This window comes from Poecilia mexicana, unplaced genomic scaffold (genome assembly GCF_051168715.1).
Source record: "Poecilia mexicana isolate PSO_F unplaced genomic scaffold, ASM5116871v1 scaffold_7, whole genome shotgun sequence".
Classification (NCBI taxonomy): domain Eukaryota; kingdom Metazoa; phylum Chordata; class Actinopteri; order Cyprinodontiformes; family Poeciliidae; genus Poecilia; species Poecilia mexicana.
Genome location: NW_028263376.1, coordinates 21,385,578 through 21,529,373, shown reverse-complemented (window position 1 = coordinate 21,529,373; position 143,796 = coordinate 21,385,578). Strand labels below are relative to the sequence as shown.

The following is a 143,796-nucleotide window of genomic DNA, read 5'->3' as shown; positions in this document are numbered from 1 at the left end:
ATATGATGGTCAGTTTTTTGTGTTTCAATCTACGAAAAGTGAGATACCAAACCCTAATGGTTACAACTTCGGTGGAATGAAATGGGGAGAGGGGGTAATGAACCTTTTCATCTCACCTCCTTGTAAGTGCCCTTGAGCCCGAGATACATGTAGACCATGTATCCTGGTATGAGAACCATGGAGGACAGAGCCATGAGCCATCCCACTCCCTGACCCCAGCCTGGGAACACATAGTCTCCCATCGTGAGGGGAACCATTTGTACGGCGCTGAACAAGAACACTCCCTGTGGGAGACAAGAGACGCTTTATGCATCCTGACACCTCTGACTACAGGCAGCGCTGCCTCAGCCTGGAATGGCTGCAGGCAGGTAATATTGACTTTATTTATTGTTTCATCTTTCATGTCGTGACTTTAGATGTACTATCCTATTAGCTCAAAATACTCACAGCGACAATGAGAGGGGTGAACACGACCCAGCACAATTTCCACCATATACAGGGTTTGTAGCCAATCATCTCCTCGATGTTTTCGTAAAACTTGTTCACACCTGCCGGACAAATGAACGCATGACCAAAATATTCACATCTGACTGGTTTCTATCTTCCTAGAGCCGTCATGCATGATGATGAGGCATGACACATGAGTGCTCGCGACCTTGCGGCTGAGCAGACTCTGAAGCAGGTAAAACACGACAACGCACTCGCACTTGACCAGATTTCGTTTTTTCAGGAGTCATTTTTGTGGTTATATTGAAATGAAAGAGAATAGAAAACACACCATAACACCAAGATATGGAGATGCACTCAAAGAAGACCAAGAACAGCAGACACATCCCACTGGCGGAGTAGTAGTCGAACAGTTTGAACACATAGATTCCACCCTGGTTACAAATAACAACAACAACAACAAAAAAGAAATATTAGAAAAGGCAAAACACAGAAAAAGGCTCATTGATACAGAACTGCCCTGCTGTACCTGTGTGATGTTTGAAAGTCCAATCACATAGGACACGAGGCAGACAACGGCGATGAAGATCTCTCGTCTGCCTCGAAGAGCTCTGGGGAACTCGTCCACCAGGGCGGTAATGAAGCCTTCGACGGTGCAGAACTGAAGGACACAATCACAGGAACGGCTTGAAACATCTGCCTGAATATGTGTACTGCTCGCACCTGGTTGCTTTCAGATTCTTTCTCTGTTGTTTTGGAAATATTTGGGATCAGTGCATGTTTTGGTAATTTCTCACTTCTCATCAAAATCCAGTCATGAAAAACAAAAGTGAGCGGAAAAAATGCTGAATATTAGATTCAGATTCGTGTCATTTTTGGTATGATCAACAAGTTGGCATAGAATGGTGATTTGTTTTTAATTGTTTAATTTTATGTTTCAAATAAAAACAAAAATTCTGGCAAAAAAAAAAAAAAGAAAAAAATGGTCATTTTTTTCATATAACTAGACAGTCGCAGAATTCTGCTGCCATCCTGGTCTCTTACTGTAGGAGGCGCTATTACTTCTGTCCACCTCAGAGATGTTTACAAATACAAATGAACAAGAGCATGAAAAATAATCATAGAGCCAATAGAAAAATTTAAAAGTACAGATGAGTATGCGTATTTTACACAGACTTCTGCTGTATTTTATATTGCATGTCGAGAAACACCATATGTAATCTGTGATGTCACAGGGTGAAGCATAAACCCAGCTAATGAAGCTTGGAGTATAAGGTGTGGACGGTATCTTATTTTTCTTTGCCTGATATTATGTTTTCTAAATTAAAAAATGAAAATCAAACCTAATCAAAACAAATTTCAACATAATCATTACAGTCTTAAAAAAATGTTTTGAACAATTTGTATTTTTAAATGAAAACATAATCCATTTGTTGTTTGTTTTTCACATTTTTTTTCATCATGTCAAATATTTTACATGCTCAACATGACATTAATGTAGCTGATTTTAACACAGACATGAATACAAAGAATCCATTATCTCCACATCGAAAAATGCTAATTTTTATACATTTCGACACCGTCCACACCCCGGTTTCACATCATTGCCCATATTTCACTGGGCTGAGTTTTTCCTGAAATCAGGCACACAGCGCAATGACAAATGTTTTTAATCATTATTATTTTTATCCTCATTCAACCTCATTAATATTTAGGATAATTAATTTATTTTTATGTCCTTTTATGTTTTGTGGTGAAATCTGTGGAGATCAGAAGAAATGGCACACAACGCAGTCAGACTTCGCAGGATCAGGTTCTTGTCAAGGAAACGGGAACAGATCATTTTTTCCTTTCTCCTTCCTAGTGTTTTTTATCTTAAACATGAAGTGAATCAAGGCAGAAGTATTATTTTCAATTTAATATTTGTAAATTTATAAAAAAAATAATGGGCATGTTTTTTTTTATTTTACTGCTCGTTTGTGATGAGAACATCTGATTACACAAATAGGAAGGAACCAAAATATGAGGGGAAATTTTTTTTCGTAATTTCTGTGTTTTGCATTGAATCTTGTTTGGTCACGGCCATTTGGAGCCATATTAAAATCACACACGCATAGTAAAGAAACAGTGAAGCCTGCAATGCAAATGGAGGTGATAAGGTTGAATTATTTTTTATTTTTTTTGACAACTAATGTCAAAGCTCAGCTACAGCTATCTGTGAGGAGCAAATTGCATGCTTATCATGCAGAGAGCAGAGGTGAGCTGCATGATATGTAACTGCTTTTAAAAATTTAGGTCAGCCCATGAGCAGATCATCACCAAGCCCCTTACCTGACTGTCTATCCCCAGCATGAGCAGCATGGAGAAGAACAAAATGGCCCACAGAGGTGATACGGGCAACTGGGTTACAGCCTCTGGATATGCAAGGAAAGCTAAGCCAGGACCTGGATAGTAAATAGGAAGCATTATTGTAAAATGTATCACTCTTGAAGCTGCCAAAACAGCATGCTAATGTTATGATTATTGGGGATAGCAGAGAGTAACAGTGACTGAAGCCACTGCCATGTGCAGTTACCTGAGGCTGCCACGTCCGCAATGTCTTTCTTAGTCACATGCGCCATGAAGCCAACAATGGAAAAGATTACGAAGCCAGCAAACATGCTGGTGCATGAGTTGATGCAACACACAATGACAGAGTCTCTGGGGAGAGGAAATAATATATATACATATATATTAAAAAAAGAAATAAAAAATGGGGATGTTGTGAAAGGTTTAAATTGACTTTTTCTCTGCATCCTATTATAACCCTTCTAAAAAATAAAAATGCATAAAAAAAGAGTGCAGGTAAACCAGAAAGAAGAGCTGTGGGAGTGCTTTTACTGCAAGATTTAACGTGAAAGTGTAAAACCTTGTGGATGAAATACACATATTCTGTTTGAATGAAATGAAAAATTACCTTATATTGAATAAAAAGCGACAAACAAGCTAATTTGAATGGAACTATTTTACGTAACTGATTATGCGACCCAGAATGAGGGGCTGTTAGAGAAAACACTCAGGCATCACGGTGATAGTTTTTGTTTTTACAGAACAGAACAAAAAGAAAGAGCCTTGACCTCAGACTGATACTCTATTCATGCCAAACAGCCACAATAGTCAGACTTTTTTTTTTAAAGTCTTTTAAAGCATCCTTGAATGGGGGTGAATTTTATACACCTTCCTGCAATATCTGTTTTCAATATCAGCAGCTTTCTCCCTGGTGATGTTATAAATCAAATGTAGTTCATGAATCATCAGCAGCACTTACCTGTAAACATTGTTATTGAACGTGTTGTAGCTACCTAGAGCTATAAGCGACCCCAGCCCCAGTCCATAGGAAAAAAAGATCTGCGTAGCTGCATCCAGCCATACCTGACAGAGGAGCAGAAGAGTTTAGCTGCGTGAGGCCGGGCTCTGCTCACTCGAGCATGCGGCACGTAGGAACAAATCCCATAATGACATCCCGTTACCTCAGATTCTTTCAGCTTTTCAAAGTCAGGGGTGATATAGAACAAGATTCCGTCTCTGGCTCCAGGTAGGGTCACCCCACGTATGAAGAGAATAAACAGCATGAAGTAGGGATACGTAGCCGAGAAGTAAACAACCTGGAAGATGTGAGGGGGTGATCAGTGGAAATCCACGAAAATGTTCAAGCTGCAACATATGTTTTCATGAGAGTCGTGAAGGCAACAACAACAAACTCACATAGTCAATCTTCAGCCACATTTCTGAGATATTCAGGAAGCAATTTATTTGATTGGAGGGAGTGGGTGGGGGGGGGGTCTGGCTGTGACCAAAACAAATTTTTTTTTGGCATGGTCACGTGATGAACTTGACTTTTAAAATATGGCGTCACACGGGGGAGAAACTGCTCCGAGCGAGAAAGGGGGATAAATCCAGATCGAGGGGGTATGGCTGATTGTTGCTCCTCCTATCAGGAATCCACACTCGGAACGGAAAACATGTCAGGAGAATTGGAATTAGAGGAGCCAACCAAGAGGCCGGAAGAACGGCATTAGGGGAGCGTGAGTTTTATTTTTAAGGTCTCTTATTTAAAAAATCAATTCCAGAGCATGCAGAATGCAATCTGAAAGATTGATGAGCAGGTATTAGACTGTTTAATATTGCATGGGAGCCGCATGTTCTTATTAGAAACCAGCATAAATAGGTATTGGAAAGCACACACACAAAAAAACAAAAAAAACAAAAAACATTTACCTTCCCTGTCCAGCTAACCCCTTTCCAAATACAGAAGTACACAAGGACCCAGGCGATGGCCAGTGTTACTGCCAATGGCACTCGGAGTTGGCCTGGTTTTTCCAAGCCATCAGTCATTTGATGCACATTGCGCCTGTAAGTAGAGGGAAACAGCGACGATACCATTATATGCACAGGGCAGCAAACAAGCAGCAGAGGAGGCCATCTTTTGATATCGCTGAGGGAGGCATGCAGAAACAAAACACAAAAAATCAATATCTTACTCCCAGAACTCAACCACAGCACTGGTGAGATTGGTGGTATCTGGAATGGAGTAGTTTGTGTAACACTTTTCTGTGTTCCATATATTGTGACATGAGCTCCATGGAAGATCCTGGAAAATGTAAAAAAAATAAATAAATAATAATAATACAATTTGCTCCCCAATTTTGACCAGTTTTGAGATTTTCCTACACACTGTTTTTCTAAATAATACTTACAGTGGTAAATGAGTTGTACAGGTAGTAAATGGCCCAAGCAATGATTACAATGTAGTAGATGTTAAGCCAGAAGGAGAGGACAGCTGCAGCAAGGCCCACACCTGACGTTCAAAAAATGATTTAGATGTGTTTTGAAAATAATTTCAAAAGGATTGCATTTGCATTTTGAATTTATTTTTATTGTACCTTTAAACATAGGAGCCAGTTTCCACACACCAAGCCCTCCAATTGAGGTGTACTGACCAAGAGAGCATTCCAGTAGGAACAAAGGGACCCCAGCAAATATAAGAGTCAGAAAATATGGGATCAAGAAGGCTCCTGGATGGACAGAAGTGCATCAGGTTAAGGAACTGACAATGCAAAGCTGCACAAATCAGGTGAAATATATTAAATTAGCTTCAATTCAATTTATTTATGCATCACAAATTCACTACAAATGCCATCATATTCAGAAGTATTTAATCAAATCTGCCCAATCATGTAGAGAGACTCAGATTTATACATTAAAATGCATACTAGTTATAATTCAATGCAGCCAAATTCAGTTTATAATGGTCATCACTGGGTTACACACATAGGCAATGCTTTTTTTTGTTCTGGAGTCGATAAATTATAAGCTCCATCATGTGCATCGTTGATCTGAATGGCTCACTCAGTGTGTGCATACATGAACAGTGAAAGAAGTATTTACCTCCGCCGTTTTTCCCGCAGAGATAGGGAAATCTCCACACGTTCCCCAGTCCAATTGCATAACCCACACAAGACAGGAGGAAATCAAATTTTCCTCCCCATGTTTCTCTGTCGGGGACGTCTTTCTGCTTCTTGTCGGTCTTCACGTCCAGGGACTTGGGCTTGTCGTTGTTGGCGGCCACCTCGTTCAGTTCTGTGACCTGTCCATCCGCTTTAGTGCCGTTCGTCGCCATGTCTCTGGATTTGGCAAAGGTCCTGGCAGTCGGACGGGAGGCTTCAGCACCGGTCCACGTAGACAGCAGCTTCGCGGTTTTTTTTTACCCCCCGCCCCCCCACTCTTTTGTTCTACAACTAAACCTTCGGACCAAATGTCTGGAGATGGAGCCTGTGCGAACACGACTGGTCAGTCGTTGTCAACCTAAGATCGTGGATAGAGTGATTGGTTGTTTGAGGGTGCAGGAAAAACGGTTACCTGTTTCAACAAAGATGGACACAGAATGTACCACACTCATTTCCTCTGAATCAACAGCAGCAGTTTAAACAAATCATTTACTTTTCAACTCCAAAGACGCATTTTAAAGTGCAGACTGATTCATTCTCTGATATTTTGGCACCAGAACATTTTTTTTTCATTCATGTCAAATCATTGATGGCAGAGGCATGCTGCCTTGCCTCCATACAAATCAGCTTGCACAGAATTTAACAGCCAAACAAACAAAGCAACAGACATGGTTGTCTAAACAAATTCCGAATTTAAATGTGCCAAACTAAGGAGAAGTGCAAAGTGTTCCAAAACACGCAGGACGCATCGTAGCAATGTAGTGTCCAGCCTATGAAAATTAAACTCAACGAGCTCCACCAATTAACACCTACAGATTCTCTTGTCAGTTATTTTTGTGGATAGCTGAAAGTAAGCGTGGACAGATGGACGTCTCTAACACGCTGGAAAACAAAACGCACCGTGGAGACGAAAAAAAAAAAAGGGATGTCCAAATGCGTAAAAGCTTTACGCATCAGGCTGCACACATTCTGCCATGTTAATTGGGAACTCTGCGCACCAGAATGCGACTCTTTGCATCTGCAAACACCAAGCAGACAGAAATCAGCTCCGCATGTTCGACTGTTGATTTGAGATAAGTGTGCAAATATTTACTTGATCCCCCCCTTCAGCAGCAGAGCAGCAGCCTCAGTCTCAATCCAGTCAATCCGACTGCTGTCGGAGGGGACAAATAGCCGAGCCGCGTATTAACCGGTTCCCACAGATATAGACAGCAAATATTTAACACAACATTTTTTTTTATTTTTTTTTACTCACAGTGAATCTGGGATCCGCACCGCCGAGCCTCCGCTGACTGCCACAAATCTCCAAACGAGGGATCCGAAGATTCCTCCCGCGGGTCAAGTTGTAAACTCCCGGTGTGTCTTGAAACATAAATAGATTTTACTTCCATTAAAAGACATTAAAGGGTACCATGCGGCGTTCGTGGGGTCCAAGCGGGAGCTGTCCAGCGGGGAGCAGTGCTGAAGACCAGAAGGATGAAGAAGGAGGAGGAGGAGGAGAAGAAGACAGAAAGAGAGAGGAGGAGGTTGAATTAACACGGGCAGCAGCCGCTTCGCCTTGTGCGACTGTCTAACATCAACAACCAGAGACTCAACTCCCATCTACACAGCCTCAATGTCATCTCAAAGTCGCCCCCCTCTCCGCCCCCCTTACCTCCCCTCCTCATCCTCAGTCTCATCTATAGGCTGAGCCGAGATCACATTATTTTGGTTTCACTCCGTTCAAGTTTGGATTATTTTCTTTTCTTTTTCTATTTTTTTTGGAAGTACATTTTCCAAAAACGCTGGAAAGTTTTAAGAATGTTACCAAATATTAAAATGAAACATTTTTATATTTATGTATTTATTTATTTATTTATTGTGTGCATTGACACCAAGCAGTTCGAAATGTGAGCCTCCCCCCCCCCTGAATCCTCCTCTCATCCTCTTCCTCCCCCCACATGGCCGAGGTGCAAAATGGCAACATATGAGGGGTAAATATAACGCAGCCCCGTCGTGTCCAAACGCGTAGTGCATTTTGGAGGCTGAGGCCAGTCGGCGGCTGTCTGGCAATTCTTGGCAAATTGAGATAAAGGGAGCCCGTCAATAAAAGAAAGGGAGGGAACAGTGACTGGCTGTCTAACTCAGCCTGTAAACCCGACGCCTTCACGAGTGCTGGGATGATATGAGTAGGATAAACTGGAAGAGCATAAACTCTGGCAATTATTTTTTTTAAAAGTAAAGAAAATGCAAAAGATGGAAACAGCGCCGAGAGGAATGCGCCGAATTTTCTCCTTTTCCTGCTTTTTAAATTTTGCTTGTCGTAAAAAAAAAAAAAAATAAAATATGGAAAGTAGAAGAAGACAAGACAGAAAACAAGAGGATCTAACTCTCTGGTAAGTGATTTGCTTAATAAGCGAGTCAACTTGTTTGATTTTCTTGCAACTTTTTTTTCCTCTTTTTTTTTGTTACTTGAAGCTTTTGCAATTTGCCTCCACGCTCTTACTTTGTGTCCCACATGAAGCACGTGTTCTCGCAGAAATACACCTTTTTAAGAGTTGTGTAGGAGGCGGCGCGGCGCACACTGCGATGTAAACTGCTGGAAATGCGCTCTGGCACAGAGAGACATCGGGAGCGTTTACAAGTGCGGTGTGAACGCTCCTCTCCTATCGTGGGGCTGAGAGGGCACCAGATGGTAAACCAATGAGGGGTGAACTAACCCACTAAATGTTGCCACATGAAATGCAGCATTTAAAATCCCATCTGGTTTCCTGTCCCTGCGGACATGAAAGTGTGAAACATGACACATATTTATACACCTGCTGATGGAGCACGCAGGCGTGTCCAATGGGGCTGGTGACATGCACACCCGGCCAGCTGACCCCTGAACCCCGGAGCTTTTTGATTTATCTCGCTGCACTTTTCCACCGGCGGACCCTCAGTCTTTTTTTTTTCATTTCAGCAGGAAGCCTTCATGTGGCTCCTTGTGACTGCCGTATGTGCTCCATTAGGCTGGAATTACTTGTCCTCTCTTTTTAATGGCTTTCAGTGTGCCGCTTAGACTGAACCGCTAGTTCCCCATTTTACAGGCCCAGTGGCTGTAAAATCTGTGTAAGGATGACGAGAAGAATTTGTAAAAGGGTGAAACTGTTTCCGTCTGGTAATTTGTCTTATGTTTTTTGTACAAGACATAAACACATACCTTAAAATAATATTTAGAAAAAGGCCAAAGTTGTTGAAAAACGAATATTTTTCGTGATTTTGCGGGAGAACATTAACAGCATCACGTACCTCGCTGAAGCTGTGAACAAGTTCAAAGCACGGTTAGGTTATGAATTATTTCTCCAGGCTTTGGAGATGATCTGATGAAGCCAAGATTCTCCTTCCATCATCCAAAGAGGACAAGAGAATGACAAAGGTTGAAATGGCTGCCAAGACAAACAAGAAGAGCATAAGTCAAAGAAGTAGCCAAGATGCCGAAGATAACCCTCGGGGAGAAGCAGAGATCCACAACCCAGGTGAAAGAATCTTTCACTCCATAAGTTTGGTCTTTTTAAAAGAGTGACCAAAAAGTAATGAAGAAAGAAAGAAAATATTGTTGAATGAAAACCCCAAGAAGTCCCAGAAAGAAAATCGTCAATGTGTGGGAGAAGATGCTCGGAGGTCAAGCAAAATGCTTGGAGGACAAACACTACAAACCTCCTGAACATAACATCCCCATAGTGGAACACGGTGACGGCAGCAGCATGATGTGAGGACACATTTTGCCAGCAGGCACAGGGGAAGCGGTCAGAGCCAATGGAAATATGGATGGAGCTGAATATGGACGATCCTGGAATAAAACCTGTTGGCGGCTGTGGCTGGAGTTCATCTACCAGCAGGAAAACAGCCGTAAACATACAACCAGAGCCGCAATTCAGGGCTTTAGGCCGCAGCATGCTTATGTGTTAGAATAACTTAAAGTTCAGGTCTAAATGCAATTGTGAACCTGTGGTGAGCCCTGAAGATTGATGTTAGCATATGCTATCTATCCAATTTGATTAGATGCTATGCAAAGAGACATGCAGCTTTAGTTGCTGAAAAGGAGCGTCTACAAAGTATCGATGAAAGGGGCTGAATGCAAATGCATGCAACTCACTCAGCTTTCATTTGTGGGAACAAAAAAATCACAGAAACCCTTTGATGATTTACCTTTGCAAAGCCATGTAGCCTAAAGAAAAACAGGAAATGCAAGAAAGAAAACAACGTGACATTTTAAAGTGTCACAAACACTGTTGCTACAAATTTCTGGTTCTACCTCCACTGATGCCGACAAAATCTAAACACAGCCTTGCTTTAAATCGATAGCTTTGTCTGCCCATCTGTCTCCCTTTAACTCTCAGAGCATTTCTCACTTGTCAAATGCATCTTCGTGGAGTCATATTTTCCAGCGCCATTCTGCAATTTCAGTCCCCAAAATGAACTAATTAGCATGATGATTAGTCATTAGTATGTTAATCATAAGCAATTCACATATTTTATTCATGTTGTCACCCCGTTGTTTTTCCTCCTTCTACTGGATTTGTGTACACATCCTGCTTCATTTCCTCACCGCGAACCCTCGTGTTATTGTGATGACCGATGGAATTTGGGGTTTTAAGTAAAAACCTTATTTGCATTAGAAGATAATACGGACGATGTAAAAAAAAACCCCCCCCAAAAAACAAGAAATAAAATACTTATCACTCATTTTTGTTGACATGAGTTCTTCCTTCTCATAATGAGAGCGGTAAGAGAAGATTGCAGATTCCTGCAAAGAAGTATTCGCAACTCCTTTGTAGGAAGATTTTTGGAAAGAAAACAGAAAAATGTCATCAATCTAATCCTAAATCAGCAAACAGATAGCAACAACAACAAAAAACCTTAGCTCTGACAAGGAGTCTGCCTTATGAATATGAAATGTAAACATGTCTTGTGAATTGATCCCACTCAGAACTATACAGTCAGAAACATTTTTCTGTTGCTGGCATGTGTTTATTTTCTCTCTGATTGCTGACATACGTTCTTCTTTGGTTGTTAACACCTCTCTGGCTGATGATGGAGAGACTGGCATATTTCCATCCATCCATTATCTGTTCACCCTTGTCCCTTAGTGGAGTTGGGAGGGTTGCTGGTGCCTATCTCCAGCTAACGTTCTGGGCGAGAACTGGCATATTTTCACTTGGGAAATAAAGAGTAACCAGATAAAGGCTTACTCGGTTTTTCTCTGTGGAGTCTAAATATAATTTAGTCGTTGCACACAGGGATGGTTGATGAAATTTACCTCACACCTTCACACGATGAGAGTTTTAGAGGTATACCGCCTGAATACGCCGACTTACATCGCAAATCTCCACACTGTGATGTCAACTTTTGAGACAAAAAAACAGTGCAAGGTAAAGATGCTTTTTGTTTGTCTGCTTTTCGTCTGTGTAAGGTTTTGTTTGTCGTGACCTAAATTTCTGTGAAGAAAGTGCATCAGCAACTCTGTCTCGCCTTTTTCCTTCCCTACATCTCCCTTTCTCTCTCTCTCTCCCTCTCTGTTCTCTTTCTATTCCTCCGGCTCGCTTTCGCTCTGTCCCAAACACGCTCGATTTACAAGCAAGCTAAAGAAGCTGAGAGGACATTTCTCGCTGATAACAATCAGCTTCAGCCAGATTAGTCACGTAGAGGTATTGTTGGATGTGAGACTCAGAGAGCTCGCTGGCTGCAGATATTTCAGGAATACCAAGTGGAGCGTCCTCCAAATTTGGGGAGTCTTCCACTTCTCTTCCTTCTTACCTTTGTCAAGGGGATTAATTATGCAAAGAAGTTAAATCCCGCATCTTTAAAACACCATTTTCCCTCTTTTAGGAATTTGTATGTGGCACTTACCGCTAAGTCAAGTCAAAGGTTTTTTTTTTTTTTTCAACAAATCCAGTGAAATTGAGCAGCATCTGAATGTATCTGCATCAGCCTGTCGGTGCGCACTGATCAGCAGAGAGGTACTCTGTCTGTTGGCAGCTCTGTGTGACAGTCAGCACACGGTGTGGATTTTGTAAACATATGACCTCCATGATAACCGGTATGGGGGCTCTAAATCATTTCAAATTTTTGTACATGTGTTGCTAGGCAACAGTGTAATGTTCTCACTCACCCCTCATCATACCCCCCCCCCACCACCACCTCTTACCCCTTACATGGCTTTCTGCTGGTATTGCTGAGCTTCTCCTGCCAAAAATCATCAATTAACTTTGACAAAAGTCCATTAGTGATAAACATTAGGCGTCTGAGGGTCAAAAAGCAATTATATGGCTACACAGAAATAAAGGAAAGTGGAAAATGCAAAATGCATTTTAAAGTTCTAAAGGATAATTTTAAACAAATCATTCCAGAACCACATGTTTTGTCCTGCTCCGGTAGTAACAGCTTAAATGCTGCTACATGCAAAAATATTGCAGCCGCCATACGGCAATGTGTGGATGCTTTACTGTTGTTAACAAGCTAGTTTATAAAAAATAAAAATCTTTAAATGATTAAACAGTTTGGTACAATGCCAAGCACCTGGAAAGTACATACACAATTGAAACCAATTTGGAAAAAATAAAAAGATCCTTTCCTGCCGTCTGACGATAAATTGTATAAAACATTCCCTGTTTCTTTAAAAGCAAACATCTTGTGACGACGCCTGCTGAATTTGGTAAAAGCTGCAAGCCAGAAAACATCATTCATGCGTTTAGAGCGTGGGGGTGGGCCAGCAGTATCATCACGTGTGTTGTTGCTGGAGCGACAGGTGTGCTCCACAAAACTGATGGTATCATGAAAAAAATGAGAATTATATGAAAATATTTGATATCTTCTGAAGACATCAACCATAAAATTATAGAAGGGGCACAAATTGTATTGCAAATAAATAATACCTTCAAGAAATAATAACTTTGCACAGCCAAATAGGTGGGAGTTTTGTGCCATCTTCTTATACACAAAACTGCTTTTTTTGACACTTAGAGAAGCTTTAACCCCACCCCTGACAAAATTAGAAAAATTCCCACAAAGTGGGCGGAGCCACGAGTCACTAAGGGGCCTGACCAAGTGTGAGGAAGAGGAGAGCTGGTCAGGGCTAGAGAAGAACTGCTGCTTACTTATCAGTTTTGTTGTTGTATTTAGAGTCTTTCCAGACACCTATAGTGACTTTTTATCAACAAGTGACAAATCTAGCAACTTTCTTTAGTGTTGTACTTTGTGACAACGCTTTGCAGCACCCCTGCAACAATGTGTCCTGAGTAAGTAGCCTAAGCTGCGGTGAGATCACTTCCCGCTTTCCAAACCGTCCTGCGGTACGCCGTCACCAATAGTCAGAGCCTTTTAGCACATTTTATTTATGATTATTTATGACTGCAAATACATCATAAATTTGCAAAGCTGAGTAGTTCCATCAATCAGTACTCGCTGCCCTGGCCGTCTCTGTTTTCGTGTTCTTGGGTAAGACCCACCTTGCCTGCTGGTGGTCAGAGGCCCCGGTGGTGGCGGTGCATGGCACCTTCTGTCAGACTGCCTCAGGGCAGCTGTGGCTGCAGTCCTGTAGCTTGCCTCCATGAGCATGTGTGTGAATGACTGGATGTTGTGCGAAGTGCTTTGGAATCCTCCAGACTAGATAAAGTGCTGTGCAAGCACAGACCATTTATATCCACAAGATTACTTCCACTCAAATTAAAGATAAACTTCTCAATATGGATGAATGTGCATTAAACATTCATCCATATGTCCATACCTGACTGTCCTTACAAGGTTACAATGAGGCTGATGCCTGTCTCCAAGTGCAGTTAACGGTTCTTTAAAAAAAATAAGAAAATAATGGTTCTACACAAACATCCCTATTTTCCAGGATGTTTCTAAACTATGTTGTTGTAGAAAAATTGAACCAATTTTTTTAGATGACTAATTTTCACCTCAATTAGTTGTGTTGTTATTTTCTTTTGCTGCTCTCTCTTTTGATCCCAAAGCTGCTTATTTCCTCCCACTGTTCTTGTCCATTTAAGTCTCATTAAATTGTTTGAAATTACAGAATTAAGGGATGATTTGATGACAAATAAATACAAAATGCACCTCGGTTATCAATTGTGTAGAAACTTGTTCACTTTTATTATGTTAATAAGATGTTACTGGGAAAAAAAACAAAACAAAACAAAAAACTACACAGCATTTTAGGCCATTATGGGTAATAGGTAGCCTAAATAACGATTCCTAAAAACATTTCTAAACTCGCATGTGAATGCAAATACAAATACACAATGTAAAAAAGGTTAAAGTATGTATTGCTACAGGGAAACAAAAAGGTTCATATTATATTATTGAATATGTATATTTCATTGTCTTCTGTAAACTCGTTTGCAATAACAGCTTTATTTTGGCATGTGGTCCAAAGTGAAAGAGATCGCAGTTTCTGTGTGTGAAACGTGTCTGTGTCAGGGAAAAGTGTGTGGAGCCAGAAGTAGCTAAAGGTCCGTCATCATGCATATCCAAACAGAAAGGAGCTGTGACACTGAACTCTTTAAATGGAGGCTTTGACAGCAGTCTGCAATCCTTTCTCAGCACACTGCCTCTGCTAATCTGCTCTATTCAACCACATCACTATGGAAACTGACTGGATATCTCACCCTGGCTGCCTAACCGGTGCCATGCAGCCATGTCCACAACTGACATGGAGGTTGTTCAGCAAAATTGCTGCCTGATCATTGTTCTACCACAGTAGCCATGCTGTGACATTATTGTCTGCTTCTCTGACACATGATTATTTATTTATTTTTTTTATCTAAAAAATTGCCCTGTTGAAGACAGCAAATGTAAGCTCAAAGGCTTGCAAGAGTAATCCCTTCAGTGTTAACTTGGCTATAAGATGGATAGTTTTGGGTGGTTGAGGAATTTTTTATTTTTATTTTTTTATTCCTCGTGCCTGCTACCTTTTTCCATTACTGCGCTTTGCCTCTGGCAAAATTGCAGGCGAATATTTGTCATGGTTTTAAAGGGTTTATCAACTTCAAAGCTGAGGGAGCTGGTTGTCCAGCCCATCAGTGAGACCACACAATCCTTCCAGCTCTCGCAAAGAATGGGGTAGCATGTGGACAAAATTTTCCTGCCAAGCTCTCAATTCAAAGCTTTTACATAAAGCTGGGAGAGTCACATTTGCATTTGCCATTGACGTCAGATTTAATCCAACCCGAACCACTTCTCCGGGCCCTTCAACATCGGAGAGAAGAGCTTTGGTAATTGTTAATTACGGCAAAAAGATGGTTGTAATCACTTGCTCCATCAGGCTGATCAGCACTAAGACCGGGCGCTGAGGAACGAGCAGAAAAGCAAATCCCACAGGTAAATATAATTCAAAAGAGCCGCTAAGAGGGTTGTGCAGCGCACATCTCAAAGTGCTGTCTACCCTAAAGTATTCACCCAACTGTGGCATTTATGACAGACATGATGCACTTCTTTAAATTGCAATATGAAATTGAATGTATTATCACCGATAAAAAGTGTAAATATAAACTCAAGAAAGCATTCAGAAGGCCTTTTATTGCTGTGATCTACTATATGTACTAGTTTGAGGATCTGGAAATACGTTGCTAGTTTTCAACTAAAGCTGCACAAAAACAATGAAACAAAGTGAAGTTGTGGAATAGCTCTAATAAATCATGTTCAACTGCTTTATTGCTGAAAGGTCCTATAGAAATAAACTTAACTTGTCATGAAATTGTTGCATATATTATCTAGATTATTAACAAATTCATCCAAATTATATAATACATTTTTCTTATGTTTACTGTGTCTGCTCCACCTGAGCAGCGTATCCTCTACATTGATTGTGCACCTCGTAGTTGCTTCTCTGATAATGCTTTAATAAAGTTGTGAAGCCTGTTGCAAAAAAAAAACAAACAAACATTATTTTTCCTCCACCTTATGAGGAAAAATAATTATTAGAAAGGCTGCTCAGCCATGACTACAAAGCTGATCTTACTTAGGAATGTTTCTGTTTTACTTCAAAAGGATGCTAATTAGTTTCATGTCAGCAGCAGGGAATCACTCATGTTTAATCCCTTGTACAGAAAAAGCTGTTTGTCCGAGTGAGGATTTAGGCGACGGCACTATGTAATTCCCACCGGATTCTCCAGGAGTCTCAGAAACTATGAATGAAATTGGAAATGATCACTGAGCACACAGAGAACCCCGACAAAGGAAAGAATCGCTAAGCTAATTCAAACTAATGAATGACTGTGCATGTAAAATTTCTTGACCACCTTTAATTATTAAAACATTTCAGTTGTTAGCAGGATTTCTAATAACACTCGAGATCCTGAATATCTTCACAGAGCCGATGACGAATGAAGTGATGTTCATCAGCTGTCAAACACTGCAGTGCAAAACTGCCACGGCTAAAAACTGTCTTCTTATTATTTTCATTCGTGTATCGAGTCCCACTGCTCCCAGAGAAAGATGTCAAATGAGCTGTGCTTATGTAAAACTTGTGTGTTAAGAATTAGTATAATGTGAAAACCATGGAAACCAGCAGCCTTGTACCTCAAACGACATGGTTACCTGGGTGATGAATGTTGCGCCAGGTGCCGCAAGAAGAAAGATGCGCTTCTGTGAAAGTTAGAAATTTACTCACTGAGACCAGAGGAAAGCTCAAGTGTGACAGTACATAAAAAAAAAGAAATCCCAACCTAAATTATTTCCATATTTTTCATACCTATCATTTTCTAGCTTATACACGTGTTTTCTGATTTTTAATAAAAACAAGTGCAGCATCGAGCTAAACTAGTGCAGAGCTAAGAATAATTCAAACACTGCAATGATTTCACTGCAGACTTAAAGGTCCAACATTTGAAAAAGAAAAATTTGTAGGTCTTTGTGCCTCCTATGTTGAGTAAAATTGTCAATTTGTTCAACAAAAAGTAAGAATTTATGTGCATCTCATTACACTAATTAGCAGATTACTTGCTAATTATTATTTTAGATTATTTAAGACCAGACTTTGACTAAATCTCTGCAAAGTATTATTTTTCTCTTTTTTTTTAATGCCATTTTTAGTAAAGTCAAGTACCTATGTTACCTTCCGTTGTTATGAAAAGGCTGTATCAAAAACAACTTAATAAATTTGACTTTGCCCTGCGACAGACTGGCGACCTGTCCAGGGTCTCGCCTGAAACGTGAGAGCCGGGGAATGACATTATGACTTTAGATGGTCTTTCATTGACATTTTGCAGAAATTTCCCCATTGTACATTTGGATGACCCATGCATACCCAAAAACTCTAACTATACTGCTAAAGTTTTAGGGTATTGCTTCTTCCCTCCTGATATCTGTTTCGATAGCCTGTCACAGCAAATCACCTACAAAACACATGTTGGCTTAGGCTTTTGGGCTTTCAGACTTTCCCTTTTTCTCTCCAAAACGTTTGGGAGGCTGTTTTAAACTTGGAAACTTCAAAAGTGGGGGGTTTTGTCACTGAGAGCATTTGAAACCTTTGACATTGCTTATTTGTCTTTCTTTAGAAGTACTGACCTCTACCTCTCTCAGTGGTCTTTCATCCCTTGTCAGCACAGGACACGTTTTACTGCGCCAGCTTCAGCCAGCACCTTTTCGATGTATTTTGCTTTTGTTGACACTCACGTGTATTTCGTACTAAAAATGGCCATCTCTAGGACAGAGAACAGTGGATATACACAATTGTTATACACAATTATACACAGTTGTTGGAACAGATGCCACCTATGGGCATCTGAAATGGCACCCAGTGATGAACCAACGATACGCCGCTCTCTTTGTCATGCATCGGCAGATTCCTTGTGATTTTCCAATGATGTCACAGAAGGAAACGTCGGGCGTTTGAGGAGTTACCTCGAAATATTTCCACAGGTGAGCCTGCATTTCGCTCAGAAGTTGTGGATTAACTAGAAGCTTACAAACCTTGGCATAATCAATGTTAGTGCATGTGAAACCTCTGACTTTGAAGAAAATAATCAAAAGATTTTTTTTATACACAGAAAAAAAAATGTGTGATCCTTCTCCGTTTCGCCACTTCAAAGGCGACCTCAAGTGTTCGAGATGCTGAAGAAATGTGTCAACCACATGAACCTGACATTGTCAAGAGCCTTCAGTGTCTCAGAGTGAATCTTGTAAAGCTCTTGGTGCAGGGTGACATTGTCTTCCACGCATTGCTTTAAAAATGTGATTGATTGATCCTTTATATTAGTGTTGGTTCATTTCTTTTTGTTTGTTTGGTTGTTTTATTTACTTAGAATAGTGATGCATTTTGCTAACTCTTTGATTCATTTTGACTTTTTAAAACCTCTTGCTAAATCTTGCATGGATGGAAATGCACTGCAAAAGAAGCAACAATCCAGAATGTCGTTTTGAAATTCCTTCTTCCAGGGTGCAACTTGTGAATCCATATATGATTTTAACCTTTTGCACCCAGTCAGGGTAAAAACGACATGGGTCACGACTTGCCAACTGAGAGATGATGAAGACGTGCTAACGCGCTGCCTTCAGCGTCAGACATGACATGCATGAGGAAGAACCCAGAGGTTGTGATTCACACCTTTTAGTCTGTCTGCCTGTGTGTGATGTGGTGTGTAAACATCAAGGTCTTTTCGGTGAGCTCGTGCTGTGTTAAACACTTTCTGTTTGGCTTTATAGAAATGTAAATAATTGGCGTAAGTGGAGTTTTGCTGCACGTCAAATGTATTTATCTGCTCCAACGGGACAAACACACAAGTCACTTAATTTAGTTGTTAACGACGGCATCACGAAACATTGACCTTTCGTTCCAGCCTGGAGGCCGCAAAATGAGTCACGTGACAGCCTAGATATTTACAGTGCTTCTCATCACCAGCCTTGTCAAATCACAGCACACTTCACTGCTGCCTACGAGGCCCAAGGCTGGACTTCAGCTATGCAAGCTGATGCATAGGTGGACTTTTTTTTTCATCCTTTAGCTCATGCGCTCCGCAAGCTTGTGTAACACAGACGTCGCGAGGGTATTCTGGGACATTAATGCACATTAGCATGCATTTATGTAAGGTTGCGTGAGTATGTTTGCACAAGAAACGGCAGAGCGAATCATAAAGGAACACCGTATGCAGGACCGATGCATTTCAGGCTGATTAGTCTTGTGGAGGAGCTTCTGGAGAGAATCCAGGACAATTTCTTAAGTTGTAGAACAAATAAATCTGTAAAGAGAGCTAGCCCGAGCTTCTCTGCATAAATTGGAGGGCTTGATTTTCTGTATCTTTTTGAAATTGAAGACTTTGCAACAAAATTTAAAATATCATGGGCTACAATAGGTATGAACATATTTGCGAATCTATTTTTTTTAGGATGCACTGTTTTTCTGTCTAAAAGATAAATACAGTTTTCGCTAATTTATCTTAAACATTGAATGTATATTTGATCTCCCTAAGGATGGGTTTAATTTCTTTCTTTCCTGTCTTCCTGTCTTCCAGTTGCTACTTTCCTCAGAAATGTAGGTGTCAAACTAAAAGTGGAGCAGTAACTGCTTGGAATGAAGATGATTTTGACCTTCTTTCCCATCCAACTCGCTCTCGGTAGAGCCAATTGTTAGATTAAATAATTCTGAAGCTGCACCACTGTTCATTTCACTTGGGAATATCTGAGACATTGTCCGACACCCCAAGGGCTGTCGGATTACTTTGCAGAGAGCAGCTATTCAAGGGGAAGAGGTGAAGGCAGCTACTGCGACAAGTACAAAATGTCTGCATGCTGCAAGCCACTACAGAAAGACTTTATATTTAGTACTTATGCATAAGCGTGAACAAATATGTGGGTTCTGACATATTAAATACTCTACATCTGTTGTTTCCATTTCTGTTATTCAGCCTCACCTAACAGAGGTGTAATGATGATATATGACATTCAATTAATAAGATTAAAAAAAATGCAGAGAACCAGTTTGAAAGGGTTTGAAAAACTGGTGCAGGGGTGAAGCGTGTGAGAACTCATCAGTCCTCGACTTTACACAGTGTGGATCATGAGCCGATCCAAGATTTTCATGGTATGAAAACTTTGAGCAAAAATATTAGTTTGTCCTTATAACAATATTTTGAGAGAACTAAAAAAATTCTTAACATCATCTTATTTCTTTTTATTTCAAACAAAAAAGTAACAATTGTCCCATCTGCTGCTAGAAAACTTCATTTCAGAAAGTTATAGCGTGTAACATAGACTTAAGCAAAATATAAAATATAAAATAAAAACCCACTAAGCTTGTTGTTTTCAAGAGCTTATTACACAGAGCATTATACTGTTTTGTCTAGCTTGTTAATTAGTAGAGCTTTGTGCTATAGGCTAGATATCCTGCTGGCTGTGAAATAAGCAGCTAATGGACTTATTAAACAGTGAAATTATTTCCACACCATGACTGTACTTTTTTATCTGAAAATATTTCCAAACAGTCAATTTTTTCTATCATGTAAGCAAAAGGAAAGTTAAACAACGTTCTTTCAGCCAATCAGCACAACTTCTCCTTCTGTTTGCTGGTGGGCCTGGTAGAAAATCTACCAAAGACAATCCAAGTGAGCGGGAGAAAGCCCAAACTGTGCATCAGGCAAGATTTTTTTTTCCCCAGTGGAATTGCGGAGGAAAGTAATGGTCAGCCTGGTGTTGTAGAGGCTGATGGTTAATTTTTGCATACTTTATAGACACTGAACTTAACATGCTTAGAATTTTAAAGAGGCGTTATAATTTGTTGACTCTGCTGTTGAGTTTTCTTCTCATCTTTCTAAGAGAAGCATGGAGTAGATCTTACCACCCTCTGCCAACCGACATATTATAATATTACAGGACATTTTTTGTGGTTTAAAAACTTTTTAGAACTTGGCATACCTGAATAATATTAACTGACTCAGGAAGTCATTGGGTTGCTTGGATCCTGCTGACATAAATAGTTCTGACGTCATGTTGACAGCAGATATTGGTTCATGAGCTGTACACTCTCTAGATAATTTATTAATACAATTTAACCTAAATATAACTTAATACAACAGTACAGTTTCAAGTTATTATGTAATGCGTACTAGTTTTTATTGTTTTACTGATTCAGACAAAGACGATGCCGGTAAAGCATTGACGATACTGTAACATCTAAATATGTGGAGACGTTTATGACCACTTGAATATGTCGCTTTTCCCTGTTTATGCATAGTTAAGCAAACAGGAGAACCTAACGTAGTTGCAGACTTAGAAAAAGATCAAGTGTTTTTCAGTATCGCATCAGAAACTACAACAATTTCTTTCAGCATTTTGCCATCTTTAACCTGTGATTAATCTTAAAGGCACACCTTGACAGCTCTATTAGCCGCCACGTGGCAGAAAAACAATTTCTCTGTAGCTCGGAGGGAACCTCGGCTGCCATAAATCTGAGAAGAAATCTTTGCCGGGCCTCTCATACACGATTTCAGAGGTTGGGAGGGGTAAGGCAGGGAGAGACGGGGAGGGTGGTAGGTCACTTGGTGGTCCAGTGGACTGGAAAATGTTGCAGGCCTCTGGCTGGAAGTTAGTGCATAGCTATGTACGCTGGAGCTAATGTGGCCACTGGCTCATTGGAGCTCTGATTTAAGGAACGCTGTGTAACACGGCCAAATGCCCCAGTGAAAACGAGTGTCAAAGACAAACCACTGAGGCCAGTGAAGCAAAGTGAAGAAATCGCTCCCCCTTGTCTCTAACGGCAAATCCATAAATTTGGGTTAGGCAGTGAAAAAAAATAAATAAATAAAATAAAACACAGATTTTTTTAAATAAATATAGCAAAGAAACCAACAGGAGAGGTGGTCTGTGAAAAGAAGACTGTGTCATTCAGTCGCACACAGGGCGCTCTCAGCCTGCTACAACAGGAGCTGCTGACAGGTTGGTCATCAATGAAAGGAGGCGGAGAAAGAGGAGAACGGAACAAGAGAGGGGAAAGAAGGGAAAGGAGAAGAGAGAAAGAAAGGGAAGCTGACAGGTTCACCCCACCTCCCCCCAGGCGCCCCCACCATCCACAGCAATCAAGGAGGTGAGGACGCAGAGGCGAGGAGAGGAGAGGAGCTTCAAGCTCAGCTGCATGTCAACCCAATCATTACATCACATGACCATTTAAATTGGCATGATGGGTGCTGTGCAGTGGAGTAGATCTTCACAATGTAGCCCTGCTGATTAGGAACTGTCAGCATGAGATGGCATGGCTCACGCAGGTTGACATGTTTCACACTTGAAATCTGTAGTTTTGGTACGTAAAACGGTTTTAGACGATGGTAGAAATCTCTCTAGCCTCTGGATGACCAACGCTACTGAAACTTCCAAACATGTCACCCAAAAAAAAAACAAACAAAAAAAATCCACTAGAAACAAATAGCAGACAGGAACAACACCAGATAAGCTATATGTGATAGTTGTCCAGGTTTGTTTGAATTACACCCCACGCGCATGCTTCGCAGCGCGGACGTACGCAAAAAGGAGGCGAAGAATGGAGAATAATATAGTCACTCTGAGGACAAAATGTGGTGGCAGCGAAGCAGGGAGGGCGATGGAGGGGGATATAGCCCCGTTCATCTCCTCTCATTTTCTGCCCGCTACTACCCGGCAGAGTTTCTATGGCAACCCCTCAAAAAGCGGTGTGCGGTGAATTGTGGATTTGAGATGCGCCGTCTGATTGCGCTGTGTGGAGGAGATGGCTGGCTCTTTCGTCAGCCTTTCCCCGTGTAAGAGGAAATTGGTGAAGGGCTCCAATGAAACAGCACTCCATATGCTTTCTTTGATCTGCGTGCCAGTCTTCGGGCTCGACGTCATGTGTGTGTGTGCGTGTGTGTGTGTTGGGGTGCATACAATGTGCAGAGCGGGCTCACCAACGCTTTACATTAGGAATCCGGTGCCCGCCTCCCCTCCTCACCAAGAGAAGCCGCTTGTCACTCTTGGCACCCACCAGACATCTCCAAAAAAAAAAAAAAAAAAAAAAAAGAATGAATTTGTCTGGCGGACCGTGTGGACTCATCAGCATGCTTTGACTTTCAGCTGATTGATTCGAAGCCACTGATGACGATTCACTTCTCTGAATTCAAACAGCAGCGTGCAGCGCAGTGCAGTGTGTCCTGAGTGTGAAATCATGACAAATGGCACAAATAGTTTCAGATCCCCGCAAGCTCTCCCCTCCCCTCCGCTCACCACCTCACTGCTTTTCTCTTCTTTTTTTTTTTTTTTTTCTTTCCCATGCAGGCAGGAACTTGTGCCCGTGACTGACACGCACTGATGCGGGGGTCTTTGTCACAAGACCTGCTCCTTTCTGTGCACGAGTAGGACATGTATGTTGTTCAGTGGGAGCTCCATCTCTCTTCTTCTGAGTGGCTGTATGATGCTTGTAAGCTGTGCCAGTCCCCATTAGCATCCCATTATAAACCAGCATGATCACTCGTCACTTAAAATGCCTGCCACAGCATGCTCTGTGTGTGTGTGTGCGTGTGTGTGTGTCTGTGAAAGCTTTTTTTTTTTCTTTTAAAGCACGTGCGTGAACGTGAAAAAGAATCACAGTCAAGTGATTGAGATGGCCTTGTTTCAGAAGGGGTTCAGAAAAAAAAAAAAGAAAGGGGTAGCATAGCCTTGCAGTGGATGCAATTTCATTTAAATGTCTCTGCAAGTGTTTGGTTTGTTTGACCCAGATTTCTCACCTACCCCGCAATTGATAAATTGGATATCCGGAGGCAGCCTTGTGCAATTCAATGTAGTTTCTATGTAGCGAGCAGCGCCCTCTGCTGAGTTATACCCGTGTTGCACATGATTTGTTTTTCAAATCTACAGCGCTTTACAGCCATGTGAAAAATTTAACAGCCTGTTTTCCTAACATATGGGGACATATGGGTTCTAATGATTCATTTTAAAAACTGAGAAAATTTCAAGTAAAAATAATCAAGCAAGTAAGACTAAAAAAAAAATAAAAATACAACTTTCTGGTGAGGAATAAATTAGGAACACTCCCACATTTAGTTCCATGAATGTAAAATAGCTAAAATCACATCAAGAACACAAGATTATAACAGGAGGTCTTTAAAGGAGGTTTGTCTTTTTGAACCTGAGACATTTAGTTGATGTTATAGCTGTCTGGAAGAAAATCTCAAATTAGAAGCACGGAGGGGAAAATCTCATGGCTTGGGAATGCCTTATCTATCTAAACAGCTCTACATCACTTTCCCCATGGATTGTGCCATCTGTTGAAGGGTGCTTGCTGAACACGTGAGATCATCTGTCAAAATGAAAAAAGCTATTGCACTCTGTAGTGAGAAATCAGACAAAAAGGCCTTCAACAGTGCTTTGCGCATGCAGCCTTGATCTCAATATGTCGCAGCGGTAAAACTTGATTCGAAAGTGTTTACCAATAGATCTTCCTGCTTTGTTTATTTTACCATGAGATTGTAGGTTCTTTGAAGGCCAGTATTGGTACCATTATTTCGGTGCGACTCCACAGAGCTCTGCTCGTCTCCTGTCACGGTCCGAAAACCTCTGCATGCACCCACAGTCAAATTCTTTCGAACTCACTCAGGTCTGGAGGAATGTTGAGTGTCTCTAGCCCTTCTCCCTGGAGATTAGAGCTCCCCATGCATGGCCTCTCTCCTCTCCTCAAACTCATTCCATAGTGTGCCCCCTAAGAGCTGCTGCATTTTTATCTGAGCCCGGTGATTGTGACAGATTGGGCCAATGATGCACGCACACACACACACATCAGTACACATTTGTGTACACACATGTTCAAGGCTCTATCAGAGGGGAGGTTGCTTTGCCTAGGGAGGGACAGACAGTGCCAGGCTTGGGGTATAAAACCCTCCCAGGATGAAACCAGAGTCCTCCCCTAAGCTGGACTCTTTCTCAGTCCTTTGTGCTAGGACACTGTCAGGACCGGCAGCAGACGAGCCGCCAGCATGAATGACATCTACAAAGCAGCGGTATGTTCTCTCACTCAGCTCATATGCTTTACGCTGTGTGTACAGTCAGCTCCTTCTGATGAGGCACTTTGCTGGATAGTCCCCAAAACTCAGTGAGAGCTAATCTGGGAGGAGAAGGATTTTGTTTGCACATCACCACTCTTACCATTGATTTGTAGAGAGAATTTGGTGTATTCTGTTGAAGGCTTGGAGAGTTTTGTGATTGTTTAATTAGCTGGGAAGAGTCCCATATCTTTTTGACTAACTGCTGGTATTTGAGTCCTGCCAGTGTCTGTTCAGTGTGTCCCTTCCATCACCAGCTGGTATCAAACATGTCGGTGGATCTTTGACCATATTAGAAGAGGTGGGAGCGGACATGTCCCCGGTCATCACTCTGCTGCTTCATTCTTGACTTCAAATGGACCAGTCCTGCCTCCCAGGGCTAATTTTGGCAAGTTGCTCAAACGATTCTGCTCCTGTAGTGCTCTGGTCCCATGGAGGGCCTTCAGGTTTAGATAAACTCCTCCTCCACTGGATTCCAGCATTATCTGTGATCCTGAAAGCTGTGCTGTTGTGTGTCCCCCGTCTGCCCACGTCCTGCTGGACAGTGGACCCGGTCGTCCTGTTCCCTCACATCCCAGCTGAGCAGGACATCTAAGACAGGAAAGGCTCCCAAGAATGTACATAACATGTTTGTTTGGATACATCGTTTCATATATCATCACTTGAGGGACTGTGTTTGTTTACAAGAGAGCAACTGAATGTATGGCTGTTTAATTTACTGCAGACGACAGATGATAACTCTTATGTAAGCAGCTGTCTCCCTCTTTCGCTGTAGCTTTTGCAGGATTACTGCCCCATTGTTATGGGTGGTAGCCAGTGCTATGCTAATTTAACGCACTCTGTGTCGGGTTCCTTTATCTGTGGTTCCCGATCATGCTGTCTATTTTTAGCTCCCCATCATTGTGGGTGCCACACATGAAACATACAGTATGTATTTTAATTGCAGACGCATCAATGAAAAATTTTCCAGCGTATTTCCAATCTAAAGTTTTTGACTGGACGGAAGATCAAACTTTTAGTTTAGCATTGATCAGAGCTGATTGGACGTGTAATCATTCAATCGCCATCTTATTTCTTGGCACATCATTGGTTTAGCCGGTGGCGGTTAAGTCACAGGAATACCACTTCTGACTGAAAAATAATCAGAACAAACATGAGTAAAATAAAGTGACATTTGTTAAAGATTTCAGGTCCAGATACCAGAAGTAAAAACGTTCACAGTGAAATTAAATTAATATGAGACAGTGCAGAAAGGGGAAGACCTGCACAGATTTTATTCAGGTTGTGTAAACGGTTCATTCTTTTAATCGTTTCATCTTTTACAGGTTGAACAGCTGACAGATGAACAGAAAAATGGTGCGTAATTTTTATTTTAAATTTTATGAATTTTATGGGAACATTTTCACATCATGTTCCTGCTTGTTAAAGAAAAGCACAGTGAGATGGATAGTTAGATGTATCTGATGCAACCAAATATATCTTTTAAATCTTTTTTCCCCTTTACTGTTGGGGTGTTGCAGAGTTCAAGGCCGCCTTCGACATCTTTGTGCAAGACGCAGAGGATGGCTGCATCAGCACCAAGGAGCTGGGGAAGGTCATGAGGATGCTCGGTCAGAACCCCACGCCAGAGGAGCTGCAGGAGATGATAGACGAGGTGGATGAAGATGGTAAATCGAAACAGGAAACTGAATGGTTGACCTCTTCTTGCCCATAGTTCAGCGACCTGGTCTGTCTTGTTGTGCAAACGGAGCATCAGCCAGACCCTCAATGCTTAATGTCAAATGAAAGTCAGCGGTCGTAAAGACATCAGGATGTGTCAGACTGGATTAAAGGGGAAATGTGTATCAAATGATGCACAAGTCGTCTTGAATTTTCCATGTGATGTGATGATCAAAGACAGAAAATAACGTTTTGGATTTACCTCAGAAAGGTTTAACATGTGATGTACATTTTTGGCATGCTCTCAGATAAAGAATAAGAATGACATTTAAATGTCGCAACAGTTTCTGCTCGTCATTGTGAACTACAGTTATCTTCTTGTGTCAGAAATATGAATAATTGCAAATAAAAAAAGGGTTGCATATTAAGTAATTTGTGCATTGTTTAAATTATCTGAAATTCCTCTCTGAGAAGGTGAAATGTGTGTGTGTTTGTGCAGGGAGCGGCACAGTGGACTTTGATGAGTTCCTGGTCATGATGGTGAGATGCATGAAGGACGACAGCAAAGGGAAGACAGAAGAAGAGCTCGCCGAGCTCTTCAGGATGTTTGACAAGTATGTTTTTATTCTTAAACCCTACTACTATCAATGAAATATGAATCCCGAAAAAGCAGCTAGCTCATCTTTGGGTTAACTGACAAACAGACGAGTCAAATTATATTTTACAAGTGGATGCTTTCATCTCAGAACCACCGCAGCCCAGTTATTAAATTGCACTTTAGTGTGGTTCCAGCAAAGTATGCTCCCCATGTGCAAATTATGAGCTCTGACAAAATGCCAAGAAGCTCTGCAGAGAACTGCATGTAGTTCGTTCCTTAATCGCTTTTGACAGTTCTGAGTATTCCTAACACCCCCTAGCATGTATGCCAGACACCTCGTCTCAGCATCAAAGAACAAATTCCCCATTCCTTACTCCCGTCATGGTTTCGCGGAAATTTGTAAAGCCCAAGATATGAATTTTCACATGACTTTCCCCTAATGCCGCCCTTGAAGCTCTGTGTGAAATTTATGAGAGCACAACACAAATTGCACTGCTTTGACTGCGCAGAAATGCAGACGGTTACATCGACCTGGATGAGCTGAAAATGATGCTGGAGTCCACAGGAGAAGCGATCACTGAGGATGATATTGAAGAGCTGATGAAAGACGGGGACAAGAACAACGATGGCAAAATTGACTATGATGGTAAGAGGGTTTGAGTTCCTGAGAACAAAGAAGCGTAACAACTGGAAAGCCTCTAAAGGTTTCCAAAAGTCTTTGTCTTGACAGCAATAATGTGTCCTGTGATTGTCTCGTGTTGTGTTTGGTTCAGATCCTGCTTAGCAGACCGGTTCTACGTTGTGTTAATTGGCAATTATACATCTAAATGAGCAAAGACCATATGTGGAGTTTCTCAAGGCTTCATTTTCAGGCCGCATTAGTTCAACATTACATGGTCTCTTTAGCTTTAATTATGGAGAACTAGAAGATCTCCTGCAATATCTATCCCTCCTGGAGATGTACCATTTTATATCTCTATGTCATCTCTTGGTTATTGGAGTGAACTAGTCAGAATTTTCTTTAACTTCATGCAAAACATATTCAGAATATATGGTTAGAGAATTTCTTCACTGCCCTTGAACTATCTTGTTTATGGACATTGATTTATAAAATATCTTTCCTTGATTTGCTGTTTCATACCAGTTTGGCAGAAGTTAAGTGGCTTTCTGAACATGGCTTTCTTATTTTACAGAATTCTTGGAGTTCATGAAAGGAGTGGAGTAACCCTGAACTGGAGAGGATAAAAGTTATTTTGAGTGTCACTGTGACTCCACAGTCATCTGTGGAAAACTGGATTTGGCTGCAGTTGATGGAAAACAACGGGTCAGCATTGCAAACACTGTATCTGATTTTTCTCTTTTTTTTTGTCTTTTGTATTTTCTACCATATCTTCCATGGTTGAAGACACAATTTTTGACTTTCAGTACATTGAATCTGTGTCAACGTGTCTAGATCACTTAAAATGTTTGCTGAGACCAAATATTATTTCCCCTACAGCTGATTTATGTTGGGTTTTTGTATTATGCTTCCAGGTAAACATAATTTTTCAAAGGCTGCAGTCCAGTTCCTAATAAGATGCTGAAGATGTAAATAAACGCAAAATAAACTCGTGTTGGAATAAATCATTTTATCCAGGAAATGCGCCGGATCCAGTGAGTGTGCATGTCATGATGTACATTTTCTCTGTGTCTAAAGTCCCATCAGGATATTTCATTCTGTCCAGGTGTTTCAGGTTTGACTGTTGCACTTGTAAGGTGCACTCATGTAATAAACAAAATCTGATCAACAATAAGACTCCTCTGTCAGTGCAGTGATTTTGCCTGCTATGACATTTCTCATTTCTTATCACTGGCATTAAACTTTTTTTTTTCCTAGAAATTAATTTCCTTCTGCTTCCTTTTGATCCATCTGTGTAATTTCTACTCGGTATTGGATCTTGTCTTTGAGCATGTGAAATATTCTCATGGTTGTATCCAGTTACACAGCCTGTTGACACAGGAGCTATTTATGTCTAATCATGTTAGTGCCCATGTCAGAGGATCAGCGCCACCAGTTGACAGTCAGATTCCTTTGTCCTTAAAAAGAAATCTGTTGACTACAGAGAGATAACAAGGCTGCTATTAGCACAGCTTTAAGTTTGGCAGAAATGTTAGCACTTCTAAAGTATCTGAACAGTCAGAACAAAGTGACGAATCTCAATGTCTGCAAGACTTTTACTTGTTTCGGAAAAAAATCTACATATTTTTCTAGGTTTTTCTTAAGTGGCACACTTGGGGGTGTTTGCAAAATCCTTTTTAGTGAAAAACTAAAACATCCTTGTAACATACTGATAACTGTGTTGTGTAAGCCATCAATCTGACTCACTCTTTATACAAAATCAGGAACCCAGCCATGCAGTTATAATAACGTCCACTTGATGTCAGCAGGACAACATAGACCCATGTTTTTTTTTTTTTGTTTTGTTTTTTTTTGCTTGTATTCCAGTAAGCCTAGGAAAACAGATTGCTTTGCACAATTACACTTCTCCAAATATAAATAAATGAATAACACCAAACTGATTTAACACAAGAATAATTCCAGTTGGCTTGAAAATGAAACTATCAACCCATCTATTACAAGAGGCACAAGTGATGTCCAGTGCAATAAACAGCTGGAGAAAAATAAAAGCATTTGAACATTATAATATTTTTATTAAGAAATTCTTATTCAGAATCATTTAACAATTCCAAATGACTTGACTTCATTTTATTTTGTTGGACTTATCTTTTTATTTTTATTTTTTTCTCTATTGTAAAAAAGCACCTTCTTGAGGATTTTTGTATAAACTGTGTGTGAGCAGCTGGCGTCAGTGGCCTGACTGATGACAACATCCGAAAGATCCTCCTATCTCTCTTTTTGTTTTCCTGCTTCCCTGAAGGTGTTGGTTTGGTGGCTTCAGGGGATCAGAAAACATAAACCTGCACTGAACTACAATCCCACTGATTTTTTTTCTTATACACTGTGACTCATTTACATTGCTCTCAGTAATGCATGAAAAGCCTTTTTTTTCTTTTTACTAAACCAAATAGTAAGATAAGGCACAAAATGTCCTATGAGGAAGCTGATGTGCTCGATATCGTCACTCAGATTGAACCACCCTGCTGGCTGAGTTCATTATAGGCTCTGCAGACAGGAACAGGATGAGCCACGCACTCAGCACCATCAATGAGAGGCTGGGCAGCGGCAGAGTAGAGTGTGAATGAATTCGGGGTGTGGTGCACTATAGCTGCAAGTTGGGTGGAGAAGTGAACCGGTTACGTAAGACCCACTTGGTGACTCATGCCTGCTGTTAATAACACACTGCAGATATGAGGCACCTCTGAAATTGTAGCACTTGCCCTAAAAGAAAGAGGACGTGCACGACGCAGGCTGCAGTAAGCCACCAGCATTATATAACCTCATTCAGCTTAATTCTGCTAAATGGCATAATCCATTGACAGGGAGTGAGTCAAGCAGAGGTATAACTTTTTATAGTAAGAGTAAGATTGCTGAACCGGTTTTCATAAATGATTTATTCAAACCACTGGATCCAGTAAAAGTGTGTTACTAAGCCATGCCAGGAGCAGGGTGTTTCACAACCTTTTTCCCCACCCGATTCCTTATGATTTATTGATGTGTAAAATCCCCGGAAGAGGGAGGAATACCCCCCACATGACACTGAATTTAGAAGGCGCCTACTACTTTCAGACGCCCACACATGCAGATCTCTCAGCCGAAGGTGGTAGACACTTTGGTTTAGAGGATTCCTGTTTATTTCTACATAACATCAGTCAGCCTTGGACCTGGTAAAAAAAAAAAAAAAAAAAAGAAAAAGAAGAAAAAGTCTCTTCTTTCTCAGCCTTCCACATGGAGTTAAATACAACAAATAGGCTCCAAAATTTCCTGTTTGATTTTTCTTTGAAGTCTATTTATGGAGATTTTGTTTTTCTTATGTAGTTAACAGTGACAGAAAAGTGTTGTTCGGACTACGTCTAAGATATTCAGTTTGTAATACATTTGAAACATTGTCTTATTTTCATAAACATGTTTTCAAAGACAGTAGAATATTGACAGATTTTTTTTTTTTTTTCACCGAGGCAGACGCGTTTACAAGGATACGACTCATTACTTCCTTGTATGGCATCATAGGAAAATAAAAAACAAAAAGTACATTTAAAAAAATCAAATTGATAATCCTCGGTTACAATAACCAGATTCTTAAAGATGCCACATCTATCCGTTCAAACCGTGCACGCATAAACCGCCGTGATGTGGCGATTCAAGAAGAACACGGACTCTGTTTTCTGAAGACGAATGTGCCAGAACGAAAGCAAAAGGCCTCGCAAAGATGGCGCCCGAAGCTGGAAAGAGAACTTCATTATCCGCAATGAAGCAAGTCCTGATTGGTTACTCTAAATTCCCCTCAGGGATGAATGTGCGTGCACGGTTGTTTGTCCTATCTCTGTGTTGCCTCGTAATAAACTGCTGATCTTTTCATGATGTACCCTGGCCTGCCTCTTGCCCAAAAACTAATGGAGACAAAAGGATAGAAGACATAAGGTCACTCGCCTTGCTCTGTACCCAGCTCTGCATTGTGACTGTTGTCACTTGACGATAAGAGCAGAAAAGCTGTCTCTAAGCAAAAGTGGCTTAAAATTTGAACCAGTTCCACCAGTTCTGTAGAAAGGAATGAGTCATAATTCCACTAAACAGAATAAATTTTGGTCAGACAGTGAGTAACAAAAAGTTAGGTCTTCTTATGTAATTTACGTAAATGTGTGGTTTGAACCCTAATTATGTATTCTTGGATGGTTGTCTGCTTAAGTAGAACCAAATGTAGGTTGTTTTTCTTGCCATAAATACACAATGAGGAAGTGGAACACTTCTGACTGAGAAAGAGTGGAAGCACTGCGGATCAAGCTGGAACAGACAGAATATTGTATCATGACGCTCCATCCCACTTCTGGTGCTGAAAACACTGAAGTACTGTCTCTGGACTGCCCCGCCATAATGGCCCATAGAGAAGTAAGACCACAATACACAGAAATCCCAAATTCCACTGAAAGCTATTCATTGATTCCCATGAATAACAGTAATTGTTTTCTTTTAATGCAGCTCCAGAGGGTTTATCTATTTTTACCAGCATTTAAAGGGAAACTTGAAGTTGTGCATACGAAATGATAGAGGAAGAACACGCTGCAATGTGAAAAGTGAAAATACTGACCTTTTAAGACTGAGCAAATGTTTAAACTTTTTTTGGAACAGTAACTAAAACCTCGTCTTTCTGTACCTTGAACTTGAAGAACCATCGACGGAGTTTGAAACGTTATTCCAAGAAGTGTTGCTGTATATCACTGTAATAAATTACCATATTAATGCCACAATTTCCTTCTTACTCATTTAGGTCTAAGACAATCAACACACATCTGCTTTACTAAAATGGTATGTTTTCTTGTCCTTCCTATTTTGAAGAATGTGTCTGTGTGTAAAAAACACCCAGTTATTTTTATTGTTTTGTTTTTTTTTGTTTGCAAGCCTTCATTTTTCTTCATGTGGCAGATAATAAAATATTTATTTATTTGAAGTCTTTTTTACAACTTTGCCAGAGATATACAGATATATAAAAGAGCTAAATGTTGATGTTTAACAGAGTGTCTGTTTCTCGTGGCCTAAAATGATTCCACCAGAGATCAAAACAATTGAAGGCAGAAAAAAAAAATAAAAATAAAAATAAAAAAAACTCCAATCCCTACTGAACCAATACTTAATACATTTACAGCTGCAATTCTTTTGGTCCATGTCTGTGCTGAAATCTTTGCTCACAGTTTTAATGGTATTATTTGAATGGTATTTGACCGGGCCATTCCCATGTGTGGACATTTATGTGTATAAAACATTTGATTGTTGCTCAGGTTGCATGTCTGGGGTTTGATGTCCATGCTTAAATGATGAACATGCACATCGGTCTCATGTCGTTTGCAGCTTCCCTGTTTCTTCTGAAACACCCTAGAACATCCTCATATCATGATGCTGTCACCATCATGTTTCACCATCGTGTTTCACCATCGTGTTTCAGAGGGGACGGATTGTTCAAAAATGATATGCAATGTTAAAGCTTCACATGTAAGAGAAATTCTGTGTTGATCTCAAATGATCAGAGCATCTTCCCCTACAGGGCTTGAGGAAAACTGCAAATGGGATTTCTTATGTCTTTCCTTCAGTTTCTGTCTGCCATTAGGCTCAGTATAGTGGATGGACTTCCAGTAGTTCTCCTTCCAGGGCTGCTTCTCTAGTGGCCACTTCTGTGATAAATGTTTTCGTGCACAGCGTGTCAATTTAGATGCCCAGTCTTAGTAGGTGTGTAGTTGCGCAACACATTTTCCACATACTCTTGAGGAAGTGGCAAAAGACTGAGAAGTGAACATCTAGATGAGATGTTGAAAGCTTGGGATATTGTTCTGTAACTTCATCCTGTCCCCAACCTGTCTGCTGTGTCCATTGTGTTTTCTCTTTAAAGTTCTCTAATGAACCAATTAGGTCACTGGTATCTTTTTAGGGTAATCACTTCTACTGGATCTAATTTAGGTAAATCAGACTAAATAGGCCTGAATACAGACCGTACATTTCAGTCAGATCATGAGTAGTTTTGGGGTTTTCATTTTTTGATTCGTTTCATTATTATTCTGTGGTCCTTAGTCTCTTTCTTTCATTAGATCAGCCTTGTTTCTGTTTTACCTTAGTTCAAGTTTTCATAGTGATTTTAATTTAGGTTTATTTCTTCCTTATTTTGATTTTCTTTGTTACTCTTAGATTCATTTTCTCAGTTTTCTTTATTGCTCTCCTTTGCCCCTCGCTGCCCCTCTCCCCTCAGTCTGCCTTCTGCTCTCTCCCCTCACACCTGCAAACCGTTCGCTCTGGTCTTTTCTTCCAACATTCGTCCTCACGGTATTTAAACACTTCTCCTGCTCTCACTCCTCAATGGTTCCTCCCTTTATTTTCCCGGCAGTATCCTGCCATCTTTTCCCCTGTCTTTGTATTTTTTTTGTTCAGCTCTGGCTCCTTGAGGTTTCTTTTCAGTTTTTTTTTTCTTTTTTTTCTGTTAATTAGTTTTATTAAAACTACAAAATCTACTCAGTGCCTCTGTCTACTGTATTTGGGTCAATCATCACCACACTCATCATGACAATTTCGGATGTTTATAAGTAAAACATTCCTTTCCATATCACAGTTTGGTTATTTTATGTCGGTTCATCGCATTAAATCCCAACAAAATCCATCACGGTTTGACAGAAAACGTAAAAAGGTTGAAGATTTTATTCTTTGCTGTGTAATATAAACGTCTCAGGCCAATTTAAAGTATTTTTCAAACGTAGAGACATTCTCTTTAACTTACTGAAAGATTTCTGACAGGAAGCAGCATATGGCCATGGGTGAATGGCATACCAGACTGTAAGGCAGTTCCCAGCAGCGCCTCCTCTATAATTTTATTATTTTTTTTAATGTGACCACATGACAGACAGATGACCTTTAATTTGTGTTGGGCCTCAGAGGACACAAAGAAGGTTCCCTTTTCATTTACTTAGCCAAAGATTAAACTGCAAACAAACATCACTTTGTGCTTGGCCGGAGCATTCTACCGTACTTCGCCGCATGGTGAAATTGGCCACGAAACTAGAGACTTCTGGTGCTAACAGATGGCTGCCTCAGTCTGCCACAAGGATGTGCCATGTGGCTCTGCTTTACACATGACCCACTATTTGGGTTGCCAAAACTCACACTCACTCCGGTGCCTGGGAGAACATACATGTCTTTCAGAGAGGGCTGAGGAGTCACAAGAGCTCTGTTTTAAACAGATAGTTTATCTGTCGGAGGTTGTAGCGGCGATAAGAAACTTCCTGTTAGTTGGCTTAAAGGTCCACCAGCTATCCTCCTTCATGACAACGCAGCAAACATGAGGATTAGACTGAAATAACTCGCAGTTAGCTTGGTCTTTTCACAGAGAGCGAGAACACAAACAGTCAGGCCTCACCGAATGTCTAAATGACTCACTCATCTATATGTATGTAAGAGAGCCGGTCTGACTGCTTATTTTTTGCTTTACAAAGGCTTATTTCCTTATGTACATGGGGAAGTAGGAAGCAAATATGTTAAATGTAATTCAAGAGTTCTGGGAAAGGACTGGCAATCCCCGTAAAATGGGAGATGAAATCCTTGGCATGTTCACGCATACCGTTCCACCGCAGTCACTCATCCCACTATAAGGCCTGACTAAAGATTATTTCTAGGATTTCTATAAAGGTCTTTATAAAATGACAATTCTATCATTATGGCTTTTGTATGTACACTACACAGTACTGAGAAAAAGTGTTCCTTCAGTGAGTTCTTCACTTTTTGCTTTTTCGTCACACTTAATGTTTAATGACTTTTATTGTCAGGCAAAGACGATCTGGCTGAATGGAAAATCTGGTTTTGACAATAGGACTTTATTTATAAAGGAATATATATATATAAATATTTAAATCAGAATGCCCTTAAGTGAAAAGCAATTGCCTTCAAATCCTGATATCTGGGTGTACCAACCTTGGCAACAACAACTGCCATCAAGAACCCAACAAGTCTTTTACATTGTTGTGGGGGAGATCTTGGGAGCGTCTTTGAGCATGAATGGCATGCTAAAAGCCACCCCACACTAGCTTCTAGTCCAGACTTTGACTAGACTATTCTGGTACTGTATTCTTCGGGTTGAATTGCAACTGATGACTCTGAAATGAAAAGTCATTCTGCCACCACCATGTTTGACTTCAAGTATGACGTTGCGTTTCTGAAATGTTACTTTCTTGTAAGATGTAACAGGCCACACCCTTTTCAAGAAGTTTCGCTTTTGCCTTATCAGTCCACTGAATGTTTTACAAAAAGTCTTGGAGCTCATTAAGATGTTTTTATGGCAACTATGGGATGCACTTTTCTTTTTTTTTTTTTTTAACTCTCCTTACGGATGTCACTTTTACAAAGTCTTTCTTATCGTTGGGTCCCGAACACTCACCATAACGAAGGCAACCAAGACATGACATACTCATAGTTTGAGCATAGCTTGCATTTTTGTGACTTCCTGGATGAGTCATTGATGCGCTCTTGAAATTATTTTTAGAAAGATGGCTGCTCCTATGAAGAAAAAAATGTTTCTTTGAACCTGCAGCTAATTTTATTGGTTTTGCTCAAGTTATAATTATGATTTCAGAATTATAGCTTGAGCAAAACTAATACAATTAGCTGTCACAAATTAGAGTATTTTATAAAGTTCATTCAAAGAAACATGTCAATGTGTAAAATCCTAGTAGTACCTCTCTAAAACTCATATGATTTACTTTGTTTTTTCATGAAACTTGGCACAGTAAAAGGTCAGACTGTGTACTGTTGTTTACTACATGTTTTGGATTTCATCTGCATTGCTTTGAAAGGAATCTTAATATATTGAACTGTTTTTTTAGGCGGAAATATATATTTTTTCTTAATTTCTGCTGTGTATCATATTAATTTACTTTCCTCAGTAACAGGCAGGGTGGTTTTTAGAGATGTAGCATATTCTCTAGGGTCTTGCCTTTGTGTTGATACCAACACAAAGGTATCAACACAACTCTGTAGTTAAAATAAACTAAAGGTAGTTTATTTTAACTACAGAGTTAAAATAAACTCTGTAGTTCTTGAGATACATTCAATTCATTTTGGGCATCTTATTTTCAGCCATATTTCTCAGAAACAGGCCATGAGTCGGAGAGGTTAATTCATAATTTGTTGAGGATGTAAATTAATTTTGAACTTAGTAGCTATTTTAAATGACATTATTTCAAAATTGCATTTAAGATATTTTCAGGCTATCATCATACCACATTAACATTTGTCTGAATATCTAAAACATTCAAGTGACAAAAGAGCATATATATATATATATATATATATATATATATATATATATATATATATATATATATATATATATATATATATATATATATATATATATATATATATATATATATATATATATATATATATATATATATATATATATATATCTCCAGCAGCTCTATCTTAAAGCCGAAACGATGGTGCAGCCATTTAGTGATTAGACCAACTGCGCGGCTCGGATGAGAACGCTGCAGCCATGATGTCATCCCATCCTGAGCACCATGATGTCAGAGACAGCATGCAGCCAAACACTGAGATTAGGATTATTCTCTGCGGGCCTGAACATCTGCTGTACACAAGTGGAGTGAGACAACTGGGACCAGAAATCCCTGAAGTAAGTTGTGTGCAGTCATTCACACGAGAACAGCTTTTTGCAGCAGCACTGCCAAACATAGAGACGATAATAAAGGCCCACTGTTTAGATGTTACATTTGTTTAAGGCATTGTTTTATCAGCATCACAAAGTAGATTGGTGCACGATAAATATAAAGTCTTGGGCTGAATTCAAAAGAATCCCTCCCTGTTATTGTGCAGCAGAAGCACAGCAGCTGTGAAAGTGTCAGTCATACACTATGTTAACTATGTTCTTATAACCACAGCAGGTGTGAACCAGTGCCAACTGACTTCTGCTCTGCACCACACACACACACACACACACCCCCACACACACACACACACACACACACACGCACGCACATGCGCACACACAAACAAATACACACATTATAAACAGGCCTAAAACACACACATGCACCCTCCAGCCCCCACAGCAAACTAAAATCCACTCATATGCACATCTGCTTCCCCAGCAGTGACTGCTGAGTAAACATAACATTAGCCTCTGCTTCCCTTCTCAAGAGATCATAAGAGGACAAAAATGGCCCTGCGATTGTGTTACTAAAACCAAGGCCTACTCGGATAGATGAGATCACAATTCACTGCCTTGATCATCTCATTAATTTTGTTTGAGGGATTGACCTAAAACGTTTAATCACCCTTCTCAATAAGCTGTACTTCATTACTTTATGAGCAGAGTAACATTGTTTTTTTGTGTGTGTGTTTTTATGGAGCAACTTAAGTGTGGGACCTCACACAGATCTTTAGAGCTGCCAAAAGAACACAGTTAAATTATAATTACAGGCTGCAAAACAGCTTTAACTCACAGGTCAGACATTCAGGAGAAAAAAGAAAAAAAAACCGTCTGGCATAAAAAGGAGGCAAATGTCTGCAGCCACACACGGAAACCTAATTTGCATTAAATCAAAAGCCCCTGCACAGCGACAGCCATAAAAGCTGGTATTTAAAGGTGTGCAGTAACATAAATCATTCTGTACTGTTGTACAACACCGCTGTTGTACCACAGATGTATAGTGTCGGCTCCAGATAAGGACTCTATGATTACTGGTTATCTTCCATCATCCACAGACACCACAGCTCACCATTTCCTTACCGTGGGTGTCTTTTCAGCCTTAATCACAGCTTTGCCCAGCAGGTATGTGGCTTGCCAGGTTCAGTCATGTTCGAAAAGCCATCATTCAACACTTAGGTTTTTTTGTTTTTTGTTTTTTTTTTTTCCCCGACCACAGAGAGGTGGTGCCAGACAAGTCTCTTCAAGCAGCCCTGGAAGGTGAAGGTGAACAGTTTTTGAGGAGTATCAGAGCCTGTCATAAGATGGACAGTCATCAAAATATGAGATGCTAAATGGATCCATCTCAAAGTTTAACTCAATGCCGTTTCCTTCTCTGTTGGAAAGCTTGGCCTCCGTTGGTAGCTGTTCCCTTAATCCCGATACCCTTATAAAAAAAAAAAACCCAGTATGACAAATTGCTCTCCGACGTCACCTTAGTAAATATACAGCACATTTGTTTGTCATTTCATTTCGGGATAAAACTAGCCTTTCTTTGAAGGCTTCAGAGGTGTGCTAGCGAACACATGGCATCATAAAGAGCAATAAAAACAACAGGTAGATCAGTGATGATGTTGTAAACCGACCTGAACCAGGGTTAGGACATAAAACAACACCTCTCAGAGATCCATTCAGGCAACTAAGCTTGAGCTACGCCGTTTGAGACTGTTTGGCCAAAACAATTAGTCTCCGGATGAGCCAGGCTGCTAGAAAACACAAAAGCAAAACACTTGCAACAGTAATTGCATAAAAAGGTTGGTCTGCAAAGTATGAACTCACTGACCCCACATTTCATCACCTCATTTTGAATTAGCTCGCTGAATGTTTTGCGGTCGAGCGCCAGGTATGCAGGTTGTGGATCCAAACAGCTGATAATCCTGAGATTACGATCAAACACAGGGGAGAAGCTTCAGCTACAACTCACACACATTTAAGCGCTAAAGTACTGAGCTAAACTCTGTTGTAAAAGACTTTCTGTGGAAATTTGCCAGTCATCCACTTGAAGACATATACTGCTGTTTTATTACGGTGAAAAGGGAGGCCAGTGAGTTTCAGTGTCTCTGCTTAAGCTACATTTGGAAATGACTCATAGGATGTCCAAAAAAGCAATATTTTAGCTTATTTTATAGCATATAAAAATCTAATTTTTAGGTATGGGCCCACAAACATTTAGAAAAAAAAAAAAGGAAATAATCAGTTTCATGTCAGTTCAGCTACCATGACAGGAAAACAAACTGTCCATAGACAAGAGGCACATCTCACTTCTGCCCTCAATAGTATGTGGGAACTTTTAATGCCTATAGTTTGGTCAAGATTAGCTTCATTTAAGCAAGTGGAAAAAGTAAAAAAAAAAAGACTTTTTTTTAGTCAATAGGCCCAATCAATGAACAATGATGTGGAAGGTCAAACTATATTTTAAACATTTTTAGACATGAGTCTTTATTTTTGAAATCTTTTCACCTCTTTCTTTCCAGTTATTTTTTTCCACATTATTCATAGGAAAGATTATATCTACATTGACATGATAGTTGCTGGAGATTTATTCCTTTCAGCAAACAACAGAGAATCTTTCATCTGATCTGCTGCTTCTGTAGCTCACCTGCTCCAACATTCGACATGTTGCGTGTTCATTCTGCACACTTTGCTGTAAACATGTGGTTATTTTAGCGACTGCCGCCTTTCTGTCACCATAATCCAGTCTGCCAATGCTCCTCACATACGGCACTTTCATCGTGAAGGAAAAATAAAAGTAGCTCACTGGATCTTTCTCTAGTTCTAAGAACATTCTCCATAAACCCAGAAGGCAGTGTGTGAAAGCCTCAGAAGCTCCTCGGCTGAGACGTTGTCATCACGTCACCTAAACTCTCTACCCACCCTTATGATGTTTCCTTGGAACTTCACAAAGTGTACCTAATAAAGTGGCCACCGAGTGTTTTCACGTACCTCGTTCGAAATTTAGTCTTGTCGAGAAAAGCACGCCTAATTCATTATCACTTTCAATTGCTGTTTAAAAGGCAGCATGTGTGCAAATACGTCATTTGTTCTTTCTTGTAGAAGAGGACAGGATATTGCACTTTTGTCAGTTAAACCCGAAACCACAATCTGCAATAAAGTCACAACGCCAGACGAGAAAACTCTTGGTGCTTTCTGCAGAGGAGAGCTGTCAGAGTAACTGCTGTATCATCTTCCTCTTTTCTTTAAGTGGAGTTTGATTGATGGCTGGAGGGCGTGTCGGCGATGTGCTGCTGACAGATCTGGCCTTGTGACTTGCCTTTGTGTCAGAGACCTCAGTGGAGACAGGAAGCCAGAGAAAGTAAAAAAAAAAAAGACATTTGACCACAACTACATCTCCGAGCCTGGACAGCTTGCAATGTCTCAGACAGCTCTCTTTGGTTATGACTCAACCACACCGCCACTTTGTTTTGTTCTATTAGCGACTAAAAGCTTAGATTAAAAAAAGGCAAAGAAGCTACTTTCAAGTAAAAATATACAGTATATTTGCTGTAAAAACGTGTACAGAATGCCGTTTAGCTCAATATATGCTATACATAAGAGTTCCAACAAAGGTCACTTCCACATCCTTCATGATTTACAGAAAACGTCTCCCGTAACAACCACGGTTTATGTACATCGTTACAAACATATGAAACAAAACAGCCCTTGGGTGCGTTTTAAGAGGCCAAGATGACGCGCAACCGACTCGTATAAAAATCCCTGAAAAATGTCTCTTTGTTGAGGTAAGAATGCTCCGGTCAATCTCGCTTCCTCTCATTTTCCTTTCACGCATTAAATTCATTCACCTGTTCAAATACAAGAAATGACAAAGAGAGAGGGAGACGAAAGCTATTTACACACGGGAACTCCTATGAGAAGACGTAGCTGCAGGCTGAAAAGTGTCAGAGGAAAACACAAAATAAGGTGGGTTTCCAGTTGTTTGTACCCTTCTTACTTGCATAGCTGCTCCTTTTTAACTGTGGGGAAAGCCAGTCTTTCATTACACCTCAACATGGTAACTAACAGTTAATATATTGTTTTGCCAGATGCTAGAGAAGTCTTCTGCAAAAACTCAAGCAGCAGGAAAACTGTAGCTGCCTCCATATAGTAGCTTTTTTCCCCCTCAGCTGGAATAACAACACATCTTATATTGGACCCCAGAAAACATTCGGATTGGCCACAGATTTTTTTTTTTTTTTTATCAAGGCATTATTCACAAGTAGACATGGGCCGGTATCAAACTATACCACGCTTTTAGACATTTACAGTTTAAAGCCCCCTTACATTTCACACCATTCTGTCGTTAGTTAATTTAGAAGCCAGTTCTGATTATTCGAAGCAGAACAAAAGAAAACGGTTTAAAAATATTTGAGAGTTAAAAGGGTTCTGTAAACTCTTATTAACACAGCTGCTTTTGTTAGGCTGCATGTCTGTTAGGAGTTGATTGCTGGTTCCAACAGCCACACTAATCAACAGTCTAATAGTAGTTTCTTTAAATTCCAGTGTTACAGCAGGAAGAAAGTTATTTTGCACAAGTTCTTGTAACTGGGTTCCTATACAGTCTTGAACTGACTACGAAAATATTTTGAGTTCCCAGACTGCTTAGTTATCATTCTTGGTATTACCTTAAAGTTAACGTCTTAATTTCTAAAAAAAAATTATATATATATATAATTTCTTTTTTTTTATACACATAACTTTATTTATTTATAGCTAAAAAGCATCAATCTCTGTTTGGCCACATCACAACTTCAGTTTTTGTGAGACTTGATCACTATGGTTTTTGAATTACTAATATATATTGATAAATGAATATTAATAAAAAAAAACTAAAAAGGGACATTTCTTAACTGTGTGGGATCTTTTGGCTGTTAAAAACAAGGTTTTAAATTAAATTTGGATTAAAGTGGACTTGTCCTTTTAAAACCAGATCTGGTTTAAACACCAAACTTCAAACTTCGAGCTTTTTTAAAATTTAAAAACAACCTGATAGCAACGGTTGTTAATGTAAAACAGTTGAACCCAGACAAGACATTTCAATGGATTGCAGATGATAACATAAAGTGAATTGGCAGAGACACCATTTGCTACTCTCTTGAATTGGAAAAAAACCCCTAAACATTATGTTGTTTTACCATTTGTGGAACATACCGATAATAAAACACACATAATACGGATATTTTGTCATATTTTTAACACTGTAGCCATTTATGGTAACATTTAATATAAAAATGTTAATGAACTTTTATTCCTCTTATTCATTATTTGTGTTTTTTAATATTATACATTGTGCATAATGTATAATATTTTTATTATGTAATATTTCAGCTACAGTAGGAATAGATTTTTGCTTTTCTCTGTTATATAAGCATTTTTGATTTGTATTTTTACTCAAAGCAATCACACTGCGAAAATCTCATACCAGCCCATGCCTATTCATAAACAAACTAGGAAAGTACAACAAACGAGAGTCCAGAAACATTAAAAGTCTTAAAAAGAAATATTATGAAAAGTCCATCTATAATGACTGTACATGGCCATTCATTAATACAGTATGTGGTAGAACGGTAGATATTAGATATTAAGGCATTGAGACAGGAGCTTATGGATTCTGTTGCTTTAACAGATCAGTGAGGCTCGTTGTGAAGTTGTTGAACACTATTGCTGACTTACTGCCTGCGTCAGCAAGTCAGGCATCTGACAAGCTCAGAAAAACCACCACAGGAAACAACAACAGCATAAAAAAAAAAAAAAAAAAAAAAACGTTCCTGCTTCTCATGTCGACTCCAGCTGAAACACATTGTGATTGGTTGGTGTGGTGAAGAAAAGCTGCTCCTCGCTGGTAGAGCGGTTGTCGCAGGGTGTGTGCTGCCCCAGCGTCCTCTCAAAGTCTAAGAGCTGTCCCATGAAGTTGAAGTTTGGGGAGATGTTGGACTTCTTCCTCTTCACAAAGTCGTAGGCGTCGTTTAGAGACAGGTTGAGCCTCTGCATCAGGTAGGCCACGGTGACTGTGACCGAGCGACTGATGCCGGCCAGGCAGTGGACAAGGATGCCACAGCGCTTAGACCGAGCCTCATCTGCAGCAGAGAGGGGGAAAAAAATCCAGGTCAGGAATGTGTAAACAAACAACACCATTCTAGTGCTCCTTTAATAGTGCAAATCTAGCTCAGGCCCGCTGTGAGGAGACAGTTGTCAGCTTGCAAAGCTAGAATCAAACCCAACCCCATGGAGCGGAAACATCACTTCCTTCCACATTTGGTGTTTGAATCTACTGAGAATCCCACCTGTGACAACACAACAACCACCAAACAAGTGAATAGCTGTGGTTTCAGGTGTAGTCATGGTGAGAAACACCAAACCAAAAGCAAAACTGAAACGCAGCGCCGCAGCACTGCCATAAAACACACAAAAAAATATGTCAAGAAAATTTAGGGTGTTGTAATCAAACTATTAATAAAATTTCTTAATTTGTCTTCAACTAAACTTCCATGGAAACATGTGAAAAACTAAGGAATTTTAAATAAATCTATCCAATACAGATACACTGATCATATTTATGTTTTCTGACACCAATTTCCAGTTTTCTTTCATATTCTGATTCAGGTAATGACCAATAAAGATTGTTTTTAATTTAAGGACTGTAACATATAACTGAAGAAGATAAGTACCCTGGCTTTCTTAAAAAGGGTAATAGTTCTAAATATTTAAAAACCTTTTGTTTTTTTAACCAAATAAAGAAGATGCATTAAAGTAAATGAGAAAAAAATTACATAAATTTTCTATTATCTGAGCTATCAATCTAATTATAGTCCAATTAACTGGTCCATCTGTACCGTTCACTCTTTGGTCTAAAATTACCACCAAAATAATGTCCAAACCAGTTAGACTTGCAAAGCAAAATGAATTTAAAATCGACAGTAAAACATAATAATTACCAATAAATGATATAGCTTCTGGGAAGAACTGGGACAGGTTCTGACTCCAGTGATCCGAAATAGGGATCTTCTTGTATCTGAACTGGCTCTTGTGCTCAAACACGTTGGGCAGATTAGGCGTGACGTTCAGGATGTACGTGATGTTGTACTGGCCCAGCACGTCTAAGTTGCTGGAGTCTTTGGCACAGCCCAGGTAGAGGTAAGGTAGGATTTGGACGGGAAAGTCTAGCTGATTGCTGGGGACGGGGCTCTCCTCTGACTCCGTCGCGCTGCTGGGCTCTCGATCGGATTCGCCGTCTGAACAATCCGAGCTGATCCGGAGACCTCCGAAGCCCAGGACGGGCATCGGGGGAGAGGAGCTCGGATAGGAGCTGTCCAGGAGGGTCTCGCAGTGTTCTGGGTACTCTGTGTGGAACTTCACAAAACCACCTGAATAGAAATGCAAACACAGATAAATTATGTCTAAAAAGATTTATTTTAGTCCACGACGAGCCAGTGAAACAGTCAGAAATCGGAATTTTACAATTTCTCCTTTACTGGAAATTATCTATTTCTGCATATCAAACTATGTGCTAAAAACTAAATACTCCAACTTACTTAAATGTCTAAATGCAATTGACTTTTTCAGTCAAAACACAGATAACAATTACAATATGTTTTGGATTAGTATTTTTAGTCCTTAGATCATAAAGCTATAATCTTTCAAAACTGAAATGGAAGAGAGATATCGTCACTGAAATGTATCTTGTGTACATATTAAAATAAATTCAAGCTATTTGTATATTAATATACAAATAGCTTGAATTTGTATATTCAAGCTATTTGAATATACAAATATTCAAATAGCTTTGTATATTTGTATATATTTATAAATAAAGTCAAATTTATTTATAAAGTCAAATAAATTTGACTTTATTTTTTTAAATAAAGTCAAATATTTGACTTTATTTAAAAACAGAAAAGTAGCATTTATTTCTACTGCAGATACAATAATATAACATAGCCACGAATATATTACTACATATTAGTAGAGTTGGAATAATCTAATCTATAACATTTATTGTTATTTTCACTCACATAGTTTCCACACCACATCAGTCGTTCATTTTCCCAGAGATAATTCCAGTAAGCCATTTTTTTTCCTTTTTTGTAAGCAAAAGAAAAGCGTAATAACCTTGTTTCAACCAGCTGAGTGGTGGTGTGAATAAATAAATGAGAGGGAGCACAACTACTTAATGTCACAATCAGATAAAAGTTTAAGTGTAAAACCTACCACAAACAGGTTATTGTGACATTTACCTTCTTTCAGCCAGCTGACCAAAAGTGAGCAGCAACACACACAAGAAAGAAAAAAATCCTGCTTTTCTCTGATTTAGATACGACAATACCAGAAAACAGCCCATACTTATCAAAAACGGTAAACGCAAAAAAAAAAAAAAAAAAAAAAAAAACATATTTATGTGAAGTGTAACACCACCGAGACGGACCATTCATGAAATACTTGTCTGTTCCTGCTGGAGCAAAACATGCCGCAGCCATTTTGGAATTTTAATTGAGAATCTCAGCAGTGACACAAACTTTTGAGAAGCTTTCAAACTACAACCACACGACACAGGATGAGCTCACAAGTCAGTCTCTACAATATAATAATAACAGGGACATACACACACTTTAACGAACGAAAAATCGAACAGCCGTCCAAATGGGAAACATTTAAAATGATTTTTTTTTTCTTTCTTTTTTTCCGGTCTAGTTTACAGTTACAGCGCTAAGTGTCAAACTGCACTGGTCAATCCATCCCAAACACATGTCCTTAACGAATAATGTAATCGTTTCTAAGCTTATACTGACATTAAAAATCGTTACCTTCAAGAAAGTAGGCTTTACACCCGTCTTCCCGCAGTTTGTTAAGAAGCAGGAACAACACGGTGGCCGGGGAGCCGCTGTCCTGCCAGTCCGCGGAGCTCTCGTCGTACAGGACCACCGTGTCCGTCTTGCACCGCCTCACGAAGTTCTCCTTGTCCTCGTGTTTGGGGATGACGGTCTGGATCGGGATGTTGCCCTTCTTGAACCTCCGCAGCATGAGCCCCGTCATGGCCAGGTTTATGGCGGTCTCTATGTGGGATGATTCATACAGCTCGTGTGAGCGGCAGTCCAGCAGGAGCAGAGAAGTGCCTCCGGTCTCCAACTCCAGTTGCAGCCATTCCACGCTCTTACTCGGCCTCGCGTTAGACATATCGCACTCAGTCTCATGCTACACGCAAGCACGCGGATACTTTGCTTAGTCCGTCATTGCGCCCAAAACAATTAGAAGAAGGAAAAAAAAAGAAGCGTTAAATGTTGCTCCGCCAGTCCATGGCGCTTCTGCTTGAGCGAAAAGATTTCCCCTTTTGCCTCCTCTCTCTTTCCATCAGTCAGTAAGTGAGAGCTGTCCCAGCGAGTCGAAGAGTTTCTAAACACTTCTACTAACACTTTAATGTCAGTTTTTTATTGCCAGAAAAGTCTTAATCAACTTCAGCTGCTCCACACCGTACCAGGGTTCAGCGAGCACATTGTCGTTTTTATCATTCCGATGCATGCGAGTTTTTTTCTCTTTACTTTTTTTTTTTTTTTTTTTTTTCAGATGACAGAAGAGCGAGTCGAGGGGAGGAGTTTGTTCATACAATTTAAAGTCATAGCAGAATTATCACGAAGTCTGGAATATCTGAATGAAATCTGTTTGAGATTCCTTTATTAGGGAGGAACTGCTTTCCCTTTGTTTTATTCCCCACGGATGGATCCTATATAACAATATCATGTAAAAGTTTACTTTTTGAAGTAAAACTCATACAGTGCTATGAAAAAAAATAGTTATCCCTTACAAAATTTGTTCTAAGCTATTTTTTGCCTTTTTTGTCACACTAAAAAAATAGAAAACAAGTTGTGCAAATAAAATATTTACTCATAATCAATTATTTGTGATTAACTAAAGATAAGTTGGATTTTATCAATCATATCAAAGAAGTAAAAAGAACCTATCTGACAAAAGGAAGTAGGACTCAAAAACCAGAACATCATGCAAAAGAAATTTAAGAAACAAAGTATTTGTCATCTATTAGCCTAGATAGAGTTGTAGAGCTATTTTTAAGTTGTTAGGACTCCAGTCAACCACAACAATCAACAAATTGAGAAATAGAACATTCCCAGGAGTGGCAGCAGGCCTATTAAAATGACTCAACAACTCAAACACATGCAATCATTCATGCAAAAGGTGTCTGCATTTTTATAGACCATATATAATTTTCTGACTATTTAATATGTTCATTAGCTACAAGCTATGATCATCCAAATTTAAATACAATAAAACTTTAAAGACATTCTATGTTCTATTGTTGAGGTGCACCTGTTACGGTAGTCAGCTGTGGTACTTATGATTGTATTGGTGGTTGTTCTCAAGCTAAGACTATTCCAGTTCAACGTTTGAAAAGCAGAGGGTTTTGTCAATGTATATGCTCAGTTAACAGATTAAATACAACTAGAAACACAACGTAATAATATGATTTCTACTTATAAACAGTGTAGCAGTTGGATTGTGTGAGAGATTTATTGAAGTACAAAGTGTGACAAGTGCAAAAAGTCAGTCAAGATGCTTAAAACGCATTGAAATCAGCCTTATCTTGTTTTATGAATTGTAGAACATGCAAATGACAAGACATTAATACAGACAAGGTACATATTTTGTTTTGAAGTATCCATAATCTTATAACACCTGCTGAGAAAACATAGGAATTTGAGTCTGGAAAAGTTTGGAATCTTAGGGGTTCCACATCGCTTCTGCCTATTTTGTCTCTTCTGGTTGCATGTCACTAGATGCTTGTTGTTCCAAGAGATCTAACAAACAGGTATGTAAAGATAGAAGGCGTTAGGTCATTTACCATATCTATGACCCTAAACTGTTTCAGTCTATGATTTAGTCCATAGGTTTTAGCATACATCTAAATCTGATAGTTTTTGCGATCCAGGTGTGACTTTGAATTCACAAGCCCAAATCTAAAGTACAGTTGGTCAGAATCCAAATGAACCTAAACTGTTTATAAGTCAGAGTCCACTTTACTGGTTATGCCAGTTAAGTACATCACCATGCCTGCACCTACCTCCAACATGAAGAGTGACGTCACCTATGAACAAAATGACATTACAAGATAAGGCACATTCCTAAAACATGTGTCTCAAGTTTCCTGTTTTGGAAACTTAAGGCTGTTTCCAAAACAGCCTTATACATTTGTGTCTTTCACAAAGGGCATATTCCTCCTGAGCGTCTCTGTGTGGTTTATTACTAATACGTACAATGATGTAGGAGAATTATGAATAGAGAGTCTGGAGAGAGAGGGGGGGGGAGCGGCAGTGAGATGCTTGCAGTGGGAATCCAGCCATGCAGCGGATCTGTGAGCACACGTGAGTGGGGTCGGCTGCAGGGGAGGTGGTGAAGGGAGTTGGGGGGGGGGTGTCACAGATGTGCATGGCATCAGGATTAACACAGAGAGGAATGGAGCTAAAACCTGCAAACACATTCACTCACCCACAGGCCCTCTCAAGCATTACCTGATTACACAGCAACCAACATAATATTATCGCCACGCTACACTGCATCACCATGTCTGCACCTGCCTCCAACATGCAGCCTGAGTTTTTCTTTATTTATTTTTTTTAATACATACACACGCATGTACACGCACACACACTCTGCTCGTGGCATTTCATACCTACACGATTTGCCGCTTCAGACGAACCCTCTACAAAACTTGCCGAGATAAGAAGCCGTGAAGCCAGCATGCACGTATAAATGGAGGGAAATGAAGTGTGACAAAGAGGTCAGGAGATGTACGAGGATTCGCTCCTGCCTACAACTCTTGTAGGGATCAAAAACCCACAAGTAAAATCTGCAACTGATCCAAGGGCAGCATATCTGAATGCATGTAGAGTGCAACTTGAGTTTTTGATTAAGAACCGCTTTGTAAAACAGTACGTATGCTCCACTTTCATTCCTGTTTTTAGCACAAATTTTGCTTTAAAGGTGAATTCAAAGCGATTCTCCCAGAGTGGAGAGGATCAAAACCATCTTTGCTTCACGGAGTCGGAGGGTTTTTCAGGTCAAGTGCTGCTTTCAGGGCTTTTATGCGTGTGTGGCGGATGCGGAAACGGCGGTCATGTGCAGATGTTCTGCGGGATAAATTCCAAGCTGAAACAGATGGGAGACAAGCATCGGCTTCATTCATGGTATTCTTCTGCATGCAGGAGTGATATCAGGGCAATTTTCGAGCAAATGTGGCGATCACTCACACAACTCTTAAATAAACTACGGATCAAATGATCACCAGCAGGAAAATATCTCTGCTCTATTATATTTATTATCTTTAATTACCCATATCTGATTAAGGATGCCAGTTACACTGAAACAGGCTTTGAGCTACACGAATGTGTGCTTGGTACAATTTAATAAAACCAGTGATTCTCCACATTATCTGGGTGTGAAACATAATATGCTCATACTCTGTCATGGTTCATGGAGAAAAAAAAAAAAAAAAAAAAAAAAAAAAAAAAGCTCCTGCACTAGTTATGAGTCATCAGCTCAGGAAGGAGGCGTCTAATATGAGAGCCACACATCTGCAGGAACAGGAGGCCCACTACGCCCCCACGTGGTGAAGTATTGTATGCCACCTATTGAAATTCATGAATGGTTCTGCCCTCAAGCTGTTTTTACATAACAGGCCTATTTTGTACATCTTAAGTTTGTTTTTACAATACGAGCTAAAAAACCATCAAACCAAAAAAACCATCAGTTTGATCTTTCTGTCACTTACACTTTTTAGAAACAGAAGCAATTCTGCACTTCTAAATGCCACAAAATATGAACATAAAATAAGAAAATATGAATAACAGGAGAACTTTATTGTTAATCTAAACCAGTTTAGATATGCAATAACGTAGAGCATACAAAACTAATAACCCAGTTAGTTAGATGTGCTCTGGCTTCATGTTATTGTTGGTTTCAGATCATGTGAGTGTGTGATATTTCTCAACAAAGTAACACAATGCAATCTTAATGGAACACTTTTATTGCATCGCATCATCAGTATGAAGTTACTGACACACCTAATTCTTTTACAAACAAGGAATCAGATTGTGCAATATTTTATAATAAAGGAAACAATATTACTAACAAGGAAGGATTATACTAAGCCTTGACATTAAAGAAGCAGTTGCTGCAACAGGGCAGAGAGAACAGTGGCACCATGAATAACTAACTTTAGGTCAGCTCAGTTCAATTCATTTCATTTTTATTATGCCAATTTACAACAAATGCAAATTCAAAGCGCTGGTTGAATTCATTGCTAACTGAAGTATCTCAATCCACTTCATCCCAGTACAACCTAACCCATATTGACAGATTCGGATTTAAATACAACCAGTAAAATTTTGTTGATCACATAACAACAGTAGCTAGGTATTCAGTGAGAACAGCGTACCATGGGATCTTGAAAGGATGGGATGCTGTTTTGTACTGTAACCCTGCTTTGAACATCTCTATAACTTTATACCTGATCTAATGTTATCTAATAAACCACCTGAGGCTGCGTAAAAGAATAACATTAATACTGAGATTAAAATGAATTATGTGCTAATTAATTGTAATTGAGGGGTATGAGAGTAATGGGGCTGAATGCAAATGCATTGCTTACTTCTTAAATTTTTATTTAAAAAAATAAACCATAAAATCTTTTCCTTCCGCTTCATATCCCAGGAAAAATACGTTGAGGTTTGTGGCTGTAATGGGAAAAAAGTACTGAAAAGTCCCAACGGTATGGTTACTTTTGCAAGGTACTAAAGATGCAAAGTGAAATCACCTGGTAGCATTTTCCCCAGAGTAAATAAAGTGGAGCTATTGGCAACGAAGCCAGACTTGAACAGCAGTGATGCATCCTTTGTGTGTGTGATCTGTTTTCTTGCTTTCAATCTTTTTTTTAAAGAAAAAAATAAAAAATAAAAATAAAAATCTGTCATACTGAAATGTTTCAACTTTGACGAAAAAAAAAAGAAAACAAAAAGAAAAAAAAAAAGAACTGAAAAGTAAAGGGTTTTATTCAGGGCATTTTTTTTTTCTAAAATAACTATCATAAATAATTAGGTTTACCTGCTGGGAGATTATCCTTCAGCATGTGGGATGTTTGGTAGAAAAGGCTTCTCTTCTACTACAACAAAATTTGTGACTGATAATTAAAAACAGTTTTCAAGTTTAAAAAAAATGTTTTCATCTACATTGCTGTGCACTAGCTAATGAACACAATGATGCACCTATCAGCCGTTAAATGCTCATGATCAGAAAAAGTCTCGAGTTTGGATTTGTTTTTATGAGAGCAGATCCTGTATTTCACTGTTATTGATTAATTGTGGGCAGTTCCCTGTTTAGTACCAAGCTGCTCTGTGTAGGATTTATGGAATATGGGAATTTTAAAGCATGCCAAGTTACCCTCTGCTGACAAGCTTTATAGAGATGCTGATTAAATTCTCCAGCACATTATGGTCCCAGCAAACTGCCAAAAGTACCAACAACTGATTGAATCACAGGAAATTATGTTCACCTAAGCCCCAGAAAAAACACATGAAGTATTGTCGGAAGGAAGATGAAGGACCGACTCCCCAACTGTAGAGGAGCTGAAGACTGCTGAGGCAATCTGGACTTTCTTAACACATGAGCAGAGCTACAGGCTGATCGCCTTCACATTATGATGCAGTTATTCATGAAAAAGCGCCTCGACCAAGTAATGAGGGCTTAAACTGCAAGCACATACTCTTCAATAGGCTGACATTTCTAAAATAGACATGAATTTTCTTGTATTCTCGCATAACATTATCATTTTCTGATACACTGACTTGTGGGTTTTTACCAAGTGTTGAACATATTAACATTACTAGAAATAAACTCCATAAAATACATCATTCTTTGTGTAATGTATTTATTAATGAATTTTCCTTTTTGAGTTAAAGTAATAAATTAACCTTTGAATAGTGTTCCAATTTTCAGAGATGCATTTGACATGTGCACTAATGTTATAATAATGAATAAACAATAACATTTGTCAAATCACACAGTTACCTCATTAAATCAAATGAAAGTCGAAGTGGAGTCTCCTTACCTGTGTGGTATGAGTGTTTCTCCTGGACATCTTCTTGTACCTCTCTTATAATCTTACTCTTTTTCCTGTATCATCTCTACAGACAAGAACGGGCATTTGGAACTACCAACCTGGCCGGATCAGACGATGCATGATCCAATAGTAACTTTTTATCATTTTGGTCTATAAACACAGCAGTAAAAACTACAAGTTAGTTTGAATAACAGAGCCCACTTTTTCCATTAAGTATCATACATTGTAATTATATGTAAATGATCAATTTACAACCGACTTCCAGTTATCTGATTACTGTTGGACACAAAAGGTGAAGTGGACGTGTCTCTGAGAAACCACTGAGAATAAACTAGGAATGAATAAAGTTCTTTTGGCACGATCACAAATCAACCTTGTTATCGCAGTTAACTCAGCTGTACCTTTAACACATTTAATAATTTATTTCTGACAAAAACCTTCCAAACCATCAAGTTGTTTCTATTATAGATTAATAGATGGAATTAAATTGGAATGAGCAATATATTATTTTAAATGCGACACTTCCAATTCCTGGAATTTTAGCTTTACATGCTAAAGTTTTTAAGAATATATAAACAGCACACTGATTCCGTCATAACTACCCTGACAACATTCTATCATTTCTTCTGGAACTGACTCACCTGGTAGTTCTGGTTTGGCTGAATCAGGTTTTTTTTTTTTTTTCCGATGAAAAACTCCTGCTGGGGACATTACAGTTACAATGTTGTATTGCGAAAGGAGTCATGCACTCTTCCCTTGACTACCGCCAGGGGCGGTGATGAGAGTCTAGTAAGATCCTTCATTTTATTTTTTTTTTGCCATAGTAAAAGGAATACTGGTGACTATTTGAAACGAAAATCATATAATTTTTTTTTTTTTGAGAAAAATGAAGTACAACACTGTAAAAGCTTATTTCTTTTTCCGTAAATGTCAGTAAATGTTGCCTGCTTACAAAAAAAGTTGCTGATAATTTTGTTCTTTTACTTTTAAATTTTAAAAACTCGGTTTTAGTTTACTGAAAAAAAAAGTCCGTTTCTGAATTGGCTTGAAAAAATATTTCAAGGTGTTAACTGGAGGAGCTATTTTTACTAAATGTTCCCACACTACAAAAGGGTGTTTGCTAATATTTTACAAGAACACTGGAAATAAGCAGATTCCTGCTTTTGAGTTTTAAACCAGGTAACTTTGCATAATAATGACGTACCTCGTCAAACTGATTTTTGAATTTAATCAACGAAATTTTAAAATGTGCCAGCAGGTGGAGCTATTGTGCTTGGCAAAAGTCACTCACGTCAGCTAGATAGGTTTAAAATATAAAGGAAATTTGCTGTTATTTTAAACACAATTCCATTTTCTTCATTTTCCTTAATGCATTTATTTTCTTCAAGCATGCTTATCAAATTTCTTTACACTGAAATAAACAATACAAATAGTTCATTTTGAAAGAAAAAAGATAAAACAGTTTTGAAAATAAAATATGCTTAAATTGTGGGTTGATTTATTTCTTTGTACAAGAAAAAATGTGTAAAGGGTGATAGGTGCGATTTATTAAAACAAATGGATTTCCTATTTTGTCATTGAATATATGAATACACACAGTCCACAACTAAAACTTATCAGATGACACACAGACAGTATCCATACATTTCTTATGCATTAGGAGAATATTGCCTTATGAAAGCACATCACAACAAATTATACAAATCACACTCTAAACACACATGCAATAATAGGCACATTTAAAAGCTGCAAACACAATGACCTTAAATCATTTTCTAATCTATTCAATAAGATACAGCAGAACAGATACAGAACCTATTTGTAAATGACTTCACAGTACCAGTACCAGCTATTCCTCTAAGCAGAACCAGTGTTCATACCCAGCCACCATATCGAAGCTTATTAGGCAGATAGATGTTGGTGAGGAAGTCTGGAGCTATGGAGGACAAGGACTGTAGTTCAGCCTTAACTTTACTCTGCTGCATCAGCTCAATCTACAACAGGCAAGCAAACAACTTTAAAGAGGTATGGAAGAGGAAGCTGTACAAACATGTTTTAATTTTTATCCTCTCACACACATTCCTTGGTAATGTGTCACATAAGAAAAGCTCAAAACTCTGAAGGACTTTGTCCTTTTAAAAAACAGTGAGATTCTTGCACCAGCTTCCTAACATATACCTATTGTTTTAAATTTTTTTTTTTTGATGAACTTGTTCTACAGAATTATTTAGATGTGCAAACAGAAGTAGTTAGACCAGATTTTTTCTGTTCTAGAATGACTCTCTAATGGAAATTAGGTATATTAGTAAAATAAAAAAGCAGGTGTTTGCAATAAACAAAGTACAAATGAACTGCATAAGTAAACAATATAACACATATTAAGTATTAATTATTTTAAATCTAGATTCAAAACTTAAACCAAACAAATTTCACCAAAGCAGTCCTTAAATTTGCAAATCAGGTCTGGTCTAAGACACACCTGGTGCAAACCACAAAGGCTTAAAGAAATCAACCAATATTAGAAGTGAAGCTAAGTCAAGAGCATTATTTAACCATTCAAAGACCAGAAAATGGCAAAATAATGCAAATGGTTAGCAAAAGCCCTACGTTTTTCCGAAGATGCGGTCCGCATGATTAAGTTAAGGAAACAGTGGCTACTCTACATGAACGTAGCTTAAAGGGGAAGGTATCGATGGCGCACAGCACTATTGAAACAAAATACGTAGTTAGTTCCAGCTGAGAATAGGTTCAGTCGGATGGTGGAAAAAAAAACCCTGGAACTTGTCAGGACTGAGGATCAGCGCTATGTCTCAAGGAGGAAGAACGAAGACACATTAAAATCGTTTCCACTATGCTTACAATGAGCTATGATGGCACCTCAGTAAAGCCTGTAGCTTGGGGGAAAACATGGATTTAACAGACTATTAAAACGCACTTGGAGTCACCTGGTGTCAGTGTGGAAGTTGACGTTTGGCCTTCATTCGAACCATCAGCAGGACAGTGATCCCAAGCACACCTCAAAATCCACCAACACACCCCTTGAGAGAAGAGGGATGTGTTGGATGACAAAATGGCCATCGTAGTTGTCTAAATTTCATTTAAACTCTTTCCTTTAATTTAAAAAAAGGAGGCTGCACCAAACAAACCCAAGAACTTTATTGAACTGACGACCTTTACACAGCAGTTGGCTCAGTTGCAAAATTAGTTGTGCTGAGCTATTCAAATTGCCTTATTCGATCTGTTTATTGGAATCACATGCTGAGTTGAATGTTTTACCAATACACCTAATTTAATGTGAGGCTAAATAACTTAAAAGGAAAAAAAAAAGTTTGTTTTTCTCTTTTGCTGCACTTTATTTTCACTCACCTCTTTGCACCAGTCTGGTTGGCTGGTTAAGTACGGCCTCTTCAGCAGACTGTTGAGCTTGTTTTCATCTGCCTTGGTTAGAGGAATCAGGGAATCCTCAGGAACCCTTAACCTAAGGCAAGTAATTTTAATGTCACATTACTAATTGGCGTAATCACCTAAAACTATTTCTTCTGCCAAACATTTCTGGATTTGTAAGACACAAAATAAGGAATTAGGTCAGAGAAGGAAAACAAGAAAAAGATGCAGACTACAATTAAATACATCTCAAAAAGCTTTTTTTCCCCCCTAAATTTGTTGAAACTGATGTATACTTAAAATGCCATACAGTCTCAAGTGCAGTCCCTTGAGGGGAAAAAAGAGGTAAACAGCAACTGAAACCAAAACAAACAATCTAAATGTCCTCTGAATATAATTCCAATTGGAGGCAGGAGGAGGAAATAGGAAGTAGCAAATTGTGATTCCAAACCTCTGCAGGTCAGAAGGGAGAAGGCCAAGCCACATAACGCTTGGGACGGTCAGACTGTGGGCCTCAAATGACATTGACTGTGGAGAAACCACTCAATTACACAAAATCTCCCCAATGCACACATATTCAATGTGGTTTTATGTTCAAGAATGATTTACAAATAAAACAGGGATGGATACACACACATAACCAATGAAAATGCAGTCAATCCACTTCCTAAAAATGATCACTCCACACACAGCTACTGTAAACATTCTGAGACTTGAGTTTGTCCTTTATCAGACGCCGAATGGAGCGTTGCAGAGTATAGAAATAGCACAGCTCTTACCACTGATCCATACTTGTAGATACACATGATCTCAATGCCTGAAAACATTCAGAGAGAGACAGACACCGACATACCAGAGGAATTATCCTCTGAGACGTGAAACAGAACTTTGACCAGAATAAAACATTACATGTGTGTCTGGCCATGCAACTAGAACAAGGTTGAAAGTATCAAGAGTTTCCAAGGGGAGAGGTACTAATAGCCAAACTAAGCACAGTGCTTTGCAAAAATATCTGTAGTTCTCTAAATGCTCATGTTACACCGACACACTTAAATGGATTTTATCAAGATTTTACACAACAAAAACAAATCAACACATAACTGTGAAGTGAAATAAAATTACAATAGAAAAAAAGTGGTATGCATCACCACGTCACTGTGAACACACCTTCCTCACGGTGAAACATGCTGCTGGAATCATGCTGTGAGGAAGCTCGTTTTCCCACCAGACCCGGAATATGGTCAGAATGAACGGGGAGGAAGCTAACTCTGTGATGGCTGGTTTTTAAAAACAATGTTTTGTAGCCATGACCCAAAGGTAAATGTCCAAATAGTTTCCAGAATATGTGAGGTCTGCAAAGATGTGAGCTGCCCTTCTCCTCAACCTTTAATAGTAAAAAAAAAAAGAAAAGAAAACCCAGTGTAATTTTCCGTGCATGTTCCAATTATGCACAGCCTTGTGTTGGTCTACCACATAAAATCACAATAAAATACACGGAGGTGTGTGGCAGTATGGATATTTTTGCAAAGTACTGTTCTGTATAGATGCTAATATGTGCTGACTTAGCAAGACATGCAACCCAGCTGTGTGTGTCAAAAGATGAAAAGGGAGCCATCCTGATAGATGTGGTGAGCTATGCAAAGCATGCGTGAGAGTTAAGCTGATCTGCATTCAGATAACTCATCTGTACCATGAGGGTCAGCATCCACCAGGGCAAAGATGGGAATGTGTAACGTATCCCACAGCTTTCTCACCATCAGTCTGCTGTTCACATCTGGCACACCTTTACCCTGACTCACACAAAATCAGTATAAAATTTATTGCGACTAGAGTTACATTAAAAAAGGCTACATGTTTTGTTCTTTAAATACAAACTGTGATTAGGATGCAAGGAGAAAGCTTTGTGCAGAGGTCATCATCTAGCAGCCTCTGGAATGTAGCATCCTTCTCTACAATCATGATAAATTTAGCTGATGATATAATATCTGAAAATAATTAAGACTTTAATAATTAAGACACATTTTGTCCAATATGTATACTTAAGACTGAGCTGGCTTTTAAAGGATACTTCTAATTCCACCGATGTTTGCGGAAATGGAAACAGCCTGAAAAAAAAACAAAAAAAAAAAAACAACCAAAACAAATACAGGGCTTTACATGCTGGTTTACGTCTGATGAAGTCAGTTTGATTCTCCAAAAAGGATCCATGTGGAGATGTTGACATATCATGGAGCTGTACAGCAAATTTTGCATAGTGTGTAATACTGAGACGTGCACTGAGAATGCTCCTGTCAACAGTACAAGACCATATGGTGAGCTGGTGACAGCAATGTGCTGGAAAAAGTGCCAATGAGGCATAAAATAGCAACACAGAAGCTGCCTAATTGCCTTACTTAAATAGTGCTGTATGATGTGGGGAAACATTTAAGCAGAGCATTTGTTACAAAGTAAACTATCATAAATACTTTTAATGAGAATTTTTATTTATTTATTTTACATTCGACACATGGAGTTAATAAGAGTCCTTTTACTGCGTCTGAAAATGTGCTGACAGAGAAAGAAGTTTAAGAGATTGTTCAAGCATGTATGTCCGTGTTGTATCGCTAATTCATTTTAGTCATTGCACATCGTGACCCTATTTGCACTTTGCTCTTTTATGTAATGGAAAGTGTAACCATGGAGAGCACAATGTTTAAACTAAGCTTTTAATAGGTCATTAGGTTGTTTTCCTCATTATTTCTCTTCATGCATAACAGAAACCGGTACTGCGGAACAAAACAAACAGGCATGGCCAATTCTTAACATCTGCACATATATGTGGAGTTAATTTAATCCCCGTTGCAGGTTATTATTCAAATGTTATAATAAGTTCTACACACTATGTTGTTTCTGAAAGCAAAATTTTAGATTGAATAGATGGATGGATCATGGACGATTACTAGCATGCCATGTACTATTTGGTAGTTGAAGTGATGAGGACACATGTAATTGTTTAGCTGGGATAGCGTGTCAGAGTTGATGGGAAGATGAGCTAAATAAAAGGCAATGCTGAAACAAATATGTTTAAAGGGTGCAAAAGTCTTGAAACTGGGGCAATGGTTCGCCTCCCAGCAGGACAGCAACCCTCAACATAAAGTCTGACTGATGCAGTACTGTAGATCAAAGTAAATTTGTGCATTAAAACGGCTCAATCAAAGTCCGGACCTAAATCAAAGTGAGAATCTGTGCCAAGAAAATGCCCCTAAATATTAGTCTCTGGATGTATAAAGCTAGTGGAGATATACCAAAAAAAAAGAAAAAAAAGAAAAGAGGCTATGTTTAAGTAGAAATGTGGTTCTGCAAAGTGTTGTCTCAGGGGGTAAACAGAAATTGAGTTGGGCTATCATGAAAAGCCATAATATTTTTTGAAGTTTTTTGAAATCGCTAAATATTCAACCCATATGAAGCGTTAGATCTGTTGAATATCCAGGAAGGGTTATTGATATTAGAGGAAGTGTGTTTTATATTTTGGGAAACTTACTGCTGAGCTGGGGTGGCAGTCAACTCTTGTTCCATCCTCCTCCAAATAACACAGATCACCAGAAATTAAGCCCTTGGATGTGGCCAACTGCAGACCAACATTACACAAACACACACAAACACATACAATGTGACATATGGCTATACATGGCTTTTTAGAGCTCTGACTTTTTGAACTCCACATCAATTCTATCTTTCTTTGATCAGTAAAACCATTATTTGCTTCACAGGTGTTTCCTGAACTATGAAGTGGAGCAAAAATGAAATATGGCACTAATCTAAAAGATTTCATATGTTAGATTTTAGCTAATATCCAAAAGAATTCTGCTACAAGCTTTTAATATAAGAGGTTTGCATTTTCTGCCAAGCAGTCACTGAATTATGTAAACCATCTGTCAGACTGAAATGAATATGCACACTTACCACATGTAGTGATCTGCGAGGAACCTTCAGCATGCAGGAGATGTCATCTATTATGCTATCCACAGTTCTCTGTGACCGAAACAGCTGTATGTTGTTGTAATATATGTCTCTGTGGAAGAAAACTTCAAAGTGAGCACATTTAAGAAATGCCGACTTTTCTTTGTAAAACCACTAAACAAGGATATAGGAATGTAAAGGAAGAGACTTTTTTTATTATTATTATTTGGCTTTTGGGAAAGTCATTGACGACAAGTGACCTTTTCGTAGCATAAGAGTTGCTCTGCACCAGCCTGTAGATGACGGAAAGAATCTTCAGAATTTGCGCTTTGAACAGAGAAAGAAAGACATGTTTTGTTATTTATGTTTTACTCACAATCATCAATTCTTTTCTCGTTTTACAAGACAGGAGGAGAAAAGAGACCCAGAAAATAATCTGCTCTTTTCCATGTGAACTGATCCTTAAAAGCCTCTTTCAACATGTTCTGTCTCTGCCAATTTGTCACCTAAAACTAAGTCTGACTTTTACTGCCGTCTCGCAGTTTATTCATATGTTTATAATGAATACAAATTAAAGCCACATGAAGAACCACACAGCTGGAAAGAACTTTTGACTAAAAACAAGTGGGAGAGTTCAATTTGAAGCTGATGTGGAAGAAGTGTGGGCATTTTCTCACCAAATTTAGTAACAGATGAAGGACAGTCGCTCCTAATGGAGGTGACAGAATGCTCTGAACTCATCTGAAGTCCGACAGCACTGTCAAAACTTTGGAACAAACGCAAAAAAATAAAAGTTACAAGAAGCCATTTACTCTACATTCTGTATGTTTATTTTTAGAGCCACCTGTGAGAAGATTCCAGTTTACCTCACACTCATGACTTTGTTTTCAGTTTTTTACATTTTTACAAAAAAAATAAGTTCGAAAGTGACAAGTTTTGATCCAAAGAAGACTGACAGCGAGTCTCTGCTCATGACATGAGATCGCCACAACCCAGTCATTTTAAAGCTTTTTATGGGTTTGCATGTGTAGGCACAAATCTTACTTATCACTGTCATCTTTTATTGAACAGGAAACTATTAAAGCTTCAATCGCGATGACTGAACAGGGCATATATTATGCAAATCCAGTCTGACCGCACTGCTTAGTTCCTCTTAAGAAAATGAACAAGATGTAATCATCATTTTGTACTGCACAATACTTTTAAATAGGTTGGGATCATTTTGTGATGTTGCTGGAGAAGGGTTATAATAAATTTATACTTCTACCCACTCCTTTGAATGTTTATTGTATTGCTGTAATTTTATTTGTAACTTGGCAAGTTCAGTACATTTCAATAAATTTCAAAATTCGTTTCATGTTAATGTTTAGTGGGCGTATTTTAATTTATTTGATGATTCCTTGTGCTTATGTTTGAAATGTTAAGCTCACCCTCCGCACAGTGAACAATCATGGCTTCACAACCAATAAATACACACTTATTTACTGTCAAGTCATGGCCTAGAATGAGATTATTATGGTATGATAATTCAGACTATATACACAACAGTATTTTAGTATTACTGAACTGACTGAGAATGTATTACTAAAATGTTTAACATGATCCTTTTTAGAATTTCAACCAAAAAAAAAAAGTAATAATACCAACTGCATTTAAAATACTGTAGCGTTTTGATTATTAAAGGTATAATAATTTGTCTTTAATATTTTTTGTAAGTATGTGTATTCATCTTTCTAGAAAGTGAGACAACAGCATAGAAGCATTCATTCAGACAGCTGTGTCATGCAAAATGGACAGTGCTGTGTTACTCTGTGTTCCATACAAGCAGAAAAAACTGTTATGGTAACTTTAGAGAAAGCATTACCTTAGCACTTTCTCCAGAATCTAATTAAATGTTCTATAAAGTGTGTAAATTGCATGAAGAAATCTGTTAGCAATTCTGAAATTGTAACTTTTTAAAACCTTGGTTTGCAAGTTCCAAGTGTAGTTCACTTCACCAATAATCTTCTACAAATCCATTGGATATGTGGCCAAAAGTATTTCAAGGAGGTGCCAAGAACATATTTCATTTGCAAGGAGAAAGGGTAGGTCAGAATTTAGAAAAAAATAAAAAGCATCAGTAAAAACACTTAAAACACCTGAATATGCAATCACATTAATGTCAACTCTATAAGCTTGACTTAATCACAAAATTTTGTAAAAGCTGTTCACAAACCATGAGCTGCATATCTGTGAGGTTACTGACTGGAATATGGCAGAAACAAAAATGGCTCGCGTCGTCATGGGTTCAAATCAGGTTTACCTGATATTGGCCCAACTAGATCTGTTGGGCAGTACCAGGATAGGTACTTCATCTCTGGACAGACTGGTCATTATTCCCAGGATTACACCTTCAATTTGAGTTAAAATTTCATCCCTGGATTAAACAAAATAAAAGCAATTAATAAAGTATCTTCTGATCTTTGACAAATGCATCAAATTTATGCGAGGAAAACAGCGACAATGACGCATACCTCGCCTCGCCTGTTAACTTATTTTTCCCATTTCACAAGTTTATTTGTTTTATTTAATTATTCATAGCTGTTACTTTTGCTGAACTAAAACAAATGTTTGTATGTAGAAAATAAATGGTACAGCGTGCCCTGCATCACTGCAATGTGATTTAATGCTGAGCGTAATCAGAAAGTCAGTTTTGTAAGTAATTGTTAAAAAAAAAAAAACTTTTAGGAGTAATTGTAGGACACCATACTTTTAACTTTTACTTGAGTAAAATCATTATCAAGCATCGCTCCTCTTCTTTGAGTAAAATGAAAAAATAAAAATAAATAAGCAAGCTGGCTAACGCTAACACCGTTCACTGAACTTCAGTAACAGAAATAAAAGCGAACTTACTGACTGATTTCCTCCACAACACGCTGGTTCTCTGCTATAATGTCGACATTGTTCAACAGCTGAACACGAAGCTTGTCGATTTCAGAAAACAACTGTGCTTCAAAAGCACTCATTATGTTTCTGTCTAACCAACTAAAAAGAAGCTAACAGCTGTCTGACCGTTTACCTCCGTGGTTAGCTTGTACCTCAAATCTCGCGGTTAAACGCAGCTGAGACTGATTGCTTCCTGCGGTTATTGGACGAGGACAAATAAAATAATTTTAGTATAAAAACACTTCTTACAATGTTGCTTTTATGAATAAAATTATTGAAAAAAATATAAATATTTTTAAGTTTAAGTATTATACCTACATTAGTGCAAAACTGCAAAAATTATAGGCTACGTTATTTTCAACATGTTTTAATTAAAAAAAAAGACATGTGGTCTGGACTTGTATTTACCCCATCTATTCTGATTCCCCTAAAAAGTGCTTTTCAATTCATCTTGCAAAAATGGAAAGACTGTGGCACATTTTAAACCTACCAAAATATGGCTGTCCATCTGGAAATACTGGCAATACTTTTTAGTTCCAATTGCAACAACTGATATATCAAATATTGTCTGCAAAATACATTGAAACTTTCAGAAAATATGAATATAACCCTAGTGTATAAATACTTTACTATGGCATTATTGTGTACACTTTTAATTGTATCTCTTAAAAATGCTTGACAACTAAGTAAGTAGGTCACAAATCTTTTTTTTTTTTTCTTTTCACAAGCCGATAGTTATTACTCATCTTGTAGCTCTGTCCATTATTAAGATCCAAGAATGTGTGTGGGCTGTAGTGGTTTAAGGTAATAAGCCAACATTGGCTAGTGCAAGGAAAAAAATTCCCATTAGCACCCTCCGTGGGCCTCAATAATGAGACGTTCTATCTGAGCCTGCTGCTACTTGTCCAAGGTGTGTCTGCTGAATATGCGTGTCCTGCTGTTTGCGTGTGTTTCTATGGTGGTTTCAGAAGGACGTGGGTGGGGGCTTTTTTTGCTGTGGTGAAAGTCCACATCGAAGAAATTAATATGCATCGTTTCATCTCGGACACGTGGAATGAATTTTTAAGCATCATTTTGAAAATGCAACGACAACACATGCCAACATGTGTTATAGATTTTAATGAGATGTTATAATCCCTTCATTATAAGGAGTTAGTTTACTGTGTGGTTGACTAATTTCAGCTGTTTGAAACCCAAACAATAAAATGACTTTAACAAAATGTGACAACCGTAATAATGTGCATGTTTTCTATCATCAACAAACTTTTAAATCTGTTTCTGGTTCTTTGTTGCGTCATTCTGAATAAATAAAAATAAAAATGAAAATGTGCTCCGTTGAATATTAAGTTCTCCAGTGTCCTCAGCTTTTAGACCTGTTAGCAGGCATGCTGAGTGTGTGTTTTCAGTGGCACTGTTGTCTTTCTTTCTCAGTGTGAAGGCCTGGTCAGAGTGTGTGAACCAAGATCTAAAAAAATAGGGGTCCATACCCCCGACCTGAACCTGAGTACTTCCTAAAGTTCTCCCTTTTCCCTGAGTGGCTGTGACAAGCTGCTTCCGATGCATTGGCTCTTAATATCTTTGTAATTGCTATCTTTTAGAGATGATGAGCAGCCCCTCACTCAAGCTGAAAATAATCTTAATATGTGAGAGACCGCATGTTGCCAGAGTCCTTTTTCATCTTTCCCAGAAAGCCCCGAGACCCCCGCTGTTCCTTTGGCCAGAGAGAGATTTGCGTCGAGTGTGAGGCCCTAACCTGAGGAGACAGAGTGCAACGAGTCATATGCATGTCTCGGGATGAGTGTTTGAGCTGGGCAAGAGGAGGGAACTCAGGGGGGGAACAGGGGGCTCCAGGGTCAGAGGAAAGAAAAGAGCTAGGTGGAAGGAGGGGTGGGGTGCACTCTTTGCAGGTGAGGGGGATTAGCTGCAGCTAGAGGCCCATCGAAACTAAATACAGATCTGTCAACCTAATCCTCACAAATAGAAAACAGAGCTGCCCTCCTTTCACAATCCACATAGTTCAGCACGTCCACCTCCTACTCCGTTGCCCCCCACACCAAACACACACTCACACAGTATACCTCTGGGTCTCCCATTTGTCTGGTTCTCATCAGCTTTGGTCATTTTGGCTATGCCGCCCTCTCTTTAATGACCACTATCCCCAAAAGAGGAGCTAACAGATCACCCTGTGTCCAGTCTGACTGACAGATCCACATGGCCTTATGGAGTGATGGGACCAAGAGTCAAGGGGGCAAGGCCTCTCGCTACACAGAGAGGAATCTTAATGGAGCCAGAGCCTGGAGCTGCATTAAACTGGCTGGACCTTTATCAGGCCCACACACCTCAGTAATGGATGGTGGTAAGTATGTGGCAGGGTTTGCAGTGTGCCTCACTGTCAAACCTGATGACACAAGTGACAGCGTGCCTGAATGATAACATCCTGCAACAGAATAAGCACAACTAAGCCTGGCATTAAGGGAAAGCTTAACTAAAATGGTATCTCTGACTGTCAGCACCAGCAGCTATAACTGATGGGTCTTGCTGCACTGCTGAGGGCTATATATCAGATCCAAGCTACTCCGGTTTTCCCAAGTGCCATATCCAGTTGCAGACAAACACAGAGCTGACAGGACATACCTCATACAGGCGAAAGTAGGTAGTGAGTGATGGCAAAGAGCCCTGCAAGGTGCAGCGTTTCAAATAACGTAATATTGTATTTCTTACCAAAAGAATCCTGACAGTTCATTATGACATGTGATGAAACCCATTTGTTACGGCAATTCTAAACTAATAAAATAGACGTCATGTGAAGGCCAGTGTCGGGTGGCAGTTGCCGGTTTCTGTCACTTTTTATTTTATGTATAAGATGCGGTGCTTTGAAAAGGTTTTTGCTCAATTATAAATTTCATCTGTATTTTTTATTTTTTTTTAGGTACATTTCCAAGTTTCAGATAAATAAAATTTAAAAGCAAATGATTTTAATTGATGATGTGGTTCTTTAATGGAAAAAGACTATTCGATTCTGTTCTGTGACAACAGGTTACTGAACACAAAACTTATTAGCTGGTAGCAGCGACTGCCATCAAGCATCTGAGATACATGACATTCTTTGTCACAGCTCTGGAAGAATCTTTTCAGAGTTGAGAGAAACTCACGTTGAAGAGTTTAGATGCTGAATGGCCTGCATTAGGTCATCATCCCACAGCTTTTCAATCAGGTCTAAGTCCAGATTTTAACAAAGCTACTCGGACACTATAATTGTGTGTTTTTCAGCAATACAGAGGTCTCACTTATTGGGGCGAGTGTTCTTGATTTGTGCTTATTTGATTAGTCATGTGGGCCATGACTTACTTCCAGGAGTCTCTATAGGACCTTAATGGTTCAGTGGTTTTCACCTGAGCTTCAACCTCTTAGCAATGGCTTTGTAAGCTTTTTTTCAGACTGATAGATGTCAGTCTTCAACTTTCTCAACTGCTCTTGAATTGTTTTACATCAAGACAGCATGTGTTGCTTTTAGGAAAATCTTTAGCCTACTTCGTGTTTCAGACAAGTTCTTAAAATTAAAGCGACTTCCCAATTTTACAGGACTGATAATGGTCTGCCTTGGTGGTAATTAAACTCATTGGTTAAACTCACAGTTCAATCTTGACGTAACACGGTCATGAATTTACTTCCAGGAAGTAAACTGAAAAAGAAAGGAAGTTGTAATAAATCAATACAACAAAATTATTTCAATTGTCATTACATATTTTTCAGGATATCTGCGGTGTAAATGAAGTAGCTGCTATTATTTTATTTCTTAAGATATGGGGATATACCATCCAACAACTCATTAATTTTTATTTTTATTTCTTTTGCTTCAGCCATGTTTATTTATGTCATAATTTCTTTTGGTTGCGGATAATGCAATAATAAATACATTTCCATAAAGTCAGTTTGTATTACTTACAATATGAAAGATTACAAATCCGAGGGGTAATATATATCAACTTATTCAAAAAGTCACTTAAAATGTGGAATATTTCTACTAATATTTAATGAATCAGGCTTTAAAGGATAAATATAATCATAACCAAATCCTAAGTGTATGACATAAAATGACCTATTTCAAAGCTCTTTCTTATGTCCACCCACTCTTTTTCTTTTTCTGTCTGCTTGTCTCACAGCTGCGTCTCATATGTCCATGAGGCCCCTGGATGTGCGAGTCACCAGAAGGGGAACATTTGCAATAGCCAAGCTCCACTTGCTTAGGCTGTTTTAATAGGCCATCAGCTTGTACACTGTACACATCAGGGTTAGGCCAAAAACCAGGAGGACTGGACAGGCAGATTGGGATGAGTGGGGAGGGAAAAAAGAACATGTGCCTCCACCATATCGTGTCCTTGCAGCCGACCCCACATTTAAACCTTTTAAGACTTTTTTTTTTTTTTTTAAGACAGATTTACTCTACAGACCCACTTCCCCAAACCTCATCCGCCTTTCTGCGTCCACAGATCTTCAAAGCACTATTGCCTGCTGCTCTCTGAGGCAACACATGAAATAAATATTAATATGACCTCTGACCACATGCTTTGAGCTCCTAAACAGAGTTAACCAAGCAGACAGGAAGAGCAGCATCTCTCGCAATGCACATGGGTTTTTAACAAAAAACAAAAAGAAAGAAAAAGAGAGAACAATGTGACGAACAGATGACAATGGTACATGAGTGTTAAATTGTGTCCGGGGATGTTTTACTGCACTTCTGTGTGGTCTTCTTTGAAACTTTGTGTCCTCCTCCAACCTGTTTCAGTGCAGAGAGGAGTTGCTGATGAAGGGGAGAAATGTTAAAGTGCAGTTGAAATGCTTTGTGCTAAATACTGATATACAAACCAAACTCAAGCTGAAGAAGTACAAGCAGATGACGACAGATACCACAAGCTTGTGATCTAAGTAATAAACTCTAAAAGTACAACTCTTTTACTGCAGCGACTTCCTCCTGCACTCTTAAAACTGCTGAGTTGAAAACAATTCAATATATTTTTCCTGTGTTGATTTGACACATTTACGGTTGGGTTATAAAGTGTGACTCAGCACACTGGGTTATAGATTTTCCCACCAAAAGTAGATTAAAGCAAAGTGGTAATTGTTCAGCTTTAACATTACCAAAAATTGTTGGGTCCTTTTACCAACATCAAGTTTGTCAGATAAAAAAAGATTGCTTGATAATGTCAATAAGACTTGCCATGAAAATCTAGATAACGTCACTAAAACTTCATATTTTAACATTATATTAAAAGTCTGTATTGATTATACGTCCATTATTTTATTTTATTGTATTGTCAAAGTGGTAATGCTGAAAACATTCTGTTCATTTCCTAGCAGATAAAAAGCTAAATTGTTATTTTAAGTGATCAAACATGTTCATGTCATGGTTTGGTGGCGTACTCAAATCAGATTAAAGTGAATAAATTACTCAAAATGAACTCTTACAAAACAAGACTAAACATGAATGAAAAGCAACCAGACAAAACAAGGGGAAACAGAAACAGGAGAAACCGACTGTGAGTATAGTATAAATGAGTATAAATAGTGGGGAGGAGATTGTTGGCACAAGGAAGAGATGCGTGACTAACTGATGTGCAGCAGCTATGGCAGATAATGAACAGGAGTAAACTGAGCGAGCTGACTGGAGATCACACAGAAGCAACGCAGAAGCAGATCAAGAGAAGAAACTCAGACATTAACTGAATATGGGTGAGCAGGAAATAAATAACTTGATGAAACACAGAAATCCACTGAAAAATATAGAACAAACAGAAGGCAGCAAAACAGAAAACCAAAGTTCAGCAGATCATGTTAGATTTCACTGTTAGTAATTAGCATCTTTTGGACAGTAACAATATTATGTGGTCTAAATGGACCATACTGCTATTTTTTATTTCATCCTGACAAAGGGCTTAATTGAAAAAAAAAAAAAAAAAAAAAAAAAGAAGCAGAAGACTTTTTTGTTGTTGTTGTTGTTGTTGTTGTCCACCCTTGGAGTCGAAATTAAAGATAGAGGTACATATTTAGTTCAAAATTGTGATTTATGAAGACAGATTGACTAAGCCTAACCCTAAGCCACCAGCTTGAAAAAAAGCATTTAGGATGAAGAAATATTATTTTTAAAAGCTTCACAGCTTGTCCTGACATTGTCTCCTCACGTTCATCAATGTAGCTGAAATTTTTGGCGCGAGTCATTTAATCGCGTTAAGGTGGCGGCTCCGACATCACTCCGTATCTTTGTTAATCCTGGTTCCTTCATTCAGTGTGATTTACTCAAGGAAAATCATGGCCATTCTTTCAACAGCTTTATCTGATGCGTTTCGGCGACAGAGCTTTCAAACATGGTTTGTTCTGCTTTTCTGCCTTAATTCCCCTTGTCAAAGGCCCCTCAGTGCAGCTCACCCTGGTTGGCCTCAGCTTGTGCCCACTGTTTACAGGGACTGTCACCGGGCTCACGAAGGACTAAACAAAAGGGGGTCTGTTCCTTTTGTGCTGTCCAGGTTTGTCTGCCCCTCTATGGGCACAAACTGAGGAGCTTTTGGAGGGGATTTGACCTCGCCAACCCTGCAGCATAGGAAATAAAGCACCAAGAATCACACACTGAAAGAAAGTGATGAAGAGTGGAAGATGTGGATTTTCATTCAAACCCCTTTTTATGGTCCCAGTCAGAAGCTGCTGTATTGTAAACACCTGCAGCCATTAGCTGGATCTGTCTGAGCACCGGATAGAAATGTTTACAAGTCCCCACTGAGAGGCCTGCTAAAATCAAATGGAATCTGGTGTACAGAAAAAGCAGTTGCAAAATGTGAGGTGTTTTAAACAATGTAACTGAAAAAAGCAGAAAGGAATGCTTTTAAAGACAAGAATAGTCGTGGGGTTATACTGCATTGCAATTCCCATTCTTTAAACTTTTTTTTTTTTTTTTCTAATTTTGTCATTTAACAAATGATGTGTTTTGGGGTTTTTATGCAAAAGTCCAGCACATTTTCACTGAATTCATTTTTTTTTTTTCACAAAAATGTGAGAGGTGTGTTGTGCATGTGTTTTTGCCATTGTTACTATCATATCCCTTAATAAAGACTAGTACAAGCAGAAGTCTTCAAAAGTAACGTCCAGTGATCACTAATCAGAGCCCACCTAAACACACTTTAAAGCTGCTCCGTTTAATCGTTGGAAAACATTACTGAACAAACAGCATCGTGAACACCAAAGAAAACAGCATGAGAGTCAAGAAGAAAGTTGTGGATAAGGTTTAAGAAAAGTTAGCTTTAAAGAAAAGAATTACTTAGTTTTGAAAAGTTCACACAGCACTGCTCAATCTATCATCTAAAAATGGAAATTTGGCATAGCTGCAAAGCTACCTAGACGTGGCTGTTCACTTGAGCCAAAAGGTCAGGAGAGGAGAGCGCGTAAGAAGCAACCAAAAGGTAACCATGGAGGTGCTGCAGAAATCCACGCCTCAGTTATTGAGCATGTTATTATATTCTAAATAACAGAAAAACAAATCCAGACAAAATACACACATTATAACAGTCACATTAAAACACTTACGTAAAATAAAAAAAAGCAATAAAAATAACATGTCAGCTCATGCTGGGTCAAAACCTAATGAAGAAAGATTTTTAAAAGAGACTTAGAACCTGAGGCCTGTCTAATAGTTAAAGGCAATATACTCCAAAGGAGTCATAACAAAAACGGTTTGATCTTCTCTAAGTTTCTGCCTAGTCTTTGGGACAACTATCAGCAGCTGACTGGCTGTTGAAAGAGCTCACAAAAGAAGACAAGTCTGGTGTAAATCATAAAAGTACTGAGAATCAAGACCATGTAGACATTTATAAGATTTTTGAAATTAAGTCTGGGATGCCCAGACACTTCATAAAGTGGATTGCAATATTCAAAATATTCAAGAAAGGAAAATGATCACAAATAGAAGGTGCAAACCATCAGAATCGCTAAAAAGCAGTTTAAATTTTTAACTTTAACAACGTTAAAGCAGAGCAGTAGCCATATTGGATAGTGAACTCTGGACTGCTTGCTGACCTCCAAATTTCCCCGTGAGAATTCCAACTTCAACTGGCATTGTTGATACGTTTCCAACAGAAACATAAAAAAAAAAATCCAACTTCTGAGCACAAACATGATGCACCACGATTGTTTAATTTACCACAGCGTTATGACAAACTTACAATAACACAATATTTGCAAAGAAAATGGGAAATTGGTTTAAAGTCTGTATACTTATACCGGTATATCTGCATACCTACTGCCTTGTTACTGTAAACTCTCCTGTATGAATTCTTTTGAGGTTCCCATGCTTGCAGTTTGGCCCTAAGCAGCCGCAAATTTTACTTATACCCTGGGGCTGGCTCTGACTGTATCTGTGCCTTTTTGACATCAAAGAACAACAGACTATAAAGCCTGGGCTCAGACCCACATGACCCCTTGTATTCAGACAGTGCACCTGCAGATTAGGCAGCGCAGCAACTGCATGTTGCAACGGCTCCCACGGTATTGAAGTGATCCCTGACGAAAACACGAAAAATTATTACTCTTTTCAATGATGTGTGCTTTCTAAGCCTTAACTGAAATCACCAGTTTTATTGTCGTCAGTGAATCCTCGCAAACGAAAGGGCTTTAAATGTAACAACTCATACTGAAGCGCCGTAATACACACCCCATATTCACTTCGTTTTGTATTTTGCACGTGTCGTTTGGAGATCTTTTCCAACTGGCAACAAAGCAAAACTCGCTCTCCTTTCAGAGAGAGAGAGAGAGAGAGAGAGAGAGAGAGAGAGAGAGCATATGCGCCCTCTTCGTCCTTCTTTCCCTCCTTCTCGTACTCCTCCCAGCGCTCAGCGCCTCCTTACAACTTGTTTAGTGAAATGCATGGGCTCGCAGTCTCCTCTCCGCAGTTGCATGCTGCACCGCAGTTGGTAACTTTTGACCGCAAGGTTTTGAATGAGGATCGAGGCGCACGCTACTTCAATCCATCCAGAAAAGTGATTTATTAAAGGACTTTTTCCGCTGACTTGATGAATCACTTAGAATGGTTCCCCTCAACATGAGGGCCTGTAAGTGATTTTTGGATATTGATTACAGGGCTGCCTTGCTGTTAAGAGTTCCACATATATTTTTTTCTGAGTTTCGGCGACCCCGATATTGGCGCAATTACGCACGGAGAAGCGCAATGGCACATATTCTGGACAGGCGTGCGCCCGTTTTGCTCTTGGTGTGGAGCTACTGCGTGCTGGCGGACACAACCTTTACGAACTTCACCTTGGACAATGAGTTCCACTCAAGTTTTATCCACCGCCGGCTGAAGAGCCAGGAGCGCAAGGAGATGCAGCGGGAGATCCTGTCGATCTTGGGGCTGCCGCACCGGCCGCGACCTCACCTCCACGGGAAGCACAACGCTGCCCCGATGTTCATGCTGGACCTGTACAACGCCATGTCCACGGATGGGGACGAGACGAGATACTCTTACCCTTACAAACCCATTTTCACGACACAAGGCCCACCGATTGCCAGCCTGCAAGACAACAACTTCTTGAATGACGCTGACATGGTCATGAGCTTTGTGAATTTAGGTAAGCTTCTTTATTTATTCAAGTCTTCATCAGTCTCTTTTCTTACATTAAAAAAAACAAAAACAACATAGCAACCAAAAAAGTATACATATATACTTTTCCAAGTTGCGTCTGCTTTTCATTTATCTTGAAATGTGTGAGAACAGCATTAGGGTCATTTTTCATGCCGTGCCATCTGTAATAGCAGCTTATCAACTCTCCCTTTGCAACACCTGTGCGCGCGCGCACAATAACTGTGTTTATAAAACCAAAAGCGCAGTTTCCCAGCTAATACCAGGAGAGTCAAATTCCACTGAACCCCTTTGTTAAACAGCTGAGAGGAACTATAATTTTCAGGTGCTTTAGTTGCGGATGAGGGAGCAGCTCGCAGCTAATATGTCAGCCAGGCCTTATCTGAAGAATGAGTCAACAAAGGAAGGGGTTCAAAGTGCACCACCAGGTCCTCCTTTCACTCTAATCTGGAGACATCCCTGTAGAAGCAGAGATATCAGAATAATGCCAGTCAGCAGCGATTTCAGCTGTTTGCAAATGACTGAGTTGTGACTTTGTAGCATGCACTTCACATCGGTGATTAGTTTTTTGTGCTTTGTTTTGTTTTTGTTTTATGTGCAGTGCTTTACCTCGTATTGCCCCGTTCAGGCATGGACTTCAGTTTATTTCAATCAGATTTTATTGCATGGGGATACACAATGTAGTGAATAATTGTGGAAGAAAAACTAACAGGTTTCTGAAATATTACAAATAAAAATCTGTGAAATGCGGCATGCATTTGTGTGCAGGTTCTCTGAGTTTATTTATTTATTTTTTTGAAGAACAACCTTTAGCTGTAGCTGTTGTAGTCAGTCTGGAGCACATCTGATTGAAACTGTTGCTCATTCCTCCTAAACTCTGTCAGATTGGAAGTGAGGCATCTGCGAACATCTTTTCATGTTTTACCACAGATACTCAGTTGGGCATTTGGGCTTTGACTGGTCCACTTTGACACCTCATTATGTACTGATCTGATGTGCTCTATTGTATGTAATCATGGTTGTTGTCCTGCGTTAAGATTTAATATATCTGCTCCATTCTCAGGTGTTTTGCTGCCTTTAACAGATTTTATTTCAGGACTTCCCTTTATTTACCTCCACATATCTACTTATCAGCTCTAACTACTTTTATATATATATATATATATATATATGGATCTCTACTTGCTTTCAATCCTGGAAAGACCATTGTGTAAGTATCTTGGCAAGACAGAGGGAGGTGACACTGGCTCCCTTCACTGCAATGTGTAATTACTGTGGGAGCTGATGTATTGTGACTATTTTCAACAGGCTGCAGCACAGATGGATTTGACCACATAAACTCACAAAGTCAAGAGGCAACGCTGCAGCAGCCTCAAGGGGTAGCGGAGCGGAGGGCTTTGGAGCCGAAAAGACAAGAGATAAACCCACTTTTAGGGCTTCTGAAAGATGGCTTCCACCTGAAAAAGGGGAAACTGTTTTATTGAATATATGTTAAAAAGTAGCAGAAGGAAAGTCACACTTCTGCTTTTATATCTTGCAGATAATCTCATTTTAAATGACCTTTGGCCAGATGGACCCTTTAAGGCACATGTTCATGTCTCTCATTTGGACACAAAGAGGGTATTTGTGATGACATTCTGTCACATGCTGCAAATATCAGTGTTTTTTTTTTTTTTTTTTTCCTTTTTGCTAAATTTTGCGTTTGTGGAAGGCCTTTATTTCATTGTTTCATTACGTTTCACTTGAGAGAAGGAGGAAAAAGTTAAGGGAGAAGGAGAGAGAAAAGAAAGTGATGGCAATTAAACTGACTGTGTTTCCTCTCTAAATTCCTTCGTTTCCACATTTGCACTTTGCGGCTTTTGTTTTCTCATTTAGGTTGTCTGAGAGCTAAACAGGCACAGTTTTTATTTAAAAAAAAACACTCCTCAAACTGCTGCATGACTCTGCATCTGTAAAGCCAACGCATACAAGTCAGACTTTGCACCCTGGTTGCAGCAAAGGCCCATTTTCATACATTGACCTCCGTCTTTGTTAGAGCCCATATAGAAGTCGCGGAGTGATTCGCTGAAGGAGCCACTAAATGACTTAATATGAATTTTTTGGCTAATCCTTCTCAACTCGCTTTGTTTTTGCTTCTTGGAGCTCTGTTGTGAGTCCAGAGGAGCCAGCTGAGGGTGTGTGTGGGTTTTTTGGGACAGACCCCAGGCCAGGGACGTCCTGTATTGAGTCACTGGAGTTTAAAAGCCCAGCTGTGTAAATGACTTACAGCATGCATTCAGAATTCACACTGCTACATGCAAACACAGGTCACCCAGGCACTGGGTGTGAGCCAGACACGATCATGCAGCAAGTTAACCCAACACTCAAGTCTCTGAAGCTGACCACACAAAATGATCCTGTCTGTCTACCTGCACTGATTATTTACGGTTGTGCTTTTGGTCTCTGGTAGCATTAGCCCTCGGCCACTGTCTGTTAAAGCATTTCCTCCTTAACAAACCGCGACTTCCGTGGCTTTTGGCAACAGCTTTGGCCTGTAAAGTTCAGCTTATGTTGAACTGATGCACACCAGTCCTTCTCGTCCCATTGGAGTAAAAACAATCACTCAGCATAGCTTGCAATAATCCCATTAAGGTCTTTTTAATCAGAGGAAACTTGCTATTGAACGTCTGCTGTCTGCATGACTAAAAGAGCAGCCAGCTCATCACCTGTGTCTGCACGTGTGTGCGTGTGTGCGAGTGTGTGAGGGAGGGAGTGGGGATCAGACCCTTTACAGTAAGATGTTATCACGAGGTATGTTAGTCACAGCTTCCTTGTTTTCCCTCTTCTCATGCAACCCCACATGGACTATAACTGTGACCGAAAGTTGGAATGACACAACCTTGCAGTAAATCAGAGAACTAACACAGCCAGGACGTCCCAGTATTTTTGTTATTTGACTGAAGATGAAGGCAAGACTTTTCACCTTGTTTTCTATCCTCAAAAATAAAAAAGTAGTGATTTTTTTTTTTTTTTTTTTTTTATATATTCAGAATTATCCAAACTCTCACATCCAGCCTGAAGCTCCAAGGCTCCAACTTACAGAGTTAAAGCTTTATGATTTGATGTTTCCTAAAATTACATTTATAGCATTGGATCTTTTAACAGCAAAAGAAACACATTGCAGCACATAAATATTTATATCACATAATTTGAGGGTGGGTATGGTAATGCTACTCATATTGGTTGGTCTCCAGACCCACACAGCTTATGGTAAATTTTTAAAATATATTTTTGGGTTCACTTTCTTTATTTCTCCTAAATTCATTTATTCTTGTTTTGTCTTTATGTAGTGAGAAAATATTACCGTACTATGTGCTGCAGTGATCATATAGGTTTATTTGACAATAGATTGTACTTCCTTATATAAATTCTGCTTTATGTTGAGCCTTAATGCTGGATTTACACTCTTATTCAGTTTATCTGCATTAGTAGGAGAAGTATTTACACCCCTTCTCCCATTTTTTTATTAGCTGCTGAGATAGATAATCACAAAGTAGTGCAAAGTAATAGCAAAATAAAAGTGTGGCATTCATTTGTGATTTGAATTTCAGCTGCTAAATCTCTATCAGTGCTACATGTCTCTGTTTGCATATTTATCTTTGGAAAATGGCTCAATTCCAGCCAGATTAAAAGGAGAGAGCATCTTTGAACATCAGCTTTCAAGTCTCGTCGGTGGCTCTCAATTGGATTTAGATCTGGATTTTAAATTGGTAATTCCAACATACGGATACGCTTTGATCTAAACTCTGTAACTCTGCAGCCAGAGCTACAGAGAATTGGTAGCTTTGTACCTTCCTGCTGAGGTGGTGAACCTCCATGTCTGGTCTCAAATTTTCTGCAGCCTCTAAAGGTTTTTTTTTTTTTTTTTCAGGTTTTGGCTTCTGCTTGACTCCATTAACCTTAACCTATCATCATGAACTTGTTTTTCTATCCCTGCTAAAAAAAACAAAAAAACAAGACAGCTTACCCACAGCATGATTCAGCCGCCACCATTATTTCATGGTGTGCATGGTTTGTTCAGATCAATGTGCACTAGCAAAGATACATTTTGCTCTCATCTAATAAGATCCACGTACATGGCATATTAAAAATTGCACATTTGACTTCTTGTTGATTCCTTTCGACCACAACTTTATTCACGCCACTTTTCCGTACAGGATAGACCTGTAGCATGTAGTAGTTGCCCTGCTGACAGTTTCTCCCACCAGAGCAGCAGAGGTTTACAGAGCCTGCAGAGTGACCATAGACATCTTAGCTGCTTCTCTGGTTCATGTCTTCTTTGCCTGACAGTTTAGATGGTAAATGATGTCTTAGCAGTGTTCTGGTTCGGTTATACACTTTCCATTACTGGCTGATGGATTGGATTGAGCGGTGCTCTGGGATGTTCAGAGCTTATTGTTCGGTAGCCTCTGCTTTACACTTGGTGTGTTCCTTGGTCTTCATGATCCATTTTTACTGTTCACCGATAAACCAGTGAAACCTTCATATAGCAGCTGGACCTACACTGAGATTAAATCACAGATGTTGAATTGTACTAATTAGGTGCCTTCCTATTTGTCCTGGTGGGATTTAGAGCAAAAGGTCTGAATCCAATTGCACGTCACTCTTCAGAATTTTTAATTGTGAGCAATTTAAAATCACGTATCAATTCCACACCATTAAATATATTTGAAGTTCGAGTTTCATGTTTCAAAATGTGACAAAGGCTATTACAAAGGATATTAGCCCATGTTCACTGACTCATCCAGAAATGTCAGACTGTCTTGACTGAGAAGGTTGTTGAGGCTGCAGAGGGGAAACGTGTAAAAGTGCAAATAAATATCAAACCACTGGCGATCGTGCTACTAGAGCATATTTTAATTGTTCAGTGTTCTGCTGCTGTTAATCTGCGCCAGATGGGATTCATCGCTCAGGTTGAAAAACAGTAAACAAATAAAGTTCTGCTGGAATTTTTTCCACTCTCTTTGCTCCACTACTCGTGTTGTCTCAAACTTATCATGTTGCCAGTTCCACTTTCACAGAACCGAGGCGTGCTAATGTCATGCTCATGTACAAACCAAGTAATGAGAGGAGGCAGAGGTTCTCCGTGTTACCTTTGTGACCTGATCGGGCACCAGCTGGCCCTGGCCCTGGCCCGTTTACTGCACCCATCTCTTCGAGTTCTTTTCAGTGTTATTTTGTGGCTTAGAGGCAACATTGTGAACAGCAGGCAGTAAGAAATGTCAAACTGGTAAATTAGTTTAAAAAATTTAGAGGCTTTGGATTTCGGACAGAACTCTGTCACCAGCTCGCTCTCTTACTACAAACTCAGAAGCAGTTGAGTCATTCTGTTGTAACATCGGAAAAGCTCGGCTCTTGTTTCACAGTTAATCAGGCTCTAATCTTTTTTTTTTTTCTTTTTTTCTCGTGAAGAGCTTCAATATAATTTTTAGCAACAAGCTCATATCTCTCCTTCATCCTCTCCCCACCCTTCTCTCTGTTGTGCCTTGCATTCCTCTCAACAGTGTGCTGCCTGTGGTGCTGAGGTTAATACAGATGTTTCTCTCTGTCTGTGGGCCAAAGCAGCTGTGCAGAGAAACTTTATCTTTTCAGAGTCCAACAAGTCCCCTCGACTCACCCTCCACCAGCACGCCTGGCCCAGTGTCCAAGCTGTTTTCACACACACACACACACACACACACACACACGCACAAACACACGCACACACGACAATCTGACACCAGATATCCCCACACCACCCTCCTGAAACGAGCCGTATTGATTGGCGGTGCCGGCCTCTGAGTTTTAATTAGTTAGTTATCATACGGTCCCTGCAGTGTTTTCTGGTGTTTAGTCTTCAACCTCCTGATCTAGCCTTCACCTCCAGAGGTTTACACCTCCTGTGCTTCCAGACATAAAACATTTCAACGCTTTCTCGAGTTCTTTTGTATGTTTTTCCACTCCCCACCTCTCTTCTCACACACATAAGCTCATGAACACACACTTTTTCTGACTGTTTGTACCTCTTTTTCTCTGTATCTCTTTGTAAATTCAAGCAAAAAAAAAGAAAGTTTTCTTCCTTAAATCATGCCATCGATTGTCGTCGGCTTGTTTAAAAGCGGATAAATCATTGTCTTTCTGACTCTAAACCAAAAAGGCTTCTCAAAATATGTCTGATGCAGTCTTTCACATGTGGACAATAGAAAAAAAAAATCAATGTGTGCTGAAGGCCACGTTTTTAAACTCTGTGCATGGAACCTGTCCTTGACAGTGTTTGTTTGCCTTTCGTCCTCTTCCAGATTTATGTAGTCATTTGAGTGTACTCTCCCGGGGGAGTCGAAACACACGCATGTGCACGCCTGCGTACAAGTGCAGAGAAATGTGCGCTTGGTTTTATGTGGTCAAAAGCAACATCTCTGCAGCCAATTAGTGTTATTGAAGGCATGTTTTTCATTGCTGCTGGACAGGGAGTGTGCAGAAGCAGAGAAATGCTGCAGCTGGTACAGACAGCCCGGTCTTCCCGTCAGGTAGTTACTCATACAGGATTTGATTTAATGTATCAACGTCTGTTGTGGATATACAGCTGCATGCTCTTGGGATATGTTTTTTTTTTTTTTGTCAAATTGGGTATATCCAGAAGTACTACTGGGTACATCCACAGTCATACTGTGATCCAGTATTTAAGGACTTCCCGTAAGTCATATTTAGTTTTGGGTAAACTTTGAACCAAACCATTCCATTGAAGCTCAGGCTGTATTCTTAGAGCCACTGCCCTGCTGAGGTAAAGCGCCACCTCTGCCTCAAGTCTTTCGCAGCTTCTAGACATTTTGTTTTTCCAGGACTGTCCTGTATTAAGCTTCTTAGGGCATCTTCTCATCCACTTTGACACGCTTCTTTTTCCCCGATGAAACCACGTCGCCCCCTGCATAATGCAGCCACCACCTGGTTTGTGGGGTAATGAGATTCTTGCCACTCTCAGATTTGTGACGTGACTAATGTTTGTTCTGTCAACTAATTTTCCCTCTCAGGCGAGATCTCTGCAGCTCCTCCAGGGCTGCCTCTTTGACTGATGCTCAGTTGTTTTAGGTGAAAGGCTATGTCTTGTTAGGTTTCCAGATGTGCCACACGCTTTCCATTTTTGTACAATAGCTTGAATGGTGCTCAGTGATCTCACGGATTCTAATGACTCAATTCTTGGGCTGTTGCTTAATCCTGCTTTAAGCTTCTCCAAACCCTCATCCCAGACCTGTTTGATGTTTTTGTTAGTCTCTATGACACTGTTTATTCTCTAACTATTCTCTGAGGTCTTCAAAGAACACCTAAATGTATTCTGAAGTTTATACAGGTAAACTCTATTGTAGTTTTGGTTGCATTCGATTTTATGGCTGGATTCAAATACATCACATTGAACTTTTTCGATTTTTCTTTTAGGAAAAAAAAAAAGTAAACTATGTGTCATTTCCCCTAAACTTCACAATTAGGTACTTTGAGTTGGACTATTGCATAAAATCCCAAAATCACATTCAAGTTGCATTTGTAACTTGATAAAAACTCGAAGCAGTGTGAATACTTTTTTAGGCACTGAGTACCAAAAAACACAATCAAAAGAATCTCAGCCTGCATGAGTTTCAGGCGTCTCTACAAAGTCCACACCGCGCTATCCAGAAATATCACTCTTTTTTAGTTTCCCATTTATGACTTTGCAAACTCACCTGTTGAACCCAGGCAACCCAGAATGACATCTGGTGGTACACAGCCTGAGTGTGCTCGGCCAAGTCAAGGCACTTGCTGGGAGAGATGATGAAACACGCTGCGGGTGGGACTTGATAATGTGGCCAGTGGTCAAAAAGCACAGATGTACAAAGCAGCGGGCGTTCTTGCTCTGCTTCAATGATGGAATGACCTGCTTCTCTGCCAGGAATGCTGGGCTCATCTGAGTTTTTTTTTTTTTTTTTTCTGCTAAGCTCACTCTTTTTTTCTAAGTCTTGATTTTCTCTTACTGTAGCCCCAAGCCCTCACAGCAATCAGGATAATTTGGATCTCTAATTATTTGTGGGGGGAAAAAAATGGAGCTAGATAATGCACTTAATATTAGAATAAATATTAATTCCACCCACATAGCCCCTTTTATTTTATCGTCTGGGCTACTTTGGCCAGGACTTATCAGAGAACAGCAGCATCTAAGACTCCCCTGCACTCCTCTGACGACGAGTACCAAGCAGTGAAGCTCAGAGGGCAGATGTAGGCCAGAGCACAGCCAGAGATCCTGGGACCAATAGCTCCACTGCTGCAATAACAAATATAGCGCTCTTTGCTTGGTACTGGGGCACTGGTAGGGCAGAGGTGACATGAGGAATGAAGTGGGAACCATAGATGAAGACAAAAAAGAGGAAATACAAAGAGAATACATTTTTTTGATGTCTTTAAAGTGCCTTGAAAAGTATTCACTGACCTTTTTCGCATTCTTTTATGTTACACACAAAAACCTCAATGTCATTTATGTGATAGACGGTCTAAATGCGAAGGATGATTGGTAAAAAACAAACGTCACTCTGAGCAAATCAGCCCCATGATGAAACATGGTAGTTACAGTATCATTTTGTGTCTTCAAAAGGGACTGAAAAATTGGTCGGAGCTAATCAGTTATGTAAAAGTGAGAACTGGGAAAACTTGGAAAAAAATATATGTTAATGGCTACAAAAGACTTGAGACTTTTGTAGACTGGGCAAGAGCTGAGCTTCAAGCGCATTCATGTGGTAGAATACCTCAAACTTAATGGAACTAAAATAACATTTCTGTAAATGTAAATCATTCAGTCTGGCTGATCTTAAGATATTTTGCCCCAAAAATCAGCCATACATTTTTTTTCATACATACCCTAATAAACTTACAGTTATGATTGCAGCAAACAATTGTTTGACAAAATTTGTCTTTTAAAGTTACTGATTATTATGGGACTCTTTGAAGAATTGTCTCCATTCTCTGGTTACTGGTTCCAGTTGAACATAATATTCCACCTTCCATTTTACTAATTGTAATACGTATTCAATTTTTGTCTCCTCATTTCAACTGGTCCTGTTTAATCATTTTGTTGTCATATTGTAATTGATATTTACTATTCAGGTTACCGGTGACTTAATGCTCTGTGAAACACTTTGGTGGTTTCAAATACCCTGCAGTAGCTAATAGACATCCTAATAAAATGCATTGAATTTCGTGATAGCTGAGTGTTAAATAAAGCATCAAAGTGCAAGGGGCGTTATTTTGTGTTACTACCTTCATATAGCGTCTGCGTCTTGGATGTGGGGTTGCAAAGGCTTGTGAACCTCCGTGTCAGAGCAGTTGTGACTGTTCGACACAGTAAAACCCTATTTCGAGCCACCTATCCTGCCCAGCCACCAGCTGGACTATGAAATGTGTGTTAGGTCTCCAAACAGAAAATTGCGTTAGCGGAAGCCTATAATGCTGACCAGAGTTCTCAGAAGTTCTCCAACATTTAAATAAAAGCCTGCAAAAGTCAAGCAACGGCGGCATACAAGCGGTTTTATGACAAGTGATGAAACATTGCATTTGTGTCAGGATGATATACGAATTGGCTGTGACTGGCCTCTATTTGCGTAGGAAAAAACGAGCAGCTGCCTTTTCCATCTATTGCCTCTGGAGATATTTATTTGTGAAAAACCAAAGTTAATAGGCTGTGAGAACCAAAATAAACAACACGCTGATAAAATCAGAGTGCCAATCATGTGCACACAAGGTGCAGCACTGGGATGCAGAGGAAAATCTTAAAATGTTTCCCCTCCTGCCAACGAGCGCACGACATGTGAGTTTTCCTGAGGTCTATAATAGGAGCTGGCTTGGCTCAATGAGGAGGGTGTGGTTCCTGTGGCCTCTAAATTAAAGAACATAAAAACAAGGGGATGAGGAGAAGAGGGGGTGAGTGGGGTAAAACTGAATGGCTGCGGTGTGGTGACTGAGTTGTTTTATCCGGGAGGAAGTGCAGATGGTTAAAGTGGCATTAGTGCTTGGAGATGCCTTGCTGCTTGGCACCAAAAGCTTTTTTCTCTTCACTCCTGCTGCGCAGCTCATTATATCGCATAACAGAATGAAGACTGATAAAAATCTAGTCACTTTGTTGCCAATCTCACTAATCTAAAGCCGTTTTAGCCAAGCAGCATTGTGCTGTTCACCCTCACCCAGAATAGATCAGTGTGTGGGGGAGGGCTACATATGTCTAAAAATGATTCAAAACGGGGATCAACAAAGGAAAAAGGAATATTTTTGTAATTTTATTTTAAACGCATTTTTTAATTATTTTTACAAAATGTATTTCTTCAGTTTTCATCATTTAGTCTTGCTCCTTTCACACATGTGCACACACCGACACACACGCACATACACAGACATTTAGTTGTACCAATAAATCTTTTGTAGATTGTTTATTCCAAATCTTGAAAGGTAAAACCTAGATGAACGAGTGCGCCTTTATGGATTCTTATTTTTTGACGTGTGACGAAAGTGAAACTTTCAGAAACCGCAGAGTTAGATCATGCACCCAAAGTGAAATGGAATTGCTCTCAGGGTTCAGTTTTCATCGACGGTCGACAGCTGACAAACCAAGGAGAAGGTGGCTGAAGAATCTGAATAGAAAGTGAACTCCACAACTCATATTTACAACTTTCACTCTGTCAACAAAAAAATCACACAGAGAGAGATATCTCTGTTCTGGTTTAGCTACAGCCATCCAGGAAAGAAACTATGGTTCTTAAAATGACAAACAGCACTGCCGAATAAATATAAGGCATGGTTTTATTTATTTATTTTTAAAATAAAGTAACGATCAACATAGTTACATTGTAGTGACTCATCAGTGCATAGAGCGCTCTTTCTACCCCTGAACATATCTTCAATAAAAATTGTCCCATGAACGATAGGGCTATAGATTCAGATATAGAATTATTAAACTCAAAATAATTTTCAGATCATTATAAAATTAAATCATAATTTGTATCTTCATCTGAGAAGAGATCATTCAAGAACTTAATATTCTGTTATTCGAAATAAAAAGTCAGTTCCTAAGATCATCCTCCTGATCTTTGAAAAAGAAAGGTACAAGTATAACAACATTATCCTATGTGAAAAAAAAAAAATAGTTCCATGTTTATTTGTTTGCATTCACATCATTAGAAAGAGCCTGATTACATATAAGAATGCTGGTGATTTCATGAGAAGCTTCTTCAGGTTTTCATACAAGGAAAATCTTTGTATTTGTTGCACCCCACCACCAAGTAAAAGGTATTTATTTTGAATTTGTTTTGCAATAATCTTTCAGTTTTTGTGACCGTTAATGTTTTTTGGTCATTCCCTCTGTAGGAAAACATTTGCTCTAAATTAGCTGCCCAACAAAGTGCCAAAAGGTTATGCATATCTGAGAACTAAAAGTCAGCTTTTATACAGATAGCTTTCCCCCCCCTTACAAGTAGTGTGTTGGCAGTCGTGTGAGAAAACCGTTTTAAAACGCTTGTTATTCTCAATTTAACTTCAGGCAATAATAAGGTATCCTTAGTGGTAGAAAACATCATGGTTAAGGCTAAATTACATTTATTTTGAAATGCCACTCGCATGGCAATAACCATTTTTTTTCGTATGACTCACATTTACCGCTTCCTGATTATGTTTACAAAATGCAAATAGTTGCCTTAGAGAGAACTTGGCTGAGGTTTCTAACTGGTCTAGATTTAATCCACATTAACAAAAAAATATATAAACAATAATAATTAAATAAAAAGATTTAAAAAGCTAATCCCTTGCCCTGATGCATTTCAAATCTTTTGATTCAAATGTTAATACAACACCATCAAAAGTATTTTTACACCTTGATCTTTCTTTTTTTTTTTTTACGTATTGTCAAGTTGCAACCACAAACTTTACTATATATGTTTTTGCGATAGCCGTTGTCAGGGGAAAAAAAAAAAGTTATAAAAAGTCCAGACTTAGGAAGCAAAGAAAACAAGTGGAACAAGATCCGCTGGTCAGATCAAACCAAAATTAAAGCTTTTGGCCTACATGTAAAGTTCTGTGTGGAGGAACACTGGCACTGTACATCACATTGAACAGTTCTTGCCACCCATGGTGGTGGCAGCATCATGCTGTGGGCATGTCTTCTTTCAGTAGAGACAGGGAAAATAGTCAGAATAGATGGGAAGGTAGATGAAACTAAATATCGGTGGAGGTTCACCCTCTAGAAGGACAATGCCTTTACAGGTGCAATTAAAAAGTTAATTATTCAAAAGTGCATTTATTTTAGCAACTCATTTCATAAAGTGAAACACAGTATTTAAATTAATTTAGCCAGAATCGGATGCTTTCGAGCTTTTATGTCTTAATTATGACATTCCATGTGTAGTTAATGAAAACATGATACAAGAAATTAGTATTTTATCAGACCACTAGAAATACATTTGTAACACAGAGATGTGGGGATAATGTATAATGATTAGTACCTGCTCTAAGGTTGTTATTTCCAAACGGTGCTTTCAGTCTGATTAGAACACCTATTCTACTTTACTTATGTACCTGCACATGACCACAGAATGGTTCAGATTGTCTGTATTAAGGATTGTTAGCTTAACGTATCTATAACGAGCAAAAAGACTGGTTTTTATTTTCTTCTCTGCCTTCCCATCCGACGGTGAAATTTCAGCAAAAAAAAGTCAAACTATTCATTTAAGCAGAGAACCCGTAACGCAGTTGAAGTAAATGAGAAAAAAAGTACCACTTCGAGATTCTTTTTTCAGTTAAATGCATTACTAAGAGCTCCAGGTTGTTTATATATCCTGTATAAATCTGTGGTCCAGAGTGCCAAGTGAAGCATGAGGTGGAACCAAGCACAGGGGTTTATGGGTGTAGAGGGCAAGCAATTTTGATGTCTGCTGTGAGAAGGAGGGTAAAGAGGTCAGCAAAGCCGGAAAAGTTTGGCCTGACCACAGATCTTCAATGTAAAGGCTTTTCTTCCTGTGGTTACTTTCTTTTGCTTCCAGTTAGACTCGTAGGCATGTATTAGTGACTGTACACACTGACACACTCTGAAAACGGCCTCTGAGGAAAGTTAATGATCACTAACTGTGAGTAAGTTATAGTATTAAACTCTCTTGACCCTCGGATCGGTCACAGCCTACGGTGCAGATACATCATGCTGGTATGATGTCATTAGCACTTGCTGGTGAACAGGATGTTTCCTAATGTGCTAATCGCCCTTTTGTGGGTACTCAATCCAGCCCAGGAGTTCGAACTGTCTTTATTGTTTATAGGACAAACATCATAAAAAAAGTCTGCCCCTTCCTTTTACTGTTTTTCTTCACTGGTCTCCTTTTAGAGTGTGGAAACTTTGACGTGTTTCGAGAGTGCAGTTTAAAATACTGAATAAAAATACAGAGTTCCTGGCATGCTCTCCTGTTTATAAGCCTCGTACTCAATTTGTGGAATGATCCAGCTCCTTTTGGGATTTTAGTTAACAGGTGTCCTTATTAGTGTAGCGCTCTAGGGTGGTGTTGTGGCAATGAACTCTCGGGATTGAGGGAAGCAAAGCTTAAGTCGACAGTTGAGAAAAGTGAGAGGGGTGCCGAGGGTGAGATCCCCTCCTGGCGAGGAGCGGAAGAGTGCAAATAGGACTGAGGGGTGTGAGGGTGCCCGACAGACACTTGTGCTAATGTGAGCCGTCAGATATGTCTGCTGTCGCTCCGGAGCCTGAGGTGTTGTAGAAGTGTCTTAGGTCCACATGATAGCAGGAGAGGTGGAGAAAGGATGTGGGGAAGAAAAAGGAAAGGGGGGGAGAAGAGGGTAGACACAAAAAAAAGAGAAAAAATCAGCCTCTTTATCATCAGCCGGACTTTGTTCTTAAAGGAATAGTTTGGAGTTTTTGAAGTTTTGTTCTTTGAAGTTGTTAATAAAACTTCCCATATCTATGGAAGACATGTCCGATCATGATGCGTCTGCAGCAAAGTGAATAAATCACCAGAACAGAGAAAGGATAACAAGGAGGCAGACCCCACATTTCAGCTGCTTTAGCTTTGGAAACAACTTGAACTGAAATGTTAAAGGGGATGTGATGTTGTAATGTGGTTAAGTCTAAAATCATCCCCAACCCTGGCAGTTTTACCATTTGCTTTACCATTTACAGAAAAAAGACACAGAGAGCTACCAAGCAAGTGAATATATAAGAATAAGAAAGGATTCATGATTTAAACTTGTGATGTGTATTGCACAAATCTGCTGCAGGAAATATCAGTAGGTATTTCATCTTAAATGAAGTAGTAAAATCTTTATTGGACACCTTTAATTTAAAGTATGTAGAAAAAATATGGGTACTATCTTTGTCTAATCATTCAGAAGTTTTCAAACTAAAGTGGAGGCGTGTTGAGGAAATGAGAATGAAACTCATAGTAATAAGGCAATAAATAGGCATCAGTAGGTTGTTAACCTTGTATTCTGATGACTCCCCTTCACCTACCTGTCAGCTGGCTGAAATACTTACAAGGAGAAAGTGGACTGCTGGAAATGTTTTTGGTGAAGAACATCACACAAAAGGAGCGCCTCCTATCACTTGCATTATGTTTGCACTATTTTAAAAAAACAACAGCAAAAGCAGTCATATCAATTTATATGCAACCTTTATAGATCTTAGTTAATATAGTGATAGAGTGAAACTACTTAATTTTTGCTTTAGGTTATTATTTCTCATGCTGGCACATACCTAGCAACATGGTATGTGCTAGGTATGTCCGGGCTTTGTCAAGTCCGGGCTTTGTCTTTTATTCGCAACATTTTTACTTTTACACATCTTTTAGTCAGGATTAAAAGATCCTGACTAATTTCTTTTGAAATTAGTCAAACTGATTTCTTTTGAAGGAAAGAAATCAGATCTTGGAAATCCATTACTTCAGAGAGCTCTTTTAAAGTCTGGCTTACTTATAGATTTATTTCTCTTTCAGAAGCTACCCTGAGGTAACTCATTTTATCTGGGAAATTATACCTGGCAGGAATGACAGGATAAGATTTGGATCTGACTCATTCAGAGGTTAACATCCCATCAGACAATGATTATGAATACGCTTAACAGGTGTGGATATTTGTTTTTTGGTAAAGATGAACGTTTTTCTTGCCCAAGATTAGAATTTGATATTTTTAGACAAATATTGTGCTTTTCTTTGCAGTTTTTTGCCGTCAGAAAAAATACATTCAGATGTTATCTGATGTCTTTGAATCAGATAATTCATGTGGATCTTTTTGAATCACCAGTTGCTCACGTCAGTTGAAGCACGTCCCTCTGTGCCCCTGAGACTCTACAAGGTTGTGTAGGCAGAGCAGTTGGTAATATTTCGTTATCAAATAAGCTCTCCAAAGGAATCCTTTGGGTCTGTTCTCCAGCTCACCCAGCAAAAGAGGAGCTCTTCTATACAACATGCAGTAAAATTTAAAAAAGAAAAAGACTGGGCCTCGACTAACATTTTTGTCTTAAGAGCATATTAGTTGATTTGGATTGTTCGTAAATGTCAAAACTTTAACACCTTATCAAAAACTGCTCTGGAAAACACAGTGGACAATATGGGTGTTACTGTTTCAATTATATACAGATTTAGGTACTTAATGGTAAAAATGTACATATCTAATGTTATAGCTCTGCAATGCTTTAAGTGCAGAAACTAACTGTGGAAAAGAGCATACTAATTTAATTATAAAATAAGTAGAAAATTCACAGGAAGCATATTGTATGGAGCACTGGCAGAGTAACGGTACAGAGGAAAGGCTGGAGAATGGCAATGAAGGCAGGTGAGTTAATCAGGGGGATTTGGAACAGCCGCAGAGGACTGGAAAACAGGGAGGCAGAGGGATGGTATAATTAGCACAGAGGGATGTTAACTAGACACAAAGAAAACTACACATCTACTGTGGAAAAAACTCTAACACTAACCTAAGACTATAAACTACAATACACAGAAAACACAACACAAAAATAAGTAAGAAACCTAAAGGAATGAACCTGTATGGCAACACCTTAACAATAATAGGCACAAATAAATTAACTCAAGATGACCTTTCCAACTTGAACAAACATCAAAGAAATGATTAAAAGCATATCAAACACCGGAAATAATGACCCGAAGATCATTATTTTCCACTTGTTCGTTTGGCTTAAAGCTTGCACCATTAACACAAAGCTATCTATTCTTAAAAAAACAAACAAAACAAAAAAACTTTGAAAAACAAAGTTAGCTAATTCTCATGGAAAACATGAATGCACGTGACATTTTATAAATTAAACAAAGTCTTCATTTACTATTTTGAGAAATGGACAGTGGTGAAGGTATTAGCATTTTAGGTCCCAATGATAATTTTCAAGTAAGCAGAATTACTGAAAGGAAACTATAACCATGAAGGGAGATGAACACAGAGCTCTATCCATGGTTGCCAGGTGCATGGTAAACTCTAGGAGGATGGAGCAGACTGTGCCATCTCACCATGTCTGAGTTCGCCGATTTGCACGTGTGTGGCCAGCTCACTGTGTAAGCTCGCTTTTCTCTTTGCATGTGTCTGTTGTCGTGTCTCTAATTATGGATTACAGAAAGCCATAATGATTGTGTTAGTGCACAGTGACGCACAGGATCCGTCACTTTACAGACGCTGAGAGTTTGTGACTGGAAGAGCTGCAGCTGAATTAAATGTGCGCGACTCAGGGCAAGGAGCTCACATGGCATCACAGGGTGTGTTTGCCAGATTTTTGGTGTGTGTGACACAGGTGGGGTGATGGCTACTCACTTCCTTCAACAGGAAATCATAAATGCACCCACTTAGCTTTAACCTTGCCTCTTCCTCTCATCTAATGACTCCCATACTCCCTCAATGGCCTGTAGGAGAATGAAATGGCAAGCCGAGTCTTTATTGTCCTTCACATTGTGCTGATAAAATCCATACATTAAAGGGTGGAAATGAGACAAACAGTTACTTTGTGAGTTTCACAGCAGTTTCCAGCTGTTTTTGTGGGCAAAAATGAAAAAAAAAAAAAAAAAAGGAATTCGCTGTAAAATAAAAAAATGTGGGAGGCTGCTCAGTAAGCTGGAAAACAGGTCTGGCTTTCTAAACAGAGGGGAGTGCACCTGCACTGGAAGACATGAGGTGGGAAGAATACCAGGAGCAAATGAAGAATGAGAAGCAGTGAAATGTAAAATATGCAGTGAGTGTGGGGAAGTTTACTAAATGTCTACTTTCCTGCAGTGGGTTTGTCTTTCAAGTTAAAAATGCCAACATCTGTACCCTGAAGGAGATATTCCATTACAGCTTGGGATCTTCCTGAAATGCCTTTTTTGTTGTGTAGGTGATTCCCCTCATCACTTGTCTTAAACATGATATCTACTCATTCAAATCCACCGAAGGGAAAATTTTTTATACACCTCAAAGAAAGACCACCTGCATGCAAAAATGCAATGTTTTTACTTAGAAGAATATCCTGAATGTCGTGCAGCTATTTATTTGAGCAGGAATATTGGAAATTCAGAACAGGGCTGACATGAAACCTTGTACATGAAGCAGCGTAAACTGCTTTAAAGGTTTTCTGTTTTTCTCATGTTTTGTTTTGCTGTAAAACTTTTTTTTTTGTTTAGTTAATCACTAGATACAGTGCCGTGAAAAAGTATTTTTATTGTCTTTTGCTGTATTTATTTATTTTCCCTTACAGATTTTTTAAATGTTTTTCCCCTTTAATCTTAAATGTAGCAGATAAAAACAAATTATTATAATTTCAGTCAAAGAGAATATGAGTCAATATAAGAAGCAGTTTTCAAATGATGATTTAATTTATCTATGGACAAAAGTATCCAAACCAACCTATGTGAAACTGTAATTTCCCCTTGTTGAGATATGAATTAATTCTCTTTAAGTCCTGAGTCCTCCTTCCAACATTTGACTAAATCCTACACTGCTGGCAACATGAAGTACGGTAGACTAAATAAATTGAAGAACACATGAAGAGCAGCCCAATTTACATCTTTCAGTTTAGCCATTTCTAATTATTCAGGTTCCAGCAAACCACAGACAGAGCCATTATCCACAAATTGAGAAAAGATGGAACAGTGGTAACCCTTCCAGGAGAGGCTGGCCTATCAAAATTACTCAGAGAGGATGGGCAACTGACTCATCGAAGTGGTCTCAACAGAACCCAGGACAACATCCAAAACACCACATTTACTTTCCTTAATGAAGTCATGACTCAACGGTATAAAAACAGACCAGGTGAAAAACCCCTGCTTGTGGACTTAATTGGTGCACCGAGTTAGGCCTGTTCATAGTAAACCAGAATGTTATAAAATACAAGTGCTGGCAAACAGGACTGGAAAAAGGAAATAAACAAGGTATGTGGGCCTAGAGAAACTGTTCAGTTCACTTAATTTGATCACCAGATAACCAAGATTTCTATACATTTTTTGGACGTGCCAAAACAGTTCTAGACCAAGAGTACCACTGCTCGCACGCGCCATACAAACTATACGAAGAATTATTGCCAAGTTTTATTACATTTGCATGTAAAATCAAGAAAGTACAGCAAAAGGAAGTATTAATCTTTCTATGTAACTGTTTATGTGATTATGATTCTAATTTATCAAACACTGCAACGTATTTAGCTATTGACATTCAAAGTTTTGCTGAGTTCTTGAGAAAACGAAATTCAAATGAAAATAACCTGAACGTGAATCCAAGATGGGATTTACCATTGCACAGAGAGATTGATAAACTTCTGAATGAGTCTCTATAGGCAAAAGTTTTTCACCCTGGGGATGTCCTGCTGTGACTTAAGAGGAACAAAGCTAAGGGAGGGGGCTTCCTGGTGGCTCAGGATGGACTGGAAAGCAGGGATGTGGCAATAAGAATGACGAGGCAGTGGGGATGGGGTACAGCAAACATGGAGCCCCCAACTCATGAGAACCAGATGAAGGGCAGACCGGATGGCTCTCTGGGGCTCTGTGAAAGAAAAAAAAAGAAAGGGAAAAAAGCGGCTCATAAAACTGTCAGAATCCGCTTGCATCTCTCTATCATGGCTCAGTGTTCGCCAGATGCGTTGCTTTTAATGCAACGCTTCACGAATGTTTCTGTCATCAGCCAACGTATATATCTGTCAGTTTGTCAAATCTGGCGCTGGCTTAGAGTTTGACATCTTATATCGGGTCCTTACTAAGTTTGAAAGACAATCATTAATTTTAATACAAAATATTACATCTCTCGTCTAAACCCACATACGCTTTGGTTGTTTCATACCTCACAAAGGACTACTCCAGTTGGTCTGATTTGGGAACGTTGTCTTATTTTTGTTTCTGTGCTTTTTTTTTTTTTTGCTTTTTTTTTTTACAGTGGAACACGATAAGGAATTTCTACCTGTGCGGCGGCATCATCGAGAGTTCAGATTCGATCTGTCGCGAATCCCAGAGGGTGAAGCCGTCACCGCTGCCGAGTTTCGTATTTTCAAAGACTTCATCCATGAAAGCTACGATAATGAGACCTTCCGCATCAGCGTCTACCAGGTGTTGGAGGAACATTCTGACAAGTGAGCTCCAATGTGTGGTTCTGTGGTGAAACGGTGTCCAGGATTTTAGATCTCTGTTTTGTGAACAATGTTTTAGTTTGTATTTTTTTCCACAATCAGTTAACAATTTGACCTCTGGGTAAGGTGAGTTGACCTTACCCGAAGGTAAGCATGGCTATTACGGCATTTATATTATTAGAAAACATAATAGCACTATAGTAAAAGTTTTCCAAACTCTAATCTTTGGAAATAATACCAGTCGAAAAGGAAGTAATTGCTTTGTTTTAAAGGATGAATAGCTTGATGGATTTCACACATAAAAGTTACAAAAGTTATAAATTTAAGACCCCGATTTCATAACTGTAGTTATTTAGGTCTTCTTCTGTAACTTTAGACCATTGCAGTCATATTAGTTGTTGGCTGTTTTCAGTAATAATAATAAAAAAGACTTTGTTTCATTTTTCAACCATTTAATTTTGTGTTACAACATAAATGACTTTCCTCTTGGGGTTTCAGTGAATATAATCTTTGCAAAATTCACATAATGCAACACCTACAAAACAAAGCATTTAATCAAAATTAAGGTATCAAAGCTTTGATTTTTGGCAGAGTTTTACACAAAGCATTTCTGAATTTCTGAACTAAAGGCTTTGCCAGAAGGCGTGTAACTCAGCTGCTTGGGCCTTTCGTTTGTCTGGAGGGAACAACACACTCATTTATTCCTCTGCCAGGGAAAGGCTTGTATACATGAATGGACCAGGACTCTGTGACACACTATCTGCTCAGTCAGAAAATAGGTCGGGATGCATGAATGCCCAAATGAAGAACAAGGGATTTTTACTCTCAAATGGCGAAAGATTAGAAACCACAAAGTTCGACAATAGCATCGACTTTGATATGCACTATTTTCTTCCGCTACTTTTCTCACAGCTTTTTTTTGTTCCTTTTTCACAGCTGTGTTTTTTTTGCTTCTCCTTTTCTCCCCTGTACGCTTTTTGGTTCGCCCACTGAATTCCAGTCTGTGATGGACTGTGTGTACCATATGAAAGGACCGCCCGTTTATAAAGCTATTATTGTCAATTAAGAAAATGAAGTGCTCCCCTGGGCCTCGCCATCTGGAGCCCTCCTCACCTCCCTCCATCACTCTCTTTGTTTCACTTTGACACACCAGTACAATCCTCTCTCTACATTCCACGACTTTTTGCTTCAGTCAGTCACTCATTTACAATTAATTTCTTTCCACATGACTGTCCATATCTAACTTCTAGTTCTATTTTTTTGTTTCCCTTCAGGGAATCAGATCTCTTTCTGCTAGATTCCAGGGTGATCTGGGCAGCAGAGGAGGGCTGGTTGGTATTTGACATTACAGCCACCAGTAACCACTGGGTGCTGAACCCCAGCAGAAACCTCGGTCTGCAGCTGGCCCTGGAGACCGCAAACGGTGAGAGACGTTCATGTCAGATAAGTCTGTTACATAAAGTGATTTTTGCACAGTGACATGTTAAAGAGAAGCAAAAAGAAACAGAAAAAGGTATACGTAGTAGGGAAAAAAAATCATAAAATGTCTGCTGACAGATTTAAAAAGGAAGCATCTGCAGAAAGAGAGCTTCACACCTTTGCGCATGAGCGCTGCGGTTGGCTCTGAACTATTAAAAGAGCAGTAAGCTGCACAGAAACATCTTTTAATAATCTAATGTATTTGTTAACATGAAAACGTTTGGAACCAATACACATTTTTGAAACATTTATGAACAAAAACAAACTGCATTTGATGAAATGCGATGGTGGTTTTGGTTTTCCTGTGGTTTTAAAAACGTTTTTTTTTCATGTCCTGTTGCTTTTCTTTTCTCTGTTTATTCTTTCTTGATGTTTTGAAAAGTGCTTCATACTGTGTTGGTGTGTGTCATAAATTGTCTTTTGGTGTCACCAAACATTTACAAATGTGGAATTGTAAATTACATTTTTCAAAAAAACAAAAAATCTATTTTGTTATTGTTTAACTAGTTATCCTCTCTTATCTTCATCTATTTTTTTTATTTTTTAAATTTCTTTTAAACAATGTGGGCTTCACTGACAGTAGAATTTTTTACATGCACAAAAGCAGCTAAGGAAACTCATGATTTGGCTTTTGTCTTTGGGACCCAAATTCAGAGCGAAGCGAAAAACAAATCCCAGGCATGCAAAGAGGAATGAATGAACCTTTCATGAAATAAGCAAATACAAAACTATCAGTAACAAAGAGGATGTGTTATGTGAAACGAAACACAGAAAAAAATTCCAAAAAAAAAACAAAAAAACTCAAGAAAAGTTGGCAGAGACCGGGCCCTAACAGAATGCATGACAGGGGCAAAGCTGACTGCACAATAAAATGACACATCAGAGAGGCTTAAATGGTGAGGCAGTTGATTACTGGAATGGAAAAGGATTCTCTATTTTCTGGATGAGGAAAAGCTGAAGAAGAGCAGGAGGGAAAGGCACAAGTTCGGGATATGAACTCTGTAGATGCAATGAAAATGAAACGGTTGTTTATATAAGAATAGTCCGTCTGTCCACTACCCACTCTTCCTTGTAGGGTCGAGGGTGATGGTTACTGCATATCTTCAGCTGGCAATCGCATCTCTCCAGTCCTCAGCCCGTCTAACAAAGGGCAACAAAGAGACACACAACCATTCACACGTAGTCGTACCTAAGTGCTATTTTAGAGAGACAAATTAATCTAACAGAATTTTTTTATTGGATTGTAGAAGACAGAAAGATCTGGATTTGAACCCAGGATTGTCTTGTGACAAGGCAAGAGCACTGCCAACTCCGCCAATTGCAGGCATTCTCAGGAAGACCAATAAAGTCTCTACAGTGTCTCATCAAGTCTTTCACAAGGAGTTTTACAGTAAACCATGATTCATTTTAAAGAGGATGTGATTAAAAAGTAGGAAATAGAATATCACCCATTGTGACTGTAGCTGTGTAGCTTAAAAACACATTTACAGTCCTCATCAGTACAGCACTGCCTTCCAAAACTTGTTTCCTTATTGTCTGAGATTATTATTAATCTTGCCTCAGATTAAAACGAGCAGATCTGAAACACCAGTATATGACAAAAAGAAAGCAAATTCAGAAGAAATCTGAAAAGAGGCAAAAACATTTTTGTAATGCTATATTTATATTGTGAGGTCTGGGATGTACTCACATTCTTTAGTTAATTGACATGTTTTCATTGGCAATGCTATTTGCTTTGTGAGGCTGAGACACCGCATACATAGAGGAAAGGGGTTACGTAGCTTCAATGAAAAGGGAAAGGAAATATTGTGTATGTCCATGGCAGTCAGTGCAGATTAAAAAAAAAATCTCATGTTCAGTTAAACCGAGGCCATAATTTTACTGTTACTCGAATATTCTTGTAAACAGCGCTAAGAGAAACAGCCCCTGAACATGTTTGCCCTAAACTATTTATCTTATTAAGTGAGTGTAGTAACCAGTTTCTACTTAGTAGACCATAAAATGTGCTCCGAATAAACATTTTGTAAGAGCTCCAGCTGTGTTCAAGTGTAAGCCTAACAAACCCAAGTGAGCTGCATCCATCGTAGCGCAGTCCAACAAACATGAGGGCTAGCATTACGACACAACTCAGATGGGTTGTCTGCGTGTACACAGAGGAGATATATCAGACTGTGCCTTTCATCTGTCATCACCTCATCATTCATCAGCGTCATCATCGGTCATACCCTCAGCATCATTAGCAGGCATGCGGAAAAATACCCCGTGTTATCTTAGGAGGCATTAGTTATCTGGAGGCACAAATGTTTTGCCTCCACACAACTTTCCCAACAAACAGCATTCAGTGCAAGACAATGTACAAAACGATATCTTCGCTGGGGATGACAGGATGTTACATGTTAGATGAGGAAAACAGACACGATACTGCTTTCAGGTTGTGCAAAGGGTGGGCTGGGCACGTCGGATTCATCTGCGCGTGATTGTAGGTTAGACTGTGTAGGAAACTTTATAGGGGAGCGTGTACAAACAAGTGCATACGACCTTCTGTCGCCAGCAGGGACTGGAGAGAAGGCAGAGAAGGGATGAGGGTGGAAAAAAAAGGGAGAGGAATTCACAAAAAGAGAATCTCGCTTGTAAAACCATCCAAAGTAGTTTCACTGAGGAAAGGATCACATAGGAGATAAGCTACAAGCTCAGCAGTTACTTGATTTTAGAAGCTTAAACATTAAACTTTCCCAAATAAGATGATATGTCGACACATGTAGCACTGTTGTACTTTGTCGCCCAAACAGGAGAGAGTATCAATCCTCGTGTGGCCGGGCTAATTGGTCGCACCGGACCTCAGAGCAAACAGCCCTTCATGGTGGCCTTCTTCAAAGCAACCGAAGTGCACCTGCGAAGCATCCGCTCAGCTTCCGGAGGGGGCAAACAACGCAACCCTAACCGGTCCAAAGGGGCAAAGAGCCAAGAGGCTCTCAGAGTGGCCAATGTTGCAGGTAAACACAGACAGTGTGTGCTCATTATGTAGACTATCATGCAAATTCATGGACTGAAATATGCATGTCCATTACAGTGGTTTGGAAAAAAATATTTTTACAATTTGAAGTTTTTGGCATTTTGGTTCCTTACAACAATCGTTTGTTTATTTTACATAAAGTAACTCATAGCTAATGGAAGAAAAATATATATTTTTCACATGTAAATTAGTATTTACCCTCTATAATAACTACCCTTTGCTGCATTTACATCTACAATTCTTTTAAGGTATGTCTGCCAGTTTTCTACAATTAAGGACTACAGTTTTTTTTTTTTTTTTTGCTTCTTCTTATATTTCAAGCTAAACATAACTGAATGGGGAATATATGTGAACATCCATTTTCAAGTCTTAACCCTAATACTTAAGTTGGTTTTGGTTTGAACACTGACTGGACATTTTAAGCACTGAAACACCTATTTTTTTGAAGCCACCTTATTTTTCCAGGACATTCCTGTCGCTAGCTCCGTCCTCCATCCCATCAACAAAGTTTCTTGTGCCTTCCAAAGAGGATCATACCCACAGTATGATGCTCTCCAAAAACTAGTTTTACTGTGTGTTTGTGTGTTCAGGGTGATGTTCAGTGTTAGTTTTAAACCACACTTACTGTTTTGCTTGCATGTCTAATCTGACCAACCTCTTCCACACATTTGCTGTGTTCCCTTCACACGCATAACGTTTTGTATGTGGGCCAAAGGCTGGTAGCGCACTTCTCATGTTTCTCATATTGGGCTCATGGTTGGTTCTTGCTCAGTTAGTAGCCATACTCTTTCCATTTTCAGATGATGGAACAAAGAGTGCTTATTGATATGTTCAAAGCTCAAAATGTTTTTTTCTGCTCTGTTTCAGGGTCTAAATAATCCTGTTTGTTCGCTAATGTTCTACATTAAACTTCAATTGTTTTTTTTGTTTTTTTTGTTTTTTTTTCTGAACACCTCTGATTATGAAAGGAGCTGGTTCCATTGTATTACAGTCATCAGAGTTGAAGGGGAACAGTAAAAAAAAATCCTTTTTGTGTGGATGTGTTTATGTAAAACCAATCCAAGCCTTAAGAAACTTCCTTCCACTTCACATTTATGCACTACTAGTTGTCACACACACACAAAAAAAAAAAATCCCGATGCAACACAGAGCTGTCTGTGATTATAACATGGGATTAAGAACGTTTCAAGGGGTGAGAATGCTTCCGCAAGGCACTGTATGGATCTGTTCCCACTGAAGGAACAAAGTAAAGGGCACTTATTTAATAGTTTCCTGGTTCTGCGTGTGTACTCACAGCATACAGACTCACAACATTTTCAAAAAGGACACTGAAAGGTTTCAGCATTTGAGACACATTAAAGACCTTTGTTTTGAGGGTGTGAGTGTGCTGTGTTTATGTGAAGTCCTGAAACATTAGACTGTAAGGCTTCAAATAGTGCTCTGCTGTCTTTGTTTATTTACTCGAGCATTACAGAGCGGTTGGGGCCAAGTTTCCCGCTTGGAGGTAAGGCAGCACAGGCTTTTATGGTGGAACACATCTGCAGTGCACTGTGGGGCAACCAGGCCCTGGACACATGGGCCAAATGGGTCTGTTTGGAACTTTGGATACCAGTGGTCTTTAGCGGGATGATGAGAACCAGTCGCTCATAATCATTTCCAACATGAGCCCCTTTCAAGAGCTAATGCACCACAGAGCCTCACCGGTCACCAGAAGAGGAGAATGATACTTATGGATAGAAAACAGGCTCTTCTTTTTTCTGTGTTGTTAAAAAAAAAAAAAAAAAAAAAAGGAATGCTAAAACCAGTGAAGAAAGGAGCGAAAATGAAAAGTCTTCCGTTGTAAATCTGGCTGAGATCTGTTGTGTGCACATCTGTTTCATCTAATGGAAACTCGAAGCCCAGCAGACTGACCTCCAAGCATGGTGGCCCATTTATTTAAACTAGTTAAATGATGATACTAAAATGATGCAACATATTGAGGTCATTTCCCAGCTATTGGCTTGAACAGGTATATTTTTAAGCACTTGCTACATTTACAGAGCCTTGTAAAGGTTTTCATACCCTTTCAACTGTTTTGCATTTTGTCAAGTTGCAACCACCAACTGAAGGAAAATAATACATGGTTTCCAAAAGTAAAAAAAAAAAAAATGTTGCTGATGTTTTTCTTAAAATCTGGTGAACAAAATGCAACCGATTGCTTCCAGAAGTCACTTAACCAGCAAACAGAGTCCATCTCTGTGGAGGTTAATTTCAGGATAGAGCCAGTAATTCTGTGAAAGCCTCAAAAGTTTTATAGAGGACAATAAACATGTAAACCAAGGAACACAACAGACAGGCTAGGGATAAAGCTCTGGAGGAGTTAAAAATAGGGATAAATACATTTTTAACACGTGGCATTACCTGAACAGTTTTGTTTATCTTTCATTAAATCTGCTATTTTGCAAAAGAGAATTGGAAGAATTTTCAGTCTGTTAATATTCAGTATCTACAGTTCAGCAAGTACGTGTATTCAGGTGGCTGAACAGAAAAAATGCATGCCCCACTTTTACTTTTACATTTTGACAACCTTGTGCAATTTTTATTCCAATTCAAACTAAGCTCTTTTTGAGTTGGACTATTAGATAAAATCTCAGCTGTTGTTGATAGTCATGTGATAAATGTTGAAAACCTTCCAGGGGGCTTGAAGAAGTTTGTGGTGGACTGTAGATCTGTACTTTTATACTGAACGCACTAATGTGTATTCTCTGCTTTTGTCTTTGTTATGTCCCTAGAAAACAGCAGCACTGATCAGAAGCAGGCGTGCAAGAAGCATGAGCTCTACGTCAGTTTCCGTGACTTAGGATGGCAGGTATAAAAACAATACTCGCCAAGATTACTTGGAACTGTAGAAATTGGCACAAAGTCCAGCATTTTACTGGCCTAAAATATAAAAATGTGACTAGATTAAAACATTTTTTTTTGTTTCTTTCTGGAAACATGAGGAACTCAGACAGTGAGCAAACTCGCATCTGGGGTTTAATCTTAGCCTTTCTTTTTTGGGGCAGCTTTGTGAAGTCATTTTTGTTACTTTTTTTAAGTTAACAATGTTATGTTATGTTTGCATATCCCCATGTAGGGATAGAAATTAAAATTGTCTCACAAGTTCTCTGAGTCAGTTTTCAAAGCTTAACAAAAAGGACAAGAAAACCCATAAGTCTGTCTGGACTTCTGTCATTTTCTTTTAGGACTGGATCATTGCTCCTGAAGGATATGCTGCATATTACTGCGAGGGAGAGTGTGCCTTCCCGCTGAACTCCTACATGAACGCCACAAACCACGCCATTGTACAAACACTTGTGAGTAGCTGTAAAACCAAGGAAGAAAACGCAACAGACATGTGCTGCCTTAGATCTCTCATCACTTATTTGGCCGTGGAAGGTTTGGGACACAAACATTGCAGGCTCAGATTTTCTGGGGCATTAATCATGAAAAGCTGAGATTTGTGTGTAAGAAATGTTGTCATAACTGGCCTCCTCCTCCTCTTCCTCTCCCTTCTAGGTTCATTTTGTTAATCCTGAGTCGGTTCCTAAGCCTTGCTGTGCGCCGACACAGCTCCATGCCATTTCTGTGCTCTACTTTGACGACAGCTCCAATGTGATCCTGAAGAAGTACCGCAACATGGTCGTCAGAGCTTGTGGCTGTCACTGAACCACCAGCATCTTCACAGGGACGCACACATACGCACATGATGAGAGGAGAATCGACAGGGCGCTCGTTTAAAATGCTGCAGGATTGGAAAGCAGCTTGCGCATTTCGTGTAGACACACTTTTGTAAGGCCAAACATGAATTTCACTCTATTTAAAGGGGCAATTCAACTCCAAGTCTGTTTAAAATAAAAATAAACATGTAGTTCCTGGCTTTGCTGTCATTTTAAGCAGCAAATGAGAAAGACCATAAGTACCATAAGTTCATAAAATGGAGCAAATATTTACAAAACAAATCCAACTTAAAAATTGAGTATGAGCTCGTGGAAGATGTTCATTCAGCTACTCATTTTTTATAAATAAACTAAACAAATATGAAATTACGACCACTGTTTAAATAACAGATAAATAGATATTCTCTGTTCTTTACTGATTTTTACTGATGAAAATCAATCTTATCAATTAAACTTTTTGTTAAGAAATTTGCAGATCTCTTCTTTAGCTCTTTCTTTAGCTGTTTTAATCTGAAACAGTTAAAGGCAGTATATTTGTCTGCTGTAACACTCTACAGTCCTCTTCCGTATTCTGTTATATGTACGCAACCCGCTCTACCAACATAGAAATGTTTCAGTTTAAAAACCCATTTGTACTCAGTTTATTTTCACTGCCACAGGATAAAGTCTTAACAAGCCGCAGAGAGGAAGCAGCAAACTAATGTCCTCCTTTGTGATTCTCCAAACAAGATACAATATAGACAACAGAAGAGAGGGACAGAGAACAAGTCCACTTGTGTGCTTTCCTTTCATGCCTTCACAATTTATTTGTTTTTTTGTCTTTGCTTTCTCCCAAGATGCTACAACTTGCTAAGGTCTGCAAGGACTTGATGCTGCAGGATCATATTTGAATATGTGGAGATACTTCTTTTAGACTTGTATAATTTTTGTCAAATGTTTGACAATGCCATGAGTTGTAAAACTTTATCTTAAAAGTAATTAATCAAATTATTTTACCTAACTTTTTCATATGATCAGCTTTCTATTTTATTTATATCTGTGATCTTTCTTTGTTTTGTTTTTTTTCCTTTTTATTTTTGTTCTTATAGCTGAAAGAACATTCTCAAAAACCATGAGCTCCATTTATAAGTTTGAGGCTAACAAGAAAAAAAATTACTTACTTTATTTGAAAGTGAACATTTCCTTGTATGATTTCTTCCCATAAATGCACATCGACAAACACAATCATGTTTGTGCTTTCTACTGTGTGTACAAGACACATAAAGCATAGACTGTACTGTATAATTGTTCATTCACAGTCAACCATGTGTTATCTTAACAATTATGATAACCATTGTAGTTTATTATGTTTACTATATATATGAATATGTGGCTGATAGAGGAAGATAGAGGACTCTGTATTCCCTCAATGTACAATACTGTGTAAATATTATGTGGGTTTTTTTTCCAAAAAAAAAAACAAATAGCAAGTGTATTTATTTCCTGCATTGCAATTTGGATTTGTTTATTTTATTCTCCTGTATAAAATGCTGTATTATTTTTGGACATAAGCATTGCCTCATTTATTAGGAACATTTTTAGAAATACAAATAGCTGTTTCAAGCATCTTGTTCTGTGTGCTCAATGTTTTCAGGTTTGTACTTCTCTGCTGTAATACAATCTGTTGTATTTAAAAATAAACACCTATTTATTGAGAGCAGGCTAAGCTCTTCCAAAGTGGGCTCCAATTTTTCAACTATGTTTTACTGCTGAACTGTCACAATAAAATTGGAGAAAGGCAGCAAAACTGATTCTTGACATATTGTTTCATGTGACAAAAATAAAGGGCAAATACCTTGACCATGGGAGAAACCAGCTCCTTATTCTACGCTATTTACTTTGCACAGAAACATGACATTGTTCATAACTTTCCCTTTCGATTTGTTGATTTGCCCAGTAGATATTCTACAGGAGAAATCCAAGTGAATGGGAGAAAGCCCTGTTAAGCGAGATTTAAATCGAGCAGAACTGCATATGGCCAGGCTAATGTGCCATATAACTTCCACAAATTCCTGAAATTGTAACTTCTCAAAGTCTCATTCATTTTTAAAGATGTGCTTCAAAGTTGCTAAAATTACTCATGAAACACAGACTTCAAGTATTAGTGTAAGGCTCGTAAGAAGTAAGAAGGGGACGCAAAGTCTTCAGCTCCAGCATTTGAGTTCAGAATATAGAGATCTAGATAGTGATTTGGCCATCAGGTTGGATGAAGCTTTTAACAAACCTATCTGTGCAAAGAAACAAAGTAAAAATGGCTAAAATAACAAGCGAACATATTTAATATAATGTTGTTTTTTTTTTTAAAGTCACTTAAATGTTTTTGTTTCCCCATTCCAGTAGTCAATTTGAACTTCAGCAAGACGTCTTCACAGTGTCCTGTTCCCTAAATGCAAATGTGATTGGCTGAATCGACGCCTGTGTTTACAGGCAGTAAAACAGGTGTGCCGATAGGACGGTCGGATATAAAGTTTCTGCGCAATAGTTTACTACTACGTGAAAACGACACAGCTCTATGCCGCCATCTGCTGGTGGAAAGTGTTCAGTGTGTTTGTCATCTAAATGAAACTTGCGGTTTCTTTTCTTTCATTGTTTTTTTTGTCAGTCCCATCTTACGCCTACAACGAGCTGAAATGAAAACTTAAAAGAAAGGTCGCATCCCCTTTATGTAGGAAAGGTGGAGGAGCGTCTGACAGAAAATGAAAAAAAAAAAAAAACGAGTTTGACCACCTACATACTTTCATTTTCACAGGAACGTTTCGTTATGAGTGGCTGCGTGCATGTGTGTGCTTGCTTAACTGTGTGTGAGGTTTTCTTATGTTCTCCTCTAGGCACTAATTAATAGGTGGGTCTCCTTTTCTGTATTAGCATATGTAATTATTACACCTTCCATATACGTTTTCCTTTTCCTGTTTTTGGGATAAGTTTTTTTTTTTTTTCTAAAGTCAATTTAATTATTGTAATGAAAGCAGACATCTACGGCATATCTAATACACATTTTCACTTAATTTTAGTTTTTGCTCATCTTTTCAACAGTATTCCATCAGATACTCAAGGTTACCTTACTTGGAAATGATTAAATGTTCTAAAGAGCAAAGTGTGGAAACCGAAAGCATAAAAATAGCTTCAAAGCTTTCGCTTTCGCTTGTGGGAGCGCTCCGAAGTTTAGTTGCGACTTCTCCATTTAACTTTCCGATGAACTCAGTAGGTGTAAAACTGAGCAGCTTCATTGGCTGACTTCTTATTGGACCTTTATTTTCTGTTTGCCAGAAGGAGAGCTCGAGTGGCGTGATAGACCAAACAATACAGGCATCTTATGTTTGTAAAAGTGGTGTAAACCTATCCGAAGCCGTCCTGAACCGTGCACTGTTGTTCTTGTGACACGCAACATGTGCTGAAGATGGATGGAGCCAAGTTGCACCTGAAAGAGTGGCTGGTAGCTCAGGTAGAGAGTGGGAAATATGAAGGCCTGTGCTGGGAGGATGAGGGCAAGACCATGTTCAGGATCCCCTGGAAGCACGCAGCCAAGAAGGACTACAAGCAGACGGAGGATGCGGCTCTCTTTAAGGTCAACACTTTTTATGTTTCACTTTCCGAAAAGTCTTCAGTTTCTTAGCCAGATTATTTCACTGTGCTCTGAAATGGGGGCAAAACATTGATTTCCCTCCGAATGGTAAGCGAAGGAAATCCAAACTGAGTTCAATTAAAAATCCTACTCAAAATATGTCATTACGCTATCGTGACATGTGGTTATATAGGCAAACTTATAAAATGTTTAACTTCGGTGTCGTAAGTGTTAAAGTGCACCTATTTGACTATTTTTTCTGAAATCCCATTGCATGTTTTTTTTTTTTTTTCGTGTCCAGGACTTTTTAAAGGTGAATAAAAGGTTTAGGTTGTAAGTCCGCTAGGGGGAAAGTAAGATAAAAATAAAAAATAAAAAATCAAAGTTATTTTAATACCAACAAATTAAAATAAATCTAAGCCTTTGCAAACCACAGTGAGATACTGCCACCCTCTAACAATAATGACATACCTTTTCAATGACATTCAAGGTTTTTAGGATTACACGACGTTTCGGCACCTTTCCAAAACCTTGAATTTGGTCAAATGTGACAAATTATGGTGTTACGAAGATTAACCTAACATAAATAAATGGTGGGAGTTTCTGATTTTCATTTATTAACAAATCTGGAAAAATAAGACAGGAATATTTGTTTTATTATTGTTTGAGCTGTTGATCCATAATCAGAGCTAATTAGGGAGAAATTGTCTTATTCTGATCTCTGACTGAGTGGTTGATGCGTCTAGTATCTGCACATCTAGATCTCCTCCTTGAAAATCCTGCTTTGAATTATGATGTGACCTGTTCAAATATGTATTGTGTTGTTGTTTTCTAGGAACGAGGTGGAAATGTTTATATATTCAAAAATGAAATGAAAATAGGTTTTATATGTTTTTGATGTTTTTTAGTCTGATTATTTAGGATTCGAATATATTATGGATTGATATTATTCAAGCTAATATGATGAGAAAAAAAAAAGTTCTCTACTTCTCATTGTATTACACAGTACGTTTTTTTTGGGATAGTTTTCTGAGTCAGTATCCTTTTGCGCAGGCCTGGGCCGTGTATAAAGGCAAATACAAGGAGGGCAGGGATCGAGCTGATCCCACAATGTGGAAAACCCGACTCCGTTGTGCACTTAACAAGAGCACCGACTTCCAGGAAGTTCCTGAACGCAACCAGTTGGACATCACTGAACCGTACAAGGTCTACCGAATTGAACAGGATGTCTGCTTGTCAAAGCCGGGAGGTAAAAAAAAAAACAAAACAACAACAACAACAAAAAAAATCTAATAATTAGCTTTGGTCAAACCGACATTGTCTTTTCTGTTTTGTTTTCTGAATTCAAACTGTTGTGTCTGGGCTTACTTGTGCTCACTACTATCCTCTCTCTCACAGCACATCCTCAGACAAAATATGTCTTCAAGCAGGTGAAATTATCTCCAAGAAGCCCTGGTTATCCGGAAAATCAGGTAAGATGAGAAATACACTCATACAGACAACGAGACAGCAATTATAAAATGTGTCTCGAGGCACAATGAATACTTTTGGTTGGCGTGGACGGTTTGAGTGGTTTGGTTGGTTGGGGTGGCAGGGAAAAACTCACTTCACATCAAGGTCACTTCTGACAGCTGATGAATAATTTGGAGTTTCACAAAGGGATTTATGAATATATGACGAGTCAATTTAAGATCAGTGATAGTAAAAAGAGGTAGATATAGTCAGCTTCTGAATTTAACAGTAGTACTGAACTTGAACTGCAAATCTTCCTTCTGAAAACATGTCTTTAGGCTAGGTAGGGGAAAATCTCGATGATCAAGTCTTCCTGCTCCAATCTTTATTAGATGCTTCCTTAACTTTGGTATCTGTTTTTCTCACTTCAGTGTCAAAAGGAAGAGCTTCAAGCTCACAAAGAAGAAAAACCTTGTGCTGGTAAGAGTTACAAACACAAATATGCTAGAAATTCCTCTTGGCCGTAATGCACATCTGCAAATGCCACTAAATGAATATCACTGAAAAGTTCAATTGTTTCAGTAAAGTGCTACTCCTTGCCAGTACTTGTTTCCTCTAGTTTGAATTGTTATGGCTCATAATCGATGAAAACTCAAAATTCAGTTTCTCTGAAAATTAGAATAACACATAAATGAACTTTTCTAAGACATTTTGAATTGACTGAGATTAAGAGACCACTGCATTGAACCCCACCGAAAAAAACCTCATGGTTATTCCACCAAATATTGATTTCTGAACTCTTCCTGAGTTAAAACATTGCAATTGTTGTTTCTAAATGAATATGAACTTGTTTTCTTTGCCATATTTGAAAGCACTGCATCTTTTTTGTTATTTTGACCGTTTCTCATTTTCTGCAAATAAATACTAAATTTTTGATTGGAATTGGAAATGTTCTCAGTAGTTCACGGAATAAAAGAACAATGTTCATTTTACTCAAACAAATACCTATAAGAAATAAAATCAGAGAAACCGATAAATTTAAGTGGTCTCTTAATTTTTTGCAGACGTGTATATTTCCGTCATCTATCCACCAGCAACACAGACTTTACCAACTAAATAATAGTTTTAATAAAAAGTTTTTTTCTGGCCTTTTTACATACAAAACATGCCTGGATCAGTAACTTTAAAGCGTCATAGCTTCACCAAACACATACTTCTCCTATAAAATGTGTAGGATGATCATAGATGAATGTAGATTAAGTTTTTGGAAGTAATTTAGGATTTGATCTGCTGAGATGATTTTGTGAAAAATGTTCTCTGATGTGTAATTTATTTATTTTTAATTTAGTTTTTATTTTTGTTTATATAAAAGTTTTATTCAAGGTATGAATTTTGAATTTTAAGGCATGTTGATGTTGTTATGACATCAACCAGACTTGTTCTCCTTTCTGAAACTCCCTTAGTCTAAAAGGATATCACAAGTGGGTGTTTGTGCACAAATGTCTTTGGGGAGACGTTCTTGGTCTTTCTCTTGCATTCTTAAGTTAAAACAACTGAATGACTCTAATGCAATATTATAAGTTAGGTTTCACTTCTGGTTTTGGTTCTGATAGGTTCTGTTATTGTGCAACATGCGCTGGTTTTCAAATGTCAGGCAATTCACTCTGAAAGCAGATACACATGTTTGAAAGGCGATATGACACATGCTAGATAATGAGGTAAAGGATTTTTCTACCCTGTTTTATTGGCAGCAAAGTCTAACTTTTAGAGAGTGGGATTATGGTCACATAACAAGCACAACAATAGCTGGAAGCATATCTGCTAGTTAATTGTTGGTTAGTTGTAAAGGCTTGTCTGTTAGCACTGATTTTGTGAAAAGACAAATTACCTTTACTTTACGGCGGCGCCATAGCTTTTTTACATTTTGTCTCACTATCGCCACAAATCTGAATCTGTTTTATGTGATAAACTAACACAAAGTGTAGCATAGTGGTAGGCAAAAGGATATTTTATCCAAATAAATTGGAATAGTGAGATGTTCATTTGCATTCAGCTGCCTGTGTCAACATTTCTTTTGGAACTAGCAAGTCTTTTGGGATGTCTTTAACAGCTTCGGGCATCTCAGAAACAATTGTTTATTTTCTTTGCAAATAACTGAAGTCTGTGAAAAAATTTTGTAGATATCAAATGTTTGCAGCCTCTGAAAGATTTTTTTTTCCCCAAACTGTGTTATATTTCAGCTGTAAAAAGAGCTTTGCGTGTAGGCCAAATCTTTTGAGTTAGGTTTCCTTCTTCCACAGATTTGGTGTGTTCCCTATGTGACTTGTAGCAAACTTCAAATGAGAGATGTTAAAGTCCAGACTAATGGGTGTTCCAAGCTCTTCCAGAGTTAACATGGACATCTTGAGTGCTTCTTTGATTAATGCTCTCTTTATCCAATTAAGATAGACAGTCATGTCTTGGTAAGATGGCAAGTGCCTTCGCAGAACAGCTGTATCTAAGCTACAATCTAATATTACACAGATGCAATCCATTTACTAACTCTGTGACTTTTGAAGGGAATTGTTTGCAGTGGCTGGTTTTTATTTAAGGATAGGATAGTAAAGCAGTGTGAATACAAAATAGATACTTATAAAGTTACAAAATGTAAAAAAAGAAGTATAAGTGATATGAATAAAATTGCAGTGTACATGTGTCACATTTCTTTTCAGAAAGATGTTTTGATGTTTTCCTGTAGAGGTTGAGATTACCAATAAATGTCAGGTTGTATTGTTCCATCAACAATGTCAAGGCATCTGGCTTAGATGCAGATACTTTTGCTAAATAACTCTAATAACACTCTACTGCACAGGATTAATAAGGTTGGACTGGAAAGCAGTGTTTTTCTTTCTGCAAAAAAAATGAAATCCTGACATTTAAACCAGTTGGATTTTTTAGATCTATTTATTCACATGACCTTACACCGAGACAGTATTCTAAATTTGCCCATGTTATTTCCAACAAACTATATATGATCAGCAATATTCTTTCTGACTGGTGTCTTTGTTAACTTATGTGTTTTTTTTTTGTTTTGTTTTTTTTAGTGATCTGACATTCTAAGTATGCCATTACCTCGTGTTTGGGAGAGAATCAGTTGGGCCTGAGATCAGGACCTTGTTTTATAGAGTAACACATTATAAAATGCTGATTAATTTCTGTTTGGACAAAGTGTGGAGGCATTCTGCCTGTGGTTTCTCACTGTAGTTTTATACGAGCAATACGTCAATAAAATCGATGGGTGTTGCTCCTTTAGTTGTCACACCATGACTGTTCACGTAGTCTGCAACTAGAAACACTTCCTAATTATTCTAAACACTTTGTTCACCCATCTGAGCAGCAGAATGCAGCGAGTTGGTGAGAAGTAGCTTTATGTTATAGTCCATGCTCCACACAGGTCTCTCTGGATCTTTTTAAAACTTTAATATACTTTAATACCTGTAGCTGACCACATTCAACTTTGTCCTGATCAGAGCTGATTCTGCGATGGTTTTAGGTTAAATGGGCAATAACATGTATTTGAGTGATTTTAATCTGCTCTTTTCCACCTGGTCATATTTTTGATTATATATTTGAAGGAATGTTTAAAAATATTAAGGCTACAGTACTTTCGATAACTAATTCAGCTCGAACGTTGGTGTTCTGTGCTTCTCCTCCCCCAACATTATTCCAACATATTTTCATTTCATATCTACAGAAAACCCTGTTGTTTGTTGTGCATTCATTTATTTTTCTTGGTAGTTTTGAAATATTTCTTTAAAAATTATAGAGCAATAAAATAATGTAAACTTACCCATATTAAAAATGGTAAAAAGATTGCCAATGTTTTTAAATAGTCGTTTGTCAAAGTGCCCTCTACCTTCTCATCCCAGACGAATTAATACATGACGGGTGGCCAACAACTGTACGCCACAAAAATACAAATAACCAGCAACTAATATATGCTCTTGCTGTTTGGTATATTGACAAAATAGTAATCATCTTGCTTTAAACTCAACTGAATATCATTTTCAACAACACATGGATCTGTGAATTTGCAAAAAATGAAAACATCAGCAATTGCTCTCCAAACTTGCCGACTTGAGTATGTCCTCATGTGTTTTATTCTTCAGATGACCTGATGAGGGAGCACATGTACTGTGAGATAACAGAGAAAAAGAATCTAATTCAGGTTCCTGATCCAGTAAATTTCTTCAGTCCCATCCTCAATATAACCGGTAAGAAAATCAGAATTATTCAAATAGATATCAATACGTTAGCACGTATGTACTTTCACACTGATCTTGATCGGCGTTAACTGCATTTTTTTTTTTGCACAGACTTTCGCATGGAGGTGAGACTGTTGTACCAAGGCCAGACAGTGACGAAAGTGATCACGGAGAGCCTAGACGGATGCTTCATCCTCCAGGGTCACGTTCCTTTGGGAAATGAACAGATCTACGGACCCTGCTCTGCCCAGCAGCTTTCTTTCCCCTCCCCAGGCTCTGCAGCTCTTCCAGATTGCCTGGCAGAAGCGATGAATCGCCTTCTTTGTCACCTGGAAAGGGGTGTGCTATTGTGGGTGGCACCAGACGGGGTGTTTATCAAGCGCTTCTGCCAGGGCAGGGTGTACTGGAGTGGTCCCTTGGCCCAGCATGCTGACAGGCCAAACAAACTGGAACGTGAAAAAACCTGCAAACTGATGGACGTACCCTCGTTCCTAAACGGTATTACACAAGATGCATACAATTTAAAATTCTAAACTGAATGTTTCTAATTAAAAAAAAAAACATTTCTTCTTAAATCACCAACATGAATATATAATTTACAGCACTCCAGAACAGTTTACAGGGAAAGGGGCCTACACCTTCACACGAGATCGAGCTCTGCTTTGGGGAAGAGTATCCAGATCCGAACGTACCTAAAACCAGGAAGCTCATAATGGCACATGTGAGTTGGAAAGGGACATAAAAAGCTTGGTGTTGCATACTTTGCGATAAACCCTTTTTTTATTAGGACACTGTCAGATTGTCTCTTGTATAAAGAAGCTTGTCCACATGGATTGATGAATGTGCTTAGCGGGTGTACCTGCGAATTCACGGTCTTTCTAAAACTCTCTACAAGTATATCTTAATTTTTGTACAGCCTCTTCAAATTTCTTCACTCCGCTGCCAGAAATGTTGCACCTGATCACTGGTGGTTTATGAAGAAATAATGTTCTTTCTACTTCCAGATATTTGACCAAATGTCCACTGGTGGTTTAGAAATATAAATGTAACTAGTTTCATTAGGACATTTAAAAGGTAACGTTCCAAAGGTCTGCTCCTATCAGTAATGACGTCATCTTTCTCAGTGGCCATTACTTAACATTAATCAAATATTATTACATGTCAGGAAGGAGGATTACTGTCTGTCAGCCGTTTCATTGACTTTCTCAGCATTTATTGCGTCTTACTTTCAAGTTCTTTTCACCATTATTTTATGTGATTCTACTGCATTATGTGTAACCTATAGGAATTGTTTTGCTTTTAAGAAATATATTTCCAATGAAAAAATGTTAACAATGACAATTTTGATTTTACACACAAACTCGGATTAATTGAGCAGGACTTTTCTAAAGCTGGATTTCGCACATGAAGATCAGAATCTCGGCTGTGTGAGAGGCGCGTGAGAGTGATATTTTTGGCCAGTAGATGTCCTTACAGACACAGTAATGGACTGTTTCTCTGTTTCCTCTTGGCCAGGTGGTTCCCTTGTTTGCTGTGGAACTGTTACAGAGATTCAGCTTGGGACAAACTGAGGAGAAACATCAAAATCTCACCTCCAACGCAAAAGGAAAGAAGATAGACTGAGAAATATACCATGTGCCCGAGTTGATATGGACAATACACAAGTGAACTTGACTTCCGTCCGCATAATCACCATAAAGGATAGAAATACATTATCATCAGTATATATTTTTCTCCTTAAAAAAATGTATATATATATATATATATATATATATATATATATATATATATATATATATATATATATATATATATATATATATATATTAAGTGTGTGTGTGTATTATATATATATATATATATATATATATATATATATATATTAAGTGTGTGTGTGTATATGTATGTGTGTGTCTGTGTGTGTGTGTGTGTGTGTATGTACAATAAGTACATTTGAAAGGCATTACGGGAAATTTAATGTAATCTTCATTATTGCAGCTTGTATTTGATACTATTTTCTATAGTGCAGCTAGACACCTGTTGTGCATTTTGCTCAAAGCATGCTGATAAACAAATAATAATGTGAATGTTTTTCTCCCTCTTCATTTGATGTTGAACTCATACTCAGAGTATGACATGCTAATTTAATTTTCTCATTCTGGAACAAATATGTGGAATAAATTGACCACAGAAATTAAATCTATAAAGCTTTTTTCTCATTTATTTCTATCGAACATCATATAACAGATTCACAATTTTTTTAAAAATATACATTTTTGTAGCTGTAACATTTAAAAAGAAAATAAAGTAACAGGTAAGATTTTTCTCCTTTAAAATAAAATAAAAAAAAACAAACTAAAGTGAGAGAGAGTGCTGAATCAGATGATTTACCCGTATCTGAGTTTAAAATACTTTCATCATTTTTTTCCCTGCCTTCGAACATATACAGTACATTAAAAAAATGAGACGGGAACTGAAGCGTACAGTACACACAGGGGTCAAGAGCATTCACAAAGCATCATGTTCCAACGTGTTATTAGCACCATTTCTCTTCAGCCATACTGCACCTTTTTTACTCCTTCCATCATTCAGTTTTTAATGGAAAAACACCATGAGTGTCGAGGCGATGTGGCACAGACCTGCCTGTGTGGGTGGGATTGTCTGTTACGCAGTTTTCATTAGTGTTCTCCCTTTCTCAGAGATAATGTTAAGAACATATTGGAGAGTAATGCTTTGATGAACAACCTTTTTAAATGACTCCCAGTGATAAGAATTACAAAAAAAGGCGAAGAGTTGCTTATACATTCACCTTGCCTGCCCAGGCCGGTGTGAAAACATCGGCTCCGATGCAAGAAAAGAAACAATTAAAGAAAAACTGCATTGCAAGATTGACAGAAATTGCATTAAATCTGTTTAGCATATTTACTGTATATAACATGTGTCATATATATATAACATCTGTCATATATATATATATATATATATATATATATATATATATATATATATATATATATATATATATATATATATATATATATATATGCAATTCCTCAATAGCGTTTACTTTCATAACACTGATTGAAAATACCCTGCAGTAATTACTTTTATTGAGAAGGTGTGTGGGACGACCATAGCAAAAACAGAGTGAACACAGACAAGTGCTTGATTGTCTCATTAAATATCTTCAGTGTCTTTGTAAAGAGTCAATTAGCTGCTGCTATATCTCTGAGTGAATTCACCCCTTCACCAGTTCATACTCAAATTTGAAACCTAGCATTACCATTTCATCCCTTCCTGCTTCTATTTTATGCAGTTGAATAAATAATTTAATACTCTCTTATGAACTTACACCATGGTGCATCAGTTTATTTCAGGCTGCTGTGTATTTTTGTCAGTTATGGAGAAAAATTGTAATAATAGTGGAAACTTTAATGTAATTTCGTTCAACTGTATATCATTACCTGAAGATTATGTACTTCACTCTGTTCCATTTAGATCACTTGAAATATCACAGATTAGAACCCAGGGGGCAAACCAATATACCTTTAAGTGATCTTGTAAGATATTACGTATTGAAGTTATAGAAACACATCTCTTTACAGTAAGTAGGATGTAGATATTTTCTTTGAATAATGGAAACAAACACGGGTATGATTGGTACAAGCTGATGCATGGTCAGTGTAAAACGTCCCTCTGGTGGACAGCATCCTTTTGTGTGCAAAATAATCAGTTATGAAATGGCCAAAACTACAAAAGTACCAAATGGTGAAGGAGCGAATTGACATGCACCCTGCTGCTCCTTTCAGAAAAGGAAAGGGTGAGGGAATGGAAATAACAGGAAAGGAAAAGACAGGAAAGGAAAAGGAAAGGAAAGGAAAGGAAAATAAAGGGTATGACAGGGAAGGGAAGGGGAAATGTAAAGAAAAAGAAAGGAAAGGAAATGAAAGGGTCAGCAGGGGCTACATCTTTATGAATTAGACAGATCACTTGTAATTTGTGTCTTCTATTGTTGTGTATATCTTCCCTGCAACCCTACCTTGAGGTCTCTCCATTGTTTGTCTTGGTAGGATCAACAGAGACAAGGAGGGTGTGTATGTGCTCGCGTGTGTGTGTAAGTATGCATGTGCAAGTTTCTACTGCCACTTCATTAGCTTGGAGCCATGAGGTAAATCCAGGAGGCTTTTATCAGTTCTGGTTGAGGGAAGTGTGTCTGGTGCAGACCAGCGCCGTTTACGAGGCCGTTGCTGCTCCTTTGCGGGAGTATCTGTAGCCTGTTTGCAAGAAGGGCCTGGTGTTAAAAGGGGTGGCTGGGAAGGAAGTGGAGGTGGTGGAGGTGGTGGTGGCATCTCCTCCCTTTGTGAGCTGCTTGAATCTGCTGGACCTCTGGGGAGCAGTTGCGTCCGATGACCCCTAGAGCTGGTGCGGCTGGGTGTCCGCTGAGTTTGTGTGGGCATTGGGGTTAGGGCTAGGCAAACATCACCCTCACTAAGCTGACGGCAGGGCAGGCCATACAGCTGTGTAGTTCTCTGAGGAGAGCAGGAAGACCAGCCCTGGTCTTGCACAAAGAATGGGTACTCCACCAAGACCTGCAGTAACTCCTAAACAAAACCAAGAACAGGATTACTTTAGAGTCAATGGGACTTTTGCCATTCAACATTACAACACTGACAAACTTCTTAAAGAAAAGAATTCAACCCTAGCAAAAGCTAACCTGAGAGTTGCGATCTGTAAGGTGAACCTGCAGGTGACTGAAGCCCTGTGTACTGCTCGGGGAAATCACCAGAACAGTGCAGGTGCTGAGGTGGAACTCAGGAGATGTATCTGCACTCCTCAGAAAGTCTTCTGTCCTCAGCTCCTCCACTCGTTTCAATCGCCCGCTGGCCAGCTCAATCAGAGACCCCTTGGTGAAATGAGGTAGGAGTGCAGGGGGAGATGGACGCAGGGCCGGGGATGATGTCTGAGGATTGGAAGGAGAAACATCTCTCCCTCTGTTGCGTCGTCTCTCGCGCTCACTCTCTCTTTCTTGGTCTTTGTCATGATGTAATTGCTTATCTTTTACTTTACCCTTTTCCCTGTCCCTCTGGAGGACCTTGTCTCTTTCTAGGTCTCTATCCCACTCTCTTTGTGACCTGTCATGGCTGTTAGGCAGACTAAGGGGTGAGTGTGGCGAATTCCTTAGTGTGTGCTGCCTTGGACCTGGCTCCCTATGCAGACTGTATGAAAGTGTTCCTGAGGAGCTGGAGAGAGGATAGGCCTGGGGGTGAGAGCTGGGATGGGTGACTGATCCAAAGGGGTAATATTGGGCTTCAGATGGTGTAGCCCCCACATGGTCCAGAAGTCCACCTCTGCCAGCCCTTGCGTCTGGTCCAAGGGTATGTGGACTAGTGGGGAGTGAAGTGGAGCTGGTCTTCCCAGACTGATTTGTTTCCTGCAGTGAGGAATGTGGTTCAGGGCTTACTTGAGGTTGAGAATCTGACAAAAATGCCCCTGCAGAATGGACAGAGGAGATCAGGTCCTCCTGCTGCCTACGTACACCATTGGCATGCAAAGTATATTGACTTACATCAAGCCTAGATCTGTCATTCCCATACTCTCCAGGGAGGAGAGGTCTGGAAACTGAGGCAGTCCTGCTGCCTGACCCATCTAAGCCATTAGGCCTTTTGTATCTAGGTCTTACATCAACTAAGCTAGGGTCTTGGGGATACAAAGAGTGAGGGTTAAACAAGTAGGAAGGAGAAAAGATAGAGGGGCTATAATCCCGGCGACCGGTGCTAAGGTAGGACCATATTTCTCTTGTACTTGCTGGAAAAGGAGTCTTAAATGAGGAAGAAGAGGAAGAAGATGGGGAGGGGGGCAATGATAGTGGTCCCTCCCCTCTGAGCCACCTAGAGTGATGGGGTAGGGTTGAGGTGTGGGGATCATCTCTCCAGGCAGGAGACACTGAGCTCCTTCTGTCGCTGACCTGGCCTGGAAAAAGTGGAAGAGAAACAGGTGAAGAATAGTTCAGGGACCATGGTAATGGCACATGGAGACCTGATGCTGGAGGAGGAAGGGCTGGAGGACTGTTTAGGAGATGGGGGTTTGGGTTAGAGAGAATTCTGTCCCGGTCACTGTGTTCCCTGCCTCCCTCCCCTCTACTGGCGCTATTCCGGCTCCGAAATGGCACAGGCGGTTTAAACTCATCCAGAGGGACGTGGTGTTCTGCAGACCCTTGCCGAGACTCCCTCTTTTTGGGAGGGAGGCGCTCTTTGCTGCGGTCAGGGCTTGGATTCATGGGTGGGCTCCAGCAGCAGTGGGGGCCCCCTGTGTATTAGTGTAGGTTAGGTCACATGAGCCTCACGGGAAAACGAGGGGTGCACACAGAGGGGAAGGCCGGTACACAGCATCACTGTTGGATCGCTGTTGCTGCTCTTGCACTGAAGCACCACTCACCTAGAGCAGAGCAAAAGAGAAAGAGACAGAAGTAGGAGAGATTAAGTGTGAACATTGGGAAAGAACAGTCTGTTAGGTCCTGGCATGAGTTGTAGTTAAGACTTAGCTGTCAGTATGGTCAGACATACAAACAAATATTCAGCTGTACTAGACAGATGGAGTGAAATCAGCCACTCACTCTTTCTTCCAAACTACTTTGAAGAGGTTAGAAACTTGTAGCTTTCTGATGGCTGTTGCTAATTGGTCATTACCTAACATGTCCAGTGTGGTGCAACTGAAACTTCCCATCTTGCTCGTTTCATTCAAACACATTACTCCCACATGTGGGCTAAAAATACATTTTGCAGTCAGTGAAGTTCAGAGGCAGTGCAGTAAGTATGTACAAAAACACACACTGCAAGGCCCGACAGCAGGAGAGTTTTCATCTCTGACTCTTGGGGGATGATTGGAATATGCAGATACGCTTTTGTACCACTTTCATGATCCACCCCCACGACATCCTCGGGTACTCTCAGTATTCTACATAAGCTTACTACCAACACCCCCTCAACCCTTCACTTTCAGATGAACATATGGACAATAACAGACAAATACTCCCTCAAGCGACTATAAGCACTCCACCAGTGATAGACAAAGCTGGTCACTGCCCACCAAAAGCTGACACAGTCACTGTTGATATTACCACCAGTTGTTGTAGACACAGGATATGCGTCTTTGCATATTAAATAGGCGTCGCAGCAGGGGTTTGGGCAAATATGTGTCTGCGTGTGTGTGTGTGTGTGTGTGTAACATGTTTTCCATGGTTGATCTGTATGTGAAAAAAATGTGTCATGTTTTTGTTTGGAAAAAAAAAATAAATCTGTGAATGTGTTCAATTGTTTGAGTCTTTGTGTTTGAGTCCTCGAATGTGTCAGAGATTTTTCCAGCCTCACTTCATTCAGTGAGAAGTGCGGGGGAGCTCCACTAATTCTTCTCCCAGTGTTTTAAAAGAGCCCTTTTGAAATGATGGCTGCGAGTCCAGCCGTTCCCTCCTCCAACATGTCGCTCCTCCAGCTGCCGGCCACTCAAGCCCCGCACTCACCCGCTAGTCTGTCAACTGCTAACCAACTCCCTGCCGTCTCACCATCCGCCACACTGTCTCCATGGCAACTGTGTCCACACATATGCACACACTCATATACATCCAGCTGGTTAGAGAGGTTAGACGGGGATAGTTTTTAGAAAGGCGGGTGTGCTGTTGCTCATCAAGAGACTCGGTCCAAAAACAGAGCAAGTGTAACAAGCTGCTTGAGCATCTTATTGGAAACCAAAAATAGGGCAGTGAGAGGTTTGGGATGTTTGTACAGTTAACATGACATGATGCATGTTTGTCAGCCCAACAAAGATGTAGTGAACATGAAGTAATGCACATCTGATAAGTCATGCAGTTGTCTCCAGGGTCATTCTGAAATTGATTTAAAAGTTTCCTTCTAATTCCAAATGAAAGATAAGCTCTGGATTATCTACTTGATTAATAATTCAGCCGCAATATACTATTATGTATTTACTCTATTCTGTCACTCAACAACTGCAAATTCGACTTCTGAGGTGAAGTGCCATGCCTGTATTTCTACATCCTGAATGCAGTCCATCTTTGTCAGATATAAAATAGTTAATCAAGAATAAGGAACCATGTGTCTTCATAAGGAACCAAGTGTCGTCATAAGGAACCAAAAGTCTATAAAACGTTTCATAGCTAATCTGATGTGTCGGAGCAACTGTAAAACTGGCGGCAAACTAGACAACTTTTGCAGTGTTTGTCAGTTTGGGAAAGATTTGGAATTCACACTGACTGGTTTCAGTTGTCTTCTTTGTATGACAATTTGAACAAAACACAGATCACACACTTTACAACCGCACATGATTTACCAACAAAAGTAATCTGAATGTAGGAAATTCCAATCAATTTTGTGGGTAAACAAACATGCCAGTTGGCGGCAGTAATGCACCAATTTGTTATTTTCGACTAATAAAAACCTTGGGTAGGAGAAAGAGAAAAAGGAGGAAGAGCGCTGACAACAAAAAATCTTGTCGTGTGTCCTCATCTCAGACCACATAAAATGGTGACAAAGAAGACAAATGAGCAAAATGTGGAAAGCTATTACTGCAGTATTAAACTACTGTTTCAATGTCCTAAGAATTTATGAAGTTTGAAACCAATGGCTGAGCTTTCAATTATAGCTCAGAGCTTAAGAAAAGACTTGTTAGACCCACAAGATGGAAGAATTCCTACTAAATAATAAAAAAAAAATAAATAAACTTGTTGGGCTCAAATCTCAATAGCACGTTTGTCAGATTTTCATCCTGTCATGCATGAACAGAGACAACAATATAATGCTTAATTCTAGGAGTGGCTTTAGTTAAAGTCTGCTAAAGTAACTTAAAAAGTAGCAACTTGGAGTAACTCATCTCAGAGGTGGCCAGACAAAAATACCTGTAGACTTATTTTCAAGAACACGTCAGACTGCCAATGGTGTGATTGTCTATATATATATATATATATATATATATATATATATATATATATATATATATATATATATATATATATAATAAACCCTTTATATTGCTATTTTCACCCTGTGGTTTGTACTATAAAGTATCTATTTTTTACTTAGCTTAACCAATTCTGATTAGTTTTTTCTTAAAAATCGCTGGATTTTCGCATTTTCCCATTCAAATGCTCAGAAACGAAGCCGGTGAGGCAGCAGCGAGCTGAGCCTCACCTGGGATTGCTCAACCTCTCACCAACTGCACTGGCTGCCGTTCTTTGAGAGCATGTTCGTCCTGTCTGTACGCCAGCAATAAAATGGCTTAGAAACATTTAATATATGGACTGATTTTCCATAATTTCGCTTATGTTTATAATGTACAGTGTTTTTTGTCACTAACTGTGTGTGTATCGTGTTTTGTGTGCGGAGGAGCGATCAGAAACGGCAGAGAACAGACTCGAGGTGAGGCAGGCAGTTCTCTTGCCTCATCGCTGGGGGCGCTCATGATCCCAGATATTGTGACTGCACAACTGCAGAGTAAGACACAGCGAGCTAGCCATGGAGCTAGCCATACAGTAAATAAGTAAAGTACAGGGATATCTTTGTTTTCTCATCTCTTCCGACGTCAACATGAAAGACTACATTTCTACACTTAAACAGTTTTCTAAAGTGGATTTTCAATTGAAGCAGGAGATGATAACTAAGGAAGACCAACACCGGAGCTGAAAGTTTCGCTTCGAGACAGTTTTATGATTCTTAAACGGAGTTATATAGACATGCTGAGGATAGACTTGGCTTTGGATGAACGGATATTTTTGTGCTGAATTAGCGTTGTATGGATTTCATTGATACGTAAAGGTAAGACAGCAATAAGATGTTTTTGTTTAGTTTTTTAATGAAATGTGCGTTTTGTGGGCTACAGTTTGTATGTCTAAATAATTCAGTAAAGTAGAAGCGGCAGCTAATGTACCACAGCAATTATTTATTAATAAAACATTAAGCCTAAAACGTATTACAACAATAGACTAAATGTTCTGTTCTGTGTGCAAAATTCTTTAATTTGGTGTTAAATCCTAAAACATGAAGTGGCATTGTTGCCAGTTGCTATGGCAACGAGTCTGCTTAGCTTGGCGAATACAGATAACTTTGCTGTGGAACATAGCACAAAATTAATACCTACATTTTTAATTTTCACTGAGTTAACGCGGCTATGAATGACATGTAAAAGATTTGTCTTTTTGCCCCCCAGCGTTGTATGCATGCGCGAAATTTCCGTAGGTCCGATAACATGCATGGAGTCTAAGTCATAAGTCAGTGCCTCACCAGCAATGAACCTCACCGCACGTCACTAATATACTTTGTCTACATAGTGTGGTATTTCTGTTGTTCATGTTCAATAAATCAGTCAATTTAAATGCCTTTCTTTGAACTGTTTAATAGACACACAAAGTACCTCTATTTTCAAGGTACTTTGCACAGGAAAATACAGCTGTTAATTGTTTCAGCTAAAAAAAAAATTATTGCAACGAAAAAAATGTCTGTTTAAAGATAACTTCTGAAACATAACAACAGAATTAAATGGTGTCCTTTAAATGATGTTTAATTTTTTTTTATTTTGTTTTTATAAAGAGGTATAGAAAATATTTACTTATTTCTATTTTATGTAGATTTTTTTACTTTGATAAAAAATAAATAAATCCTAATATTTTAAGAAATGAACAAACTCAAAATACAATTTTAAAAAATTACATTTATTTAAAAAAAATGTTTGAATTAAGAAATGTTTTTTCTTAATTTATGATACTGTCTGAAACAAATGTGTTTTAAAAATAATCCTGTTTTAGCATTTGTCCTCAGATGACTCTTACTCCCACCTCTCCAAAATAGACGTAATATAAATTTGCAAAAAGAGTACAACAAAACAAAGAGTACAATTGTGCATGTGGAGGAGTTTGAAAAGAAATGTCTCCTAACAGAATACTCCTACACTGTGCAGACGCGCACAGCGAGCTGGAGTTTAGCTGGAGCTACTGTTGTTCTACAGAAACATTTCAACACATCCAAAGAAACAGAGCGCACGCATCATAACGTTGCTCATTCCTACGTGTAAAATTTGCTATAAATCTTAGGGTTTTGATCAGAAAGTAAACAAAAAAATTGTAATTAGCTTTAACAAAAATAACAATAACAATTAACTCTTTTTATTAATTAGGTAAATAAACTCATACCCACTTATGCCCTGCTCTATGTTATCCCGCCTTTTCTCTTCATGCATCTGCTTGAGACGTGTCAAACATGCACTCCGACTTGTGACTACAAACCTCAGATAAATACATTGTCTAAAATGTCCCACTTGTGAAACTTGAAATATTAACTCAGTTGTACTATAAGTAATAGATAAGCAAGGAACAGATGTCAGCCAAAAGGAAAAGAGTTAGAACAAGCAGGTGGATGAAGTTGGCAGCTGCTATGATGTAAGACTGACCTTGGTACCGGGGTGAGGAGATGTCCCAGAGCTGGTACTCATTCATATTCTAGTCCTCCCAGGGGGGTCAGCCCACCTCCCAGCTCCTTACTGTGCCACAGTGCTTCCTTCACAGCACCGCCATGGGCTCCAACACCCGCAGATATCAGCAGCCTGCAGCTACGCCCTGCCTCTGATCTCTGAACGAGTGAAATAACACCAGCGAGCCCACCAAACTGAAGGAAAAAACTGAGAGTCTGCTGTCGGTCTCCGTGTCTGTTGTGCCTGTGAGCATGTGTGTGTCAAGAGAGTGTGTGTGTGTGTGTGTGCTTGTGTGTGCAAAGGGCTGAGGAAATGAGTAATATCTAGCAGTGAGAAACATGTCTGCTATGCAGAGCCACACAGGCAGACCAGTTGCTGCTGCCGCCCACTTGCTTTAATCACTGTGAGGGATACAAACATGCATACACACATATACATGCACTCATATGTATGCACAGTCAAGGATGCAGACTCCAGATCTGTCTGATGTCTTCTACTTCTAACAAACTGTCTCCAGTTGAAAACATGGAATATTGCTAATCAGTCAAGTGAAGAGCAATCAAATCACTAATTTATGTCTGTAATGACATTTACAGAAGACATGCTGACACATAGAAGAAAGAAAAGGATGGAGGGGAGGCAGAAAGACAGTTGATGAGAGACATGGAGGGACGTGGTAGGAGGCTCATCCTACACACACTCTCAGACTTAGGCTTTTGCTGGTGCCTCTGACTCAAAACTAAACCTCACATCCATCAAGAACACACACAAACACAGAAAAGCACATGCACAGCAACACACACAGACCCACACACACACACACACACGCACACATGCACAGTGCTCTTTTTTGTTTATCTGCAGTTTCATCTGAATTTGTGTCCTTTGTTCTCATCAAAGCACTTTGTGACGAACCTGCTTATTAAGAGAGCTTTTATGAATACATTTGATTTGACTTTATATGCTTGCACAGACATAAACACACACACACACACGCACACATATGCACAGTTGTACACACACTGAAACAAGTTGAAACGCACGCAGGAGCACTGCAGGGGAGCTCTGAATGATTTGCTTCAGTGATTCAGTCAGTACAAGTGGAGTGTGATGGTATGGCTGCCTTGGCTTGTTAGTACTCTATTCGTGAGTGTAACGTTCATTCAGAGCACAGAAACAATCAAGAGACATGCATGGAAAGGAAACAAACCAAGGAAAGGGTTTGGGGCCATGTGCTCGTAGATCTTCTTAAAATGCAGAACAAAACCCAGACTTCTACCCACAAACAAGACATTAACCTTGACTCACTTATCAACCGTAGCCAAATGGAAGGGTTAATAAGAAATGGAGGTGTGAAAACAAAATTCAGCGGGAAGCCCACACTGAAACATCCTTTCTGGGAGGCGACAACTGCCAAAAACATCACCTCTGACATTTTACAGAATGTTACTTTTATTTTTCAAAGCAAGCTCAGACGGAAGATGATAGACACTGAGGTTGTGTGGGCACGGCTGCTGTCTGCTCCAGCAAATGTTTCATGTGGGCAGAAACGTAAACGAAGAATTTTGGAATATCCTGGATGAAAGACCAAACAGCTGCAGGGCCGCATGAAAATGAAATCATTGACGTATGACTGAAATCGGTGTAATCTTAAATTGTTGAAATGTGTGCGACGTTTATGCGTTATTGACTAAACAGGTTCAGGATTCATAGAATGAATCAATAAGCCAAACATGAATCCATTTAAAGAAAATAACAGTTCTTTCTATGGACTTTTCAATGTGCTGCTAACTTAAATGTAGCTGTCTATATTTTAAGGAGAGATTTCTTCTGAAGAAAAACATTTCTATTGATTTAATACACAAACAACCTTAGAGTCGCCTTGGCTGTAAATTAAACAGCTTGATACAAGGCTATGTTTTATATTTTTCTCACTGTTTTTTTATCAAAAGCATCAAAACAAGGTTTCTAGATAGTTGGAAATAATAGATGTTAAATAATGGGAAATCAATTAAATGAAAATGCTTAACAGCGTCACGTAAAAGCTGTCATTCGTATTTTGAATTCTTATAACTGCTAATGACTGCATATTTGGGGGATTGTTGTGTTAAACCAAAAATAATGCAGTTCAAAATCACACGGTGGGCTTTGACTGACATGAATACGCTCTGATTTCCTTTCCTTAGTCTCAAGTTTTTTTTGTTGTAGCACAGTCTCCTTTTAGGATTGCCCTGTAAAAACATCACTCAAGACTGCATGTTCAGTGTGATGTGCACGGCCTGATACTGAGGCTCAGTTGCGCGCAGATTAGCTGTTTTCAACAGCTAGGCAATGTCTGAACTTACATAATTGTACTTAGTAGGACTGGACGATATGGCTGAAAAACGTATCACAATGTCAGCGATTCCTATCAGCCGATACAGATAATTGTTGATTGTTTTTGTGTTTAAAATATCTGAAGTACTGCCAATCCAGTGGTGAGATCTTGTCTCCTGTTTTATCCACAATTTTCTCTCAAGCTGCCATTTTCTCCCTTCGCCCCACGCTGCTGTTTTTTTTTTATTATTTTTTTTAATTATATTTATTTTCAAACAACTATAAGGTTTGGTGGCAAAACCTCAAACTACTGCTGTGTAAATTGCTCAACAGGTTGTTGCTAGATTACCATTGAGTGAGAGAGTTGGATGACGCCATCCACCTTGCTTAGCTGCCCATGAGACTAAAGCCTTTCCTCTGCTGACATCCTCCAGAACGCTGTGCAGAACGCTGTGCGGTTCTGGATCGGAGTTCAGTAAAATTAATGAACATTATATTGAACATTGAATATATTGCAATATGAACTGTTATTGAGTTATAACAATAATGGGAAATTATTCCCAATATTGTTAGGAGTCCTAGTACTTAGGAGTACCAAATAAAAACGGGTTGCAAATATTTTAGGCACACATGCAAATTTTGATTTGTGAAATAGTTGGGGAAAAAAAATGCTTCCTTCAAATTTTACTTCAAAATTATCCTCTTCTTTCGGGGAATCACAAAATATTCCAAAAATATATATTTACCTTGGTGGTTATGATGTGACAAAAAGCGAAACAGCTCAGGTGGTTTTAATCATTTTGCAAGGCACTGTATAATCTGACGAATTTCAAAGCACAAAGTCATGTTGCATATGAATGTGCGCATGGCAGTCCAGTCATAGAGAAAAAGAAAGAAATACGGATGGATTGATCACAAAAGTATGAAGCGCAGCATTGAGATATGGAAATGACTACACTGTTGTACTCGTGGAGGCACCCTCGGCTATTTAATATATCCAAAACACACAAACGTCAACACAAGCCAAAGCACAAGAGATCCATGCTGCACTGCCAGTCATTTATAGCACCACCTGAGTCATTTGGTGGTGTATACTCTTCCTCCATATCTCTTGTTTCTGTCTGTCTTTCTCTGTGGTGTTGCACGGTGTAATCTGGCCATCTCTCCCTCTCTCTCTCACACACACACACTCACACACACACAGATACACACAAACAGGGTCAAGTCTCGATAAGAAAGGTCAAATGAGTCAGGCAGCATTCAAGAAATCATAGCACATCAAGAGCAAACGAAGCAAGAACCGCAACAGGTGACTGAACATTTTACTATAATACTTTGAAGGTCTGATTTATAAGAACATAGTCATTTCCTTTGTGCTTGTTCTTTTTTTTTTTTTCTTTACATCTGCCCTTCCTCATGAGTATCCCTGTATTGGGTGTCCTATCACGTTTCAGGCTGAGAAGGAGATCTATGATGGACGTCTGATGCAGCAGAAATTTTGTTGCTGAATGTAATAGATCTGAACAGAGGGGAAGAGTAGAGGAGAGTATGGCGAGATGAGGGCAAAGAGCAGAGAAACAGAGAGAGAGAGAGAGAGAGAGATCCTTGGAAAAATCGTAAAGTTAGATTTAGAGAAGAGTTGGAGAGACAAATTAATGCAGGGAGGGGTTGAGGGGAGGAGGGGAGTACTACTGTGGTGGCTTACGCTACAAGGAGCCTGGCTAAGCTGATAAAAGGACGGAGTGATACAGGCAATAGCTTGTTGGGCGACAAGCCAGGTCAGCCTTTAGGGCAATGACCCATTCTTCTGCAGGATGAGCCAGCAGCAATGGCTCAGTCAAAACAGTCATTGCATGAATGGGCCTATAGTCAAGGACTTACATCCGGTTTCATAGGTAAATACAAGCAACATAAGTTTAACAAACAGAGAAAATTTGCCCCTTTCATAATCCGGTTCTTGTAGAGTAATTGCATTGTGTAATTGTAACTTGATGTGAGTTGGACTGCTTGGCATTTGTAGTAAAATGGTGCAATATATTGACAATATAATATATTTGAACTGAATTTATGATTGAATAAGCTAAACTGATTCCAAAAAAAGAAACATAAATAAAGTTAAGGCTCAAATTGTTGGGCAGATACGTTTGAAGTAATCCTTTAATTTTACCAGCTCTCACTTTAAATCATTTTAATGTTTTGGAGTGGATTTGGACTCTTGGATTCGATTAGAGACTCTGGAGGGAGATGCATATTAGGGTGATGGCAAAGAGGTCATCACCACCAAATAGAAATAGTAAAAAAAAAAAAAACTGTAGAAATATCCAAAACGGTGAACGGTCATTACAAGAAAGGTTTTTTTTTTAATGATAATTATGAAGCACATAAATAATTTTCATCATGCCATCCTTTAGTCATAAAATATGAATAAAAATTCAACAAAGTGTAAGTTTGAAACAGTCACTCCTTTTACACTGCTTTATCTTTCTTGATTGAGTGAAAAATAATTTTAAATGTACAGAAAATTGAAATAAATTAACTGTTGAACTCTGAAAAGCCCTAGCTGACAGCAGACTCCTGTAGTGTGTGAGTGATTCAGACGCTGAGGCCTGTAATGTATTGGTTGGCTAATCCCTTGTGAATCCTAACTGGTACAGCCTAAGGCAGGCTTAGTATGGTTCTGGGGAGGAAATCCCCCCCTGCGTTAGTGGTACGGGCCATTAGCCCCTGGGGTATAAATAGGGCAGTCACGGCTCCTTAAGCTGGCTTTTACGCAATATCAGTTAAAAATATGACTTGACTAATTACAAGCAGGTCAGCCAGTCAGCAGAAGTAAAAAATTTCTCCACCTCGTTCTGCTTTTTGCTCTGACCATAGCGGGGCCATCCGCTGCAGGAGCACTTCTCCGTCTCTCCTTTTCATACGCGTGTGTCAGTGTGAAACGTGTGTCACAGTTTATATGACATTTCCAATTGCGGGTGTAATACCATTGTCACTTGTTTGGCATTTAAGATGTCGTTTGATGGGAGTTTCATTTTTTTGTTTCCCCCCCAGATTCTGAAGATTATAATTTGCCTGCATCTGAAACAACTTTTTTTTTTTTTTTTTTCAAACCACGACGGCTTCTACTTTCAGTTATCATGATGAAAAAACACGCACAATAGAACTTCAAATGTGATACTATAGGTTAGGTGACAGCAAGAAGTGATGTCATACAAGGCTGATGCACAGTCATGCTTTTCTATTTCTGTTCTCGCAGCTCTTTCCCAAATTAGCTTCCCAACTTTTTTGTGTTACGTTGTATATGTGTGTGTGTGTGTGTGTGCCTGTGTGTGTGTGTGTGCGTGTGTGTGTTGGCTCACTGTATTTCTGGCAGGAGATCTTCTCACTAGTATGAGATATGATTAACCAGACTCAGAGCCTTTGATGCACTCCCATGCTATGAGATCACCGGCTTATAAGAGAGGTGGAAGCAGCGGGAGAGTGGTAAGAAAAAAAGCTTGAAAGAGCAAGGACAAGCATGTGAAGTTTCAGTGTGAAGGAGGAAGTGGGAGGGGGTGTGGGGGGGTCACTGTTTCGCCTAAACATTTGGCTGTTTTTGGCTTTGTCCACCTATTGAGTGGCAGTCAAACCTGGGGTTTCTGCTCGTTCTGTTTCAGCAGTTAAAATGTCAGCAAACAGTAACCAAACATGACATCTCCACGGAGAGACAGCATAGCCTGGTCTCTCACCGGTACCTTAAGTGGCATTCATATTCAGATAGACTGTCTAGACTGGCTTTAGAGACTCTGTCTAGAGTACCTTTATCACTGCTGGTATTCAAGGCAACGTTGCTATACACTGCCATTATTGCTGCTGCTCCACCACCCCTCCCACACCATATCTACTGCCGTTGCAGTCATTTACTCAACTCATTCTTTAGGCTGCTTGCTGTAGAAAAGTGTTGCAGATTAAACAGTAATATGTCTGAATCGGATAAATGAAATACCAATTTTTGATAGAGCTTTTTCACATTAAGCTATTTCCGCACCGTTGCTGACAAATTCAAACAAGCACAAATGAATTCATGTTTGCTTAATTTTGATCTTAATTTTGCTCTTGATTGAAAATAATTCCAAAAATAATTAGTTTAAGGACGGCTCTCCAGATGGAACTTGTTTCGGATGTTACGCTCACCACACATTGACACCAAAACCTAGAGGGAGCGAGCTCACATGCATGGGCTTCAGCAAAAGGATAAAGGCAGGTCTAACTGAAAAGCGGTGGGTGTAAGTGGTGGGAGGCAGGGTTGAAAGGTTGCTGACCTTCATTGTAGTTGAAATGCAGAGGAGGAGAGCATGCTGCTTGATCATACACTGGGGTTATCGAGTCAAAGCCAAGGAAAACAGTCCATTTCAAGAAAACGACCCTTTGTATGTGGTCAAGTAACAGACAGGGTGCGTGCACGTGTTTGCAAATGACCAACCATCGCACCTTCATTATTACACTCCTCTCTTTCACACATGCTGCAAGTAGGTAAGAGAAGAAATGCATGCCATGAAACACCCTGCTCTCATGAGAGAATTTGAACGACAGGTGTGTCTGTCACATTTAAGTAGTCTGGCACAGTGTCAGCTGTGTTCAAACACTGACTTCTGTTTGGGATTATTCATCACACTCCTGGTCTCTTTGGCTCAGATCCCAAGCGTGTTCTCATATCAGATCAGCTGGGGGAGAGCCCAGATCTACGAAGGCCATAAATGTAGAACTAATTTTATATTGTTTCGAATAGAATAGAATACAATAGAATACAATAGGGCAAAATTAAAAACAAACAAAAAAAAACTTTATTTGTCCCTTATTGAGAAAGTTCAGCTCACCAAAAAGAGTGATGGAGAAAATACACTTTTACGAATTTAGCAAAACAAACAAACAAACAAACAAACAAATAAATAAATAAATAACATTCAATAAATGAATATTGATATATCTTAGTTATGAATAGAATAGAATAGAATAGAATAGAATAGAATAGAATAGAATAGAATAGAATTGAATAGAAAATTGGAATACTGACCATAATTGGACAACTGTTGTCTCTGTTGAATGGAAGCAGGGTTTTTTTAGGCCTAATGGTAACCTTATCTTGCCAATAAGCTCAATGTATTTGTCATAGAGCTCGAGAATCCTGTGCTCAACACTGACCTTTGCCATCTCTTGAAACACTTTAAACGTGTCGTTATCTTGATCCTCAAAAGCAAATATTGCTAGCCAGAAAATAAGATTTCTGTTTTTCAGAAACAGCAGTAGGAGTCAAATAGGAAGTACATAATTTACACACAAACATATCTGTGTAGTTTCAACCTGCCTGTTTTACTTTGAAGTGGGAATTGTTATTTTTTTTAACATTTCCTTTACTTCAAAGTTCAGATGTTTCTAAAGATTAAGTTGAGATGGCATTTGTAGGAACAGAACTGTGCTGTCTGAAACTGCTTTTTTTTTTTTTTTTTTGCTTGTTTCCTTGTTTTTGTTTAAAAATGTGCCCTCTGAGCCGGTAGCAATAGGTGACTCATGCTACGAGGCATCTGAGCTTGAACGTCTGCAGGTCACCAACTGTAAGAATGTACAACATGAAGCTGTATATTTGGAAGAATTGTGTTTATTACTAAAGCATCATGCTGTAGAAATGGATGTAGTTAGAAGTAACATTAAAGTTGGTTAGCATAGATGTGGAAATGAAATGAGCTATAATTAAGAGCAACAATACTGAAAGTAAAGCTGTTAGATGCTGCAAATGATTAGGCAAAGAAATGAAGGGTTATCTTCAAGTAGGATAATGACTCTAAATATACTGTCAGTTTACGTTTAGATTGGCCTAGTAAAAGTACAGACCTAAATATAATTGAAGGTCTGTTGCAAAACTTTGTATTTAATAAAGAAAAGCAGGCAAAAATGGTAGTATCTATGAAGAAAATACCACCGAAGACTTGAAACTATTTGCCTAGTGCAGAGGTTGGTTCTACAAATCATTAACTCATTGGGGGAGAGCATATCTGTGCACCATCATTCTCAGATTTTCATTTCTAAAAGAAAAAAAAAAACATCAAATGTGTCATTTACCTTCTACTTCGTAATCACAAACTACTTTATGTTAGCCTGTCAGTCTGATTCCCAATAAAATACTCTCATATTTGTGATTATAAAGAGCCAGTTAATGTGCACACTGCATAATTTATTAAAATATTTCTGAAAAAAAAGAGGAGAGAAAATGTGACTCATTTTCTTTTCTGCAAGTGGATGACATGGAAGACAGGCAAAGACATGTAAATGCTCGCCCATACAGTAGGTGTGACTCGTGAGTGACAATGAGAGAGATTATCCCTCCGTCTGTTTGCAGTGAGGTGGTGAGTGTTTCTTGACTTTCCGAAGAAGCAGCGAAGAAAGCTGTTAAGAAAATAAATACTTGTCAGTGGTTACAGAAGTTCAAATGTTTGCTAAACTGTTGCCCCCACAAGTGGCCCTCAGATCTGATTTTGTGTTGGCATGCTGTACTTAAAATCTCAGACACAAGAAGGGCATGTGCGTAGATTCCTGCAATCATGCAAATGCGTAGTCTCGGCATGAATGTACACTTCAGTCTATAGTTTTCCCTTTCTTTGTATTTCACTTTCAGCCTCCCCACCCCACCCACTCTCGGTCTCCCTTCTCTGTCTTTCCCTCTCACTCATCTGGGTGGCTGTTTGAGAGCATACACTCAGCGTGGGTGAGAGTGTGAGAGTGCTAGAGTAGAGTATATGACTGCTAACACAAGATGTAGGGTGTGTGTGTGTGTGTGTGTCTGCCTGTCTGCGTGGTGCTGTAGGTGGAGAGGCACAGCAGGGCGTGAAGGAGCGCTGTGATAATGACAGGCCATGCATTATATAACATGCAGATTGCATAAGGAGAAGATTATTTTAGGTCCAGATATTGAGGATGTATAAGTAATTTTTTTATTTTTTTTTATGTGGGTGAATATCGCTGCGTGCACCTCTGAATGCATGCATGGGTGTTTGTGAAGAAATCTGCACATTTATTTGGCTACTTTCAAGGAGCGTTGGGGGACAAACTAAAGTGTATTTTATGTGTGTGTGTTTGTGTGCGTTTTTTTTAAGAGTATACACATTTTCAGCTTTCTTTTGCAACTATCTGCATATTAAAACAAATACATAGGAATGTTGGTTTTATTTTTTTTTCTTACAGTGGGTATAAGGATGTCTACGCTGCATGCACCCACTCATTATCACTTTTAGACTTCAGAGAGATCCACTTGAAAAAGGGCAGATTCTCCTTAGTGGTTGGAGGGGGGGGGTAAAGCAAAGTAACTTTCATTTATGATGATTTTGATGTTCAGAGCTTGTCCAAAAAAGGAGCAGCATGCTCATCTTTGGACCTAAAATAATTGTTGGAGTCTCCCTCAGTCACTTGGTATCGAAGCTGTGGTGCTCAGATACAGTCTGCGTGTGCTACTGCCTCACTCCATGCATGAGTGTGCCCCTGTAAAAATAGACCTCTTAAAGGGCCAGCAGCCACTCAACCTTCTCCCACAAGAGACCTGTTCTTCTCTTCAGGGTGACACAAGAAACATGGGACAACATTTTCACTCGGCCCACATGATCAGTTGTGCTTCTGTTTCCCAAAAGCTGTAAAATAATCGGAGCCTGCTCAGTCACACCAAATACCTTCACGAAGACAAATCTCTGCTATAGGTGATTACGGTGTTAATCCTCAGGCATTCTTCCAATAAGTGATTGTAAAACACAATATAAACAAATAAACAGGTAAGTTTTAATTGAACCAGAATAGATCAAAAGTCATTCTGAGAGAGTCCTTGCTTCTACCTTCAATAAGTGACAAACCTAAGCTTAAAAGCAAGAAATGCATCGTCAGAGAAACTCCCTGTACTTTGTGGCAGTTCCTTCAAAGCAGACATTAGAGGAAGCAGTTACACAGAGACGTAAGACTTCTTGTGGACTCTGGCAGATCACCCTAGTAATTGAAATAAGTGAATTAAGTCAGCAGGGACAAATGGCGTACGTCTCGCTTGAAGGACATCTGCAGTCAAGGACTGTGGGAACTCGGGTGAATTCTCCTATACGTAGCATATTGGTGATTGGGGCAACAGAAGGATGCCGCCTGCAGTAGCAGAAATAGATGTACCAAAAATCATAACTTTGCTCTCTGGTGTACAAAACACCAGGAGGGATTTGTTGCCCGTATGTGACAGAATGTGCACAACACAGCTCTGATCTTTTCACATAGGCCTGCAGAGAAAAGTTTCATGAGTTAAAAGTAAGAAAAGGGAATAAAGCTACTGAGTTAGGGGTTTCTTATAATAAACAGTTTTTTGGATGTTAACAGATGCTCCTGCACACCTGCATGTCGTACCTTTAATGACACGAGAGCTCTCAGAGATTTGACTACAACATCTGCACACCATGCTTTTCCTCTCATTCTGACAACCTGCCCACCCCACCACCACCATCCCCTCACATATACACACACACACCCACTGGACAAACCCCACCCTAGTCAGTCTCATCTCCATCCTTCCCAATTTAAGCGGGCTCCTGGAGGGCCCCTGGCTATCTCTGGACCAGGGCTATTTAAGCCCACTGCTCTAATTCTGAAAGCCCTGATCTGCAGTCAGGCTGAGAGATAAACCTCACACACTCTTTCTCTCCCAATCAGTCACAATATCCCTCTAGTTCAAACACTCACTCATTGTTTTTGTCTTGCAAACACACATGTCACACTTATTCACTGCTGAGTGTCTTCTGTCATACCTGGCTGACCTGCCTTCCTCAGAAAGCCATGCACCTCTTGACTAACTCCTAAATCAATCTTCTCACAGCAGTTTTTTTTTTTATATATCCTGTCACCCAAAGTTATCAACACACCTGTGCTCTCTCGCGCTTTCCTTCACACACAAATATGGACACGCGCACACACACACACACACACACACACACACACACACACACACGCACGCACACACACACACACACACACACACACACACACACCCTCTCACTGAGAGGAGGAAGCTCCGTGGTCACATACCTTGCTGGGTGCCTTTACGTAGCTCGTATCTGAGAGTTGTTCTCATTGGATCAGGCAGCAGCAGGCACGCAGGAATATCCAGTTTTGACACTGAGTCTCTTCCTCCTCTCTACTGCTCAGCCTTCTCTCTCTTCATCCTATTCCTACCTCTGCTCCTTCTCACTCTCTAAACGCCTCTTTGCTCTCTCTCTCTCTTCTCTCTCTCTCTCTCTCACTCTCTCTCTCTTTCTGTTTCTCCGTCTGAGCGGGCTGTTTCTCTCTCCTGACTGCCTGATCTTCCTCTCTCCCTCTTTCTCAGTGCCACAAATCTTTTATCTCACTCTTAAAACTTTAGTCTACAATCATTTCCCTTGGTGAGTCCCCTGTGCCAGACCAGGATACTTGGTAACTTTTCCTCTCCCCCTGCCTAATATGCTCTCTGTCTCTCCCTGCCTTGCCGGGAGTGTATAATTAGACAGAGCTCAGTGGTAATACAGTCAGGCTCATTGTGGGAGCCTTAGCATTGCTGCTCATGTTTGGCTGACAGCCCAGTGGCTTCACTCATTAACCTCCCTCGAGCTGCAGAATGGACCAGCCCACAAGCCTGTGCTATTTGCTGCAACACCTCAGCCTCTTTGCAGTGGAGCCAATCAGAGGCCGCTGGGATGGTGAGGAAAGGTGTGCTCGCCGGACACACACGTCCCTCTAGATGAGTGGAGCTAAACCTTATCTCAAAGTATCGACACACGCCGGCAGATGAAGCGTAACACCCAGCTGGTCAAATCTGACACAATGAGGTTTTCATCACAGTCATAACAAGTCAGTTCTCCTTTTAGCTCAGTCCCTCGTTCATGATGTGCGTGTGGTGGCATCATGTGCTTTTCTTTGAGGCATGAAACCGCAAAGCAGATCACTCACATTTTTTTTATGAAACCACTGTGAGGTATGGGAATGTCCTGTGCAATTTAGCAATAAGTCATATGCTCTCTTTACTGTACTGCATGCCCCAGTTCCCATCAAGTATGACCTTGCTTAAACCCTTTGAGGAAGATTTCCTTAACTCTCTAATCTATTCAAGAAAAATAACAATGAATCTTAAAAAGGAAGAGCGTCACAATTTTGAAGGACACATTTAACTTTTCAGTACTTGGTTTTTTACTAATTGAACAGTTGTTTTATTATATTGCTCACAGAAGAAAGTAACAGCTTGTTCCACCTCCTCACTCAATCTAAATAATAAGGATACAGAACGTTGCTTTTCTAAAGAAAACGAATCAGCTGCCCAGAAACTCAGTTACACACAGTTAAATTATTCTGTTTTAAAACGATTAAAAAATGCCATTATTTTAAAATGTTCGCACTAAGCGTGTTGCATAAATTAATCAGACAGACGCTGTGCAGCCCTTCAGTAATTGCCGAAGATAATTTCAGGTCATCAAAATGTGATGTTTCCAGCATGAACATATTGTTTATGATCGTTCCATTGCAGACTGAAGTATGGACTTTGACAAGGTCACTCCAAAAACTTCCTTTTTCTGAGAGAAAAATCAGAGAAGTTTTCTGTTGCATAACCAAAAACACTGGAGCTAAAGCTCACAAACTGACTGACGAACATTATCCTTCAGGATTGTTTTGAAGAGAGCAGAACTCATGGTTCAAACTGTTACAACGAACCATCAAGGACCTCAAGGAGTCTCTGACCATCACACCACCATGTTTGCCCGTTACTTTAGTTTCACACCAGATGTAATGGGACATGCCGAAAGTTAACCTTTTGTCTTGTTAGTGTACAGAATATGTTTCCAGTGATCGGTCTGCAAATATTCTTCCCACATTATCAGTTTAAGAAAGAAAGGAAGAATAAAGAAAAGAAACAAAGACAGAAAAAAGGAAGGAAGAGAGGAACATATTTTTTATAATTAAACAACAATAGTCTGTAGGAAAAAAAAGTATTAAATACAGTAATCAAACTAAACAAAACCACCATAACAAATCACGCACATAATATAACGAGATGACCTGAATCTCAAACTCCCATGTGCCAGGACAGCTTTACGAAGTATTTGTCTTTCATTTTCAGAGATAAAATTATGGAACAGTTCATGCGAAGCAAAGTTAAAAGAAAAAAACAAAAAAAACAAACAAATAAAGCAATTTGAAAATATACACATTGTGGTAGAAACATGGGGACATACGGTTGTATCTCAGCCTACTCCTTTTAAAATATGCTAAAAGACAAGCTATGGGTGGAAAAGTGTGCAATGTGAAAGTTAGAGATGTCTAAAATAAATTAATAAGTTCATAAATAAAATCATCTTTGAGTACTATTTTTTGCATTTATTCAGGTTACCTTTGTTTAATATTAAAAATGTGTGAAATCTGTGAAAAAAAAAACACAAGCAAAAAATAAATATGTAAAGAGGCAAATGCATTTGTTACAGCACTGTACTTATTTTAAATGTGTTTTTAAGGAAGGCTATCTTTACTTAGTCACTTTAAAATATGAACAACAAGAGAACACACCATTCAAGAGAGGCAGATCTGTGTTGATGTTTTAAGTCTGGGTTTGGCTGGAAGAAAACATCTACAGCAATCCAGAGCGAGAGTGGGCAGAGAGGGCAATAATTACAACTTTTAAAGCATCTAGCAAAACATGGCTGATACAGGTTGCTCTTGTGAGAAACGTAATAATGCAGGAAAGCACAATCAAAGTCTTTTGAGACATTTGAGTCAAGATTCGAGGAGCTGTAACTGTGTATATTAATTTATCAATATGCAGCATAAAACATAGAAATGCTTTGGTCAGTTTAAATAAAGCTGCATCTTTAGCAGTCAATGTCAACTCAAACTTTTTCCACACACATGAAGCACAACTTCCCCAAAATAGAAAAAAAAAATAAAAAATGTGATTGAGGCATGATTTGGTAACTGAAACCTTCGAAAACATTCTGCACAAACTGACACAAAACCATTTATTATTAAATCATACTATAAGAAATCTTAAATGACTTTGCTTAATCCAAACTTAACATCTGAAACACAACTAAGAAGAAGTTGAATATTTCAGCAAAAATCTTCTGTGATTTCGTGTTGAGCAAGCTTTTTCTCTTCGAAGTTTCTGTTTGACTGGCGCCCGGGAGTGGGAGGGAGATTGTGATCAAATAACCAGAGAGTAGGGAGGGAGTGACTTGCAGCATTAATCAAGAAATATCACATGGTGCGCGTGCATCCCTCACACTCGTGTGTGTGCTTCTTTTTTGCTCTTGTGATCATTAGTGCCGGCCAAACGTCTTGGTATCATTTCCTCTCTCCTTCTCTCTCTCCCATTCTCACTTCTGCATTTACACTACAACATCCTTTAAAGGCAGATGCAAATAGCACTGGGAAAAAACATTACTCTTATCGCTGAGTAAACATTCAAAAACGAAGGTTATGCAAAAAGCGATGCTGCTCATACTCGAGCTTTGAATTATGCATTCTAAAACATTTTGTTTCCGTAGTTCACTGAGGATATTGCTGACTCTATCCGGCAGTAATATCAAATTTGTTTACTGCTACAGAAACATTTACACTTATTTTATTCTCAATTATGACAACCAGAAAACAAAGGCAGCAGTTTTTGCAACATCTCAGTTCAAATTAAAAAGTAAAGCAGGCCTGTAATTCAAGCAGAGACTGTCAGAGACAGCAGGCATGCGAGGAATTTTTTGGAGTAAAACATGACCCCTGTGACCCTTAAATGCAGCATCCTCAGTAAAACTGTATGTTCACAGGCCCAAAGAGCTTAACAGACGGAGAGCCGTTCAGGACGAAACTACCTGCATCTTTAAATGCACCCTGAAATTGAGAGGGCGTACCACATCAAACATGGGGAAATCTTTTATTTTATGTTACCTTGAAAAACAGAAACCCAAGACATCAGTGATCCTTCCCTCACTCAAAACTCAAGCTCTCTTCCTCTGTATTCTTTTTGCTTACGTGCCAAGATCAACACGCCGTGTGTGTCTGTGTGTATGTGTGTGAAAGTGACTCACCCCGTGTCAGTTACTCCTCTACTAAAGTGTCCTTTCCTTTTTTACTTCACACCTCTCCACTTTGCTATTTTAGGGCCATGTTAGCAGAACTAGTAGTATCTAGAGGATCTCTCTCACACACGCATACACACACACTCAAACTCAGAACAACATGCTAAATCCACTGGGAGTGTTTTGGGAGAGGGAGTGGGAGCCGTGCATCTTTTTATGGTACAATAGCTGATTTGGTGGAGCTGACAGAAATACCCAGGGTTACTCACAAAGTGAAAAATATCGTATTGCATAAGATGGTGAGAGGACCTGACCACGTAAATGCAACAGTAGCTCTCTCACACAAACACACGCACACACACACACGCATACGCACACAATGATGTCCTCATAGTGTCCTGCAGGCAGGCGGGCAGAGGCGGAGCGGGATAGAGAAACTGGAGCTGAGGCAGATTGCTGACTCAGGGAACAAACCAGTCAGAGAGAGAGAGAAAGTGTGTATGCGTGCGTGTGCGTGTGTATGTGTGCGAGGGGAGGACATTGTGCTGCGTGGTGGCCTCTTGATTTGTGTGTGTCCCGACCACCACTCTGCTCACTTCGAATTATTTCATCCCACCACTTTGAGGTTAGGACAAAAGCTGCCTGCTTGCGAGACAGTCAAACCAGAAAACCCATTGTCATACTTTTTGTAAGAATCCCATTGAGGGAAAAGAGAAGTAAAAAAGAAGAAGTTTCTCTCTTGTCTTATTTCTTTCGGTTGTACTATTTCACTCCTGCTTTTCTCTTCTGAGAAAATAATTGTGAGTGCTGAGACTTGTTTAGCCATACAGAAGTTACAAGTCATTTTGTTTAACTATCAAGTGAAAACTGAGTTCAGTAAAATTATAATATATTATAGCTGTGGCGATCTGAGAAAGAACTGCTCAGTGATTAAACTGATTCCATTCAGCTTTTTCAAAATCATCACTGTTTAAACTTTACCTTTAATAACATAAAGTTACCTAATTTTTAAAGTGCAATCAGTAATACTTTTATAATAAATTTATATCAGTAATGATTTCTTGGTAAATGTCAAGTTGTCATAACAAAGACATTTTGAATCATGTCAACTTTGTATTAAAAGTGTCATAATTTACCGAATGACGCTTTATGACAACAGTCATAAATATTCATGAAGGCTTATTCATGTTCATGACAGGTGTTTATGACAGTGTCATTTCAGTCTTATTCAACCCCCTTCAAATAAAGTGTTACCAAACCATTTCCTGCCATTATGGCCTGATAGTTTTTATTGTTTGTCTAAACCATGTGGAGAGCCAGATTAAGAGTTGTTCTCCAAGCTTGATGCTGCCAGGTCTTAGGGGTGAGGAGCAGTTAGTTTTCTGCCACCAATAGCGTTTTGCATGTAATTCAGAACTTTCAGTTTTGGTCCCTGATAACCGGTGCACCTTTTTCCACAGGTTTGATAAGTTCCACACTCAGCTTGTGGTAAACTGCAAGTGGGACCTCTTATGTCTTTTTTTTTTTTTTCTTTAACAATGTCTTTTTTATAAACCCTATTCTTGCGTGAATAGGGTCTGTGATGTGACGTCAGAGAGAACTGTTGAGGAAAGCTGCATCACGGAAACAGATTTAAATCCTAAATGATTCAGCTCCCATCTGTCACCTAAAGTCAATGATTGCGGAGTTTTGTGTGACATCAGCACAATATGTCGCAGGTGGCAGTTTTTCTTCTCACAAAGGCAGCGTATTTGTCGCCCTGCGCAACCCGGCGATGTTGAAGATTTTGTAAAATGACGATATATTTGCAAGGTTAGATGAGAAGGGCGTCGGTCAACACGTGCAATAATTTTAAGTTCTTCATCAAACAATATTAAATTACGTCAATAGGATTGTCAGATTGTTTCATATGTTTCTGCAAAAACTGATTTAATACAAAGGGACACTCACACTTTCAGATTTTTTATCAGTGAAAACATTCAATACCAATCACATATCCATTAATGCCCCGGTTCACAGTTGTGAAGGGGACAAAGTATGATAGACTGGAGATCTGTTATGCCCGTTGTTGCATATTTCACTCAAAATACACGTTGTGGCTGTAACGTGAAAAGTGGACAAAAATTCATGGGTTGTGAAAGCTTTTGCAAGGGCCTGTATAATAGCACATGCTTACATATGCAGTACACCAAGATACGGGTGGCTGTGAAAGTGATGTATATACTCTGTGCTCTAAAAACAGGAGTAGCAAGTCAGCAACATCCAGGTGGTTTTGGTTTACCCTCAGATTTTACTCCTCCCTTGTTGTCTCACTCGGCCCCTTCTGCTTCATTATTTGTCCTTTCTCCTTGGCTAAAAATACATGCTGCACTGTCAGTGTAACAGATCGCCATCGATGAAACTTGCTGCCAGCGTTAGACAGTATTTGAAACAGCAGCAAGACCATCCGCTCCGCACAGAAACACGCACGAGCCTTGGATCACGACGGTGTTGGCGGATCGGTGTTTGCGACTGTTTGTGATCATGTAAAAAAGACTGTGTGTGTGTGTGTGTGTGTGTGTGTGTGTGTGTGTGTGTGTGCTAGACAAACAGGTGCAGTAATCTTACGAGGCTGGCTGAGCTGTTGCGGGGTTGACTGTGAAAGTGCAATAGTTACTTTAGGTCAGAGCAGTTGGAGAACAGGAATAACAAATACTGTCGCACTTACGCGCACAGACAGGGCTGCACCTGTGCCTGGCTGTTCTAAGTAACAGGAATATGTATGCGAGAAAACGGCTGGGTGGGGTGATGCAGACAATGAAAATATGTGTGAGCAAATGTCCACAAGGGTACATGGAAGAGGGGAGAGAGAGGAGAAAGAAAGAGGTAGAAAAAAATAAAGAGGGAGAGAGAGGGAAAGTGTGAAAAGAAGCGGGGTTGACGGGCCACGCTTGCGACTCGTAAGAAAATTAAATAAACAACAACTTCTCACTCCTGCTTTCACACTTGATGTGCAACTCAACCGAGTCTGACGGAGACGGCGCAAGGTGTCACTGTTCAGGGCTCGGGAGAATTTTCCTCCTTGTTTCTTGTTCCCATAGCAACTGTGTGGTGACCTGTGGTGACCCCCAAGAACAGTGCACGGATGGAGGGGAAGAGAAGGTGATATGTATGCAGGGTCAATTACTTTTTCTCAGGTAGATGAATATTCTTGATGATGGAAACAAAAAATTAACCTGAAAATGAATGTGGGATCACATTCCAGTAAATCAGAATATAATTACATTGTTATACATTGTATAGATGCGCAGAGTGATGTATTTTAAGTATTTATTGATGTTAATTTAAGTAATGCTTGCAGCAGATAAAAAAGTCTCAAGCCCAGCTGCTCAAAAAGTAAATGTTTTCATAAGAACAAGAAAATTGTATATTTTAACTGGAGAAAATAATCAATTATCACTATGTAGTGCAGAATATATGCATTTAGTATTTAACTGTGTATCTTTTTTCCATAAATTACTTTTTTTTCTCATAACCTACTATAGATTCTCTATAGGATTCAGGTGAAGTAACTCATTTAACCATGTATTAGTCCTCTTGGCAGTTCAGGCAGATGCAAAGTCCTGCTGCAAATGAAATCAGCATCTCCAAATGGCTTGTTAACCGAGAGGCATCAAGTGCTCCAAAGATGGCTGCTCCGACATTCCACAGGATGACATTGCTCTCCAAATCAAAACTGATTGTGGAAACTTTACAATGAGGTTCAAGGAACTTGGATTCTGTTCCTCCTCTACTCATTCCCCACTTCCTGGAACCTTGATTGCGGCCCTGAACAATGCAAATTTTACTTTCAGCTGAAAAGAGCAGTCGGCAACCGTCCTGTACTTTTTCTCTTTACCTCAAGTAACACACTTTTGACGCTCTTGATCAGGAGTGACTAAAAACAAAGGAATGTGGACATGACTCTGTGTAGCAGGTCGTAGAGAGCAAACCCAAATTACAAAATCCCAACTGCTGCTCCTGCATCTGTGATTCAGCATTTGGTTGGAGCCTCCAGAATAGACGAGGGTTCAAATACTTGAAGCTTTTTCTGCCTATTGCACTCCTCAAAGTGACACCACTGTAGCCCATAAAGACATTGAAGCACCACTGGGTCTGCAGATGGTATTCCTTTTAGTTCATAATTTAATTCAAAATCATTTTAGTTTAAAAATGATATATTTCTTGTCAGGGGAAAAGTCCTAGAAACTTTGGTTCATAAACACAAACAGTCAAAACCTTCCGTCTTACAACTTGGGGGGGCTTGAAGATCCATGTCACTCTCTCTGTTACCTCCATATCTCTTTCTACCACACTTTTTCCCCAACCACCAAGCTTTGAATTACAAGGTTTGATCCATATATATATATATATATATATATATATATATATAGATATATATTTTCTTTTTTTTTTTTTTTTTTTTCTTTTTTTTAGGCAGAGTGTATCAAAAATTACCTGCTGGAAAACTGTCAGGTAAGCAGTCTTCCCCTCAATCATGTTGGCCATAAAATGGGCTTAGTTTATGTTCTCATGTTCTCATTGTCTCATTTCCTGGAGACAAAAATTACTTTAGTTAATTAAGTGCAATCTCTCCTTCCATATTTTTATTATCCTCACAACTTTTCCTCCCTTTCTAATTATTTCTGCGTAATAATTGCTGTGTGCAGGCTCCGCGCAGTAATGCTACCTGTACTTCAATGGGCCTTGTTGTCTCATTATCAGAGTGACATTTATGCAGTCCTGCATAGCCATCTGGATACGTCCCACACACATGTGAGAGAAACCAGCCTGGGTCTGGATCTGACTCACATCAAACAGCCTCTCTGCCCACACACACACGCAAACACACACACACACACACACACACACGCACACACACACACACACACACACACGCACACACACACACACACACACACACACACACACGCTAGGACACAAACACCAAATACAGACGGCACAAACAGAGCTGTTTCCAGAAGCTAATATCTGACATTTAGCAAATAGTGAGGTGACAGAAAGCTGCATCACACTTAAGACTTTCCAATCACAACAGTAGGGCCTCTCTTAAAACAGCTGCATATAAACCTGCAGACAGCTGTGGAAAAACAAACACAGAGAACAGTCACATTTCCTTAATAATATAGGTGATATGTTTTTTTTTTTCTTATTTATTTGTTTCATCCGTATGCATGCAATTTAATGGGACAGCCCCTGAATGAAAATACAATTCTGTAACAGGTTGGAGTTATGAAACTGTCTATGGCATACACGTAGACAAAGATCAATGAGAGGTTATAGGTTGCAGCCATCCAGGAAAGTCCCGAAAATATATTATTAAATTAAATCACTTATTTTATAATTAATTTCAAAATAATATATTTATTGAGAGAAAATGTTTTCAATAGTCCAAAACACAGAGGTTTTAGGGTGCTAGGTTGATTAGTGGTGAAATAAAAGGGTGGGGGGAAAAAAAACATGCTTTTAGTCCTTGAATCACCACTAAATATATATCAGAAAAATCTCTTTGTGGTCTGAAACATGTAGTGTTTTGTTACGTATTAATGAAGCATAAAGAAGAATTTAAAAAAAAAAGAGTTCTGTGTGACTCAAATGCAGAGGAGATTAAAGGCTACAGCCTGAGGTAATTCTAGCATGTTGCATCTGGACCACTTTACAATCCTCATCTTGCAGCAGTCTCTAACCTACAGAGAGGATGCTATGACTGGTGCTCGACATTTGTGAAAAGCCCGAATGCAGTTTCGCTATGACTGTCGGTGCAGTGGGCCATAGAAAAACACAAGTGCACACACAAGTGAACTAAAAGAGGTGAGCTATACCAAATGAATCTCATTACAGTGGTGTGAAAAGGTGCATGCACACTGGTTAACTAAGCTTTGCGCTTCAGAGTCGTATGCCTTCAGAGTTCATACCCAGCTACATTTGGCTGCAGGTTACACAGTCCACTGTGATGTTCAAAGGCATGCTTAAGCCATGCTGGATGTGAGGTAGGCCTCGTTCTGTGCCCTTCATCTATCCATCTCCTTCCCTCCTACCTTATCTCATTTATAATTGATTGCTCCCACTGTAGCAACTTAATTTGCTGCCTGTGAATAATGAATGAGACACAGATAGGAGGTGCTTTTTCCTCTTTGCTGGTTTGATACCCGATTAGCCATTTACAGTTTATCTCTGCTATCATTGACCAGGCACAGGGTTCCCAACAAGGGCCACAGAAATGTTGTCGAGAGAGTCACAGGCCCCAGGAATGAATAGAATGACTGAGGGTGCATTTGAATAAATATTAATGACTGTGGCTTTTACATCAAATGAAAACCCAAAATTAAGTTTGTCAGAAAATTTGCATTGCACATGAGACTAATGAAAAAAAAAACCCCTGAAACCTTTGCATGGATTAATACATCAGTGTATGGAGGCAGTCAGCTTGTTGGTCTGTTAATGAGTCAATGAAATCCATGTAGCTAGAGGCCTTCGTCTCATCCATTCTCTGTTGGGTGTAAACTCATGTGACTTTGCTTGCCAATCAAGCACAATTATACAGCAGCCACTTAACTGGACACCAGAGTGGCCACCACTGGTTTCAAGACCTGCTACAAAAGAAATTGCCATCTATGTAAAGCTTTTCAGCAGCGGGAACCCTGAAGTACTCTAAAATTTCCTGGTAGAATGCTTTGGATTTGATAACGTACGGTGGACCAACAGATGGCACGTGGCTCCGCTAACTTATCGGACCTCAAGTAAATAAAATTCTGTACCGCTCCCCTCTTCTTCCAGCTTCGGAGACTTTGATTTCATAATGAAATGCAAAATTTCATTATGTCCAAGGTCCTCCTTTTTCACATGAAAAGGAGGACTTTGGACAACTCAGCAACAGCCAATTTCTATTCCTCCTCTGCCCAGGTAAGCTGCTTTTCATAATGTATAGTTCAGGGAGCTGCAAAAGTAGCCTAAACATAGGCTCTTAAAGCTCTGACTCCAGCATCCCCAAAACCAGTGTTCAAATCTAGGTTTTGAGGTCTATTGTCCTGCAACTTTTCGATATGTTTCTGGCTCAACATACCTGAATGAAATGTCTGAATCTCCTTCTCAGAACACATTAAAGTTCACCAGAGTGCTGCTAGTAACCTTATTATTTGACTCAGATGGACCCCTGCCCTAAACTTTGCTTTGCGTTCCAATTCTTCCAGGGCTATAGTAATGCCAACTACCTGTGTGCCTTTTGTGACCACACTT

At 39.2% G+C, this 143,796-nt stretch overlaps 7 protein-coding genes across 10 annotated transcripts in view; 3 read left to right on the top strand and 4 right to left on the bottom strand.

Annotated features, from left to right (window-relative positions):
- LOC106904984 (sodium- and chloride-dependent GABA transporter 1-like) overlaps positions 1-7,814 on the bottom strand; it is a 10,804-nt gene extending 2,990 nt beyond the window's left edge. Inside the window, exons 1-14 of the mRNA XM_014969554.2 lie at positions 7,189-7,814; positions 5,875-6,345; positions 5,370-5,501; positions 5,184-5,284; positions 4,968-5,077; positions 4,705-4,837; positions 3,957-4,091; positions 3,755-3,858; positions 3,023-3,147; positions 2,779-2,891; positions 977-1,108; positions 779-881; positions 448-548; positions 117-284 (exon numbers count right to left, since the gene is read on the bottom strand). Of these exons, the coding sequence (XP_014825040.2) occupies positions 117-284; positions 448-548; positions 779-881; positions 977-1,108; positions 2,779-2,891; positions 3,023-3,147; positions 3,755-3,858; positions 3,957-4,091; positions 4,705-4,837; positions 4,968-5,077; positions 5,184-5,284; positions 5,370-5,501; positions 5,875-6,106 (1,689 nt within the window). The 5' untranslated portion in view covers positions 6,107-6,345; positions 7,189-7,814. The remainder of the gene's footprint in view (positions 1-116; positions 285-447; positions 549-778; positions 882-976; positions 1,109-2,778; positions 2,892-3,022; positions 3,148-3,754; positions 3,859-3,956; positions 4,092-4,704; positions 4,838-4,967; positions 5,078-5,183; positions 5,285-5,369; positions 5,502-5,874; positions 6,346-7,188) is intronic.
- A 16,831-nt stretch (positions 7,815-24,645) lies between these two features.
- Positions 24,646-28,981, top strand: tnnc1a (troponin C type 1a (slow)). 2 transcript variants are annotated; one of them, XR_015763807.1, is made up of 7 exons: positions 24,646-24,889; positions 26,257-26,287; positions 26,452-26,598; positions 27,090-27,204; positions 27,698-27,834; positions 28,382-28,512; positions 28,722-28,981. XR_015763807.1 is itself a non-coding variant. In XM_014968798.2 (6 exons), exons 1-6 carry the CDS (start codon positions 24,866-24,868, stop codon positions 28,411-28,413), a joined length of 486 nt encoding a protein of 161 aa, XP_014824284.1. In that variant the 5' UTR covers positions 24,646-24,865; the 3' UTR covers positions 28,414-28,981. The 2 variants fall into 2 exon arrangements, 1 of the variants encoding a protein (XP_014824284.1); XM_014968798.2 differs by having other exon boundaries at positions 28,382-28,981.
- Positions 28,982-41,052: 12,071 nt separating this feature from the next.
- LOC106904457 (dual specificity protein phosphatase 7-like) lies at positions 41,053-47,338 on the bottom strand. Its single transcript, XM_014968800.2, has 3 exons — positions 46,375-47,338; positions 44,509-44,937; positions 41,053-43,650 (listed from the first exon to the last, which is right to left on the bottom strand). Exons 1-3 carry the CDS (start codon positions 46,742-46,744, stop codon positions 43,349-43,351), a joined length of 1,101 nt encoding a protein of 366 aa, XP_014824286.1. The 5' UTR covers positions 46,745-47,338; the 3' UTR covers positions 41,053-43,348.
- A 6,832-nt stretch (positions 47,339-54,170) lies between these two features.
- Positions 54,171-63,132, bottom strand: spo11 (SPO11 initiator of meiotic double stranded breaks). 2 transcript variants are annotated; one of them, XR_001414912.2, is made up of 14 exons: positions 62,910-63,132; positions 62,320-62,433; positions 60,695-60,783; positions 60,278-60,344; positions 60,021-60,129; positions 59,599-59,685; positions 58,147-58,183; positions 57,954-58,063; positions 57,769-57,868; positions 56,858-56,895; positions 56,530-56,606; positions 56,061-56,172; positions 55,640-55,732; positions 54,599-54,688 (listed from the first exon to the last, which is right to left on the bottom strand). XR_001414912.2 is itself a non-coding variant. In XM_014968791.2 (13 exons), the coding sequence occupies exons 1-13, from the start codon at positions 63,020-63,022 to the stop codon at positions 54,569-54,571; spliced, it is 1,173 nt and encodes a 390-aa protein (XP_014824277.1). In that variant the 5' UTR covers positions 63,023-63,131; the 3' UTR covers positions 54,171-54,568. The 2 variants fall into 2 exon arrangements, 1 of the variants encoding a protein (XP_014824277.1); XM_014968791.2 differs by lacking the exon at positions 55,640-55,732 and having other exon boundaries at positions 54,171-54,688; positions 62,910-63,131.
- Positions 63,133-71,836: 8,704 nt separating this feature from the next.
- Positions 71,837-102,073, top strand: bmp7b (bone morphogenetic protein 7b). The gene is made up of 7 exons (XM_014968799.2): positions 71,837-72,550; positions 91,978-92,170; positions 93,442-93,590; positions 96,436-96,639; positions 99,431-99,507; positions 99,884-99,994; positions 100,197-102,073. The coding sequence occupies exons 1-7, from the start codon at positions 72,151-72,153 to the stop codon at positions 100,344-100,346; spliced, it is 1,284 nt and encodes a 427-aa protein (XP_014824285.1). The 5' UTR covers positions 71,837-72,150; the 3' UTR covers positions 100,347-102,073.
- A 993-nt stretch (positions 102,074-103,066) lies between these two features.
- irf10 (interferon regulatory factor 10) lies at positions 103,067-111,452 on the top strand. The gene is made up of 9 exons (XM_014988441.2): positions 103,067-103,238; positions 103,664-103,961; positions 105,012-105,207; positions 105,357-105,430; positions 105,842-105,890; positions 109,559-109,663; positions 109,766-110,152; positions 110,257-110,375; positions 111,170-111,452. Exons 2-9 carry the CDS (start codon positions 103,794-103,796, stop codon positions 111,275-111,277), a joined length of 1,206 nt encoding a protein of 401 aa, XP_014843927.1. The 5' UTR covers positions 103,067-103,238; positions 103,664-103,793; the 3' UTR covers positions 111,278-111,452.
- Positions 111,453-111,855: 403 nt separating this feature from the next.
- Positions 111,856-133,312, bottom strand: LOC106918576 (uncharacterized). Of its 2 annotated transcripts, none has more exons than XM_014988439.2 (3): positions 132,518-133,312; positions 114,369-116,089; positions 111,856-114,255 (listed from the first exon to the last, which is right to left on the bottom strand). In XM_014988439.2, the coding sequence occupies exons 2-3, from the start codon at positions 115,929-115,931 to the stop codon at positions 113,791-113,793; spliced, it is 2,028 nt and encodes a 675-aa protein (XP_014843925.2). In that variant the 5' UTR covers positions 115,932-116,089; positions 132,518-133,312; the 3' UTR covers positions 111,856-113,790. The 2 variants fall into 2 exon arrangements, with proteins under 2 accessions (XP_014843925.2, XP_014843926.2); XM_014988440.2 differs by lacking the exon at positions 132,518-133,312 and adding an exon at positions 121,106-121,432.
- Positions 133,313-143,796: the final 10,484 nt, after the last annotated feature.

Coding starts and splice junctions, on each gene's coding strand:
- tnnc1a (XM_014968798.2), top strand. CDS start 24,866: ATGAATGACATCTACAAAGCAGCG. Junction 24,890..26,256: donor ATGACATCTACAAAGCAGCG/GTATGTTCTCTC, acceptor CATCTTTTACAG/GTTGAACAGCTGACAGATGA. Junction 26,599..27,089: donor AGACGAGGTGGATGAAGATG/GTAAATCGAAAC, acceptor GTGTTTGTGCAG/GGAGCGGCACAGTGGACTTT.
- LOC106904457 (XM_014968800.2), bottom strand. CDS start 46,744: ATGTCTAACGCGAGGCCGAGTAAGAGCGTGGAATGGCTGCAACTGGAG. Junction 44,938..46,374: donor TAAAGCCTACTTTCTTGAAG/GTAACGATTTTT, acceptor ATTTCTATTCAG/GTGGTTTTGTGAAGTTCCAC. Junction 43,651..44,508: donor AGAAGCTATATCATTTATTG/GTAATTATTATG, acceptor TCTCTGCTGCAG/ATGAGGCTCGGTCTAAGCGC.
- spo11 (XM_014968791.2), bottom strand. CDS start 63,022: ATGAGTGCTTTTGAAGCACAGTTGTTTTCTGAAATCGACAAGCTTCGT. Junction 59,686..60,020: donor CTCGCAGATCACTACATGTG/GTAAGTGTGCAT, acceptor GTTGGTCTGCAG/TTGGCCACATCCAAGGGCTT. Junction 57,869..57,953: donor CTCCTTGCATCCTAATCACA/GTTTGTATTTAA, acceptor TGTGTGAGTCAG/GGTAAAGGTGTGCCAGATGT.
- bmp7b (XM_014968799.2), top strand. CDS start 72,151: ATGGCACATATTCTGGACAGGCGTGCGCCCGTTTTGCTCTTGGTGTGG. Junction 96,640..99,430: donor CAGAGTGGCCAATGTTGCAG/GTAAACACAGAC, acceptor TTATGTCCCTAG/AAAACAGCAGCACTGATCAG. Junction 99,995..100,196: donor ACGCCATTGTACAAACACTT/GTGAGTAGCTGT, acceptor TCTCCCTTCTAG/GTTCATTTTGTTAATCCTGA.
- irf10 (XM_014988441.2), top strand. CDS start 103,794: ATGGATGGAGCCAAGTTGCACCTGAAAGAGTGGCTGGTAGCTCAGGTA. Junction 105,891..109,558: donor AGAAGAAAAACCTTGTGCTG/GTAAGAGTTACA, acceptor TTTATTCTTCAG/ATGACCTGATGAGGGAGCAC. Junction 110,376..111,169: donor GGAAGCTCATAATGGCACAT/GTGAGTTGGAAA, acceptor CCTCTTGGCCAG/GTGGTTCCCTTGTTTGCTGT.
- LOC106918576 (XM_014988439.2), bottom strand. CDS start 115,931: ATGAATCCAAGCCCTGACCGCAGCAAAGAGCGCCTCCCTCCCAAAAAG. Junction 114,256..114,368: donor TTACAGATCGCAACTCTCAG/GTTAGCTTTTGC, acceptor GGTTTTGTTTAG/GAGTTACTGCAGGTCTTGGT.